Here is a 134,561-nt window from a genome sequence, read left to right as displayed (position 1 = left end):
AGATAGCAGAGCTTCGCACCGCTCCCCTCCTTAACGGAGAACCAGTGGGCACGACCGAATCCCACCCAATCCAGCAATCTCCAGGCATAACGCGCCCATGGGAGTTCCCCGCCGGAGCCTTCCGAAACCTGACACTCTGGCCAGATCAAAAAAGACAGGCGTTAGGCAGATCTTCTTCTTGTCACTTGAGGAACCCTAGGACCGCCCCCTTAAATCAGGCCGAGCCTGCAGCCCACGCCGCCGCGGCACCCCGGATCAGATCGGGGCAGTGCGTGAAGGAAATATGCCCTAGAGGCAATAATAAAGTTATTATTTATTTCCTTATTTCATGATAAATGTTTATTATTCATGCTAGAATTGTATTAACCGGAAACATAATACTTGTGTGAATACATAGACAAACTAAACGTCACTAGTATGCCTCTACTTGACTAGCTCGTTGATCAAAGATGGTTATGTTTCCTAACCATAGACATGTGTTGTCATTTGATTAACGGGATCACATCATTAGGAGAATGATATGATTGACATGACCCATTCCATTAGCTTAGCACCCGATCGTTTAGTATGTTGCTATTGCTTTCTTCATGACTTATACATGTTCCTATGACTATGAGATCATGCAACTCACGTTTGCTGGAGGAACACTTTGTGTGCTACCAAACGTCACAACGCAATTGGGTGATTATAAAGGTGCTCTACAGGTGTCTCCAAAGGTACATGTTGGGTTGGCGTATTTCGAGATTAGGATTTGTCACTCCGATTATCGGAGAGGTATCTCTGGGCCCTCTCGGTAATGCACATCACTTAAGTCTTGCAAGCATTGCAACTAATGAGTTAGTTGCGAGATGATGTATTACAAAACGAGTAAAGAGACTTGCCGGTAACGAGATTGAACTAGGTATTGAGATACCGACGATCGAATCTCGGGCAAGTAACATACCGATGACAAAGGGAACAACATATGTTGTTATGCGGTCAGACCGATAAAGATCTTCGTAGAATATGTGGGAGCCAATATGAGCATCCAGGTTCCGCTATTGGTTATTGACCAGAGACGTGTCTCGGTCATGTCTACATTGTTCTCGAACCCGTAGGGTCTGCACGCTTAAGGTTTCGATGACAGTTATATTATGAGTTTATGAGTTTTGATGTACCGAAGGAGTTCGGAGTTCCGGATGAGATCAGGGACATGACGAGGAGTCTCGAAATGGTTGAGACATAACGATCGATATATTGGATGACTATATTCGGACATCGGAAAGGTTCCGAGTGATTCGGGTATTTTTGGGGGTACCAGGGAGTTACGGGAATACGAGGAAGAAGCAATGGGCCTCATGGGCCAAGTGGTGGAAGAGAGGAGGCAGGGCGCGCGGCCCCCCTAGCCCAAACCGAATTGGACTAGGGGGCCGGGCCCCCTTTCCTCCTTTTCCTCCCTCTCCTTCCTTCTCCTTCTCCTTCCCTTCCTTCCCCTCTCCTACTTGGACTAGGAAAGAGGGGGGAATCCTACTTGGAGTAGGATTGCCCCCCCTTGGGCATGCCTCCTCCCCTTGGCCGCCTCTCCCCCCTTGCTCCTTTATATACAGGGGCAGGGGGGAACCCCATGACACACAAGTTGATCTTCATGATCGCTCTCTTAGCCGTGTGCGGTGCCCCCCTCCACCATACTCCTCGATAATATTGTAGCGGTGCTTAGGCGAAGCCCTGCGACGGTAGAACATCAAGATCGTCACCACGCCGTCGTGCTGACGGAACTCTTCCCCGACACTTTGCTGGATCGGAGTCCGGGGATCGTCATCGAGCTGAACGTGTGCTAGAACTCGGAGGTGCCGTAGTTTCGGTGCTTGATCGGTCGGGCCGTGAAGACGTATGACTACATCAACCGCGTTGTTATAACGCTTCCGCTGTCGGTCGACGAGGGTACGTAGACAACACTCTCCCCTCTCGTTGCTATGCATCACCATGATCTTGCGTGTGCGTAGGAGTTTTTTTGAAATTACTACGTTCCCCAACAGTGGCACCCGAGCCAGGGTTTATGTGTTGATGTTATTTGCACGAGTAGAACATAAGTGAGTTGTGGGCGATATAAGTCATACTGCTTACCAGCATGTCATACTTTGGTTCGGCGGTATTGTTGGATGAAGCGGCCCGGACCGACATTACGCGTACGCTTACGCGAGACTGGTTCTACCGACGTGCTTTGCACACAGGTGGCTGGCGGGTGTCTGTTTCTCCAACTTTAGTTGAACCGAGTGTGCCTACGCCCGGTCCTTGCGAAGGTTAAAATAGCACCAACTTGACAAACTATCATTGTGGTTTTGATGCATAGGTAAGATTGGTTCTTGCTAAGCCCGTAGCAGCCACGTAAAACTTGCAACAACAAAGTAGAGGACGTCTAACTTGTTTTTGCAGGGCATGTTGTGATGTGATATGGTCAAGACGTGATGAGATATAAGTTGTTGTATGAGATGATCATGTTTTGTTGAAGTTATCGGCAACTGGAAAAATCCTTATGGTTGTCTCTCTATTTCATAAGATGCAAGCGCCCAATAATTGCTTTACTTTATCGCTATGCGATAGCAATAGTTGCAAGAGCAATTGTTGGCGAGACGACCACGTGACGACACATTGATATAGATCAAGATGATGGAGATCATGGTGTCATGCCGGTAACGATAGAGATCATGACAGTACTTTGGAGATGGAGATCAAAGGCGCAAGATGATGATGGCCATATCATGTCACATATTTTGATTGCATATGATGTTTATCTTTTATACATCTTATTTTGCTTAGTTTGATGGTAGCATTTTAAGATGATCTCTCACTAATTATCAAGAAGTGTTCTCCCTGAGTATGCACCGTTGCGAAAGTTCTTCGTGCTGAGACACCACGTGATGATCGGGTGTGATAGGCTCTACGTTCAAATACAACGGGTGCAAAACAGTTGCACACGCGGAATACTCAGGTTAAACTTGACGAGCCTAGCATATACAGATATGGCCTCGGAACACGGAGACCGAAAGGTCGAACGTGAATCATATAGTAGATATGATCAACATAGTGATGTTCACCATTGAAAACTACTCCATCTCACGTGATGATCGGACATGGTTTAGTTGATATGGATCACGTGATCACTTAGATGACTAGAGAGATGTCTGTCTAAGTGGGAGTTCTTAAGTAATATGATTAATTGAACTTAAATTTATCATGAGCTTAGTCATGTTAGTATTTTGCTAATTATGTTGTAGATCAATAGCTCGCGTTTTTGCTTCCCTGTGTTTATTTTGATATGTTCCTAGAGAAAATTGTGTTGAAAGATGTTAGTAGCAATGATACGGATTGGATCCGTGATCTGAGGTTTATCCTCATTGCTGCACAGAAGAATTATGTCCTTGATGCACCGCTAGGTGACAGACCTATTGCAGGAGCAGATGCAGACATTATGAACGTTTGGCTAGCTCAACATGATGACTATTTGATAGTTTAGTGCACCTTGCTTAACGGCTTAGAATCGGGACTTCAAAGACGTTTTGAACGTCATGGACCATATGAGATGTTCCAAGAGTTGAAGTTAATATTTCAAGCAAATACCCGAGTTGAGAGATATGAAGTCTCCAACAAGTTCTATAGCTAAAAGATGGAGGAGAATCGCTCAACTGGTGAGCATGTGCTCAGATTGTCTGGGTACTACAATCGCTTGAATCAAGTGGGAGTTAATCTTCCAGATAAGATAGTGATTGACAGAATTCTCTAGTCACCATCACCAAGTTAGTAGAACTTCGTGATGAACTATAGTATGCAAGGGATGATGAAAACGACTGCGGAGCTTTTCATGATGATGAAATCGATGAAGGTAGAAATCAAGAAAGAGCATCAAGTGTTGATGGTTAAAAAGATCACTAGTTTCAAGAAAAGGGCAAAGGAAAAAAAGGGAACTTCGAGAAGAATAGCAAGAAAGTTGCTGCTCAAGTGAAGAAGCCCAAGTCTGGTCCTAAGCCTGAGACTAAGTGCTTCTACTGGAAAGGGACTGGTCACTGGAAGCGGAACTACCCCAAGTGATTGGCGGATAAGAAGGATGGCAAAGTGAACATAAGTATATTTGATATACATGTTATTGACGTGTACTTTACTAGTGTTTATAGCAACCCCTCAGTATTTGATACTAGTTCAGTTGCTAAGATTAGTAACTCGAAACGGGAGTTGCAGAATAAACAGAGACTAGTTAAGGGTGAAGTGACGATGTGTGTTGGAAGTGGTTCCAAGATTGATATGATCATCATCGCACACTCCCTATACTTTCGGGATTAGTGGTGAACCTAAATAAGTGTTATTTGGTGTTTGCGTTGAGCATGAATATGATTTGATCATGTTTATTGTAATACGATTATTCATTTAAGTAAGAGAATAAATTGTTGTTTTGTTTACATGAATAAAACCTTATATGGTTACACACCCAATGAAAATGGTTCATTGGATCTCGATCGTAGTGATACACATATTCATAATATTGAAACCAAAAGATGCAAAGTTAATAATGATAGTGCAACTTATTTGTGGCACTGCCGTTTAGGTCATATTGGTGTAAAGCGCATGAAGAAACTCCATGCTGATGGGATTTTGGAATCACTTGATTATGAATCACTTGGTGCTTGCGAACCATGCCTTATGGGCAAGATGACTAAAGACTCCGTTCTCCAGAACAATGGAGTGAGCAACTGAATTATTGGAAATAATACATACTGATGTATGTGATTCGATGAGTGTTGAAGCTTGCGGCGGGTATCGTTATTTTCTGACCTTCACATATGATTTGAGCAGATATGGGTATATCTACTTGATGAAACATAAGTCTGAAATATTTGAAAAGTTCAAAGAATTTCAGAGTGAAGTGGGAAATCATCGTAACAAGAAAAATAAGGTTTCTACGATCTGATCGCGGAGACAAATATTTGAGTTACGAGTTTGGTCTTCAATTAAAACTATGTGGAATAGTTTCACAAATTCATGCCACCTGGAACACCATAGCATAATGGTGTGTTCGAACGTCATAACCGTACTTTATTGGATATAGTGCAATCTATGATGTTTCTTACAGATTTAACGACATCGTTTTGGGGTTATGCATTAAAGATAGCTGCATTCACGTTTAAAAGGGCACCATCTAAGTCCGTTAAGATGACACAATCTGAACTGTGGTTTGGCAAGAAACCAAAGTTGTCGTTTCTTAAAGTTTAGGATTGTGATGCTTATATGAAAAAGTTTCATCCTGATAAGCTCAAACCCAAATCGGAGAAATATGTCTTCATAGGATACCCAAAGGAGACTATTGGGTACACCTTCTATCACAAATCCGAAGGCAAGACATTCGTTGCTAAGAATGGATCTTTTCTAGAGAAGGAGTTTCTCTCGAAAGAAGTGAGTGGGAGGAAAGTAGAACTTGATAAGGTAATTGTACCTTCTCCCTTATTGGAAAGTAGTTCATCACAGAAATTTGTTCCTGTGACTACTACACCAATTAGTGAGGAAGCTAATGATGATGATCATGTAACTTCAGATCAAGTTACTACCGAATCTCGTAGGTTAACCAGAGTGAGATCCGCACCAGAGTGGTACAGTAATCTTGTTCTGGAGGTCATGCTACTTGACCATGACGAACCTACGAACTATGAGGAAGCGATGATGAGCCCAGATTCCGCAAAATGGCTTGAGGCCATGAAATCTGAGATAGGATCCATGTATGGGAACAAAGTATGGAGTTTGGTTGACTTGCACGATATTCGGCAAGCCATTGAGATTAAATGGATCTTCAAGAGGAAGACGGACGCTAATAGTAGTGTTACTATCTACAAAGCTAGAATTGTCGCAAAAGGTTTTCGACAAGTTCAAGGTGTTGACTATGATGAGAGTTTCTCACTCGTATCTATGCTTAAGTCTGTCTGAATCATGTTAGCAATTGCCGCATTTTATGAAATCTGGCAAATGGATAAACAAAACTGCATTCCTTAATGGATTTACTAAAGAAGAGTTGTATATGATGCAACCAGAAGGTTTTGTCAATCCTAAAGGTGTTAACAAAATGTGCAAGCTCCAGCGATCCATCTATATACTGGTGCAAGCATCTCAGAGTTGGAATATACGCTTTGATGAGTTGATCAAAGCATATAGTTTTATACAGACTTGCGGTGAAGACTGTGTTTACAAGAAAGTGAGTGGGAGCACTACAACATTTCTGATAAGTATATGTGAATGACATATTGTTGATCGGAAATAATGTAGAATTATTATGCAAAGCATAAAGGAGTGTTTGAAAGGAGTTTTTTCAAAGAAAGACCTCGGTGAAGCTGCTTACATATTGAGCATCAAGATCTATAGAGATAGATCAAGACGCTTGATAAGTTTTTCAATGAGTACATACCTTGACAAGATTTTGAAGTAGTTCAAAATGGAACAGTCAAAGAAAGAGTTCTTGCCTGTGTTACAAGGTGTGAAATTGAGTAAGACTCAAAGCCCGACCACGGCAGAAGATAGAAAGAGAATGAAAGTCATTCCCTATGCCTCAGCCATAGATTCTATAAAGTATGCCATGCTGTGTACCAGATCTATTATATACCCTACACTGTGTTAAGCGAGGGAGTACAATAGTGATCTAGGAAGTAGATCACTGGACAGCGGTCAAAATTATCCTTAGTGAAATAAGGATATGTTTCTCGATTATGGACGTAACAAAAAGGTTCATTGTAAAGGGTTACGTCCATACAAATTTTTGACACCGATCTGGATGACTCTAAGTCTCGATCTAGATACATATTGAAAGTGGGAGCAATTAGCTAGAGTACCTCCTTGCAGAGCATTGTTGACATAGATATTTGCAAAATACTTACGGATCTGAATATAACAGACCTGTTGACTAAAATTATCTCACAAGCAAAACATGATCACACCTTAGTACTCTTTGGGTGTTAATCACATAGCGATGTGAACTGATTACTGACTCTAGTAAACCATTTGGGTGTTGGTCACATATCGATGTGAACTATGGGTGTTAACCACATAAAGATGTGAACTATTGATGTTGGATCACATGGCGATGTGAACTAGATTATTGACTCTAGTGCAAGTGGGAGACTGAAGGAAATATGCCCTAGAGGCAATAATAAAGTTATTATTTATTTCCTTATTTCATGATAAATGTTTATTATTCATGCTAGAATTGTATTAACCGGAAACATAATACTTGTGTGAATACATACACAAACTAAACGTCACTAGTATGCCTCTACTTGACTAGCTCGTTGATCGAAGATGGTTATGTTTCCTAACCATAGACATGTGTTGTCATTTGATTAACGGGATCACATCATTAGGAGAATGATGTGATTGACATGACCCATTCCATTAGCTTAGCACCCGATCGTTTAGTATGTCACTATTGCTTTCTTCATGACTTATACATGTTCCTATGACTATGAGATTATGCAACTCCCGTTTGCCGGAGGAACACTTTGTGTGCTACCAAATGTCACAACGTAACTGGGTGATTATAAAGCTGCTATACAGGTGTCTCCAAAGGTACATGTTGGGGTGGCGTATTTCGAGATTAGGATTTGTCACTCCGATTGTCGGAGAGGTATCTCTGGGCCCTCTCGGTAATGCACATCACTTAAGCCTTGCAAGCATTGCAACTAATGAGTTAGTTGCGAGATGATGTATTATAGAACGAGTAAAGAGACTTGCCGGTAACGAGATTGAACTAGGTATTGAGATACCGACGATCGAATCTCGGGCAAGTAACATACCGATGACAAAGGGAACAACGTATGTTGTTATGCGGTCTGACCGATAAAGATCTTCGTAGAATATATGGGAGCCAATATGAGCATCCAGGTTCCGCTATTGGTTATTGACCGGAGATGTGTCTCGGTCATGTCTACATTGTTCTCGAACCCGTAGGGTCCGCACGCTTAAGGTTTCGATGACAGTTATATTATGAGTTTATGAGTTTTGATGTACCGAAGGAGTTCGGAGTACCGGATGAGATCAGGGACATGACGAGGAGTCTCGAAATGGTCGAGACGTAAAGATCGATATATTGGACGACTATATTCGGACATCGGAAAGGTTCCGAGTGATTCGGGTATTTTCGGGGGTACCAGGGAGTTACGGAAATACGAGGAAGAAGCAATGGGCCTCATGGGCCAAGTGGTGGAAGAGATGAGGCAGGGCGCGCAGCCCCCCTAGCCCAAACCGAATTGGACTAGGGGGCCGGCCCCCCTTTCCTCCTTTTCCTCCCTCTCCTTCCTTCTCCTTCTCCTTCCCTTCCTTCCCCTCTCCTACTTGGACTAGGAAAGAGGGGGGAATCCTACTTGGAGTAGGATTGCCCCCCCTTGGGCGCGCCTCCTCCCCTTGGCCGCCTCTCCCCCCTTGCTCCTTTATATACGGGGGCAGGGGGCACCCCATGACACACAAGTTGATCTTCGTGATCGTTCTCTTAGCCGTGTGCGGTGCCCCCTCCACCATACTCCTCGATAATATTGTAGCGGTGCTTAGGCGAAGGCCTACGACGGTAGAACATCAAGATCGTCACCACGCCGTCGTGCTGATCGGAGTCCGGGGATCGTCATCGAGCTGAACGTGTGCTAGAACTCGGAGGTGCCGTAGTTTCGGTGCTTGATCGGTCGGGCCGTGAAGACATACGACTACATCAACCGCGTTGTTATAACGCTTCCGCTGTCGGTCTACGAGTGTACGTAGACAACACTCTTCCCACTCGTTGCTATGCATCACCATGATCTTGCGTGTGCGTAGGAATTTTTTTGAAATTGCTACGTTCTCCAACAGTGCGTGGATCTGGCGCCGCATCGGGAGCAGCAGGGGCGCCGGGAAAGGGCGCCTCGCCGGTAGCCAACAGCGTGCCGTCGCGCATGGAGGAGCAGACCATGCAAACGCCATGGCCGGCCGCTGCCTCTATAGAGTTTACCTTGTTGTCTAGGTATTCATCATGTTTATTTGTGTTTGCATGATTTTAGTTCTAGTAGTCGATTTAGTTCCAGCTAGTTGTATGCATGTAAACATGGCGGAGTGACCAGATCTGCAGAGAAGACAGCACGCAGCGACAGAGAGAGTGCAGTGTAGCGGGCGGACTGGCGGCCATCAGTTGAGTACATGCATTCACGTGTTGATGGGACTAATCATGTGTTCAGTGATCAGGGCATTAGTGCACGTAGTGAAGAGGTGGCCTACGTAGGCAAGTACTGATGGTCAAGATAGAGTTAGTTAGCGTCTAGCTACATGCATGTAAAGAAAATGGCCGAGCTGTGTGGCCGTTGCGGGAGGTTCGGCCTGTTGGTGCTGGACGTGCGTGCATGCAGCTAGTGGAGAGTGAAATACGGATCAATCCGGTGTGTGGCTTGGCCGTGTGTGCATGTTTCCCTTTAAAAGCACTTGTAACTAGTTGCATCTAGCGAGAGGAAATACAGAAAAGTGACACAAGTTGTGTGCGGTGCCTAACTCTGTGTATGCGTCTTCTTCAACCTCCAGACTTGTGTCTTCTTCCTCTTCGGGCTGCGCCAACAGCCTTGGCCTTCAAAATGAGGGGAAAACGTCTCGCCGCGAGAGAGAGAACGCCCCACCGCCGCCGTCCGTGGCACGGGCTTAGCCCAGTCGCCTCCTTCGGCGACGGTGAGGGGGGGATGGGGGGAGGGGCTTGAGGTTGCCGGCGGCTGGGTCTCCCCCCGTGTCGCCCGTGAGAGCGACGCGGGGGTCGGGCTGGAGAAGCGATCTGCCCCTTGTGGCACCAGAAAAGGCATACGCAAGATGCATCATGAGGATGCGTGCATCATTTCGACACAGCAAAAGGCCATAAGCTAAGGCAGTAAGGCTCCTCTTTTATATCAAACTAGACGATGCCACATGCGTTGCTACAGAAATCATACTAAAGCAAGTACATAAAATCGGTGCTTAAAATAATTAAAAATATCGAAAAGATAAATGTAAGAGTGATCTCGATTTTCATGAAAGGCGGATGAAGTGGGTTGGGCGACCCGTGACCCACGCGTTGCTCTCCCTTGAAATTTAGGGGGCGAAAACCTAGCGTCGTCTATTTCAGCACCCACCCTCCCTCGTCTCGCCGCCACCATAGGCTCCGGCCGACGAAGCTCACCTGGCGGAGGCGGGGCAACTCTCCGGCTGACGCGTTGTGGCAGGAAGCACTGGCAAGTGCACGATAGCGTGAGGTTTTAGGTCGCCCTGGGTGACGGTGAGCGGGAGATGTGGTCTACGGCGGTGATTCGTTTTCTGTTTCGGCTGGCAGCTGCGGGGGGTGGGGGTGTGGAGGGGAGGGACACGAATTTGGGCTGCTCCCGGTGCTGCTCCTCATGTGCATTTGTTGGCGACGTGGAGCCCAGGGACTGGCGCGGGTGGAGGTCCGTAGTGCCGGTGCACCGGCATGGATCGATCCCCCTCCTTTATGTTGGCGCCGCCTCTCGCAGCGCCGCTTCTTCTTCGTCCTCGAGCTGCCTCGCACAACTCTCTCTCTCTCTCCTTCTCTTGTTTCACACAAGGACACACACTATGCAGAAATCACATACGTACACACACACTTCACCAAGGAAGAGGAACGCATTGGCTTTGCCAAAGAGACTTCCTAGGTGAGCACACAATGGCTACATGTTTCCTACCCAGCCCTCACGGCCTTCTTTCTCATTCACTCAATGCATCATATATACACAAGGGTTTATCTCACCCATAGCCCTGCCGTACCGCCACACTCGGCCATTAGTCCCACTAACCCACCATCTTATCCTTGTCCAGGAATCTCTCCAGGATCCTGACGACTAGGCAAATGACACCCATGCAGCTAACTGCTCCTAGCTAATTGCACGGCCAAGTTCAGTCTTTATGCAGCCACACCAACGACCACGGACCCAGACCGTTACACTCCAACTTCGTCGCCTCTCGCCGCTTCTCACGGCCTCACCGTATCGCACGGCATCCGGGCGTCTCGCCTTCTTCACGCGCATAGCTGAAGCATCATTGTCCTACGTACACTTTCCTAGATCATCTAAACTACATGCAGATACATGAATCAAGATTAAACCTAACACTTTAACGTGGGTGCTCGAGGTGAGCCACAGCGTCTATGGGGAGCCTCCTTTTGGACCCAATGATGATGCTCTTGTGCTCATGTGCTTGCTGGACCTGGCGGCCAGCGTGCGGTGATGATGTCTGGGACGCGAGGCTTTGGGTGAAGGCCTAAGATCCTTCTCTGGATTGGACGACGACGACGTCTTTCATGTCGTTTTCCTCTTGAGGGCATAGTCTTGGAGCCATGGATCCGCCGTTGGTTTTATCAGTCTTGCTAAGTCTCAGTCGACTAAGACTTCGTTAAGTCTCAGTCGATGCTATATCCGTGCGATCTTACATTAAGATATATGCAGAAATTTCTTTTCAGTTTTTTTGTCTCTTACATGTTAGTATGTCACTTGATTGAGACTTAGTTAAATCTCAGTTGACTATGATCTAGCCACACCCTTGTTTTATTGGTGTCTCAGTTGGAGCGTGATTAGTTTGTTGGTCTGTTTGATGGTTGATAGGACCAGTACCCGAGAAATTCGTCAGGAAGGAGGCAGTCATAACCTCAGTGTCTGAATGGCTGGTACGTGCATTGGTTCACTCTCTTTTCACAGCGCATAACAAACTGTGGCTTCACACTCGTCGTCACGCTGTAGCTCCCGTAGAAGTAGAACCTGTTGCATATTATTGGATTGAAATCTTTGGATCACGCAGGCATCTCGTGAAGGCGCTGGACAACGGAGAGGGCATACGGCTGCAGTACGGGTAACTGAAGAAAGTGTCGGAGCTGCACCTGCAAACACAAGCGCGGCTGGCATTTCTCGGAGGTAGACAGCCTCGTCTGGGAAAATATCAGGTGCTCCCATCCTTGAGGTGCTCCCCATACTCCAACTTCAAAAAAAAAATTCAATGTTTCAAAAGATTCTAAATTTTCTTATGAATATTCACAAGAAATGTAACTACAAGTCCTAAAAAATTCAGATCTAAGCTCTAAATGAAAATAGAGAAACGAAAATGTGAAATCTAGCATGAATAGTGTCATAAAAAGACAAAAGCAACATTTGACACTATCTACATCTGAATTTGTCTTTTTTGTTTCTCAATGTACATTTCAAGTTTGGATCTGATATGTTAGAAGGGAGAGAGGGATTAGTGGAATAGTTGTTGTATTGCTTGAGCCTTGTGGGCATATATATAGGAGTACAATCATCTACTTGGAGTACAAGACAAGACATAATCAAATCTTAGTCTATCTCGTCTTTCCTAATAAACATTATACTCAACATCCCCTCGCAGTCACAACGGTAACGACGCAGACGATGAAACTGAAGAAGAATCCGAATGCAAGCCGATGGACACCCCCCCCCCCCACAGTCGTAATGGTCGATGCATCGCGGAGTCGTGGCTGGAGTGGCAACTGACGAGGTTGCTCAAGCAAGGCGGTAGCCCTTTGTGCCGTTTGTCGATGTAGCCGAGAGCGTATGGTGGTGTAGCCGTGGTCGAGGTAGCCGTGCGAAGAATGCCGTGGTCGATGTCGAGTCGGGGTAGCCGGTGTCGAGGAAGTCGCCGTGGAGCCGCGGGCGCAAGGGGGCGCCGAGTTAGCATGGGCGCAGTGGTGTCGAAGTAGTGGTGCGCCGGGAAGAAGATGTTGTTGACGACGCGTCGCGGCGGGTTTGCCAAGCCCGGGGACACATCATGGACGAAGGCACGCACCGGTGTTGCCAGCACCGGGCATGCGTAGATGGATGAAGACGAAGTTGACGAAGAGCCGACCAAGCTTGCCAGGCCCGGGGACACGTCATGGATGAAGGCACGCAACGGTGTTGCCAGCACTGGGCATCCGTAGACGAGGGACCTGCACAAACTGTACACCATGTCGGAGAAGTCGGAGGGGCCAGCAGAGAAGAACTCGACGACGATAGCCGCGTCCATCGGCGCGGGGCCGATGTCACCAACGATGGTCAGAGTAGACGAAGTGGTCAGGGTAGATGACGGCGATGCTGGTGACGGGTTGGTGCTTGGACGAAGACGAAGGGTGTCGACGGGCGGCGACGGCGGCTACATGGGTAGTGATACGTCCATTTTGCATCATGCTTTTATATCGATATTTATTGCATTATGGGCTGTTATTTCACTTTATGTCACAATACTTATGGCCATTCTCTCTTATTTTACAACGTTTACATAAGGAGGGAGAATGCCGGCAGCTGGAATTCTGGGCTGGAAACGGAGCAAATATTGAAGGCCTATTCTGCGCAACTCCAAAAGTCCTGAAACTCCACGGAATATCTTAAAATAAATAATAAAAAATCCTCGCCAAAGATGAAGGCCAGGGGGCCCACACCCTGTCCACGAGGGTGGGGGGCGAGCCCCCCCTAGGGCGCGCCCCCTACCTCGTGGGCCCCCTGGTGGGTCTCCGATGACCATCTTCTCCTATATGAAGTCTTTCGTCAATAAAAAACCTAGAAGCAATCTTTCGGGACGAGGCTCCGCCGCCACGAGGCGGAATCTTGGTGGAACCAATCTAGGGCTCCGGCAGAGCTGTTCTGCCGGGGACACTTCCCTCCGGGAGAGGGAAATCATCACCATCGTCATCACCAACGCTCCTCTCATCGGGAGAGGGCAATCTCCATCAACATCTTCACCAGCACCATCTCATCTCAAAACCCTAGTTCATCTCTTGTATCCAATTCTTGTCTCCAAGTCCGGGATTGGTGCTAGTAGGTTGCTAGTAGTGTTGATTACTCCTTGTAGTTGATGCTAGTTGGTTTATTTGGTGGAAGATCATATGTTCAGATCCTTTATGCATATTATTACCCCTCTGATTATGAACATGAATATGCTTTGTGAGTAGTTACGTTTGTTCCTGAGGACATGGGAGAAGTCTTGCTATTAGTAGTCATGTGAATTTGGTATTCGTTCAATATTTTGATGAGATGTATGTTGTCTAGCCTCTACTGGTGTTATGTGAACGTCGACTACATAACACTTCTCCATTATTTGGGCCTAGAGGAAGGCATTGGGAAGTAATAAGTAGATGAAGGGTTGCTAGAGTGACAGAAGCTTAAACCCTAGTTTATGCGTTGCTTCGTAAGGGGCTGATTTGGATCCATATGTTTCATGTTATGGTTAGGTTTACCTTAATACTTTTGTTGTAGTTGCGGATGCTTGCAATAGAGTTTAATCATAAGTGGGATGCTTATTCAAGTAAGAACAGCACCCAAGCACCGGTCCACCCACATATCAAATTATCAAAGTACCGAACGCGAACCATATGAACGTGATGAAAACTAGCTTGACGATATTCCCATGTGTCCTCGGGAGCGCTTTTCCTATTATAAGAGTTTGTCCAGGCTTGTCCTTTGCTACAAAAAGGATTGGGCCACCTTGCTGCACTTTATTTACTTTTGTTACTTGTTGCTCGTTACAAATTATCCTATCACAAAACTATCTGTTACCACTTATTTCAGTACTTGCAGAGAATACCTTGCTGAAAACCGCTTATCATTTCCTTCTGCTCCTCGTTGGGTTCGACACTCTTACTTATCGAAAGGACTACGATAGATCCCCTATACTTGTGGGTCATCAAGACTCTTTTCTGGCGCAACGGGGAGTGAAGCACCTTTGGTAGGTGGAATTTGGTAAGGAAAAATTTATATAGTGTGCTGAAATTTACTGTCACTTGTTACTATGGAAAGTAATCCTCTGAGGGGCTTGTGCGGGGTATCTTCACCCCGTCCAGTAGAGCAAAGAGTTGCTCCTCAACCTACTGAACCTATTGAAAATGAAACTCCTTTTGAATTTCCTTCGGGTATGATGGAAAAACTACTAGCTAATCCTTTTACAGGAGATGGAACGAAGCATCCTGATGAGCACTTAATATATGTGGATGAAGTTTGTGGATTATTTAAGCTTGCAGGTATACCCGATGATGTTGCTAAGAAGAAGGTCTTCCCTTTATCTTTGAAGGAAGACGCATTGACATGGTATAGGCTATGTGATGATACGAGATCCTAGAACTATAGAAGATTGAAATTGGAATTTCATCAAACGTATTACCCTATTCATCTTGTTCATCGTGATCGCAATTATATATATAATTTTTGGCCTCGCGAAGGAGAAAGCATCGCTCAAGCTTGGGGGAGGCTTAAATCAATGTTATATTCATGCCCCAATCATGAGCTTCCAAGAGAAACAATTATTCAAAATCTCTATGATCGGCTTTCTAAAAACAATCAAACCATGCTCGATACTTCTTGTGCTGGCTCTTTTATGATGAAGACTATTGAATTTAAATGGGACTTGTTGAATAGAATTAAACGCAACTCTGAAGATTGGAACCTCGACGAAGGTAAGGAGTCAGGTATGAAACCTAAGTTTGATTGTGTTAAATCTTTTATGGATACCGATATTTTCCGTAAGTTTAGCACTAAATATGGATTTGACTCTGAGATAGTAGCTTCTTTCTGTGAATCTTTTGCTACGTATGTTGATCTCCCTAAGGAGAAGTGGTTTAAATATAATCCTCCCATAGAAGTAAAAGTAGTTGCACCTATTAAAGTTGAAGAAAAGACTGTCACTTATAATGATCCTATTGTTCCTACTGCCTATGTTGAGAAACCACCTTTCCCTGTTAAAATAAAGGATCATGCTAAAGCTTCAACTGTGGTTCGTAAAAGCAATATTAGAACTTATACACCTCCTGAGCAAGTTAAAATAGAACCTAATGTTGCTATTGTTAAAGATCTCTTGTCTGATAATATTGATGGGCATGTCATTCAGTTCAACAGTGAAACTGCTAGAATTGCTAAACCTTGTGCTAAAGATAAACATAGACCTGTGGTAGGCGTGCCTGTTATTTCTGTTAAAATAGGAGATCATTGTTATCATGGCTTATGTGATATGGGTGCTAGTGCTAGTGTTATACCACATACTTTATACGAAGAAATTAAGCATGAAATTGCACCTGCTGAGTTAGAGGGTATGGATGTCACAATTAAGCTTGCCAATAGAGATACTATTTCACCAATTGGGATTGTTAGAGATGTTGAAGTCTTGTGTGGGAAAACTAAATATCCCGCTGATTTTCTTGTTCTAGGTTCCCCACAAGATAGCTTTTGTCCCACTATATTTGACAGACCCTTCTTGAATACTGTTAATGCTAAGATAGATTGCGAAAAGAATGTTGTTACTATTGGCTTGGATGATATGATTCATGAGTTTAATTTCTCTAAATTTAGTAAACAACATCGTGAAGAAGAATTGCCTAGTAAGGATGAAATTATTGGTCTTGCTTCTATTGCCGTACCTCCTAGTGATCCTTTAGAACATTATCTGCTAGACCATGAAAATGATATGTTCATGAATGAAAGAAGGGAAATAGATGAAGTATTCTTTAAACAGGAACCTATTCTGAAACACAATTTACCTGTTGAAATTTTAGGGGATCCTCCTCCACCCAAGGGTGATCCCGTGTTTGAGCTTAAACCATTGCCTGATAATCTTAAATATGCTTACCTTGATGAAAACAAGATATATCCTGTTATTATTAATGCTAACCTTTGAGAGCATGAAGAAGAAAGATTATTGAAAACTCTGAAGAAACACCGTGCCGCTATTGGATATACTCTTGATGATCTTAAGGGCATTAGTCCCACTCTATGTCAACATAAAATAAATTTGGAAGCAGATGCCAAACCAGTTCGTGATCCTCAACGACGTCTGAATCCCAAAATGAAAGAAGTGGTAAGAAAAGAAATACTAAAGCTTCTGGAGGCAGGTATAATTTATCCCGTTGCTGATAGTCAGTGGGTAAGCCCTGTCCATTGTGTCCCTAAGAAGGGAGGTATTACTGTTGTCCCTAATGATAAAGATGAATTGATCCCACAAAGAATTATCACAGGTTATAGGATGGTAATTGATTTCTGCAAATTAAATAAGGCTACTAAGAAAGATCATTACCCCTTACCTTTTATTGATCAAATGCTAGAAAGATTATGCAAACATACACATTATTGCTTCCTAGATGGTTATTCTGGTTTCTCTCAAATACCTGTGTCGGCTAAAGATCAATCAAAGACTACTTTTACATGCCCTTTTGGTACTTTTGCTTATAGACGTATGCCTTTTGGTTTATGTAATGCACCTGCTACCTTTCAAAGATGCATGATGGTTATATTCTCTGACTTTTGTGAAAAGATTTGTGAGGTTTCCATGGACGACTTTTCCGTTTATGGTTCCTCTTTTGATGATTGCTTGAGAAATCTTGATCGATTTTTGCAGAGATGTGAAGAAACTAATCTTGTCTTGAATTGGGAAAAGTGCCACTTTATGGTTAATGAAGGTATTGTCTTGGGGCACAAAGTTTCTGAAAGAGGTATTGAAGTTGATAAAGCCAAGGTTGATGCTATTGAAAAGATGCCATGTCCCAAGGACATCAAAGGTATACAAAGTTTCCTTGGTCATGCCGGATTTTATAGGAGGTTCATTAAGGACTTCTCAAAAATCTCTCGGCCTCTGACTAATTTATTACAAAAAGATATACCATTTATCTTTGATGATGATTGTGTAGAAGCATTTGAAATACTTAAGAAAGCATTAGTCTCTGCACCTATTGTTCAGCCACCTGATTGGAATTTACCCTTTGAAATTATGTGTGATGCCAGTGATTATGCTGTAGGTGCTGTTCTAGGGCAAAGAGTTGATAAGAAATTAAATGTTATTCATTATGCTAGTAAAACTCTAGACAATGCTCAAAGAAATTATGCCACTACTGAAAAGGAACTTTTAGCAGTTGTATTTGCTTGTGATAAGTTTAGACCCTATATTGTTGATTCTAAAGTAACTATTCACACTGATCACCCTGCTATTAAATATCTTATGGAAAAGAAAGATGCTAAACCTAGACTTATTAGATGGGTTCTCTTGCTACAAGAATTTGATTTGCATATCGTTGATAGAAAAGGAGCTGAGAACCCCGTTGCAGACAACTTGTCTAGGTTAGAAAATGTTCTTGATGACCCACTACCTCTTGATGATAGCTTTCCTGATGAGCAATTAAATGTTATAAGTACTTCTCGTAGTACTCCTTGGTATGCTGATTACGCTAATTATATTGTTGCTAAATTTATACCGCCTAGCTTCACCTACCAACAAAAGAAAAGGTTTTTCTATGATTTGAGACATTACTTTTGGGATGACCCACATCTTTATAAAGAAGGAGTAGATGGTGTTATTAGACGTTGTGTACCTGAGCATGAACAGGCACATATCCTACGCAAGTGTCATTCTGAGGCTTATGGAGGACACCACGCTGGAGATAGAACTGCACATAAGGTATTGCAATCCGGTTTTATTGGCCTACTCTCTTCAAGGATGCCCGTAAGTTTGTCTTATCTTGTGACAAATGTCAAAGAATTGGTAATATTAGTAGATGTCAAGAAATGCCTATGAATTATTCTTGTTATTGAACCATTTGATGTTTGGGGCTTTGATTATATGGGACCTTTTCCTGCCTCTAATGGATATACACATATTTTAGTTGATGTTGATTACGTTACTAAGTGGGTAGAAGCTATTCCAACTAGTAGTGCTGATCATAACACCTCTATTAAGATGCTTAAGGAAGTTATTTTTCCGAGGTTTGGAGTCCCTAGATATTTAATGACTGATGGTGGTTCACATTTTATTCATGGTGTTTTCCGTAAAATGCTTGATAAGTATGAAGTTAATCATAGAATTGCATCTCCTTATCACCCTCAGTCTAGTGACCAAGTAGAATTGAGTAATAGAGAGCTCAAATTAATTTTGCAAAAGACTGTTAATAGGTCTAGAAATAATTGGTCCAAGAAACTTGATGATGCATTATGGGCCTATAGAACTGCATATAAAAATCCTATGGGTATGTCTCTCCGTATAAAATGGTTTATGGAAAAGCATGTCACTTACCTCTCGAACTAGAACATAAGGCATATTGGGCTATTAAAGAGCTCAACTATGATTTCAAACTTGCCGGTGAGAAGAGGTTTTTTGATATTAGCTCACTTGATGAATGGAGAACCCAAGCCTATCAAAATGCTAAATTGTTTAAAGAAAAAGTTAAAAGATGGCATGACAAAAGGATACAAAAGCGTGAGTTTAATGTAGGTGATTATGTATTGCTATACAACTCTCGTTTAAGATTTTTTGCAGGAAAACTTCTCTCTAAATGGGAAGGCCCCTACGTCATCGAGGAGGTCTATCGTTCCAGTGCCATAAAGATCAACAACTTCGAAGGTACAAATCCGAAGGTGGTAAACGGTCAAAGAATTAAACATTATATCTCAGGTAATCCCATAAATGTTGAAACCAATATTATTGAAACCGTAACCCTGGAGGAATACATAAGGGACACTTTCCAGACCTTTTCAGACTCCGAAAAGGAATAGGTATGTGGTACGGTAAGTGAGCCGACTCCAAAACAATTTTTAAGGCAATATTTCTCTGTTTTGGAATATTTAGAAAAATAGAAAAATAAGTGGCAGTCCGGGAAGGACTCGAGGGCCCCACGAGGGTGGTGGGCGCGCCCCTACCTCGTGAGCACCTCGTGTGCCCTCCGGACTCTGTTTTCTTGTACGTTACATATTTTGGTCGGTAAAAATTCATTATATAACCTCCCGAAGGTTTTGACTCCTGTATCACGCAAATCTCCTCTGTTCTTGTTTCGGGTTGTTTTTCTGACAGATCTAGACTACCATGACGACCCCAAGCGCTTCCAAGGATAAGTTCTTCGAGAAGGTCATCAACTCTTACCTCGCGGAGGTGCTACGACATCCTCAAACCATTGAGTTGCGTGATGGGTTGCTGCACATCCGCGATGAAGAGGGACCAAAGGGGACCGGAAGCGTGGAGACGAGGCTCGAAGCGGTGCAGCAACAAGTTTTCAAGTGCCAAGGGATGGTGGAGCGTGGACTCAACTCCAACCACATGATGATCGCGGAGTTCACTAGCAACGACAAGTTGGATGCTGACAACATTGGGGAGGCCATCTTCAAGCTTCATGAGAAGATCGAGCACCTTCAAGCCCAAATCTATGACCTGCAAAACCAGAACTGTGAGTATGAACATAGATTCAAAAGGATGAGTTTGGCTGCAGATTTGAGGATCCCGGAGACTCGATCATCCTTCTATGATGGTGAACCTATGCCTTGGAATATGGACACCAAGCCCGCATCATCAACAACACCTCCACCTTCTTCACCAACAAAGAAGGAAACATAATCACATGGGTATGGGCACTCCCCTTGGCAACTGCCAAGCTTGGGGTGTTGGAGAACGTTGCAGAAAACAAAAAAAATTCCTACGGTTTCACCAAGATCCATCTATGAGTTCATCTAGCAATGAGTGATTGGATTGCATCTACATACCTTTGTAGATCGCGAGCGGAAGCGTTCACTAGAACGTGGATGATGGAGTCGTACTCGCCGTGATTCAAATCACCGATGACCAAGCGCCGAACGGACGGCACCTCCGCGTTCAACACACGTACGGAGCGGATGACGTCTCCTCCTTCTTGATCCAGCAAGGGGGAAGGAGAGGTTGATGAAGATCCAGCAGCACGACGGCGTGGTGGTGGATGCAGGGCGTCATAGTAGCAGGGCTTCGCCTATACTACGAGAGAGAGATGTAACAAGGGGAGAGGGAGGTGCCAAAGGCTGTGGTATGAAGTCCTCCACCTCCCCCACTATATATAGGGGTGCCAAGGGGGGGAAGCCAGCCCTAGGAGATCCAATCTCCTAGGGGGGCGGCGGCCAAGGGGTGGGGGGCTTGCCCCCCAAGCAAGGGGGCGCCCCCTTTAGGGTTTCCCCCAAACCCTAGCGCATGGGCCCTTTTGGGGCTGGTGCCCTTGGCCCATATAGGCCAAGGCGCACCCCTACAGCACATGTGGCCCCCCGGGGCAGGTGGCCCCACCCGGTGGACCCCCGGGACCCTTCCGGTGGTCCCGGTACAATACCGGTGACCCCGAAACTTGTCCCGATGGCCGAAACAGCACTTCCTATATATAATTCTTTACCTCCGGACCATTCTGGAACTCCTCGTGACGTCCGAGATCTCATCCGGGACTCCGAACAACATTCGGGTTACTGCATATACATATCTTCACAACCCTAGCGTCACCGAACCTTAAGTGTGTAGACCCTACGGGTTCGGGAGACATGCAGACATGACCGAGACGACTCTCCGGTCAATAACCAACAGCGGGATCTGGATACCCATGTTGGCTCCCACACACTCCACGACGATCTCATCGGATGAACCATGATGTCGAGGATTCAAGCAACCCCGTATGCAATTCCCTTTGTCAATCGATATGTTACTTGCCCGAGATTCGATCGTCGGTATCCCAATACCTCGTTCAATCTCGTTACCGGCAAGTCACTTTACTCGTACCGTAATGCATGATCCCGTAACCAGACACTTGGTCACTTTGAGCTCATAATGATGATGCATTACCGAGTGGGCCCAGTGATACCTCTCCGTCATACGGAGTGACAAATCCCAATCTTGATCCGTGTCAACCCAACAGACACTTTCGGAGATACCCGTAGTCTACCTTTATAGTCACCCAGTTACGTTGTGACGTTTCGTATAGCCAAAGCACTCCAACGGTATCCGGGAGTTACACGATCTCATGGTCTGAGGAAAGGATACTTGACATTGGAAAAACGCTAGCCAACGAACTATACGATCTTATGCTATGTTTAGGATTGGGTCTTGTCCATCACATCATTCTCCTAATGATGTGATCCCGTTATCATTGACATCCAATGTCCATAGTCAGGAAACCATGACTATCTGTTGATCAACGAGCTAGTCAACTAGAGGCTTACTAGGGACATGTTGGTGTCTGTTATTCACACATGTATTACGATTTCCGGATAACATAATTATAGCATGAATAAAGACAATTATCATGAACAAGGAAATATAATAATAATGCTTTTATTATTGCCTCTAGGGCATATTTCCAACAGTCTCCCACTTGCACTAGAGTCAATAATCTAGTTACATTGTGATGAATCGAACACCCATGGAATTCTGGTGTTGATCATGTTTTGCCCTAGGGAGAGGTTTAGTCAACGGATCTGCTACATTCAGGTCCGTATGCACTTTACAAATATCTATGTCTCCATCTGAACATTTTCACGAATGGAGTTGAAGCGACGCTTGATGTGCCTTGTCTTCTTGTGAAACCTGGGCTCCTTGGCAAGTGCAATAGCTCCATTGTTGTCACAAAAGAGTTTGATTGGCCCCGACGCATTGGGTATGACTCCTAGGTCGGTGATGAACTCCTTCACCCATATTGCTTCATGTGCTGCCTCCGAGGCTGCCATGTACTCCGCTTCACATGTAGATCCCGCCACGACGCTCTGCTTGCAACTGCACCAGCTTACTGCCCCACCATTCAAAATATACACGTATCCGGTTTGTGACTTAGAGTCATCCAGATCTGTGTCGAAGCTAGCGTCGACGTAACCCTTTACGACGAGCTCTTCGTCACCTCCATAAACGAGAAACATTTCCTTAGTCCTTTTCAGGTACTTCAGGATATTCTTGACCGCTGTCCAGTGTTCCTTGCCGGGATTACTTTAGTACCTTCCTACCAAACTTACGGCAAGGTTTACATCAGGTCTGGTACACAGCATGGCATACATAATAGAACCTATGGCTGAGGCATAGGGGATGATACTCATCTCTTCTATATCTTCTGCCGTGGTCGGACATTGAGCTGAGCTCAATTTCGTACCTTGTAGCACAGGCAAGAACCCCTTCTTAGACTGATCCATATTGAACTTCTTCAATATCTTATCAAGGTATGTGCTTTGTGAAAGACCTATGAGGCGTCTTGATCTATCTCTATGGATCTTGATGCCTAATATATAAGCAGCTTCTCCAAGGTCCTTCATTGAAAAACTCTTATTCAAGTAGGCCTTGATGCTGTCCAAGAGTTCTATATCATTTACCATCAAAAGTATGTCATCTACATATAATGTCAGAAATGCTACAGAGCTCCCACTCACCTACTTGTAAACGCAGGCTTCTCGATAAGTCTGCGTAAACCCAAACGCTTTGATCATCTCATCAAAGCGAATGTTCCAACTCCGAGATGCTTGCACCAGCCCATAAATTGAGCGTTGGAGCTTGCACACCTTGTCAGCATTCTTAGGATCGACAAAACCTTCCGGCTGCATCATATACAATTCTTCCTTAAGGAAACCATTAAGGAATGCCGTTTTGACGTCCATTTGCCATATCTCATAATCGTGGAATGCGGCAATTGCTAACATGATTCGGACGGACTTTAGCTTCGCTACCAGTGAGAAAGTCCCATCGTAGTCAACCCCTTGAACTTGTCGATAACCCTTAGCGACAAGTCGAGCTTTATAGATGGTCACATTACCATCCGCGTCTGTCTTCTTCTTAAAGATCCATTTATTTTCTATGGCTCGCCGTTCAACGGGCAAGTCAGTCAAAGTCCATACTTCGTTTTCATACATGGATCCTATCTCGGATTTCATGGCTTCTAGCCATTTGTCGGAATCCGGGCCCGCCATCGCTTCTTCATAGTTCAAAGGTTCACCGTTGTCTAACAACATGATTTCCAAGACAGGGTTGCCGTACCACTCTGGTGCGGAACGTGTCCTTGTGGACCTTCGTATTTCAGTAGGAGCTTGATCAGAAGTATCTTGATCATCATCAATAACTTCCTCTCTAGTCGATGCAGGCACCTCAGGAACATTTTCTTGAGTTGCGCCATTTTCCGGTTCAAGAGGTAACACTTCATCAAGTTCTACTTTCCTCCCACTTACTTCTTTCGAGAGAAACTCTTTCTCTAGAAAGAATCCATTCTTGGCAACAAAGATCTTGCCTTTGGATCTTAGGTAGAAGGTATACCCAACAGTTTCTTTAGGGTATCCTATGAAGACGCATTTTTCCGACTTGGGTTCGAGCTTTTCAGGTTGAAGTTTCTTGACATAAGCATCGCATCCCCAAACTTTTAGAAACGACAGCTTAGGTTTCTTCCCAAACCATAATTCAAACGGTGTCGTCTCAACGGATTTTGACGGAGCCCTATTTAAAGTGAATGCGGCAGTCTCTAAAGCATAGCCCCAAAAAGATAGCGGTAAATCGGTAAGAGGCATCATAGATCGTACCATATCTAATAGAGTGTGATTACGACGTTCGGACACACCATTACGCTGAGGTGTTCCAGGCGGCGTGAGTTGTGAAACTATTCCACATTTTCTTAAGTGCGTGCCAAATTCGTGACTCAAATATTCTCCTCCACGATCTGATCGTAGAAACTTGATTTTCCTGTCACGTTGATTCTCAACCTCACTCTGAAATTCCTTGAACTTTTCAAAGGTTTCAGACGTGTGTTTCATTAAGTAGATATACCCATATCTACTCAAATCATCAGTGAGGGTGAGAACATAACGATAGCCACCGCGAGCCTCAACACTCATTGGACCGCACACGTCAGTATGTATGATTTCCAATAAGTTGGTTGCTCGCTCCATTATTCCTGAGAACGGAGTCTTGGTCATCTTACCCATGAGGCATGGTTCGCACGTGTCAAATGATTCGTAATCAAGAGACTCTAAAAGTCCATCTGCATGGAGCTTCTTCATGCGTTTGACACCTATGTGACCAAGGCGGCAGTGCCACAAGTATGTGGGACTATCATTATCAACTTTACATCTTTTGGTACTCACACTATGAATATGTGTAGCATTACGCTCGAGATTCATTAAGAATAAACCATTCACCATAGGAGCATGACCATAAAACATATCTCTCATATAAATAGAACAACCATTATTCTCGGATTTAAATGAGTAGACATCTCGAATTAAACGAGATCCCGATACACTGTTCATGCTCAAAGCTGGCACTAAATAACAATTATTAAGGTTTAAAACTAATCCCGAAGGTAGATATAGAGGTAGCGTGCCGACGGCGATCACATTGACCTTGGAACCATTCCCGACGCGCATCGTCACCTCGTCCTTTGCCAGTCTCCGCTTATTCCGCAGCCCCTGCTTTGAGTTACAAATGTGAGCAACTGCACCGGTATCAAATACCCAGGAGCTACTACGGGTACTAGTAAGGTACACATCAATTATATGTATATCATATATACCTTTTGTTTTGCCGGCCTTCTTGTCCGCTAAGTATTTGGGGCAGTTCCGCTTCCAGTGACCACTTCCCTTGCAATAAAAGCACTCAGTCTCGGGCTTGGGTCCATTCTTTGGCTTCTTCCCGGCAGCTTTCTTGCCAGGCGTGGCAACTTCCTTGCCGTCCTTCTTGGAGTTCTTTTTACCCTTGCCCTTCTGGAACTTAGTGGTTTTATTTACCATCAACACTTGATGTTCTTTCTTGACTTCTACCTCTGCTGATTTCAGCATTGAAAATACCTCAGGAATGGTCTTTTCCATCCCCTGCATATTGAAGTTCATCACAAAGCTCTTGTAGCTTGGTGGAAGCGACTGGAGGATTCTGTCAATGACCGCATCATCCGGGAGATTAACTCCCAGCTGAGTCAAGCGGTTATGTAACCCAGACATAGTGAGTATGTGCTCACTGACAGAACTATTTTCCTCCATCTTACAGCTGAAGAATTTGTCGAAGACTTCATATCTCTCGACCCGGGCATGAGCTTGGAAAACCATTTTCAGCTCTTCGAACATCTCATATGCTCCGTGTCTCTCAAAACGTTTTTGGAGCCCCGGCTCTAAACTGTAAAGCATGCCGCACTGAACGAGGGAGTAGTCATCAGCACGTGTCTGCCAAGCGTTCATAACGTCTTGGTTCTGTGGGACGGGTGGATCACCTAGCGGTTCTTGTAGGACATATTATTTCTTGGCAGCTATGAGGATGATCCTCAGATTCCGGACCCAGTCCGTATAGTTGCTGCCATCGTCTTTCAGCTTGGTTTTCTCTAGGAACATGTTGAAGTTGAGGACTACGTTGGCCATTTGATCTACAAGACATATTGTAAAGATTTTAGACTAAGTTCATGATAATTAAGTTCATCTAATCAAATTGTTCAATGAACTCCCACTTAGATAGACATCCCTCTGCTAGTCATCTAAGTATAACATGATCCGAGTCAACTAGGCCGTGTTCGATCATCACGTGAGACGGACTAGTCAACGTCGGTGAACATCTTCATGTTGATCGTATCTTCTATACGACTCATGCTCGACCTTTCGGTCTTCTGTGTTCCGAGGCCATGTCTATACACATGCTAGGCTCATCAAGTCAACCTAAGTGTTTGCATGTGTAAATCTGTCTTACACCCGTTGTATGTGAACGTTTGGATCAAACACCCGATCATCACGTGGTGCATTGAAACAACGAACTGTCGCAACGGTGCACAGTTAGGGGGAACACTTTCTTGAAATTATTATGAGGGATCATCTTATTTACTACCGTCGTTCTAAGTAAACAAGATGCAAAACATGATAAACATCACATGCAATCAAATAATAACAGTGACATGATATGGCCAATATCACACAGCTCCTTTGATCTCCATCTTGGGGCTCCATGATCATCCTGTCACCGGCATGACACCATGATCTCCATCATCATCATCTCCATCATCGTGTCTCCATGAAGTTGCTCGCCAACTATTACTTCTACTACTATGGCTAACGCGTTTAGCAATAAAGTAAAGTAATTTACATGGCGTTTCTCAATGACACGCAGGTCATACAAAAATTAAAGACTACTCCTATGGCTCCTGCCGGTTGTCATACTCATCGACATGCAAGTCGTGATTCCTATTACAATAGCATGAACAACTCATACATCACATATATGTCATTCATCATTCATCACAACTTTGGCCATATCATATCACAAAGCACTTGCTGCAAAAACAAGTTAGACGTCCTCTAATTGTTGTTGCAAGTTTTACGTGGCTGCAATAGGGTTCTAGCAAGAACGTTTTCTTACCTATGTGAAAGCCACAACGTGATTTGTCAACTTCTATTTACCCTTCATAAGGACCCCTTTCATCGAATCCGCTCCAACTAAAGTAGGAGAGACAGACACCCGCCAGCCACCTTATGCAGCTAGTGCATGTTAGTCGATGGAACCGGTCTCACGTAAGCATACGTGTAAGGTTGGTCCCGGCCGCTTCATCCCACAATACCGTTGAAGCAAGATAAGACTAGTAGCGGCAAGAAAGTTGACAACATCTACGCCCACAACAAATTGTGTTCTACTCGCGCAAGAAGAACTACGCATAGACCTAGCTCATGATGCCACTGTTGGAGAACGTTGCAGAAAACAAAAATTTTCCTACGGTTTCACCAAGATCCATCTATGAGTTCATCTAGCAACGAGTGATTGGATTGCATCTACATACCTTTGTGGATTGCGAGCGGAAGCGTTCACTAGAACGTGGATGATGGAGTCGTACTCGCCGTGATTCAAATCACCGATGACCAAGCGCCGAACGGACGGCACCTCCGCGTTCAACACACGTACGAAGCGGATGACGTCTCCTCCTTCTTGATCCAGCAAGGGGGAAGGAGAGGTTGATGAAGATCCAGCAGCACGACGGCGTGGTGGTGGATGCAGGGCGTCACAGTAGCAGGGCTTCGCTTATACTACGAGAGAGAGATGTAACAAGGGGAGAGGGAGGTGCCAAAGGCTGTGGTATGAAGTCCTCCACCTCCCCCACTATATATAGGGGTGCCAAGGGGGGGAAGCCGGCCCTAGGAGATCCAATCTCCTAGGGGGGCGGTGGCCAAGGGGTGGGGGGCTTGCCCCCCAAGCAAGGGGGCGCCCCCTTTAGGGTTTCCCCCAAACCCTAGGCGCATGGGCCCTTTTGGGGCTGGTGCCCTTGGCCCATATAGGCCAAGGCGCACCCCTACAGCACATGTGGCCCCCCGGGGCAGGTGGCCCCAACCGGTGGACCCCCGGGACCCTTCCGGTGGTCCTGGTACAATACCGGTGACCCCGAAACTTGTCCCGATGGCCGAAACAGCACTTCCTATATATAATTCTTTACCTCCGGACCATTCCGGAACTCCTCGTGACGTCCGGGATCTCATCCGGGACTCCGAACAACATTCGGGTTACTGCATATACATATCTTCACAACCCTAGCGTCACCGAACCTTAAGTGTGTAGACCCTACGGGTTCGGGAGACATGCAGACATGACCGAGACGACTCTCCGGTCAATAACCAACAGCGGGATCTGGATACCCATGTTGGCTCCCACACACTCCATGATGATCTCAACGGATGAACCACGATGTCGAGGATTCAAGCAACCCCGTATGCAATTCCCTTTGTCAATCAATATGTTACTTGCCCGAGATTCGATCGTCGGTATCCCAATACCTCGTTCAATCTCGTTACCGGCAAGTCACTTTACTCGTACCGTAATGCATGATCCTGTGACCAGACACTTGGTCACTTTGAGCTCATAATGATGATGCATTACCGAGTGGGCCCAGTGATACCTCTCCGTCATACGGAGTGACAAATCCCAGTCTTGATCCGTGTCAACCCAACAGACACTTTCGGAGATACCCGTAGTCTACCTTTATAGTCACCCAGTTACGTTGTGACATTTGGTATACCCAAAGCACTCCTACGGTATCCGGGAGTTACACGATCTCATGGTCTAAGGAAAGGATACTTGACATTGGAAAAACTCTAGCCAACGAACTATACGATCTTATGCTATGTTTAGGATTGGGTCTTGTCCATCACATCATTCTCCTAATGATGTGATCCCGTTATCAATGACATCCAATGTCCATAGTCAGGAAACCATGACTATCTGTTGATCAACGAGCTAGTCAACTAGAGGCTTACTAGGGACATCTTGGTGTCTGTTATTCACACATGTATTACGATTTCCGGATAACACAATTATAGCATGAATAAAGACAATTATCATGAACAAAGAAATATAATAATAATGCTTTTATTATTGCCTCTAGGGCATATTTCCAACATGGGGGAGGTGCCCCAGTATCGTATCACAAACACATCTCCTATCTTTACCGTTTTTCTTAGTTCGATCCAATTAGCAGTATCTTGATCTAGTAGAATAAAGTTTATGGCATGATCTAGTTTTGAGTTTTGCTTTATGATCTCTCTATGTAATCGAGTCCGTGAGCTATATATAATAAAGATTAGTGTTGAGTCAAGGGCTTGATTATTTTGCCACGATCTTGGGTGAATAAAAGAGAAGAAGAAAAAGAATAAAAAGAAACAACGATTTCATATTGATCTTATTGAAAGTAATGACTGTTGGGGAACGTAGTAATTTCAAAAAATTTCCTACGCACACGCAAGATCATGGTGATGCATAGAAACAAGAGGAGAGAGTGTTGTCTACGTACCCTCGTAGACCGAAGCGGAAGCGTTGACGCAACGTAGAGGAAGTAGTCGTACGTCTTCCCGGTCCAACCGATCCAAGCACCGTTACTCCGGCACCTCCGAGTTCTTGACACACGTACAGCTCGATGACGCACCCCGGGCTCCGATCCAGCAAAGCTTCGGGGAGGAGTTCCGTCAGCACGACGGCGTGGTGACGATCTTGATGTTCAACCGTCGCAGGGCTTCGCCTAAGCACCGCTACAATATGACCAAGGTGTAATATCGTGGAGGGGGGCACCGCACACGGCTAAGGAACGATCACGAAGATCAACTTGTGTGTTGTAGGGTGCCCCCTGCCCCCATATATAAAGGAGGGAGGGGGAGGTGCGGCCGGCCCCTTTGGGGTGCGCCTAGAGGAGTCCTACTCCCACCGGGAGTAGGACTCCCCCCCTCTTGCCTTGTTGGAGAAGGACAGGGGGAAGGGGAAGAGGAAAGGGGGGCGCCCCCCCCTTCCTTGTCCTATTCGGACTAGGGGGGAGGGAGCGCGCGGCCTGCCCTGGCCGGCCCTCCTCTTCTCCCTCATGGCCCATGAAGGCCCAATAACCCCCGAGGGGGTTCCGATAACCCCCTGGTACTCCGGTAAAATGCCGATTTCACCCGGAACGATTCTGATGTCCAAATATAGGCTTCCAATATATCGATCTTTATGTCTCGACCATTTCGAGACTCCTCGTCATGTCCATGATCACATCCGGGACTCCGAACAACCTTTGGTACATCAAAATACATAAACTCATAATAACTGTCATCATAACATTAAGCGTGCGGACCCTACGGTTCGAGAACAATGTAGACATGACTGAGATACGTTTCCGGTCAATAACCAATAGCAGGACCTGGATGCCCATATTGGCTCCTACATATTCTACGAAGATCTTTATCGGTCAGACTGCATAACAACATACGTTGTTCCCTTTGTCATCGGTATGTTACTTGCCCGAGATTCGATCGTCGGTATCCAATACCTAGTTCAATCTCGTTACCGGCAAGTCTCTTTACTCGTTCCGTACTACATCATCTCACAACTAACACATTAGTTGTAATACTTGCAAGGCTTATGTGATGTGCATTACCGAGAGGGCCCAGAGATACCTCTCCGACAATCGGAGTGACAAATCCTAATCTCGAAATACGCCAACCCAACATGTACCTTTGGAGACACCTGTAGAGCTCCTTTATAATCACCCAGTTACGTTGTGACGTTTGGTAGCACACAAAGTGTTCCTCCGGTAAACGGGAGTTGCATAATCTCATAGTCATAGGAACATGTATAAGTCATGAAGAAAGCAATAGCAACATACTAAACGATCGGGTGCTAAGCTAATGGAATGGGTCATGTCAATCAGATCATTCAACTAATGATGTGATCCCGTTAATCAAATAACAACTCTTTGTCTATGGTCAGGAAACATAACCATCTTTGATTAACGAGCTAGTCAAGTAGAGGCATACTAGTGACACTCTGTTTGTCTATGTATTCACACATGTATTATGTTTCCGGTTAATACAATTCTAGCATGAATAATAAACATTTATCATGATATAAGGAAATAAATAATAACTTTATTATTGCCTCTAGGGCATATTTCCTTCAATGACTTCACATAGAAAGAGTATGATGATTAAAAAGTTTTTGGGAGTTGGCAGACATAGCTTTGGTCATTGTTCAATTAATAGGAAATAATAGGGAAAGAGATGTTCCATATATAGATATATTATCATTGACATCTTTTATGATTGGGAGCACTCATTAAAATATGACATGCTAAAGAGTTGATGTTGGACAAGGAAGACAACATAATGAGTTATGTTTTCTTATATCTGAGATAAAGTATGTTGTCATGGATCCTCTAACGTGTTGAGCTTGCCTTTCCCCCTCATGCTAGCCAAATTCTCAGCACCAAGTAGAAATACTACTTGTGCTTCCAAATACCCTTAAACCAGTTTTGCCATGAGAGTCCACCATATCTACCTATGGATTGAGTAAGATCCTTCAAGTAAGTTGTCATCGGTGCAAAGCAATAAAAATTTCTCTAAATATGTATGATTGATTTGTGTGGGAGAAATAAGCTTTATACGATCTTGCGATGTGGAAGTAATAAAAGCGACGGACTGCATAATAAAGGTTCATATCACAAGTGGCAATATAAAGTGACGTTATTTCGCATTGAGATTTTGTGCATCCAACCATAAAAGTGCATGGCAACCTCTGCTTCCCTCTGCGAAGGGCCTATCCTTTATTATCTTCTACCTTATGCAAGTGTCATGGTGATCTTCACCTTTCCTTTTTCATTTATCCTTTGGCAAGCCCAGCATGTTGGAAAGAACATGATATATATATATATATATATATATATATATATATATATATATATATCTAATTGGATGTAGGGGAGCATGAGTTATTATTGTTGACATTACCCTTGAGGTAAAAGGTTGTGGGGCAAAACTATTAGCCCCTATCTTTCTCTATGTCCGGTTAAAACTCCGTAACCACAAGTATTGCGTGAGTGTTAGCAATTATGAAGGACTAGATGATAGTTGAGTATGTGGACTTGCTTTTAAGCTCTGACATAGACTCTTTTCGATGTTATGTTAAATTGCAATTGTTTCAATGACTGAGATTATAGTTTGCTGGTGCTCAATAAGGTTTCTGATTCATACTTTTGCGTTGTGAATAGATCATCACTTGAATATAAGTAATCATATGACAAAATCTATATATGTTGCTGTTATGAGAATGATCATGATGCCTTCATGTTTGTAGTTTATTTTTATCGACGCCTCTACCTCTAAACATGAGGACATATTTATTGTTATCGGCTTTTCGCTTGAGGACAAGCGAGGTCTAAACTTGGGGGAGTTGATATGTCCATTTTGCATCATGCTTTTATATCGATATTTATTGCATTATGGGCTGTTATTTCACTTTATGTCACAATACTTATGGCTATTCTCTCTTATTTTACATGGTTTACATAAGGAGGGAGAATGCCGGCAGCTGGAATTCTGAGCTGGAAAAGGAGCAAATATTGGAGGCCTATTCTGCGCAACTCCAAAAGTCCTGAAACTCCACGGAATATCTTAAAATAAATAATAAAAAATCCTCGCCAAAGATGAAGGCCAGGGGGCCCACACACTGACCACGAGGGTGGGGGCAACCCCCCTAGGGCGCGCCCCCTACCTCGTGGGCCCCCTAGTGGCTCTCCGATGACCATCTTCTCCTATATGAAGTCTTTTGTCAAGAAAAAACCTAGAAGCAATCTTTCGGGACGAAACTCCGCCGCCACGAGGCGGAACCTTGGCGGAACCAATCTAGGGCTCCGGCAGAGCTGTTCTGCCGGGGACACTTCCCTTCGGGAGGGGGAAATCATCACCATCGTCATCACCAACGCTCCTCTCATCGGGAGAGGTGAATCTCCATCAACATCTTCACCAGCACCATCTCATCTCAAAACCCTAGTTCATCTCTTGTATCCAATTCTTGTCTCCAAGTCCGGGATTGATGCTAGTAGGCTATGACCCGAACGGGCGACGCAGCGGTGACGGGCAGGTCGGGACGACGGCGGGGACCATGGGCGGCGGCGCTACAGCCCGAAGGGGCCGGCGCAGCGGCGGAGCGCGGGTCGGTGCAACCACGGGGACGGCCTCAGGGCGGCGGCCGGGACCGCGTATCGCGGCACTACGGCCCGAAGGGGCGACGCAGCGGCGACGCACGAGTTGATGCAGCCGCGAGGAGAACCACGGGGCGGCGGCGCTGCGGCCCGACGGGGCGACGCAGCGGCAACCCGATGCTCGACCGGCGGAGAGGCACGCGGTACTCGGGACGATCTTCACGGGACCTGCGGAGGCGCATGTAACCGGCGGGCCAGGTCGGCAGCGTGGCGTAGATGAGGGCGATCGCGGCGGCGAGCGGGTGATCAAGCCGATCGCGTGCGTGGTTGGATGAGTTCGGCGACGACGGACGGCGTGGGATGTCGTGCAGACGAGCTTGTCAGCACCAACACCCGGACTGCCAAAGCAGAGCCGGTGCCCGGGCAGCTCGGCCCGAGCGACCAACGGAGCAGCGGCGCCCGAGTTGAGGCGGCCGACGAGCCAGACACAGCTGTCCCGACGCAGCCGAGGACGCGGCGGAGGCGGGTGACGTGGATCGATGGGCGGGCTGGCGTGCGAGCAACAGCTATGATTCGGCGTCGCATGGCGTGAGGCCGCCGGGTCGGGGTGATGCAGGTTTCCCGGTCGGAGCAGGGCGGTGACGGCCGGCGCAGGGCGACGGGCGGACCGACGCGCGGACGGCGGCTGGCCCTGACGGGCCGCCTCGGCGCGCATGGCCGCCGGGTCGAAGGAGAGACCGGCCGGTCGCTCCGGGGTTGGAGTAGAGGCGCACGGGGGTCGACGGCGGCTGCAGGCGATGCAAACTGATCAAGCATAGATTGGAAAACCAAAAAGAAAACGCCGATCAAAGCGACCGGCGAGAGAGAGAAAAAACCCTGGTCAAAGAATCGGGAAAAAGACACTCTAGGGCAGCTGGCCAACACGGCCGGGGGACGAACCCTAGGTACGGGCGGCGCGGCCCCCCGGCGGTCATGGAGGCCGACCGCCCGGGGGCGGCGTGCGGGTGCGGAAGCGGCAGCGGCTAGGGTTTAGAATCCGGAAACTGATACCATGTTAGAAAGGAGAGAGGAGTTAGTTGAATAGTTGTTGTATTGCTTGAGCCTCGTGGGCATATATATAGGAGTACAATCATTTACTTGAAATACAAGACAAGACAGAATCAAATCCTAGTCTATCTCGTCTTTCCTAATAAACATTATACTCAACATGATATTTTTAGCGGTTGTAGTCACATTCTTTGTAAGCGTCCACATTTTTTACAGAAATTTTTGAAACATTTAAAGTTGATGTTTTCAAGTTGGAGCATGGGGAGCACCCCAAGAATGAGAGCACCTGAAATTTTCCCCGGCTCGTCTAGTGGACCGTAATCATCATCCTAATCGTCAATCAGGTACGAGGAAGATAACGTTGTATTGCCATGTAGTACACGCTGAGCTTCTTTCTTTCTCGTAGATAAGATACATGCTTCACTACAGCAATGCCGAGTTTGAAAGCCTATTCATCTTGGCAGAGAGTTTGCAGAGTTCAGATGTCAGCTAAGCGTATTTAGCCTGAACCCTTCAGGCAAACGTCACTTTGCCGAGCGCCCCCTGCTTTGCTGAGAGCCTGAGATCCTTTATTTCTCACTCGGGAAAGCCTCTACTGAGCAACCAGAGCCCGACGCGTGGCACCTTTGCCGAGCTTGGTTCTCGGCAATGTCCTTTTGCAGAGTGCAGTACTCGGCAAAGCTTCTGCCAGCAGGTTTTTTAATTAGTTATTCATAGCCCTGAGAAAAACACATTCGTAGCAATTATATCACTGCCCGCATATCACAAATAGTACCACATCATAGGAAAATCACATGCATTCATCATAAGCTCACCAAAGCATCAAATGTGGTCCACACAAGCATCATAACAAGTGACAAGTACTCACTGAACCCCAAATGTGATCAATTTATGTTACATATGATGAGATGATAAATGCAACACCATAATTTGGACAAAGGGGACGAAGATTATCAAGTTCTTCAGCTCATTCCACCTGATCTGATAAGCACCCTTGCCTACTTCATGATTTCTCTTCTCTTTGAGCACATACTTGGAGTAATCATCCTCTGTCTCCTCTCTAGTATTAAACACTTTGCAGCTTGCCATGAATCGTAGACTCCTGGATATCTACCTGACTACACCACATACAACTTCACCAACAATGGAAGAATAACAGGATTTCAAGTATGTGCAAGGATTGAGAAAAACTTGAGCTACATAAGCATATTCATGATTCATATACCCAAAAGCATCAAAAGATGTCATTCGAGTCGACCTCACCAGCTAAATAACTTCATCCCTACATCGACATCAAACTATCTAGCTAGACAACTCCAAGAATGGAGCTCTACTCCAAGTGGTAATCCGTGAAGCTGGTCATTGTGGAGTCAGGGCTGGTGGGGAACTGGGGGTCTCTAACCGACCACCCTCCAAGCGGAGGAGCCATCATCGTTGGCACTAGCGGTCGACGGATTCAATGGAAACAGGTCATCACTCTCCTCAGATGGCGCATCTTTCTTGGCTAGATCATCAAGAAACATATCAATGAGGCGGACCAGCATCTCGCGGATGCCCTCGGAATTCCGCCCGTCCTTGACGGACCCGTAGATCATGTGGTTCTAAGCGAGGAGCTACGGGTTCACTTGAACGAGTGCTGCCAAGTACGCCTTATTTCTTGGCGCAAAGGAAAAATAATAAAGCAAGTGTTACGTGCATGAATAACATATACGTCCAGGATTCCAACTGCGATAAAGGGAATAAACTGAAGGTGACATAATGAATGACATCGGTGATGATAGAGATCGTGACAAGCAAGTACTTAGAGGCGAGATCCCTTGGCTCCTCTTGCTGCCATGAGATCGTCAACCAGACGGTGCAAATCACGGTGCGAGGAGCCTCCTTCTGCCATGGCTGCATGAGACTTAGATGCAAGGTCCATTACCTTGTTCCTCGCCATGTCCCCTGGTCCTCCCGGACTCATGAATGTGTTCAATGCCCGCGCCACATCATCGACCGGGATTACCTCATGTTTTCGGTAATTCTCACTTCGTAAGCCGGCTCCAAGAGGCCAGAGCCGCTCACCGATCCCTAGTACTTCCGTGATTAGCCTCTCGGTGATGAACTGCTCGTACACCTTTGGCCACGTGAGCATCGGCACGCCCGCAGCCACTGCCTCCAGGACAGAGTTCCACCCACACTGTGTCACGAATGCACCCACTGCCGAGTGCGCTAGTATAGCCTTTTGTGGAGCCCACACTCTGATGATAAGCCCCCGGTCTTCAACACGCTTCTCCCACCCTTTCGGTGGAGCCCACTTCTCGGCCGCCCTGACCACCCACATGAACGACCTTCTTGTAGCCTCCAGCCCAAGAGCAAGCTCGTCCAGCTGCGCATCCGATATGTGGGCACATGTGCCGAAGGACAAGTAGACCACCGAATGGTTAGGCTTTGTGTCAAGCCAATCGATGAACCGTGAGTCGGCAACACCTTTGGCGGCCTGTGATGGTTGCAGTTGCAGCGAGAGAGGCCCTAGAAAGTATGCGCGCTTCACGTACCCTTCGCGCACGTACATCTCGCAGTACTGCTGCTCGAGGCCTGAAAATGTGTTGATGGCGATGCCAAAGCAGTCAGCTTGCATCGAATGAACCATGTTGCTGGCGTCATAGTTTCGACTCCTCAAGATGTCCGGCAGCTCGGTCCTCGGGATCCGTATATGAGGGACCGGGAACCGAGGGACCGTTGCGACATCGTTGCCGTCGACGGCAACGTTGTCCATGATAAGGTGGCGCACAGCCAGCATGGGGAAGGCGCCCATGACATTGAACGCGATACATGGCACACCGAGCTCCTTAGCGATGTCGGAGGTCCAGATGAAGTGCATGTCGGTGAAGATCGCGTCCGGGGACAGCGCCCGGATGAGTGTCTCTTGCGCCGGGCGCATCAGGGCATCGCTTAGGGCAGCGAGGTTGATGCGTAATGAATCAGCCGGCGTGGATGCCTTTCCGAGGTTCTCGACACCCTTCGGGAGGCCTTCCACCATTGGGAATGGATAAGTAACTATCTTGATAGTTGATGGATTATGCCCGTGTAGTCGTCGCTCCAGCACGGATTGGACGATGGAGACATTCGCCGGCGTGACTGCGATGGTTGGTCTCACAACGGCGTTTGGCCTAGATGCGGCGAGGCGAATGGCAAGCTCGGTGAAGGGCTCGATGTGGCTAGTTGCGAAGAAGGGGATGAGCAGGACACGCAGGGTCCTTCCGCCACTGTTGCTGGTGGTAGAAGCCATTTTTTCGTTTCCTTTACTACGAGCAGAAGGCTTGTGTTGTGGTTAGTCAGCACACGGGTTTGGCCTATTTATAAGGCAGTATGTTGGATGGACTTGCGCTAGTTAGTTTCCCCTTTGGATCTGCAAATTAGGGCATGTACAATGGTGTTATCTTAGGAGTGCCATATAGAATAAATGATGAGGTGGAGGAGAGAGAACTCGTAAGAAAAGGTTTGTCTTCTCTTATTTAAGATAAGACAAGAGATGATCTCTTAGCACAATTTGTCTCACCATATTTTAAGGAATTGCTAGTTATTAAAGATAAGACTAAGATATAGCCTATTGTAGATATATTTTTTTGTCATCTCTAAATTACATGCAAGACTTAAGATAAGACTGTCTTATCAACCATTATACATGCCCTTAGAGCATCTCCAACAGCCGCTCAATGCGCGGCGCCCAAAAAACAGGTTTACAGCGCGCAAGTAGATTTTTTTTAGGGCGCTAGAAGACGTTTGCTCCAACAAGCGCTGCAAAATATGCTGCGCGCGCGAGTCCAATGGTCCCAATCAAGCGGTCCCATCTGCAGCAGTCCAGAATTTGCAGCGCGCGCGATCGGGCGCACTAAATATGCTGTGCGCGATGCCTTTTTGACGCGCTGCATTAGTTATAGCGCGCGCGCGCTTTTTGTGCGGCTGCTGGAGACTTCAAATCGGGTCCGCGCGCGCTAAAAGCAGTTTTTATACCGCGCGACGCTCATATAGCGCTTCTGTTGGAGATGCTCTTAATACATAGCGCGGCTGATCGAGTACAATGATTCAACCTACCAATCGATGAACTATAATGCAGAACGCATGGCGCGGGGTTGATCAGAGTACCATGGTTCAACCCACTGATTGATGACCAATAATACAGAAATGCTTGGAACGCAGTCAATCGGGTACGATGATTCATCAACCTACTCATGGATGAACAATAATGTGTACTGCTTGGGCTGGTTTACCTAATGGAAGTTTTTTTTAAAGGAGGAATGCCCCCGGACTCTGCATCAAAGTGATACATGCAGTCATTTTATCGAGGCAAAGTTCGAAAAACAAAGTCTCAGGTCCAGCAAAGGCTCACAAAAGAAGCACACAAACACAAACAAAGTCTCAGGTCCAGCAAACGCATGCAAACAGTAACAGCAGCGTTGAGTGTTGCAACTCTAAATGCGAGTGCTAAAGGGAATAAGAAGCGTAAGGGGCAAGGCACCTTCATTAGAAAGGAGCGGTCTAGTTCAGCTAGAACGTAGCGGTTGGTTGAGTACCAATGGATACTGAAGTGGAGGGTGAGAACTTGAAGGGCGACAAAATGATACGTATGAAACACAGGGTTTAGGTTTCAACCATGATAATCTACAGTGGAGTACAGTCGTCTTTACATGGTTGTTGCAACAGATCTTGGAATCCAGAGCTACTCTACAGTTGTTCAATCAAATCTAGCTTGATGAGAGTGAACAGCTTCTCTCCCACAACGCTTGGCAATTTAATTTCAGTACCTTGGTTGACAGCGAATCCCCACTTGCCGATCTATTGACCTTACAATTTAATTTAAATAGTTCATTGTCTAGTATATTAATAGTTCCATTTCTTGGCTACCTTGTTTTTAAATAAAACAAAATTGGGGCTAGCCAAGAAAAAGTCGTTTATTTTATTTAAAGCCAAACCTCTTCTTATTATCTCTATTGGTTTAAACTGCTTGCAGGTAATTTCAAGTGAGACAGATAGACATGAAGTTGATATGCTTAAGGATATTGGATTGCAAATTGCTGTAAAATGTGGTGGTTTGCCTCTTGCTGTCAAAGTAATGGGAGGACTGTTGTGTCAGAAGGATAAACAACGCCATGAATGGAATATGGTTCTGAATGATTCTATATGGTCAGCATCTGAAATGCCTGAAGAGCTAAATTATTCAATATATTTAAGCTATGAAGATTTACCTCCTTCCATCAAGCAGTGCTTTCTATACTACTCCCTTCTCCCTAAAAGTGCAGTGTGGTATAAAAATAGCATTATTGGCATGTGGATTAGCGAAGGATTTCTTCACAGAAACTCTGATGACTTAGAAGAGTTAGGAAGCAAGTACTATAAGGAGCTGATACTGAGGAACCTCATAGAGCCAGTTACAAAATGGGCTGATCAGCAAGTTTGCAGCATGCATGATGTTGTTCGCTCATTTTCTCAATTTGTGGCTAGAGATGAGGCACTAGCAGCTCACAGTGGAGATACTGGTTTCATTAGTAAACTTAGTGCACACAAGTTCCTTCAGTTGTCTATGGAAAAGAAAGTATCAGAATCAGATGGGTTGGACTGGAGTTCCTTACATGCACAAAAGACACTGAGAACACTAATATTAGTTGGCCCTATATCTATGAAGCCTAGTGATTCGATTGTTGATTTTCCCTGCCTACGAACTCTACATACAGAATATGTAGATGTTGCTGTATTGGTTGAGTCTTTGGGGAAACTCAAGCACTTGAGGTACTTGTTCATATGGAAATCCGATATATCTAGTTTGCCAGATAACATTGGAAATATGAAATTTCTGCAGTTCATTTGCCTTATAAAATGCCAGCAATTTGTGAAAGTTCCACATAGCATTTTGAAGCTACGGCAGCTGAGGTATCTTAACTTTCATGACTCTAGTGTAAATAGTATACCAAGGGGGTTCTGTGTTCTAACAAATCTAAGGAACCTGCGTGGGTTTCCAGCGCACACAGATGGTGTTTGGTGTAGTTTGGATGAGTTTGGCCCTCTTTCTGATCTCAGATCTCTTGGAGTGCAGAGATTGGAGAATGTGTCCGTTACCTCGTCTGCGGCAAAGGCAAAGCTTGGTGAGAAAGTTCATCTGACCCACTTGTTTTTATACTGCAGCAGTAGATTGGGAGATGACGGGCTGATTACAGATGAAAAGGGTGTCTCTGAGGAAGAACAGCGACAAATTGCGGGTGTGTTTGATGAGCTCTGCCCTTCGCCTAGCTTAGAGTATCTTGATATAAATGGATTTTTTGGCCGACGGCTCCCAAGGTGGATGATGTCAAGATCAGCACCGGTCTTCAAGAGCTTGAGGATTATATTCATGCTTGATCTAGCTTGTTGCACCCAACTACCAGATTGCTTGTGTCAACTCCCATGTTTGCAGGACATTAAGATCCGTCGCGCTCCAGCCATCAAGCATGTTGACCTGAATTCCTGCAGTCCTACCAGACACCGGCTGCGTTTCCGAGATTGAGGGAGTTGGAGTTAACTGGAATGGTGGAATGGGAGGAGTGGGAGTGGGAGGAGCAGGTGCAAGCCATGCCTCTTTTGGAGGTGCTTGAGCTCGAAAATTGCAGATTGAGGTGTCTTCCTCCTGGCCTCGCCTCACATGCGAGGGATTTAAAGTCTATATCTGCACAAAATAACCAGCACCTCATCTCACTAGAGAACTTTGCTTCTGTTGTTGAGCTGGAAGTGGCTCAAAGCCCTGACTTGGAGAGGATCACTAATCTTCCCAATCTGCGGAAGCTTGAGATCGAGGCTTGCACAAAGCTGAATGTACTGGAGGGTATTTGTGCACTCCAGAGGCTCGTATTGGAGGATTATGCCATGGAAACACTTCCTGAATACATGCAAGATGTAAACCCAAGGCATTTTGAGTTACGCTGCAGCCTGACGTTGCTCACTTCCATAGCCGCGGGACAATCTGGCCCTGAGTGGGATAGGTTCAGTCATATCGACCATGTCAAGGCATATGCACCTGATGAGAACAATACAAGGAAATGGTACGTGTTGTACACGAGAGAGCCCTGCAGCTTGATCACAAATGTCCGTCACTCCATATCTGCAGGTAAATTAGCACAACTGTGTCACCTTATTTGTTGCTCCACTCTGTTCATTTAACTCGTTCAGTTTATTCAGGGGATGAACAGGAGGACCAGCAAGTAATTTCATGAGGAATGAAGAGCAACAAGAAGTAGGCAGAAGATTTCAGCATTCTTTTGCATGGATCTTCATCAGATCTTGTGGAGGTGCATGGAGAGAGGTAGGTTCATTATTCAGCTTCGAACTAATAGTATAATTTTGCTTCCGTTGATGTATTTCACTTTAGTGTTGGCAGTTGCATGCCAATTTACTCTGTAGTCCTCATGATTTCGACGATGAAGTTAGTAGCTATGCTATACATGGAAATGAAAAACCTTATCCATGAAACCCAGGTGCATGGTCATATTTTGATGTGTGTTAAACATTGATGCAGGCAGGTTGAAGGCAAGCAAGCTAGACGGGCCTTATAACCATCTTCACCTTGTTGGTTGGCCATATCAAGTGCGGTGCAGTGCGATCCTCCTACAACAAAACTCTGCAGCAAGACCAGTACTTGTGTGTTGATGCAACTACAAAATACACACCATAGACTGTGCCGGATCAAATGGTTCTGTTTTGATAATTACCGGAGTCATGCAAAGGAACTAATTAAGCGAGGAGCACAACTTCTGGCTATTTGTACTAGTACTTTTCAAGAAGTTATTCTTGGTACCAGCGGTAGCATTTGAAAGAAAAATACATGTAACTTACTACTCCTATTTGATTATGTATTGTGTGCATGCGCATAGCAAAGAACAGAGGTGACTGTCTAGGCTGTACCTGTGACAGATCAACTGATTTGACTTTATACCTGAATGTTCAGAACATTTTGCCTTGGAAATTGTTATCCATGCCAAGAGATGTGGTTTAGTGGTTGAATTCCACAATATTTTACCACGATAAATTTAGGAAAGCATGGTGTCCTACCAAGATGAGCCACAGAAATTTAGTCTTGTCAGTTGTGAATTTATGAGTATCTCAAGTGAGGGCTGGCGAGAGAGGCTACTGCGACCTACCTGTCTCTTGCGCCAGCGGCCACTCTGTTTTTCTACTGTGTTCTGGTGAGCAGAGTGGGCTGATGATCTTCCTCGAGCGCAGACACCGCCTCTCCTTCTCGGCCCGGCACATCTCTGCTGACATTATCCTCGTGAAATCCTTTTTTTTTTTTGCGGGTGAAATCCACATACTTGTTGAGGTGCTCGATTCAGCAGCAGCTTGTCAAGGATGGGTACATAACTGAATGTTGCATCCGAGATGAGCAGACAGTGGCATCTTTCACTTGGCATAACAAACGTTGACTTATAAAGACATTCCATTTTTCTAAACACTTCGGTTACTAAATCAAAGACGTGTAGTTTTCTTTCTTTTCTTGAGAAGAATGCCTTTCCTCTGACCTATTTTCTGCAGACAGTTTTTGTTTTTCCTTTTTGCAGGAAGCAAACGATTGTAAACTACCTAAGGTTGCTCAGATCTGATTATGCAAGAAGAATGCTGCTTCAGTATTCATGGTACAGACTATGGAAAAAGAAGAAGGCATGAAAAAACAGAACACCCAGAAACTCATGATGTACAAGTGTTGCAAAATGTGCAAAACTGAAAACTCTAGCAGTAAGCCTCAATGTTACATCAGACGTTGCGTAGTCTTTATTGAATCGAGCAACGGAGAGGAAATTAAGTACTCCCTCCGTCCCAAAATTTTTGTCTTAGATTTGTCTAAATACGGATGTATCAAATCACATTTTAGTATTAGATACATCCGTATGTAGACAAATTTAAGACAAGAATTTTGGGACAGAGGGAGTAGCAGAAACGACACCAACAAACATGCATGGCACCGACAATCAACATGAAGAAGTATTGGCACACATAGAAAAGCAATGCGAAGCAGAGTTGGATTGGCGCATCCAGAAACATCATTGTAAATCAGAAAGTTTCTTCCCCGTTGCATCGCTTCCCTTGTGATGCCATTAAGCAATTTTGCTGGGCACTGGCGCCCCAGTTTGATAGACGCCCCAGTTTGATAGACTACCAGCAGATTTTATCACACTGATGGTACAGACTACTGAGAAAGAACACACCGAAAACAGAACAAAGATAAACTCATACGGTACAAGTGTTACAGAAGGTACCAATCTAAAAACTACTCCCTCCGTTCCAAATTAGTTGACTTGAATTTGTCTAAATACGGATGTATCTATACTTGTTTAGTGTCTAGATACATCCGTATCTACTCCCTCCGTTCCTAAATATTTGTCTTTTTAGAGGTTTCAAATGGTGACTACATACGGAGCAAAATGAGTGAATCTACGCTCTAAAATATGTCTATATACATCCGTATGTGGTGACCATTTGAAATCTCTAGAAAGACAAATATTTAGGAACGGAGGGAGTAGATAAATATGAGTCAAGTAATTTGGAACGGAGGGAGTATTTGCTAGAAAGCCTTCATGGTAACGAAGAGATTTAAAAGTCTTCACCGAATTTGGAAGTAGAAAGGAATTAAGTACCAGAAATGGCACCAACAAACACGCATATATAGTTTTAAAAAAAAGATTTGGCACACATAAAAACAAACAGAGCAATGGGGAATAGAGTCGGATTGGCGGATGAAAATATGACTGCAAGTCAGACGATTTCTTCCCAAGTGGCATCGACCACCGGCAGCTTGTTCTTCATATTGATGGACCAGCAGCCTGCTCTTGTTGACCGATTAACTTGAACTTGCGACGATGATGATGACGATGATCCACCCTCTGCAGTTTGGATGCCAACGTCACCATGCCCATGTAATACAGTATGACCAGTACCATTGATATAACGGAATAGTAAAAGAAGTGCCGGATCCAGAGTTCCAATGCCGCCTGCTGAAAATTTCAGTTTTAGTTCAACCGACAAAAGATGTGAAGCAAAGGACCATCAACATCACCTTCAGCATCCTCTGTGGTTCCATTGCGACCGCTGACCGGTGATCAGGAGCAGCACATACCCAACTCCTCTCGCCCCATCAGCGTGACGATGAAGAGCCTTTCTTTAAAAGCATAGCCGCCCCAGCTTCCAGCTTCTCCCTTCTGCGGCATGCAGGTGCAAGGGGGATGTGCTGCAAGGCGATTAAGTTGGGTAACGCCAGGGTTTTCCCAGTCACGACGTTGTAAAACGACGGCCAGTGAATTGTAATACGACTCACTATAGGGCGAATTCGCCCCAAAAATATTTAGGAGCTTCTTGAAAAGGACCAATACATAATAATCACATGTCGCATCAAAGAATGACCGGATAGCTGAGATCTTTCACTTGGCATACCAAACATTGGCTAGAGGATATGATCAACCCAGTGCAAAATATTATTTCATTATTTTTTTTCCAAAAAACAAAACAGTGATACGCATGCAAAATGCAGCCACAGGGATGCACTATAAGCAGCAGGCAGTAAAAAGGAAGTCACGTACCTCTCCTGGATGTATACAAGTCATGGATATATGACTATGTCAGGTTGAAAATTTGGTATTGATGCCTACAGTACATTGTTTGTTAGACCACGTGTGGTTCTGTCAGAAGGATGCTGTTAATCAGATAATTTTGTTGCACCAACTATTCATTTTTTTTCGAAAAGGGGGGCTCCCCGGCCTCTGCATCAGAAAGATGCATACGGCCATCTTATTAACCAAATAACAAAAAGTGCCAACAAGGTTCCACAATCTCCATCTAAAGAAAAAGAAAAAGATAAATGCAGCTCACATAGAGCGACAAACGGCTAGACACAAACTAGCCAAGAAAAGGTGCCACAACCAGCTGGCTAAAAATAGATAGGGAAACTAATTGCCTATCCTATTACATGACCGCCATCCAAACCGGTTGAAGATATCCCGAGCTACCATCTCCCAACGGATAGATCCAGTAACCAAATGCTCCCTGGCCTCCATCAGAGTGAGTAGCGACCACGAACGGATCAGTGCCGTAGCTCGGAAAATAACCTGCAAAAAATGAATCCGTGATGTTCTGTTAAAAACCAAATCATTTCTGCAATTCCAGATAGTCCATAACAAAGCGCAAACTCCAAACCGAATATGTCTTGCTAATGCAGGCTCAACCCCATTAAGCCATGTCCCAAATAAAGCATTGACCGAAGTCGGTGGAGTAATATTAAAAGCAATATGGACCGTCCGCCAAAGAACTTTGGCCAACGGGCAATCAAAGAATAGATGCTTAATCGTCTCATCCCGATCACAGAAACTACACCTAGTAGGTCCTGTCCAATTGCGTTTAATCAAGTTGTCCTTTGTTAAAGTAACTTGTTTATGGACAAACCACATAAACACTTTAATTTTTAAAGGAACTTTGACAGCCCAAACATACTTGGAAGTTGGAATAGCATTCGAATTAATAACATCAATATACATTGATTTAACTGTAAATACTCCAGAGCTAGTCAACTTCCAGCGCAATATATCGGGTTGGTGAGAAAGTTGAACCTCCATCAGTCTCCTAACTAGATGGAGCCATTCTTCCCAACGATTGCCCGTTAGCGACCGTCGAAACTGAATATTAAGGGGGACAGATTGGAATACCGTTGCCACGAACACCTCGTGACGTTGAGCAATCCGATATAAAGACGGATATTGAATGGCTAAAGGTGATTCACCAAGCCAAGTATCCTCCCAGAAACGTGTACTTGTACCGTTTCCAATAACAAATCTCGTCCTATTGAACATAGATTGTTTGACTTTCATTAGTCCTTTCCAGAAAGGCGAATCAGTCGGCCTGACTGCGACCTGGGACAATGTTTTAGTCTGGAGGTACTTGTTGCGGAGGATCTGCGCCCACATGTCCTCAGTCCCGGAAGAAAGCTTCCACAACCACTTACTAAGAAGGCATCTGTTCTTAACTTCAAGATTTTCAATACCAAGGCCCCCTTGGTCTTTCGGTCTATAGATGATGTCCCATTTAGCAAGCCGGTATTTTCTTTTAAGTTCATCACCCTGCCAAAAGAAACGCGACCGATAGAAGTCCAGTCGTTTCCTAACACCAACTGGGACCTCAAAGAACGATAAGAGAAACATAGGCATACTCGTGAGCACCGAATTAATCAATATCAAACGGCCTCCGTATGACATGAGCTTACCCTTCCAACAGCTCAGTTTTTTCTCAAATCGATCCTCGATGCACTTCCATTCTCTGTTTGTTAGCCTACGATGGTGAATCGGAATACCAAGGTAAGAGAAGGGTAAACTCCCCAACTCGCACCCAAACAATTGCCTATAAGAATCCTGGTCGTCTTTGGCTCTACCAAAGTAGAACAACTCGCTCTTATGAAAGTTAATCTTTAACCCGGTCAATTGTTCAAAAAGGCATAACACTAGCTTCATATTTCTTGTCTTGGCCAAATCATGCTCCATAAAGATGATTGTATCATCGGCATATTGAAGGATGGATACACCTCCATCAACGAGATGAGGTACCAAACCACCCACTTGACCATTCTCCTTAGCCCTTCCTATCAAAATTGCTAACATATCCACCACAATGTTAAACAGGATAGGGGACATCGGATCTCCTTGTCTGAGGCCTTTATGTGTCTGGAAGTAATGACCTATATCGTCATTCACTTTAATTCCCACACTCCCTTTTTGCGTAAAGGATTCGACCTGTCGGCGCCAGACTTCATCAAAACCTTTCATACGCAATGCCTGTTGGAGGAATGGCCACTTAACCTTATCGTACGCTTTTTCGAAATCCACTTTAAAAATTACTCCATCTAATTTTTTGGAATGGATTTCATGGAGCGTTTCATGAAGAACAACCACCCCTTCAAGGATGTTCCTGTCCGGCATGAAAGCAGTTTGGGATTGCTGCACCACAGACTGCGCAATCTGTGTGAGCCTATTAGTCCCGACCTTGGTGAAGATTTTGAAACTAACATTGAGGAGGCAGATCGGTCTGAACTGCTCAATCCTCACAGCATCCGTTTTCTTCGGGAGCAATGTGATAGTTCCAAAATTCAAGTGAAATAATTGAAGCTGTCCAGAGAATAGATCATGAAACATAGGTAGTAAATCCCCCTTAATAATGTGCCAGCACTTTTTATAGAACTCGGCCAGGAACCCATCCGGACCGAGAGCCTTATTGTTTTTCATTTGTGCAATGACATCGAACACCTCCTTTTCTGAGAACGGGGCAACCAGGATATCATTATCAGCAGCAGACACTTGAGGCACGTCCTCATTCCTGGACTCATCGAGGGACACACAATTGTCCTCCGGCGGTCCAAATAACTGTCTATAATACTCGGTAATATAGGTTTTGAGATTATCCTGACCTAAAATAGTACCCTCATCCTGTTCTAGCTGAAAGATCCGCTTCTTTCTGTGCTTACCATTAGCAATGAGGTGAAAGAATTGTGTATTCGCGTCCCCTTGGACCACTTTGCGGACCTTAGCTCGCAAAGCCCACTTCAATTCTTCTTCGCGGAGAAGTTCTTTCAGCCTCTTCTCCGCCTCATTTTTGACCTGGAGCTCGGCAGGCAGCAAAATCGTGGATTCGGCTTTTATGTCCAGGGCCTGTACAAGAGAGAGGAGCCTATCCTTCTCAATCTTATACACCCCACTGAGGTGCTTAGCCCAACCCCGTAAGAAACTTCTCAAATGCCTAATTTTATTCTGCCAGCGCTCGACCGCCGTCCTTCCTCCTACACCCTTGGCCCATTCCCTGGCTATGAGGTCTAGGAACCCCTCGCGTTCGAACCAGGCCATCTCGAATGAGAAGGTGTTTTTGTTTCCCATATGGTTCGGCTCCCCTGAGTCTACGAACAATGGTGTGTGATCGGAAATTCCCCGCGTGAGAGCTTGCACCGTAACAAGAGGGAACTTCTGTTCCCACTCCACGCTGGCGAGAACTCGATCAAGCTTTTCATACGTCGGGTTTGGCAGAGCATTAGCCCAAGTAAACTTTCTACCAGAAAGCTCTATCTCCCTTAGATCCAAGCTTTCAATAATGGTATTGAACATAAACGACCACCTGCCGTCAAAATTATCATTATTTTGCTCCTCTCTCCTCCTAATGATATTGAAATCACCCCCGACCAAAATCGGAAGCTGTTCGGACCCACAGATCCGAACAAGGTCCGCCAGAAACTCCGGTTTAAGCTCAGGCTGTGCGGCACCATAAACCGCCACCAAAGCCCAGTTGAACCCATCAACTTTAGACCTAACTCGAAACTTTACCGCGAAGTCACCCATTACTACACTCCGGACTTCAAGGGAATCGCATCTCACACCCAGTAAGATACCTCCCGATCTACCTCGTGGCGGGAGGCAATGCCAATCGAAATCCATACCACCCACAAGAGAGGAAAGAAACTGCGGCACAAAATTCTCTCTACCGGTTTCCGATAGAGCAATGAAATCTAACCGATGTTCCAGAGAAGCTTCAGCAAGAAACCTTCTTTTAGCCAAGTCCTTCAGACCTCTGCTATTCCAAAAGATTCCTTTCATAGTTCATCATGGAATTTTTTAGCAGTCCGAATCCTAGCACTCCTACGAACTGCAGAATCGGGATAAATCTTTCGTTTCCACTTACGCTTTGGCTTAGTGGGTTCCGTCACCCGGTCCTCATAACCGGGCTGAACGGAACTAACAGCTACAACATCTAAGGGCACATCATCGTCCTCAGACTCCTGATTAGAAGGTGCTAGATCCGCACACAGATTATCTAGCACTCTAACCCCTAACGCATCAATTTCCTCATCATTCATGGGTTTAACTGCAGCAAGATTACGAATAGTCTCTAAGGCCCGCTCTGCCTCAAAATCTAACATATCATTCACCTAATTGGAGATTTCATTATCAGTGGCGCCTAGTGAAACTCCTAATTGGTTTGCATTACTAATAATCTCCTCAGGAGCAAAATGCAATAAAGAATTGGATATGTTAACGGACATACCAGAAGAGATCGCAGCATCGTGAAGCTTGGCCGCCCTCATAGCGCACCGCTGCTGCATATCATCCACCTCCGGAAGGTCCAGAACGCGAGCACTCATCCGTCTCCCCGCCGAGACCGGGTCCGGGATCCCGCCAAAGGCAACAACCTCCTCTCGAGTGAAAAGAGGAGGAGGCTGCGGGCTCCCAAGGCCCTCGGACAAGTGCCCTGCGGGTAGGACAAGAGACGGGACAGCTGGGGCCACCTGCCCACTCCCTCCTCCTGCCCCAACCACCGGCTCAGAGCGAAGTGTCGAAGTCGCCGACGGCGCGGTCCTCCTGACCGCAGACGATGAAGGGAGGTCTAGGGTCACCTGCCCCAGCCCCCCCTCCCCCAGCGCCACGGGAGACGCGGGTGCCACAGCCAGGGCCTGAGGAAGAAGAGCCGAAGCCACCTGCCTCGGGCTCCCACTCCCAGCGCTGGCTGGCCCCGACGAGACCGGCATCACCGGCGTCGGTATAGGAAGGGGAGAGGTCAAGGCCGCCTGCCCTGACCCCCCCTCCCCCAAGGCCCACCTCGAACGCAGAAGACATCACCGGAACCACGTCAACCGGTGAAGCAAGGGAAATAGGAGTGACCTCCGGCTCTACTTCCCGAACTGCAGTCCCCTCAAAGTCCAGCAAAGGAAGCGTGTGCTCAAACGCATCATCAGTCTCCACCCTATCACTCCACAGTCTGGGAGGCGCAGAAGCAGGCGCAAAGGACCCAAAACGCAACGACGTCGTAGGCACCGAAGGTGACGGTGCCGGCTCAACCCCGGTCCCCTCCCCAGGCAACTGAGCATCTGGGCGGGACCCAGTCGACCCCTCTCGAGCGGACTCGGCCGGCGCCCCCTTGGCTCCTGCACCGCCGTCACTCTCGTGCATATCAACATCATCCCCATTAACCTCCTCAGCAAACATCTCAACGTCCTCAAACTCTGTGTCGAGCGGGAACACCTCTCCCCTATATGTCCAGTGAACCACATCAGGCACGAAGTCAACATTCAGAACACTCACCAAAATCCGAGCCACTCCATGAGCCCGAGCGAAAGCCATATCCACTCTCTCCGTCTTCCCAACCATGATACCCATACTGGCCACAACTCGAACATCCTGCAAAGGCTTAGATGGGGCCCCAGAAAACCTCAACCAGACCTGCGTAAGCGGCTTTCCTTTAGGCTCCACCTTCGTCCACTCGTGAAACTCCAAAATACACTTAGTACCAGGAACTCTACACAAGCCAAAGCTCAGCAGTTTCTGCAAATCCTCCACGGAAGGGAAATCCACCTTAAAGACATTAGCTTCGAGGCTGACCAGCTCCCACTGGAAGTCACCCGGTGCCAACTCCTGAAGCCTCCGGATAATCTGAGCCTTAGTCACCTCGCCCTGAGTTGCTTTCACAATCCCGGTAGTCAAGCACTGTGTCTCCTCTGGAATCTCCCTCGCGGCCGGGGACTTGAAGAACAAAAGCTCCGCACAGTAAAGCCCATACATAGTCAGAGATGGAGCCTGGTCACGCACTAACGGGCATTCTCCCGAATCATGTGCAGGCTTGCCACACGAGTCACACAGTTCTGCCACGCACTCTGCAATAAAATGGCCCTTCTCACCACACCGGTAACAGAGCATCCTTTCCTTCTTGCGCGCCCACTTGGACGCCCTCTCTGAATCAGATCTATCAGACACCTCACCCACAGCCCCAGGCACAGGAACATCAACATTCGCCAGGGCCGTTACCACCTCCATCGCCTGACTAGTAAGATCAGTGGACTGAGCGTTATCTGCCTCAACAGCGGTAGCCGCATGGTCAACAGCAGCCGGGGGCGGAGGCTGCCGACGATACCTCCCACGGCCACCACCCCGAAGTCCACGGTATCCACCTCTCTGGCGGTGATCCGGACCGGATGCCCCCTCGACAAAGCCACCAGGAGGCCCTAGAAACGGTCTCTCAGCAGACCCGTCACTCTGCCAAGCATAGCCTCGGCCTCCACCAGTAGACGAGGAACCACGGTGCTTTCCATCTCCATACGCATCGACACCATCATCACCCCACTGACCTCGGGGCGGCTCAAAAGACTCTCGAACTGTCGAATTTTGCCTCGTCTACGAAGGCCCCGACCGGTTCTGAGTCGGCCTCGCGACATAGTGCGGCGGCGGAGCAGCCCGAGGCGGAGCTCCACCCGAGACCGGCACCATTGGTCTCGGGCCAGTCCCGCCGCCACGACCCATGGCGGTAGCCACCGAAGGCGTTGGTCCCGGAGGCCGCGGTCCAGTGGGGCCCCCTTTTCCCGCGGGTAGCATCGGCGGCCTGACAGGTATTGGCCCCGTAGGTCGGGGACCAGCGGGTCCTCCTCTTCCCGCAGGTAACACCGGCGGCCTGTCAGCCGCAAGCACGGGCGGCCGCGGCCCTTGGTTGCCGCTCGCCCGTCCCGAGGCCAGCGTAGGGGCGGGAGTACCACGCCCGGCGCCAGCAACAGCCAGTCCAGCACCGGCTACGCTAAGTCTGCGCCGGGGGCCCCTCGTCCAGCACCCCCAGGCGGCGGCGGCACGACAGTCCCGGCCCTGCTCGTACCCACATGGGGCTTCGCCGCGGGCTGCCCACCCGCTCCTTGGCCAGCCATCGCACGCAGCGGAGGTATCTGGCGGGCACGGCCAGGACCGCACGGAGGTAGAACAGGCGTCCCGCGCCGACGAACCCTAGGCGAAGACGCAGCCACACACGCGCACGAGGATTCAATCACGTCCATGCATGCAGCGTCCGTGGTTATGCATGTGGCGCCCGGTATGGCCTGGGCCTCATACCCAGCCATCACCGGCCCAACAAACAAAGCGTCAACGCAAGATGAATCCGGCCCAAACCGGCCCAGCAGCTGATTCAAGCGCTCGCTGCGAGCCTGAGGGATCCCGATCGGCGACCTCGACGGCACCACAGCCGCCGCCGCCGACAGCGATCCGGCTCTGAGCCGGCGATCTCTCTTCTTAACCACCGTCCATGAATCCGGATGAATTAAATCGAAAAGCGTGAGGTTTGGAAGGCGTACCTTAGGTAAAGGACCCTTCCACGGCCTGATCGCCGATGCCGCAGTTCTCCGGTGAACGACACGGCGCACCAATTCCTTCCTCTCGTCTGGAAGAAGCCCGACCCGCGCCGGATCCTCCACCGGCACAACCTTGTCTACGGTAGTGGCCACCTCATCTTCGTCATAGCCTGCATGAAAGAACTCGCATATCAAATCCGAAGGCATAGGCGACGGTGGCGAACCCTCTGAGTCATCGCCATCTCCGTCGGCATCCTCCTCGTCCGAAGCCAATAGGGCCCAGAAACGGCCGCCGATGCCCGCCCGGGCCGCCGCCGCAGGCGGACGCGGCGCGGCGGAGGCCTCCACGGTCGCCCGGGGAGTCGCACCAACTATTCATTAGTAACCGCAGATTGCTCTTTTTTCAAATGAGCATGAAAAAGAAAACATCTTCCACATTGCTGGTGAGACACAAACATAGCAGGAACTGAAGAGAGTAACCTATGAATTATGATGGGAACTTAATGAACAAAACTGGTCTCTCCTTTGTAAACTAGCTATCATAATCAGTAAGAGGAATGACGCTTCAGAAGTATTCACAGTACAGCCTACAGAAAAAGAAGGAGGCACCAAAAGCAGAATACCCAGAAACTCATCCAGTGCAAGTGTTACATATGGTACAGAAAAAAAAAATCACACGCCCCCGCGTCGTCTCGGCTGAGGCGGCACGGGCGGAGACTCGGTCGCGCCGCCGGGTCGCCTTCCCGCCCCCCTCCTTCTCCTCGCCGTCACCGGAGGAGGCCGCCGGACTAAGCCCAGGCGGCGGACGGCAGCGGCGGGGGCGTTTTCCTCTCGCCAGGCCGCGAGATCTCGGGATGGGAAGGCTCGATCCCCTTTTTCCGCGTCGCGCGATGGATCCGTCGGGGGCTTCTGCTGCGGCACCGGCGGGCCCCTGTGCCTCCTGGCAGCGGCCTTCGCGGGTGGCAGCCGCGATAGCTCCGTCGGCGGGCGCCTGTCTGGCAATGCGGATGTTGCGCGGCTTTCTGTTTATGGCAACGATGGCGGCTTCGGGCGGAGTCAGGTTTGCTGATGGTTCTTGGTAGTCGGTCTCTTCCGGCGTGTTCGAGGAGTCACCGCTCTGGCGCTGGCTCGGCGCAAACCCAACGCTTTTCTCCTGCAATGCTCGTCGACAGAGTCGGAGCTGCCTGGTCGCCGGCGCGTGTGGTTGACTGTTTGGCATCGGCCGGCGCAAGCCTTGACGCTTCCCCTCGGCAGCGTGTGTGCGTTCTTGTGTGGGTTGTCAGGTCGCCCTGTGTGCCTTGTTTCTGCAGGCCAGTTGTGACGGTTTTCGCCCGGTTTTCCGTTTATTAACCGGTCAATTCTCTTCGAGCTTATTTAATGAATCGGGTTCTAAGGGACCGCGTTTCAAAAAAAAAACATATGGTACAGAACTGAAAACTCTGCCTCAATGTTACAGCAGACATTGCGCACTCTTTATTTGAATTCAACAACAGAAAGGGATTACATAGCAGAAACGACACCGACAAAACACGCATAGTGCCATTAATCAACAAAAAACAGTATTAGCACACATACGAAAGCAAAGAGAGCAATGCAACGCAGAGTCGGATCGGCTTCCAGAAACATCATAGTGAATCAAACCATTTCTTCCACTATGTCATCACTGTCATGGTAACCGGCAGATTGACCTTCGGCGCCACCATCTGATCTTGATGGACCACCTGCTTCCTCTTGGGCAGTGCTGACATGAGAAGTTGAAGGGCCATCCCATGCTCTCCTCCGTTGTGGTGATAATGATGATCCGCCCTCTGCAGTTTGGCTGCCAAAGTCTCCATCCCCATGTAGTACAATAGGAGCCAGACATAGGTGAGGTACTCCACACCTGTGGCCAAACCCTTGGCGTGGAGGTATCCTCTGCATCTAGCGGCAGAGAAGCACAACATCTCCACCCAAACGCCTTCGATCACATCCCACATCTTCTCTTCAGGCAGATTGGACAACACTTTGGCAATACTCCAAGCGTCACGGACAATTCCTCCCTGTTGCTGCTGGGTACAACCCGGAGGTGGAGATCGTCCACCATGCACTGCAGCAACTATCATGTGTGTAAGCCCTATTTCCTCGTCTCCTTCGACGCTGATGCCATCTATTTTCTCTCTTTCCTCGACGATGTCCTTCAATTCATCGTAGGTGGTCGCGAAAAGGTTTCTTCTGGTGCCTGCAATTAGCATCTCAGGATTCACAAACAGTAGATACATCATGTAGTTGGACATTTCTCTGCACTGGATGGCCCTCTTGTGATGACTGGATCTTTTGCACCAAGCAGGGCATGCATAAGCATGAGGACACGAATCTTGCGTGCACAGCAGTCCGTGGTGAGAACGAGATACAACCGTGTCGTAGTAGCAGAAATCCGTGGCGAGATGCCAGAGAAGAACACTCTCGTCGAATGCACCCTCCAAGCTCCATCCCAATTCCTCGTAGCACCCTCCATGCCCAAGAGTAAACTGGCCCCTGTTACCATTGAACTTCCTGTAACCGGAAACATCTCTTATGTGGTTCTCCCACCCACCTTTCACATACTTGAGCACTAACTTTGTAATTCTGAAGGATGAGGAGCAAGACTTCATGTGCCAATGTTGCTGAAGGAAGTCGGCGCATCCCAAAACTCCGACGACCCTCATCATCTTGGAATGTTTCCTGTTGCGGACAAGGAGTCCTACAATGTTGTATTGGGAAACCATATCATGATATCGAGGCTCCCCATCTGTTGATACCATATCTGATGACCTTTGACAGAATTCTTCTGTGTCCCTTGTGATGTTCGTTAGGACCGGGGCTAGAACCTCCAATGCAGCAGTACAGTATAGCAAGGTATATGTAATCTTGACATCGTCTTGACTATAAACTCCTCGGTTACTGTAGTGGAAGAAGGCTATGGGTGGAATGTAGGAAGCTAATAAACGGAGAAAATAAAAAGAAATATTTGCTAGCTGCGCCCTAAGTTCGAAGTAATTTCGGGAAGCGAATAAGGAAAAAACTTGTCCGAGAGAAGCCACGGGAAACACCTTCTTTTTGGTGTAGAGGAGTAGGAAGGTGTTGGAGAGCCAATGCTGCAGCTTACAATACGCATGGTTGCCATCAAGTGTTGAGAAGGAGAGTAGCACCCTAATCCGATCTTCAACAGACGGAGATGCAAGGTCCACAAATAGCTTATAAGGAGTAAAGTCCACCGGTGTGGCAGATGTTAAAAGATACTCATTTGCCTCGATAGGACTTGTTGCCTTGTCAATGAAATCTTCAAGAGGATCAATCATGGGCTTATGTGTGTGTATTGACCTCCGAATAGGCTCACCGGAGCTCACCAAGCTGTTAATGCTAGCTCTATTGAGAGCCCATGGCTTCTCAAAGCATTTGAGGATACCAGGGATGAAGGGACACATCGCCGCGCTCAGCAGCGTCCAGTCGTTGCTTGGCCATGATTTGCAGAACACATAGATGGCCACGGTGACCTGAGAGACCGAGGTGAGTATGTGCCGAGGCCATAGCTCGTTGTCCTCGATGTTGTAGGCGGTTATGCCGTCCTGTCCACCGAGGTGCATCAGGAGGATAGGCGCCCACAATACCTCCAGGATGCTATGTGCCGAGCCCATAGTTCCTTCATCTCCATCGTTTTGTGGCTTCCTATGGCGGTTGAAGAGGGTGGCGAGCCCATAGATTGCAATGGCATCACTACCAAGGTATGCCAGCCAGATGATGGGTCTAAACCAGGATCTGATGGGGTGCTTACGCTCGACGGAAGCGACGAAGGGGATGTACTGAATCACCAGGCTAGCAATGACGAGGATGCGCAGCTGCCACTCCTCCCACCACTGAACAGCGCCTGAGACACCCATCAGTTCTCCCTTGATCTCTCCTCTCTGCCACACACGCACACTAGCTAAGTAGCTAGTTCAGCTAGAAGCTGGTCCATTTCAACCTCGTTCGTTGAATTTATCGTAAGCACATGATTGGCAAGGATAATTGATCGACTACCGAACCCCTTATATACACATGTTATTGTATGTGTAACTTGCTTTTGATTGTCCTTAATTTACTGTAAATACCTGCGATAACACTTGCAAAGGTGTCATGGCTTCGCTTAACCATATTTTATTAGTACTTTTGGAACTCACTTAAAAATGTTCCTATTGCAGTGTATCACATGTTTTCTTAAGCAAGTTGTTGGCTTATTCATTTGTTCATTTCCTGACCAACTACTTGTATGGATTTGCTGGAAGCTACCGGGGGAGCATCCAACTCCTCGGCTGCTTTCTTCCACTTCAAGTGCTGCTCAACCGGAGCCACTGACTTCTTCCACGGCCTCTACCATTGGATCAGCCGGCATGTCGCCGGCACAACCACCAGAGGGATCTGCCATCTAGCTTAGCTGAGTGGATAGCTGGATTGCAGCAACTGTTAGGTAATCTTGATTAAGTCGTCGATGTATACATGAGGTCCAGTACGTTTGGAAGCCATGGAGTGTTAGTTTGGCTAGTTGAGTCCAGATAGGATTAGTACTTGCCCGTGATGGTGCAAGTACTAGCTGAAGTTTAGCACGGCTAGGAGTCTAGCAATCGTGTCGGAGTAGGATTGTTTGGGTAGCTCCTATTTATACTTAGGCTGACGTCAGTTTTGTAAAACCGTGGCAAGAAAAGGCAGAAAAGAATAAAGAGAAATTTAAGGGTACAAGACGTACCCTCGGCTATCAGTTTTGTGTACGCGTGTTCATCGTGATTTGATGTGATCGATCCCGTGGGCGAATTCCGAGAGCAACCTACCAACTGCTGTTTGCTATTGATAGCTAGAAAGGTGTGACACCGATGAAAAGAAAAACCTGTAGAGAATAGTGTGGCTAGAGGTAGCGTGGTTTCCAATTTTGAAAGACAAAACTGCAGGCGGACGAAGTGACAGACTAGATGCCAAGATGCCGCCTTGACTGTCCTGTCTTGTGTACCCTAGCTCTGAGACCTCCTAAGACATGGACGTTTGAGCTGAAAGACACTATACTACTGCAAATGGGATTACCCTTCCCACTACAAGACAGTGTATATTCTGAATCCGTTCAACCATTCTTTAGCTAGTCTCATCAACATGGTGAGCTCATCCCGTCCCAACTCCCAACAACCCTTTTGTTTACGAGCCCCACTTCGGTACAACCCTTATCCTTTATCTGCATTGAACCACTTACAGATGATATAAGTGATGTTTTCCATCAGGTTCTGCAATATTTGAAGAAGCTACGTGTGCTCCATTTGTGCTTTTACAGTAGTAGCAAGCTACCTGAATCTGTAGGTGTGCTGAAGCACCTTCGATATTTGAACTTCGTCAAACTTCTATTGCCGAATTGCCTGGATCATTATGTGGTCTTTATCAGCTACAGTTACTTCAGTTAAAGCATAAAGTTAAGAGCTTGCCTGACAAACTCTGTAATTTAAGCAAGCTACGGCACCTTGAAGGGTACCGCGATCTGTCATACAGGATGTATGAAGTAGCTCTGCATCAAATCCGTTATATAGGCAAGCTAACTTTGCTCCAACATCTTAAACAATTTTGTGTGCAAAAACAGAAGGGGTCTGAGTTGCAACTACTCCGTGACATGAAAGAGCTTGGTGGCAGTTTAAGTGTCAGAAATCTGGAGAATGTCAGTGGAAAGAATGAGGCCCTAGACTCTAAGCTACTCCCTCCGTTCCACAATGTAGCGCATATAGATTTTTCTAAAAGTCAAACTTTATAAACTTTAACCAAGTTTGTAGAGGGAATCATATACATCTAGAATACCAAATACATGTGCTTAGATACATCACAAGACATACTTTTATATTATATACATTTGGTATTGTAGATATAAATAGTTTTCTCTATAAACTTGGTCAAAGTTTATAAAGTTTGGCTTTGTAGAAAATCTATATACGCTACATTATGAAACGGAGGGAGTATATCAGAAAAGTAACCATGGAACCCTGTGCCTTGTCTGGAATTTGAATAATGACTCGAGTGTCCAGGATAGTTTACAGTTGGAGATTATTGAAGGTTGCCGCCTCAACTTCAGTGCCTGGAAATTGAGGGTTACAACTGTGCCGCGTATCCAAGTTGGCTACTTGAGGGTTCGTATTTTGAAAATTTGCGATCTTTTAAGCTTGTGAACTGCAGCGCATTAGAAAGCCTACCACTCAATACCGAGCTCTTTAGAGCATTTCCAGCCGCGCCCCAGGAACGGCCCTCAGAAGCCTTTTTTTAACACCGGCGTTAAAAAAGCGTTCCAGTCGCACTCCCACAATCTCCTTTTTCGCCGGATTTAACAAAAACTACGGCCGGCGCACGCAAGGGAAACCGAGGGAATCGGGGAGCAGATGGGAGCGCCAGCCTCTAATCTCTCTCTCTCCTTTCTTTTTCTGGCTAGACCCACCATATGCAGTGCATAGAAAAATCTCCTCTCTCCCGCATGCCCACCGCCCCTTCTCCTCCACCGCTCCACCAGCCCTTCCTCGCTCATCCGCCGTCGCGGCTTGCGCCAGCTCCAGACGGGCGAGCGCGGCCGGCGAGCGGGCGCCTGGGCTCCACCGCGCCACCCGAGCCGCCTCTCCGGCCGGACCTCGCGGGAGCTCGCCCGCGCTGCTGCTCGACGGGTGCGGCCTGGGCTCCACCCGAGCTCGCCGCCTCTCCGGCCGGATCCCGCGGGAGCTCGCCCGCGCTGCTGCTCCACCGCGCCACCCGAGCTCGCCGCCTCTCCGGCCGGGCGAGGCCTGGGCACAACCGTCCGGATCCGTGGGAGCTCGGCCTCGCTGCTGCTCGACGGGAGCACACGGCAAGCAGCGCCAGGACGAGGAGCTTCTGCAGCGTGTCCGTGGCCAGGAAACGGAGGTGAAGTGGAAGGAGAGCAACGGCACGGCGAAGATGGCGACGAAGCGGTTCATACAGGAGCACTGGTCCACGTCTCCGGCAACCGGCATCTGCCTGCTCACCGCCGCTGGTCGCGGCCGGCTCCTCGCCGCGTGCCGGCCTCTGCCTCCTCACCGCCGCCCTCTGCTCACCGCGCGCCGCGCACCACCGTCGCCGCCCTGCTCGTCACGCGCCGGCCCGGGCGTGCCGGAGCCGCCGCAGGGCGAGCTCGAGGAGCGGTGGCGCCCGGCCGCTTCCTCGCTGCGCGCCACGCGTCCTCCTCTTCGAGGTGCAGAAGTGCTTGGGGTGGAGACACGGATGGAAATATTTTCTCCCCAAGCCCAAAACTTGCGCCGGCGCAGCCCCAGCCGGACGAAAAAATATCCCTGGGGCGCAACAGCTGGAGATGCTCTTAGGCATTGCACTAAACTGGAGCTCGAGAATGTGTCAACTCTGAAAACATTATCTTGTCTTCCAGGAGCACTTGAGTGCTTAATAATTGGCGGCTGCCCGCTGCTTATGTTCTTTACTGGTGATGAACTAGAACAGCAGTCTGAGAGAGAGAACATCATGAGGACAGACTACTTGGCATCAAAACTTGGCTTCATATGGGAGGTGGATTCCGGAAAAGATATTAGGAAAGTAGTTGATCAAAACATTCATCTCTGAAGCAGTTGATGGATGCTGGCATGTCACATCTTCAAACCATTGCAAGTCAGTAGGCTCCTTTGTGAGTTTTGGAGGCACTCACTCCGGCCAGTTTGCCTTCAGCCATGAAATGCAATCTATGACAACAACTTAACGCAAAAGAGTATGGTTGTGCAGCGGCGGCGATGGGACTTTTATACCAACGCTTGTAGCTATTGGAATGTTGAAAAAGTGGTGGTGATAACACATGATTGCCTTGGATTTGTTGGCGCTTCTAAAGTTCTCGGTCTCGAGCTCCGGAATGAAAACTTAGGGCTAACCCGAGTTGGTTAGACTTGACAATGGCGATATTTCTGTGTCATTACCTTGTTGAAGGCGTTGCTCGAATTTGCTCAAAGTTATTTTTCAGGGTGAAAACCTTGATTCTAGCCTTTGGTGGTTGGATCTGGTGATGACGACACTTGAGTGTCACTCCCTTGCTGAAGGTGTTGCTATTGAAGAAACCTCGTTGCCCTTTCAAATATCACTCCCACCTTCTCTGTGACTGTGGTGACAAGTAGCACTTGTCACAACTAAGAGTTTTTCATTTTTTTAAAGATTCATTTTTTAAAAAAATGTTTTATCTCTCAAACTATCCATCCAAATCACGAATTGTTTCCACCATTGGGTTTCTGGCATCGAGATATTCGAAACTAGATTCCATCTTAATAGGTTTGGATGAACTTTTTTCCTGGGAAAACCAGAAATAAAAAACAAGCACAAAAAACTGAAATTCGACGAAAACCCAAAACTAGGAAATAATAAGAACCGAAAACAACAAAAATAAAAATAAAAAAACAGGAGAAAAACAAAAACCAGCAAGCGCATTTGTGCTTTCACTTTTTTGGGAAGCGCACCAGTGCACACAAGTGAGCCAATGGAAAAATCCTAGGATGGTCCATGGACCACCATCCTAGCCACCCCTCGTTATTCTAATGCACTGAAGTGCTAGCGGTATGTCTCCATTGCACAAAAAAAGTATTTCTTCAAAAACATAGTCCATATAGATAAGTGTAAGAACAATAATAATTTATAAATCACATCTTTATCTGTGCTAACGCAGATAAATTTAATATTTATCGTGCAAAAAAAATCCTATTCTGGGCTTTCTTGGCTCAAGTACACCCAAGTAAGCCAGTGAAAAATTTCTAGGGTGGTCCATGGACCACATCCTAGCCACCCTTTGTTACGCTGCACTGTAGTGCCAGCGGTGTGTCTCCATTGCATAAAAAATGTATTTCTTGATAAAACAGTTGATAGGGATAAGTACAAGCACCATAATAATTTAGGAAACCATATCCTTATTCACTTTAGCAACTAGAAAAGTAAATATTGATAGGAAAACTTATTTCATATCGTCTCTTCCTTATTACATGAAAACTATTCATGGGAATTGTGTTGAATCGCGGGCAATGGGCTTTGCAGACAGTATAGTCATTGTAGCATGGACCAGTATATGCAAAATAGTTGCAGCAGTATTGTCGTTTCCGCGGCCACTTCAACTTTTCGTCTCTCTCACACAGTCAGGGTCATCGTTAGGCCGTATAGCCATTGTGCTGCTCCCCTTGTCGTTAATGCTATGGCCTGAAGTGAAAATCAAATAAATTTATATCATCTCAACATGAAGGTAATTTCATTTTGCATATGACATGTAGATAATTCCTATGTAGAAACCCACTCCAGATCTTTCCAAGGGGCGAGTACTCAAGGTTGACGAAACAAACTTTAAACATAAGGATGAACACTGAAATTTCATGAAATAATTATTTACAATTGTTCATTACCTTGTACGACTGAAGAAACCAGGCAACTTAGAAGAACCATGGAAAGCAAAACAAAAAGTTGCGCATTGTGCTTGATGTGCTTCCCCATTGTGTGAGCAATTCACTGGGTTTTGATATGTATCCATTACTTTCCCAGGTCCATATATATAGCAGAACTGCAACTAGTATTGTAATTACTCATCAGTAACAACCATTAATTGAATGGGTTATCCAAATTCTTGTACTCCCTCCGTTCCTAAATATAAGCCTTTTTAGAGATTCCAATATGAACTACATATGGAGCAAAATGAGTGAATCTACACTCTAAACTATGTCTATATACATCTGTATGTAGTCCATATTGAAATATCTAAAAAGACCTATATTTAGAAACGGAGGGAGTATTTTTTTCATTGCCAAACATAGCTAGTGACTTTATCATCTAGTCTTAGATGTTGTAGCTAAAGATAGGGAAGTCTTAAATGTAATGTCTAGTTTTAAATGTTGTAGCGAAAGATAGGGAAGCCTTAACTGTTGTACCTAAAGATTGGGTTAATTTTAATGTTGTAGCTAAAGATTTCTTCTTATTGGCTGTTGCTTAATGTCAAAGATAAACGTAGCTTGTTCTTTTCTATATTTCATTTAAATGGTATGAAGTTTCTAACACATGGAACTCCAAACTCTATTGTTTTAAAGAAGGGTGCGGTTGGACCACCGTCGACCTGGGAATACATAATTGAGAACTAACTTTGAATTTTATCAACTCTTTCGTTGTTGATCAATAATAACAACTAAGAATGCAGCAAAAATCAAATAGAGTTCCAACAAAATTTTCAACATCTAATTCTGAAGAAAACAATAGGAGAGGCAAATTAAGCTACTTTGCACCAAAATGTCAAAATATTTAGGTATCCCTTGTTAAGCATATATACTTGAATTGAACACTGAACATGCATAAAAAGAAACTTTTTATAGATGGGAATGAAAGGAATTTGGCAGAAGGAAATTAATTATGGTCGCATTGAGTTTCAGACTATAGAGACATCAATCAAGTTCTTATGTTCCGGGTTTACCTTCCAAGATTGCTCAAAAGCCCAAGCTGTGAGCCTGTGACATTTACATCGATCACACAACCTCATATTCTGCTTCATCCTATTGTAGCAGATCCATGCTCATGAAAAAGTAGCAATGCATGAGCTACAAAACATATACGATGAAACTGCCCAGAAGCATATCATAGGTAAAAATATACATATACTTACTAGGTAACGGTAACTCTGACATGTAAAAGTTGTTACTCGTTTTGGAGATCATAGCTACATATGGAAAGGTATTCTGTTTTAATACTACTAAAAATTAGCACTGTTACACATAACACTTTCTCCGTCAATTTTTATAGGGCTAATACTCTTCTCCATATAAGTCAAAGTAGTTTTCCAAATCCCTCCTCCCTGTCGCTACCCCACTGCCGGCGACAGGTGATGGCGACACGGCCGGCCAGGCCACATCATAGGACTAGTCTTCAGATACACAACTGAGGATTACCATGTTGATGAGGACTAGCTAAAGAATGGCTGACCGGGTTCAGATTATACACTGTCTTGTAGTGGAAAAGTTAATCCCATTTGCATTAGTATATAACTGTATATGTAATGTGTTTCAGTCAGCTCAATCGTCCATGTCTTGATCAGAAGCCTCAGAATTTACACAAGAGTACAAGACAGTCGAGACGGCATCTAGTTTTATTTTTCCAGTCTTGAAACCGTGCTAGCGCTAGCCACACTATTCTCTACGGGCTTTCGATGTCGCAACTCTAACTATCTAACTATCAGTAGCAAACATCAGAGAAGCAGCAGTTGCCAGTTGGTAGGCAGCCGAAGTCCAGTTGTTAGATGGCAGCTCTCTCTGCTGCTCGCAGCTGCGACGTCGACGTGCCGGCAGATTCAGCGGTTGAGGATGTGGAAGAAGTAGTGGCTCCAGTTGAGGAGGACTACTTGAAGAGAGCGGCTCAAGAGTTTAAGGCTGCTTTCTCCACTGAGATCACTGATATTTGCAGCCCCAAGCAAGTTAGTGAGGGCATGGACTTTGCAAAAGCAGCTGTACCGGCTCCGGCTCGGGCTCTGGTTGAGAAGGAGTACTTGAGGAAAGCGGCAGACGAGTTCAAGGTCGATTTCAACAAGAGACAAGAGATGATGCATAGGTTCCCTGCAAGCCTACGCGTAGAGAGAAAATACATCGTGCCGAGGGTCGTGGCCATCGGCCCTTACCACCACGGCGCACCCCACCTCCGGCATATGGAAAAGGTAAAGCATGTGGCTGCCTACCACTTCATCAGCAATTCGGGCCACTCACTTGAGGAGATTTATGGGTCTGTCATCTTGGTCACGCATGAGGCCCGCCGCCTCTATGCTCACGACGCGGTGGCAGGTATCAGCGATGCTGACCTTGCGGCTATGATGTTCTATGATGCCTGTTTCTTGCTGGAGTTTATTATACTTATTGTTCATAGGGATCAGCTGCTCCCATGTCCAGAGTTGGTATGTGTTTTTCACTCCAACATACAACATATCTATAATGATGTAATGCTGCTGGAGAACCAGCTCCCCTGGCTGGTTGTGGAAACCCTACTCAACTTTAGGTCCGCGTCGGTGTCCGTGTTAGTGAAGAGGACAGTTTCAAGGGTAGGAGATGCTCTCACAAACAGTGGGTTTCATACCGGACCAGAAGAAATCCTTTCAAACTTGGATGAAGAGTACTGCAAGCCGCCTCATCTCCTTGGTCTCCTCCAATTCTACAAAACAAACATCGAAGTCAGCAAGCAAAGCAAAATAGCTAGCAAGATAGCTCGCATTAATCAGGCATTTTCAATGTTGTGTCGTTCGAAAGCCCGAACGACTTCTGAGCCTAGCCTTGGACATATAGAAACACATATACCGTCAGCCAAGAAAAAAAACAACGTCAACATCTACAAGTGCCATTGAGCTTGCAGAAATTGGCATCAAGCTGAAAGCAATCGAGACAGGAAGGTTCTCAGAAATCGGCATCAGGAAAGGACCCCTTTTTGGTGAGCTTTTTCTGACGCCACTGGTGCTAAGCAGTACAAGTGCATGTTGGCTTGTAAACATGGCGGCCTTCGAGGTATGCATGACCTCAGGGGATCAACATGATGTTGAAGACATGTCCCTCGTACATCGCCCTCCTTTCGATGCTCATGGACCGGGAGGAGGATGTGCACGAGCTACGAGCGAAGCATATTGTGCAAGGAGAACTCACAAACAAGGAGATGCTCGAGTTCTTCAGGAGCCTTACCAAGCACTTGTCTGTCGGCGACTCCTATGTCCGCATCTTGACACACATTGAGAACTATAAAGCCAAGAGGTTGGTGTGGATCAAGGTGCACAAGTTCGTCTACAACAACTTCAAAGCCATTGCCACTGTCTTGACCGTGGTTGGTGTTCTAGTGGGCATCTTCAAGACGCTCCTCTCTCTCAAGCAACAACAATAAAGGTAGACCATGCTTACCATACTTCCATACACATACTCTGTTTTGTGCTTAATTACTAAGGTGTGATGTTAGTTTTGTGCTTTGAGAGTGATGCATGGTGTGATGTTGTATGTTCTGCATTTATCAGATTCTTGGCCTAATATCCTGTATCTGAAATTCTGAGTTACAAGATCACCTCATTTGTGAGCTATGGTTTGAAAACTAAGCTTGAATTTGTGTTCAGATGGATATGGTCTCGATTCTGAAGGAACCAGACCTGACGGTTCGGTCCACAGCGGGTTTACACCTGCCGTGGGCTACTATGTGAAATCAGTTGTTAAGTACATTCACATGGTGAACTGCTGATGTGATTGATATTCAGGATCAATAAGCCTCACTACACATTGCGTCTTTTCTTTTTTCATGGTATAGGAATATGCAAGAGAGCCTAATGAATTCGCTCTGATTATAAAACGCGGGTAGGAAAAAACAACGGACGCTCGATGAATCATGGTAAAGAAGAGATTTCATAGTCTTCACTGAATTCAACAGTAGAAAGAAATTAAGTAGCAGAACTGACACCAACAAACAGGCATATATAGTTACAAAAAAGGCAGAGCAATTGGAAATAGAGACGGATTGGTACCATTAGAAGTCAGACGATTTCTACCCCGGTGGCATCTACCGGCGGCTTGTTCTCCATATTGATTGACCAACAGCTCGCTCTTGTTCAGTGGCAATTCTGTTGACCATTGAGCTTGAACTTGCAATGATGATGATGATGATGATGATCCACACTCTGCTGTTTGATGGCTAACGTCACAGCATGCCCATGTAATACAGTTTGAGGCATGATGTACCCCACCTACCCCTGTGGCATTCAGCTTTCCTTTTTTTTTTCAACCGACCATCAGAGCCGGATTCCATTACCACCGAGATAACAGAATAGTAAAAGAAGTGCCGGCATCCAGAGTTCCAATGCCGCCTACTGAAGACTTCAGACTTTGCAGGAAACACAGAGCGCTACGGGCAACCACGGTCGACCCGGGATCCCCAAAACAAGTTTCAGTTTCACCAACAAAAAGTGTGAAGCAAAGGACCATCAACATCACTCTTCAGCAGCCTCCACATTCGCTTTGCCATCGGTGATCCGGAGTGCGACATGTTCAACTTCTCTCGCCTCATAAGTGTGACGACAAAGAGCCTCTCTTTGAAGCATAGCCGCCCCAGCTTCCATCATCTCCCTCCGTAGCATGCAGGTACCCTCAGCATCTAGTGGCAGCGAAGCACAAATGGGGGAACCGAAGTCATCTTCTTTCTTCTACTCCATCCATTCCAAAATAGATGACTCAACTTTGTAGTAACTTTAGTACAAAGTTGGATCATCTATTTTGGAACGGAGGGAGTAGCTTATTATACATTGCAATATACAGTCACTACAACTACAAGTAACACAAACATGTAAATAGAAGACTAAAAGTCTTATGCGAGAATTTGTCTCAAACCATTCAGCAGCTACCCGACAAGGGCAGATACATATCCAAGTGTCGCGTCAAAGAATGACCAGACAGCGGACATCTTTCACTTTAACATACCAAATATTGGGTAAAGGAGGTGGTCAACCCAGTGCTACACATGATTCCATTTCTTTTCCAAAACAAAACAATACTACACATGCAAAATGCAACCATAAGGACGCAATGTAAGTAGCAAAGCAGAAAAACGAGGTTACAAGAAACTGTTATTCATGCCTATAGTGCCTTGTTTATCAGAGCACATGTAGTTATATCAGAAGGATGCTGCTAACAAGACAAAATTGTTGCACTGATTATTAATTAGAAACAGTAGGTTGCTCTTTTCACAAATGAGCATGAAAGAAAACGCCCATCTTCCACATGATGAAGCAGGAATTTAATGAACAATGAACAAAACTGACTCTGCCTTGTAAATTAGAGATCTCAATCAATAAAAAGAATGGTGCTTCAGTAGTATTCACGGTACAGGGTACAGAAAAACAGAGCAGCCAGAAATTCATAATGTGCAAGTGTTACATAAGGTGCATAACTGAAAACTCTGGCAGTAGGCCTACATGTTACAGCAGGCATTGCGTACTCTATTGAATTCAGCGACAGAAAGGGACTTAAGTAGCGAAAGATGACACCAACAAAACATGCATATCGCCATTAATCAACAGGGAAAAAAAGTATTGGCACACATACAAAGCAAACAGAGCAATGCGAAGCAGAGATGAATTGGCACCCAGAATGAATCAGACGATTTCTTCCAGTGTACCATAACTGGCATGTTCTTCTTCGGTGGCGCCGCCACTTGATATTGATGGACCAGCAGCTTGCCCTCAGGCAAAGGCAGACCTGCTGGCACCATTACTTGAAGGATTATCCTCACGCTCTCCTCCACTGCGGCGATGATCCGCCCTCTGCAATTTGTCTGCCAACATCTTCATCCCCGTGTAGTACTGCAGAAGCCAGACATTGGTGAGGTACTCTACGCCTGTGGCCAGACCCTTGGCATGCAGGTACCCTCTGCATCTAGCAGCAGAGAAGCACAACATCTCCACCCACACGCCTTCGATCATAGCCCACATCTTGTCTTCTGTCAGACCCGATAACACTTTGGCAATAGCCCGAGCGTCACGGATAATGCCTTCTTGTTGAGAATCATCGTCAGGGGATCCTTCACCACCCAGCGCCATTATCCTCTGCGTAAGCTCTCTTTCCGTAAGTCATCACATCCCAAGACTCCCACGACCCACATCATCCTGGGATTTCTCCTGTTGCGGACGAGCAGACCTATAAGGTTATACTGGGAAACCATATCATCGTGTAGAGGTTTGGTCCTGATGTTGTGACGCTCCCTGAGGATATGGATGTATTGGGAAAGCATATGACCATTTTCAGTCCTGGCTGGTAGTGGGTCCGGATTTGCTATGACCCTTGTTAGGTCCTTTAGGGCCATGCCGAGAACCTGCAGTGCAACAGTACAACATAGCAGGGCGTAGGTAACCTTCACATCGTCTTCACTATAATCTTCTCTGCGACTGTAATGGAAGAGGGATATGGTTGGAAATAAAAGGTACACAGAAAGAAACCATAACTGATTGGAGGAACTCCTTGGTCAAAAGGGGGGACACTGGTTGAGGATTCCATTTCTCTGATACTGGCATAGCTGAGGGCGCGGTCACTAGCACGGGCCACTCAATGAAAGAGAGCACCTGACGCGTCAAGTTGGGGTAGATCTTTTCTTTGGTGTAGAGGAGTTGGAAGGTCTCGGAGAGCCAATACTGTATGCATGGTAGTCATCAAGTGCTGAGAAGGACTGATGCATCCCGATACGATCACCTGGGAACAAGATCCTCTGACGTAGCAGCAACTACTGCAGAGGGACGTCCTGAGCGTATCGCCCAAAACAAGTTTCAGTTTCACGAACAGAAGATGTGAAGCGAAGGACCATCAAACATCAGTCTTTAACATCCTCCACAGTTGCATCATCATCGGTGATCCGGAGCATGGCATGTCCAACTACTTTCACCCCATCAGCATGATGACAAAGAGCCTCTCTTTGAAGCATAACCGACCCAGCTTCCAGCATCTCCCTCTGTGGCATGCATGCAGGTATCCTCTGCATCTAGGGACAGCGAAGCACAAATGGGGGAACCAAAGCCATCATCATCTTCTTGCAGTGCAATACACAGTCACTACGAGTAATACAAACAAGCAAATGCAAGACTTGTGGACGAATTTGCCCCAAAACATTTAGCAGCTGCTTGAAAAGGAACGGTACATAACCGAGTGTCGCATCAAAGAATGACCGGGCAACGGACAACTTTCATTGACACACCAAACATTGGATAAACCAGTGCTACACATGATACGTTCTTTTTTCACAAACAAAACAATACTACATGTGCAAACGCAACCATAAGGATGCTCTTTAAGTAGCAGCAGACAGTAAACAGGAAGTCACATACTGATCTCCTGGATCTACACTGGGTTGAAATTGTTATTGATGCCTACAGTTCCTTGTTTATTAGAGCACATGTAGTTTACGTCAGGAGAATTTTCTTAATCAAACAAATTTGATTCACCAATTATTAATTAGAAACCGCAGGTTGCTCTTTTGACAAAACGAGCATGAACGAAACCCCCATCTTTCACATGGCTGGTGTGGTGAGACAAAAAATAGCAGGAGCTGAAGAAAGTAACCTATGACAGGAACTTAATGAACAATTAACAGAGGAGTTCTCTTCCTTGTAAATTAGAGATCCGAATCCGTAAGAAGAATGATGCTTTGGTGCTATTCATGGTACAGGCTACAGAAAAAGAAGAAGGCCCCAGAAGCGTTACAGAAGAACACCCATAAACTCATATTATGCAAGTGTTACATGAGGTACAAAACTGAAAACTCTGGCAGAAAGCATCCATGTTACAGGCTCACAGCAAACATGTGCGGTCTCTATTGAATTCAGCAACAGAAAGGGAATTAAGTAGTAGAAATGGCACCAATAAGCACACATAGCACCGGTAATCAACAGGAAAAAAAAAGAGTATTGGCACACATATAAAAGCAAACAGAGCAAATGAAAACATAGACGGATTGGCATCCAGAAACATCATACTAATGAGTTATACGATTTCTTCCCCGGTGGCATCGCTGCCCTGGTAACCAGAGGATTGATCTTCAGCATATTCTTTGTAGGTTCCACTTGATCTTGATGGACCAGCAGCTCCCTCTTGATTAGTGGCAGCCCCGCTGACGCGAGAAGTTGAAGGATCGTCCCCATGCACTCCTCCGTTGTGATAATGATGATCCGCCCTCTGCAGTTTGGCTGCCAAAGTCTCCATCCCCATGTAGTACAATAGGAGCCAAACATAGGTGAGGTATTCCACATCGGTGGCCAAACCCTTGGCGTGGAGGTATCCTCTGCATCTAGCGGCGGAGAAGCACAACATCTCCACCCAAACGCCTTCGATCACATCCCACATCTTCTCTTCAGGCAGATTGGACAACACTTTGGCAATATTCCAAGCGTCACGGATAATGCCCCCCTGCTGCTGCTGGGTACCATCTGGAGGTGGAGATCCTCCACCATCCACCGCAGCAATTATCATCTGTGTAAGCTCTATTTCCTTGTGAGTTTGCTTGTCTCCCCGGATAATGATGCCCTTCAGTTCGCTGTAGGCAGATGTGAAAAGGTTTCTTCTGGTGCCTGCCAGTAGCATTTCAGGATTCACAAACAGTAGATACATCATGTAGTTGGATATTTCTCTGCACTGGATGGCCCTCTTGTGATGACCAGATCCTTCACACCAAGCAGGGCATGCATAAGCATGAGGACATGAATCTTGCGTGCACAGCAGTCCGTGGTGAGAGTGAGATACACCTGTGTCGTAGTAGCAGAAATCCGTGGCGAGATGCCAGAGGAGAACACTCTCGTCGAATGCACCCTCTAAGCTCCAGCCGAGTTCCTCGTAGCACCCTTCACACCCAAGAGTAAACTGGCCCCTGTTATCACTGAACTTCCTGTAAGTGGAAACATCTCTTATGTGATGCTCCCACCCTCCTTTCACATACTTAAGCACTAACATTGTAATGCTGAAGGATGAGTAGCAAGACTTCATGCGCCAATGTTGCTGAAGGAATGCAGAGCATCCCAATACTCCCAGGATCCTCATCATCCTGGAATGCTTCTTGTTGCGGACAAGAAGACCTATAAGGTTGTATTGGGAAACCATATCAGCAAACAGAGGTTCGTCTGTTTGCTTCCGATTTTCTCTGCCCCTTCTCAGGCTCTTTAGGAACATGGCATTACCCTCCAGGGCAGCAGTACAACAGAGCAACACATACGTAACCTTGACATCATCTTCCCTATAAACTTCTCTGTGACTACAATGAAAGAGGGCTACAGCCGCAAACGGAAGGTACATAGCAAATAGTCGAACAAGACCACTACTAAAAAAGCCTACTATTTGCTCCGACATGCTGGCACGGGCATGGGCGATGTTATTGGTTTGGCCTACAAAGACAAACTCGAGGGAGAACATCTTTTCTTTGGTGTAGAGGAGCTGAAATGTCTCAGAGAGCCAATGCTGCAGCTTACAATACGCATGGTTGTCATCCAGTGCTGAGAAGGATTGCAGCATCCTGATCCGATCATCCGGAGAAGGAGATGCAACATCCACAAATAGCTTGTGGGGAGTGAAGTCCACCGGTGTGGCTGGTGTTAAAAGGTAATCATTCGCTCCAGCAGGACTGATTGCCTTGTGAATGAAATCTTCAAGCAGATCGATCTTGAGCTTCTGTGTGTTTATTGACCTCCAAACAGGCTCATGCTAGCCCTGTTGAGAGCCCAGGGCTTCTCTAAGCATTTGAGGATACCGGGGATGAAAAGCAATATTGCTGCCTGGAGCAGCCTCCTGTCGTCGCCTGGCCATGATTTCCAGAAGACGTAGACAGCCAGTGACCTGAGACACTGAGGTGAGGATGTGCCGCGTCCATAGCTCGTTGTCCTCGATGTTGTAGGCGGTTATGCCGTCCTGTCCACCTAGGTGTATCAGGAGGATAGGCGCCCACAGCACCTCCAGGATGTTGCTGCCGCCATCTCCATCCTCCTGATGTGACTCCCTGTGGCGGTTGAAGAGGGTGGCGAGCGCATAGATTGCAATGGCATCGCTGCCCAGGTATGCTAGCCAGATGACAGGTCTAAACCAGGATCTGATGGGGAACTTACGATGCGGCCGAAGCGACAAGGAGGATGTACTGAATCACCAGGCTAGCAAGGACGAGGATGCGCAGCTGCGACACCTCCCACCACTGAACAGCGCCTGAGACACCCATCAGTTCTCCCTTTGATCTCTCCTCTCTGCCACACACGCACACTAGCTAATTATGCTACTGGCTGGTCCACGAACCACTTTTGTATGTATCTACACATTCATAATCCCAGCCCTCACTTGCCTACTCAACTTTTCTTATACCACTGGCTTAAAAGTGTCTCTTTTTTTAATTTAATCATATAACATTTTCAAGCGCCAATGTCTTGGCCTAATCTCTTTTTTGCTTGACTTGATCAACTATGTACATCTCTTGATTAAGTTTGTCATATTGTATGCAGTATGGTATAGCATGTTACCAAGTTGTTGTCCAGCTAGTATTTTATGGGGACCGGACAGACGAATGAGTTTTTAACAACAAGCGGCCAAGCCGTGGACAGGCAGATATTCAGTCACAACTAAATGGCATATACTTATATGTACATTGGCAATCTATCAAGGATTGAGTGCCTATATCGAGTTCAAAAATGTTAGTACTGAATAATATACTTTGTTTAGTTCAATCACCAAGTCACCAATTGCCTACCGAACACCTTGTATACACACATTATTATATATACAACTTGCTTAAAAGGGTCCTTGATTTACTGTAAATACCTACAATAACACTTGCAAGGGTGTGATGGCTTGGCTTAACCATATTTTATTTGACTTGACCAAGTACTTGTGGACCTCACTTGACGTAACATATAATGCGAACTTAGTTTCAGCATATAATCGCACGTTGTTCATGATAAATGACCAATGAACAAAACTGCCCAGAAAATACAGATAATAATTACTGCAATTTGTATGTTTGATCTTTGAACCCGTGATGTTTTGGAGCCTCAGGTTGCCAATTTAGCTATTAACATCAATGCCTAATATAATGAGTAAAATTAAATAATTACATACATTGACCACTTCCGCTCAGCAGGATTGTTAGGAAAGTTTTTATTAAGAAAATGATTATAGGAAATACCCCTGGAACCAAAAATCAGAAGTTAACACTGGTTTAAGATCAGGCTGTATTGCATATAAAGAATTATAGGCTGACTTTGAAGAATTAGAATCACCAAATATGAAATCATAGAGCCAAAAGATAGCACATAATGGAACTGTAACGCCCCAGTCTCAATTTCAGACATATTGCAGTTCAATAATTCGTATTACAACTCCTAGATTCTAATGTTACAATTTTCTCTCTGATATTTGCCCTGATTATCTACTGCAATAACCATGACGATACAGGTAGAGGATATTACTGCTGAAGCTGAGGGTAAAACTTACTGGAAATATCCTGTGGAACATTGGAACTGATCTTGAACTTATGCATACCCCAGGCCATACTGAAGGAAGAAGTTCAACTTGACTGATGAAATTATGTTGAATAATTACTTCTAGCCTTCGGATATTTAAAAGTTTCTGGATAAAGGAGGAAGTGGACTTCGAGATAAAAATCACTAAGTTAGTTACAGGTCATCAGCAGGTTAGGAAGACTAGGGAGAAGGGAGGAGGATTCAATACCTGATTGCTTGCTGTAGACCAGAACGAGATTCAAATTGTCTGATTCTTCTGATTTTGCTACGTCACCCTTTGCAAAATGGTGGACAGTGAATAGCACCTTCAGCGGTTTGTACAGCAGGAATGGTTCACATAATTGATGCTAAAAACGGACCCTGCCTTTCCAACGAACAACATAAAAGCTTTGGACATTTTTCCAACAAAAAACAGATTCAGAAGTTTAAGAAAATCTGGAGTGGACACAAGTGATAATGTTGCACAAGCTGGACCGCATAAGTAAGTTATTGGACCTATAATTTGAGTGCTTTCTATACCTTGCACCAGTCCTGCCTTGTATGCAGCCCATTCAAATGCTGCAAAAATATAAAGCACCAAAATTCCTTTATGATCTTCGGCCCAGCTGTTATTTTTGAGCTGTCTCTCTCCAGGCCATGGCTACTGAATCCAGTATGAAGATGTACAGACCAAGAATTCAGCTATTGAGTCCCTCTCCTAGTAAACTACACAAGCTAGGAGCAATTTAAGATCTCAAACCTCACAAATAATTATTTCATTTCAGAATAAAGGGGCCAGGAGGTATGCAATCCCAGCAAAATACCAATGCTACTGTTCTTAGCATTTTGCCTTAAATAGAGTGTATAAAGCTCAGTTTCTCAGAAATAAAAAATGTATAAGGCCGGAATATGCTGATATGAAGTTGTACCTTGTTTATTAAAGTTTCAAGTAGTACATCAAACATCTGCTGACAATGTATATATAAGGCTTGAATGCTCAAGACTGAACACTGAAGACTTACAAATTTGTTGCAAATGGACACTGATTACCACAACTTTACATAGCCGGTGAAGTAACATAGGATGGAAAGTTGATTTCAACATATAAACAATCCCATATTCTAGATGATGGCCAATGAACAAAATTGCCCTCTCCACTGGAAATTACACTTCTGAATCCGCAGAAAGAATGACGCTCCAGACATCATGGTACAGAAAAAGAAGCCCCCGGAAAATGGAAAAAACAACAGCTTGCATTGTATACCCTTTACTGTTACATAAGGTACAAAACTGAAGAGTCTTGGCCAGAGAAACCTTCACTATTGCAGCAACGCCTCCAAATATTCATCAACATATGCCAAACATGGCCAATGATCTGTTCTTATCCTGACCAATGTGGAGGCATAGCCTACTTCCATTGAGAAGAGGAGGTGATACCTGGGCGGCAGGAATATCAGAACGCTCACGACACCCATATCCCTCTTGCTTAGATGAGCAAACCTCTGCGCACCGATCCCAATTTCATCATCATCGATGTGCTGAAGCTGGAGATTGTTTTCCATGGAGTATGGAACCAATGCATCAGCACCAACAGCAGCATCTGAGTCACTTTCTTCCCACACGACATTCTCAATGACTCCATTACCTCTTAGAATGGTGATAAGTGAACGCCCAGCAACACTGACAACAAAGGGAGCCAGGTATCTCTCAAGAGCTCCTATCAGAACCTTTGGAGTCACCTCAAGAAGCTTGACAGACCGGGTTCCACTGATCGCAGCTAACCCTTTCCCTCCACTCAAAGGGAAGGTCTCACGACCTGTGTTAGAGGAACTGTTACAGGCCTCCCATAGTGCATGAAACAGGTCCTGGTAATAATCAGCTGCACCATCTTTCGGAGTATCAGGAGGTACACTGGCCTTCAAAAACATGTCCTCAATGCCAACTGTAATGGGCTGAAGAGAACCACAAATGACTTGGCAGTTCTCTGTGTTTGCTGCAATTTCAACGTCAATGAGACCAGGTGATGGCTCTCGGGGCTCCAGTTCTATCATTACTGATGCATGGTAACTTGATTCTTCCTGGTGGCAGTTATCTATGGGGACAATGTCCACACCGGAAGCTGGAGGCTCACCCAAAAGGAAAGGCACATGACATGAAGGAATTTTTCCAAACTGTGCACTGGATGACAAGCTAATTGTCACTGCATAAAGGGCAGGCAACTCATCTTCCCCTTCAGAACTTGGAACAGGTGAATCAGATACCCAAGCTCTGTTGAATGGCTCTGAATCAAATCTAAATGTGCAATGTATTTTGACTTTGAGACCGCCAGTTGAGTGCAGGTAGTCAGGAATGCATGAAAAGTGCCTTCTAAGGATTTCCAAAGTTTCAGCCCCCTTTGAATCCATCACACGTAGTGCTTCTTGTGTATAGCCAATTCTCTCGATGGTAGGTTGCAGTGGCTTTTCTTGCTCTGGAGGAGTCACACTCACATCCTGTATACTTATGATGTGACCAGACGCTCTGCTCTGGAAACTGAAATTAGGCAATGTGAGGGCCCATGACTGCTTCACAACCAGAGGCACAACTCTTTCAAGATGGATGTACGAAGCCAAAGCAGGCATGCTGCTAGGATCTTGAGCAGGCCGCTCTGATGGGTCATCAAACATGGAACCCGGATGCGAGGGTGTGGGTTGCTCTCCAATCCCCATGAGATTCCTCAGTTTTTTGCCAGGAATGCAAGACAACATCCGCAAACATATCCTGGACGAATCATTTCAAGCAGTGAGAAGGCAATAAGGAAACAGATAACACAAGCAAAGCTATGCCAGAATTATGTGTGCCTGATTTAAAGAAAAGAAAAAAGATGAAGATACCTTGCATGGTCCCGGATCTCTAGGTCTGGGAATGACTCGATGGTGCGCACGAGTAGGTGGGTGAGGGGAAGGAATATATGCGAGCTGTGATGGTGCTTCAGCATGATACGACAAATGCCCACAACCTTGCTGCCCTGAGACCAGGACTTCAGTTCTGTGTCCGGGTCATGCTTCTTGGCAAGACAAACCATCTGCTTGGTGAGCAATTCAATTAGGCGGAGCTGAGGGACTGCCTCATTCTGTGCAATCTTCTCAAAAAGAGGGTAGTAAGATGCGAGCTGGTAGCCTGGTTCAAGCCTCGGAAGCAGGCACTCATCAACAGTTCGGAGCAACTGTTCCCCCACCCACCGATGTGTGGTGCATGCTAGCAGGCGGTTGATGAAATCAGCAATGACTGGGACTAAACTCCGATGTTCTGATGCCATATCAACCAACATAGCCTGCATAAAGATGACACACAAACTTAGCATTCACTAAATTCCATTGCAATAGGATGGAATGAGGGTCCTGCAAGTTGATGAGTGTGCCTATCGTTAACTTTCTCCGTAATTTCTACCTGGAAATGGTGGAAGGTAGTTGAATTCAGGAGCTCACCAGCTCCGGAGCAACCCTTGTCATTCGTGCCGTGAGGAGCAGCGCCGACCAAGACCCTGTGCAGCGCTCGGAACGCAACACCTGTCTCAGTACTCCATGCCGGGAGCCATCTGAAGGCCGAAACACAGACTAAGCCATCATCGATGAGCTCGGTCGTCTGCCGACCGTAACTGCCTCCTTCAACCTTATCACTGTCAACGGTGGCAGCAACAAATCCAAGGCAATCCAGCTTCTTGGCCTTGAGCGCCAGGGGGTCGAACATGCCAGGATAGAACCATTTGGCAAGCCCAGGCACTGAATCTCTGAACCTCCCGGACCCAAGCAGCCAATGCAACACCAGCAATCGCACTGGCAGTGGGCGGTGCGCCTCGCAGGCAGCCGAAGCCAAGCGGCGCGCCATCTTGCGCTCATCCTCAGCCCCAAACGCATCGGGGAACCGGGCGAACAGCGTGAGCACCGAGTGCAGCAGCATTGGGCTCGACGAATACGCCATCCCACTGAACTGCACTTTGACATGCGCCGCGATGGCCGGCGCCCACTCCAGCACTGCCGTCGCCACCTCCGCTACGATGGCCGTGACCTCCATTGCCGCCGCGGGCGTCAGCACCTGCGGTCTCTCCATGACCAGCGCGAGCACCTTCCTGATCTCCCTCACGTTCTGCTCCGACGGGGGCAGGGGAGCCGGCGGCGACGGCGGCGAGGAGAGGAGGTGCGCGGGCACGGAGAACGGGACGGGCGGGCCGGAGACGGCGAGGATGGAGGCGCTGGGTCCGAGCCTCCCGAGGCGGACGGCGCCGCGCGCGGCGGAGGCGAGCAGGAGGATGTAGGACTGCGCGGCGGGGGAGCGCTCGGCGGAGGCGAGCGCGTAGGCGTGGCCGAGCACGTCGGCGAGGAGCCCCGGCAGTGCCTCGTCCAGCGCCCTGAGCGCGTCGCAGGCGAGGGCGCGCGCGGCGCGGTCGGTGGCGTGGTTGGGGCGGTTGGCGGCGGCGAGGAGCGCGCCGACGAGCCCCGCGAGCGGCGGGGCCTCCCCCTCGGGGTCCCCCAGCGGGGCGGAGAGCGCGGACGCGAAGGCGGAGGCGGCGGTGGCGACGAGGTGGTCGCGGAGCGGGTGGTCGGCGGGGAAGGCGAGGAGGGCGGCGAGGAGGAGCGGGAGTTGGCGCGCGGGGGCGGAGGGAGGGAGAAGGTGGTCGTCGACGAAGGCGAGCAGGAGCGGCTTGAGGTGGGAGGGGAGGTCGCGGCGGGGGAGGGAGGAGAGCGCCAGGTCGAGCAGCGGGAGGTGGAGCCACCGGTCGCGGCGGGGTGGGGGGAAGGAGAAGTCGTCGAGGAGGTGCTCCCACTCCTGCGCGGTGAGGGTCGGCGGCTGCGGCGCCGGCCGGGGCTCCATCGCCGGCGACGAGGACCGGCGAGGGGGGAGACGGAGACCAGATGCGGTGGTGGTTGTCAGAGGAGGATGCGAGTGTGGATGTGGGCTTTGGTTGGGTCGTCGGGGTTGGCGGTGTGGAGTGTGCCGTTTTCTGTTGGGCTCAAACCTCATACTGACTAGGCTAGTGGGCTGGGCTATTACATTTTTTCCTGATACATGGAAAAACATCCCCTCAAAGGAAAAAAACAAATTAAGAAAAATAGTACTAGTAGGGAGCACACAAAAATTTCCACGCAAGTCCAAGCCGGAGGACTTCTTATTACTCCATCTTCACAAAATATTCCGGATCACCGGTTACCCAATTTAGGGCGCATTGACTCTCGGATTCCTCCATACAACTGGAGTCACCAATATTATTCCTAATAATAATATCACATGTTATATCAATCAAACAATTAGTGCAAGGAAAATGCGAGCACCACTACTGAGGAAAGGCTTATAGGTCGGCTCAAACTAGCGGCATGCGGAGCAATGTACCCACCACAGCTATTTTGAAGAAGTTCTGGTGTCGGGTAGAAAAAAAAAAGTTGGCCACGGATAAATGTTCTACGATCGGTTTTTGGAAGGATCACGACAAAATGTTTGAAGGAAAAAAAATAAGAGGAACCTGCTCCATGGACATCGCCAGTCGCTAGAGTGGGTTGGCGGCCAACTAAGCATTAATAACATGCACAAAGGTCGTCTATTTGTGGAATTATATGTTTGACGCATTCTCCGCGTCAAACAGCGCATATCCTATTTCACGCTCGTGGCTTCCCTCAAGCTCGGCCACCCGAATTAGGCTGGCCTACGGTCAATTTGGTTCTTATTTTCTTTTTTCATTCTTTTTTCATTTTACTTTTTGTGTTTGTGTTTGTGTTTCTGTTTCCGTTCATTTCTTTGCTTTTTCATTTTCCCTTTTTTATTTTTTATTTCTCTTCATTTTCTCGTGTATTATACAAAGTTCATTGCATGTGTTACAAACAAAAAATGTAAATTTTGCTTTTTTTTGGAAAAAATCACCCTTTATTAGGAAAATATTCAACATAATTAAAAGATTTTCATTTGTATTTTAAATTATTTGAGCATATATCAAAAAAATCTTGAATGTGTATTTAAATATTGTTCAACTTATATCACAAAAATGTTCAGTGAGTACTTAAAATTTGTTTAAGGTATATGACAAAATCGTTCAATGTATACTTAAAATGTATAGGACAAGTTAAATGATTTTTTATAATTTCAAAAAAAACTGTTTTTAAAATTTTTGTTTTCTTTTTTTTGAAAAATATTGATGTTTGACTATTTTTTTTACCAATTAAAATTTTCTACCAACTATTTTTTAACTAATTTAGTAAAATAGAAACTATTAACTAATTCAAAAAACTATAAACTACCAATGAGAAACTAAAATTTTAAGTAATGTGTGTAAACTAGGAGGAGGGAGGAGCGGCAGCGGCTGGAGGAGGAGGGAGGAGGGAGGAGAGAAGAGGAGGAGGGACCTAAGATGAGGAGGAGGGGGGGGGGATAGAAGGAAGGAGGGAGAAGATAGGAGGAGGAGAAAGGAGGCGGCAGAATGAAGAAGGATGGAGGAAAGAGGAGGAGATGGGAGAAGGTTTATCGAGGGCGATGACGGGAGGTGGAGCGGCAGCGACGACGACCGCGGGAGGAGGAAGCAGACAAGACAATGAGGATTGAAAGAGTGAGGGACGGGGCCATAGAAGAGGATAAGGCCATGTAGCAGTAGCGTGGGGTGCAGACAAACGCTATTGCTAGGTTCAGCAGCTTAGCGCTTGTTCCGCACCAAGCGCTACTGCTAAATGGGGCCCACCAACTGACCCGCGGAAGGATAGCAGTAGCACCTGGTGGGCATAGCACTCTATAAGGGTTTTAAGGGTGTGCGCAAGGAGATCAGGTCTCTCACTCATGAACTCGCCGCCATGGAGGCTTTTCTCCTCAAGATGTCGGAGGAGGAGGATCCTGATGTGCACGATAAAGTCTGGATGAATGAGGTGCGGGAGCTGTCCTATGACCTGGAGGATGCCATCGTTGACTTCATGCAAAGTGTTGGTGACAAAGATGAAAAGCCAGATGGCTTCATTGACAAGATCAAGAGCTTGCTAGGAAAGTTGGGAAAGATGAAGGCTCGCCACCAAATCGGCAAGGAGATTCAGGATCTGAAGAAACAGATCATTGAGGTGAGCGATAGGAACGCAAGGTACAAGGGTCGTGAGACCTTCTCCAATGCCAAAAATGCGACCGTTGACCCTAGAGCTCTTGCTGTATTTGAGCATGCATTGAAGCTTGTTGGAATCGATGAACCCAAGGCTGAGTTGATCAAGTTGTTAACTAACGAGGATGGAGTTGCGTCAACACAACAACACGTGAAGATGATCTGCATTGTTGGATCGGGAGGAATGGGCAAAACAACTCTTGCAAACCAAGTGTATCAAGAGCTAAAAGAGAAATTCAAGTGTAAGGCTTTCATATCTGTGTCACAAAATCCAGATATGATGAATATCTTCAGAACCATTCTCAGTGAAGTCAGTTGCCAAGCTTATGCTAGCACAAAAGCAGGGACTATACGAGAACTCATCGGCAAGATCACCAATGTTCTAGCACACAAAAGGTTCGGTTCTATTTGTGTTTGTCATCATCGGATGCATGCGAAACTTGTTTAGACATGTAGCAGAAACCATACTGATAAATTATCCAAAAATGTTCATTATTTATGCATTTTAGTATATACACCCTCTCTGTTCCTAAATGTAAGACGTTTGACACATTTGAGAACGGAGGTAGTACTTTCTAAGATGTTAGAAAATCTGATGGGCAAATATGACCATGTTGATGTCTACAATGAGAAATAAAATACAATATCATGCAGATGCAAATCAACAACTACCCTAAGTGACAATGTGGTTTTTCTTCTTCTCACATGAAAATTCTCGTTTTCTAGGAAAATTCAAAAAATCACACTTGTACATGATCGAGAATCGTATTTAAATACTAGGTGCAAAACATGTATTCCATCAGAAAAAGAATAGTACGCAAAAAAATTGTTAACACGAACAGCTCATCACTTGTGGGTTCCCCATTCGTCAGTACTAAGGATAGGTTTGCTATTGTTGAACTGTGTCGTGCTATGCTTACTATATAATCTGCTGCAGAGAACTTGTCAGGGAGGTTGGCAATAGGGGTCGAGCAAACAATAAAATAGGGAAAGGAAAGTTGGGCAAGCGGGACTATATATCATATTCCATTGTAGCCTGAGGAAGTTCTGCTGCAAAGAGAGCCTTAGCTGAGAGATTAGGCATAGGTTTTTGCAACATAACCACTAGGGTTCAATTCCTAAAAGTGACAGGTGATGCATAGGGTTTTTTTCCTTATTTATTGAGCATCAAGCTTGATGTGTGATGGAATCACTCATCAAGATTAAATCTTAAAAAAAATTGAGTAAAAAGATCGTGTGCATCCCTAGTTGATCCAAAGGCTGAAAAGTGAAATTCTCTCCCGAAATTTAAGGCGATACGTAAGTGCTTCCCGGGTCGCTCTCCCATGCGACTCCGGAGTCCCTCGCCGCCACCACTAAGTCCCCTTGTCGTCGCTGGAATCTGCCGGGGCTAGGCCCCATGGCGGACAGAGGCGGTGACACTGATAGCTTCTGATCTAGGCGCATCTGGGTCAAGCCTTAGATCAAATCACATCGCCACAACCATCTTCGCTCCTGGATCTGTGTGACAAGCGTCGGACGGTGCATGATGGCTCCCCACCAGCGGTTGCCGAGTTTCAGGAGCTGTCCTGAGCGACTGGGACACGTGCCCCTGCTCACCCTCATTGACAACGTTGGGGAAGTGTTCCCAGCAGCCTTGTTGGGACATCAGCTCTCCGGTAGTGAGTGAGGTATGCTTCGTAGTCGGTTCTGGTCCATGTGGTGACCACTCCGGCTCGGGGCGCCATCGTAAGATCTTCATCAGAGTTTCTCTCTCCAGATCTGGTGGTTACCGTCGATGGCTCATACAGGCGATGTTTTCGGATGCAACAGGAAGGCTCTGTTCTGGCAGTGAGATGCAATCTATGGACAACAGCTTGATGTAGAGAGTATGGTTGTGCAACGGTCGTGACGAGATTTCTAGCGTATCACATGTAGATGTTGGGATCATGGAAATTGGTGGTGACAACACATGATTGACTTTGATTTGGTGGTATTTTGAGCACTCTGTTTGGACCTCCAGGATGAAAACCCTAGGTCTTGTTGGGGAACGTAGCAGAAATTCAAAATTTTCCTACGTGTCACCAAGATCTATCTATGGAGAGATCAGCAACGAGGGGAAGGAGAGTGCATCTACATACCCTTGTAGATCGCTAAGCGGAAGCGTTCAAGAGAACGGGGTTGAAGGAGTCGTACTCGCCGTGATCCAAATCACCGGAGATCCTAGTGCCGAACGGACGGCACCTCCGCGTTCAACACACGTACAGCCCGATGACGTCTCCCATGCCTTGATCCAGCAAGGAGAGAAGGAGAGGTTGAGGAAGACTCCATCCAGCAGCAGCACGATGGCGTGGTGGTGGTGGAGGAGCGTGGTACTCCAGCAGGGCTTCGCCAAGCACCGCAAGAGACGAGGAGGGAGAGAGGTAGGGCTGCGCTAGGGAGAGGTCAAAACTCATGTGTTGGTAGCCCCAAAGACCTCAACTATATATAGGGGAGAGGGAGGGGCTGCGCCCCCACCTAGGGTTCCACCCTAGGTGCGGCGGCCAGCCCAGATCCCATCTGGTGGGGCGGCCAAGGGGGGAGAGGGGAAACTTGCCCCCCAAGCTAGGTGGGGCGCCCCCTCCCCAAACCCTAGGCGCCTTGGGCCCTTGTGGGGGGGCGCACCAGCCCACCTGGGGCTGGTCCCCTCCCACACTTGGCCCATGCAGCCCTCCGGGGCCGGTGGCCCCACTTGGTGGACCCCCGGGACCCTCCTGATGGTCCCGGTATGTTACCGATAAAACCCGAAACTTTTCCGGTGACCAAAACAGGACTTCCCATATGTAAATCTTTACCTCCGGACCATTCCGGAACTCCTCGTGACGTCCGGTATATCATCCGGGACTCCGAACAACATTCGGTAACCACGTATATCTATTCCCTATAACCCTAGCGTCATCGAACCTTAAGTGTGTAGACCCTACGGGTTCGGGAACCATGCAGACATGACCGAGATAACTCTCTGGTCAATAACCAACAGCAGGATCTGGATACCCATGTTGGCTCCCACATGTTCCACAATGATCTCATCGGATGAACCACGATGTCAAGGACTTAATCAATCCCGTATACAATTCCCTTTGTCTAGCGGTACGATACTTGCCCGAGATTCGATCGTCGGTATCCCGATACCGACTTCAATCTCGTTACCGGCAAGTCTCTTTACTCGTTCCGTAACACATCATCCCATGATCAACTCCTTGATCACATTGTACACATTATGATGATGTCCTATCGAGTGGGCCCAGAGATACCTCTCCGTTTACACGGAGTGACAAATCCCAGTCTCGATTCGTGCCAACCCAACAGACACTTTCGGAGATACCTGTAGTGTACCTTTATAGCCACCCAGTTACGTTGTGACATTTGGCACACCGAAAGCACTCCTACAATATCTGGGAGTTGCACAATCTCATGGTCTAAGGAAATGATACTTGACAATAGAAAAGCTTTAGCATACGGACTATACGATCTTGTGCTGGGCTTAGGATTGGGTCTTGTCCATCACATCATTCTCCTAATGATGTGATCTCGTTATCAACGACATCCAATGTCCATGGTCAGGAAACCGTAACCATCTATTGATCAACGAGCCAGTCAACTAGAGGCTTACTAGGGACATGGTGTTGTCTATGTATCCACACATATAACTGAGTTTCCTATCAATACAATTCTAGCATGGATAATAAACGATTACCATGAACAAGGAAATATAATAATAACCAATTTATTATTGCCTCTAGGGCATATTTCCAACAGGTCTGACTTAATATGGTTATACCTGGCAATGACAATCTTTTTGCATTATTACCTTGTTGTTGTTGAGGGCATTGCTCGTTTATACTCGGACTTGTTCTTCAAAGTGAAAACTTAGAATCTGACCTTTGGTGGTTTGATCTAATGACGACGACAATTGAGTGTCGCTCCCTTACTGAAGGTGTTTCTATTGAAAAACTTTGTTATCCTTATGGTGTCAAGAGATGGTTGGTGTAGATATGGTCATTGATGTAGTTTGTTAATCATCTTTTGATTGCTTGAGTTTTTCTTCATAGCTTAAGCATAGTTTTGGTGTTGGACGACTTTACTGTTTGCTAGAGTGTTTATTTGTGTGGGTGCATTGATATTGTGTGCATCCTAGCTATGCAGAGGCCAGGTGTGTGCTCATGGTGTTTGTATCCACTTGATGCTTCACTTTGAGCCAATAAAATTCACCCTTTGTTAAAAAAGGAAGTTTTGTTGATGCTGATCTGTTGTATCGAAGAGTAGAATGCCTTATGCAATTACTGTCGCTTAGAGCATATCTAGATCTTCCCCTAAAAACTTTGAACTCCTCAAAATTTTCACATTTGAGGAATTAACTCCATCTAGAACTTCCTTTGAAATCATCAACTCCTAAAAAATTTCAGGAGTTACTCCTTAAATTTGTCCCTCCTACTCAAACTTGAGCAGTTTGAGGAGCCTCCTCAAATTTCAGCCACCTCCCGCCACCACTCACCACTTCCACCGCGGCACGACCGGGCTCCCCAAGGCCATGATGGCCTCCCAAGTGTCTCCCCTGCTCGTGATGGCATAATGCCTGACTCCAACAAGGCTTGGTATGATACAACGACCGGCCGACGAGGTTGGGGACAACGAGGGACAATGCAACATCAGTGGTCGACCTATGGCACGCTGTCCAAGACTCGTTACCCGCCTTTGGGAGCTAACCTCCGGTGGCGGTGGTGGCCGGATCCGCAGACCATGCTCTCCCAGCGAACAGAGTGGGTCGGGCCTCTAAGGTGTTTGTCGTCTCCAGCAAACGACAACATGGAGTGCTCACCGAGGAGTGTCGTGCTAGGAGAGATGCAAGGAGGAGGATGGAGGGGTTGTTGGTTGCTAGGCAGGGCCAATGTTGAGACCACATTCTCCACAGGTACAATTGCATCATAGCTTCAATGGATTCGTTCTGGCGTTGCTCCTCCAGCCAAATTGACGAGGTGGGAATCTTTCTAGGGATCTCAGGTAGCTACGATCGAGGGAACTCGAGCTGGGGAATGAAGCAACTAGGCATGCCACATTATCAAGGTGTCAAACAACGGTGATCTCGTTGGAGGCGAAGGAAGAGGGCACAATTCCTTGGTGCGCGGTGCTGCTAGAAAAAAAAGGAGGGCTGGGGCTAGCTAGGGATGCCTTCGTCTATGAGAAACCACAACAGACGTCGGCAAATGAAAAGGTGGAGGTACCGATCAAGGAAGGAGAAGGAGATGGATACTTCTAGGCGGTGTATGGGCCTATGCGGATGGGAGTTAAGTTTAGTCTGGTCATAATGGGGAGTAACTTATACTAATGTCATGCATATAACACTAGTCTGAGTTAGAACCTTTATAGTGCAAAGTAACATAGTAGTAGTGCCATAGATGACTTCGTTTACTAGATTATAGACTCATCTTCTCTTGGGAAGTGTTATGCCACAGTAACATTCCCACTATGTTGCCACAAATATCACTCCTCATTAATTAATTTCCACATAAGCAAAAAAATTGGAGTGCGCTATGTTACTAGCTAAGTTACTCCCACTATGACCAGCCTTAGACCCAAGGCAAAATTATTTATGTGGCAAATACTTAATGAGGAGATAGGTGTGTGGTAATATAATATGTTACCGTAACATATCACTTTCAAAAAAAACATGACGCTTCCCAAAGCAAAATGAGTCTACAAGCTAATAAATGAAGGCATCTATGACACTACTATTACGATACTTTAAATTACTCTCCACTATGACCAGTCTAAGGTTGATAGATGGGCATCTAAAATTTGATGAGTTATGTTTTGAGAGGTTGTTTGATGAGTTAAAACTTAGTGGAAGGGCTAGAGGTGCCCTTAGGTTAGGAACTTTAGTGCCGAGCATGCAACATATTTCACTACAGAAAATGACATGTCTTTAGAAGAATGAATTAGACATTCATCTTAAAATAAAATTATTATATATATTATTCTTCATCATACATTTAAAGAATAACAGAAAATAAAGTGCCTTTAAACTTTCTTCCGGGGCTGTACTCCGAGTGCTCCATAATTAAGTGTGAACTTAGTCGCGGAATTAAAAAGATAGAGCATCTTTGCTTCGTGCTTATCCATGACTCGTAGAAGGAAGAACGACATGGAGTTTGCTCCTGGGCTCAAATGCACCCTCGTAAATAGTAAAATAGAAAAATAGTAAAAAAATAATAAAACTCTGACATCTTTTGTGGAATCTTTTACATGCGTACATTTTTTTTGTTAACAAAAAACGTTCCTAATGCTCTAGGAGGAAAAAGAATTGATGCTCGGAAAACACTATTTTTTAAAAGCATCTTGGAGCATTGTTTCTTCACAAAAATTAGCATGTTTGTATAACATTCAACAGAGTTATTTTAAAGGGGATTACCATGGCCTCTGCATCACAGGGATGCACACAGCCATATTCAACGAAGTTTGTGGCAAAACTTTTAAGAATTTTCTAATTTTATTTAGTTTTCCTATTTTAATTATGTAAGTACATTTGACCTTGGGATGAGAAGAGCACTTTGAGAAGAATTACAAGCTATTTGACATAAAATGCGCTGCAAGTTAAACTGTAGTTTTATTTACTTGATGTACGCACAATAGTTTCGTCCAGATCACTCTGTAAGCCTTGGTATTTACCCAATTTAGAATGAAAGGGTTCGATAGTTGAAGTTTAGGGCTTAGTTTTTAATGCAATTAGTATCAAGGCTTTCATCCTAACCATAACACATTTTTTAATTTTATTGTGGGTCTTTTCATCATTTGCCAACACAAAATACATCCTAAAATGTAGGTTAGACAAAGGGTAGCTAATTTCTACTTAGATATGTAACTACACAAGCAAAAAAAAGCTATCAAATATACATTTTAAAACATCATTTGTTTTTCGCCAAACTAAAATCATGAGCTGAACATCAAACATCAGCATAAAGCAGGGCAAATAGCACAAAATCCACACATGTGCATGCTTGAATTTTATATGTTATTACTTTATATTTTTATATGCATGCTTTTCAATGAGAAGAGCTTCTTAATGTATGATCTTCACATTAAGGTAACGCTGATACATCATGTGCAGGTATTTTGTTGTTGTTGACGATATATGGGCTGTGGATACATGGGATGTTATTAAGTGTGCATTCCCCATAACATGTTCTGGCAGTATAATAATCACCACTACTCGTAAAAGTGATGTCGCAGATTTATGTCGTTCATCATGTAGTGGTTGTATCTATAATATGAGGGCACTTGATGTGGTGCATTCAAGGCAACTATTTCAGAGAAGACTGTTTGATTCCAATGAAGATTGCCCTCCGAACCTTCAAAAAGTTCTTGATGAAATTTTGAAAAAATGTGGTGGCATACCTTTGGTGATCATTGCCATATCTGGTTTGTTGGCTATCACGGAAAGAACAGAACATATGTGGAATCAGGTGAAAGATTCAATTGGTCGTGCACTTGAAAGGAATCCTAGTGTTGAAGCAATGATAAAGATATTGTCACTTAGCTACTTTGATCTTCCTCCCCATCTAAAAACATGTCTCTTGTATTTGAGTATATTTCCGGAAGATTCTGTTATTGAGAAAAGAGCCCTAATATGGAGATGGGTTGCTGAGGGATTCATTCAGAAAGATGGCAGATACACAACATATGAGTTAGGAGAGAGGTGTTTTAATGAGCTCCTCAATAGGAGTTTGATCCAAGTTGCATGGACAAATGAATATGGTAAGGTGGAGAGTTGTCGAGTTCATGACATAATTCTTGATTTCATCATATCGAAGTCCATTGAAGAGAACTTTGTCACTTTAATTGGTGTTCCGTATATAACTAGCAGGACACAAATCAAAGTTCGTCGTCTCTCTCTCCAAGTTGATGAGGAAGGAAATTCAATAAGAAAGACTGGCATGGTATTGTCTCATGTACGATCACTCAATGTGTTCGGGTATTCCTTGGAAATCCCTCCACTGAGTGAGTTTGGGCATTTGCGTGTTTTGGACCTTGAGCTTTGCCACCAAGTTGTAAACCACCATATTACAAATATTGGGAGATTGTTTCAGTTGAGGCGCCTCAACCTTAGATGGACAGAAGTAAGTGAGCTCCCAAAAGAAATCGGCCATCTATGTTGCTTAGAGATGCTAGACATAAGAGGCACCCAAGTACAAGAATTGCCATCAACTATTGTGAATCTCGGAAGATTGGTGTGTCTGCTTCATGAAAGTAGTGTTAAGTTTCCAAATGGAATTGAGAAGATGCAAGCATTAGAGATGTTGGGAGAGGTCAATGTCTATAGGCAGCCATTTAACTTCCCGCAAGAATTTGGACAGCGACAGAACCTGAGGAAGCTGGCCCTCAATTTTGAAGGTGCTTCCATCTCTGTACAGGAACATGAAGAGGAACAGTGCAATAAATCTATTGCTTCTGCTCTTCGCAAACTAGATACTCAGAACATTCGTTCTCTAACTACTGTTTGTGGGGGGCGCTTCTTACAATAGGGATCTTTGTGCCCTGTTCCGTTTAGCCTCCAAGAATTCATTATGACCAAGGGCTCGCATGTGGAGCAAGTTCCGGAATGGGTGAGCAAGTTCCGGAACTTGTAAACCTCCAGCTGTTGCGCCTAGAAGTGAACAAATTCACGCAGGAAGATCTACGGGTCCTTGGAAGCTTACTGGAGTTGCTCATTCTGGAAGTGATCGGAATGGGAAAGTATAGCAATACAAGGTTCATAGTTAGCGATAAAGTTGGGTTCCAATGCTTGAGGAAGTTCTCTTTGGAATCATGTAGATGGATGCTTTTTGAAGCAGGATCCATGCCTAAGCTAGAAAAACTCGAAATTGGAATTTGGGGGTCCGGTTATAACACTGCTAGTGGAATTCGGAGGTCCAGTTACTGGAAATTCGGAATGGGAAACCTCCCCTGCCTCCTTAGTCTCAAATTTGCAACATATGGCTGGGACTGGGATGATGACAGTCTTGCAGCTGCACATGATGCTATGGAGAGTGCAGCTGGTAGACATCCCAACCGGCCTACTCTCATCTTTCAGAAAATCTGCTGATAGTAGCCTTGAGGTACTACTCTATTCCCAAGATTTTATAAACTTTATGATCTTTCTCTTAATTTCGTTGACTCATATGTTCATGTTTCCTTCCCTGTACAAGCTCAAGCTAGAAAGATCATGAGGGCCAGGACAGGAAGGGACTAATTATTGCACTATCAGCTCCCCACCTCTTTGAGGAGACAAGGCGACATTGGTACACAAGTTTCATCCTCTCGTTCAGTTTAACTGCAAGCACTACTGTTACTGTCCCTAGCAAGTAGTGGAGTTTGGAGCTACAAGCACCTACAAGAAATGCCTCATGGGCCGGCCGGCAACATGAGAGTTGCTGCTGCTTTTCTCCCTTTGATGATACATTGTATTCCCGCAACCTCCGCATTTCTAGCTAGCTTACACAACAGTTTTTTGTTGGGTAATTCTTTCATATGTTACTCCTTAATTGGCTCATCTCCCTGTCTTATTAATTATGTTGTGAGCTTCTGTTAAATGAGTACAAGACATTTGTACCTGATTAAAAGCACTATATGGAATTCCGACCTACTCACTTGTGCTGGTTCAGTAGTAGAGTTGTTGTTAGCTCCTCCTCGTGAGTCGGTTCTCAAATTCAAACAGTATCTGGATACATTGCATACTTCTCTGTTCTATGATTCATCAATGTACTTCACATTTTTCGAAATTTAAACAAATTAGGCCAGAGAAATTGTACCTAATACGAGCAATAAGTGTCATTGCCTTGCCTTATTTATTATATTCTTTTGAACTGGTTGTCACTGTTATAAAATTGGTTCGTAAGCACTGTCTCACTGGTCTTGTGTTGCATATATTACTTGCTTCATCGGTCTTGTTTTGTTGATATTCCGAGAAAGATTCCCTTGGCGCTAAGTGGCTAACATTGTGTATACATTGTGACCAGGCGAGTGTTTGAAACGCTCTCTCTTCCTGTTGCTACCTTCTGTTGGTGGCCGCCTACCTTATTCCCATCAACAATTACAAACTGGCATCACCAAGATGAGATCAAGTTGCTGCTGCTCTTTTCACCTCGTCCACTTCCCAAGTTTCTTGATTTTTTAGCTATATAATTGTCTTTCTTTTTCATGCGCTGACTTGAAGTTTTCCCTCAATGTGTCATGCCAATGTATTTGTTCACCATTATTCATGTTGGCTGTTATTGTTATGTAATCGCCCCTTTTTGTATCCTCCTTCAGTTGTGCATTTGTGGTTAATTATCATTTCATTCATGGAGTAGCTAGGAAGTTTCTTGAAGTCAACCCATGGTAAATAAGTTCCTCTCATTTTCTCGATGATTTCGATGGTGTTATATATATATATGCTTACAATATTTTCTACAGTTTATTAAATGCTTTCTACATAATCACTGTTAAATATAGTGATATTTTTTTTGAGCATCAATACAGACACAAGCGTTCATATACACGCGCATACACTCACCCCTATGAGCACCTCCGAGAGACTAAGCCGGCATATCATCTTGAGATTTACGAAGTCACTATAGGCGCCTTGTCGTCGACGGGAGCGTCTCCTCCCACTAAAAGCGCATCGCCGAAAATCCTGAAACAAATTCAGCAAATAATGCGAGCACCACGATTTGAACCCTGATGGGTTGGGGATACCACTGTCCATCTAACCATCTCAACCACATGTTGATTCGCTAAATATAGTGATATTGATGACACAGACATACGTGCCTGTGTGTTTGCTTCACCGATCATGCATCTAACTGACATGTTTCGCTCATCTAAGAGACCGGTTCATCGTTCTCTATGATGAATGTGTCTCCACTCTCCAAGTTCGAGACTGGCCTGCTGTTCTGACTTGTTTTGTATACGAGCGATGAATCGTATGTGCCTGCATGTACGTCCCTGTAACCTGCTACTTCAAATCTATCTTAAATCTTGATTTTTTTTTCTTATACCATTTCATTCTCCACCTTGTATTATTTTTCTGAACAAGTTCTTTGGCAAAAAACTGAACGAGTTCTTCTGACATCAAGGAATTCTCGTGTTAAACTGAGTGAAGGATAGAAACTAAACTTGTATTGATTTGAGGTTCAGAGAGTACAATATATAAAGATGAATTTGTATTGTTGCAGGGCAGCAATTGAATACAGAGCACGGTTTTACTTGTTTATAAAGGGGATGAGTCCGTCCTGCTTGCACACACTTAACCAGTGCGTGCAAGCAGGACGGACTTTCAATCCTATAGGGGTTTTCGCATATTATTACTACCACTCCCTGCGCCCTTGTACAATACCACTTCAGAAAATATGTTTCTGAGGTACTTATAGGTAATCCTACCTACATTTATTTAGACTCGCTAATGCCAATGCCTCTTTGGTTTTCTGGGCCCAGGTTTGATGATATTGTGAGAATGATAAAAGGTCGTTTACTTCGACCAAGAACGGTTTGCTGGTTTCTGATTTTAGAAGGTTTATGGTTGGTTTTCCCTGTTTTAGGAAGCTTCTAGAAGACTCTGTCTGGTTTTTATTCAGTTATATTCCTCAAAACAATTAAGGATTTTAAAAAAAGTTCCAATTTTCAAAACAAATTGTGTATTTTGAAAAAAGGTTCATGTATTCAAAAAATGTTTGTGAAATTGAAAAAAGATCACGAATTCTAAAGATGTTCCTCTTTTTTAAAAAACTTTTCGGAAAATCATAAAATGTTCGCCAATTCAAAATATGTTTGTAGCTCCAACAAACACTCGTGGAACAAATTTTCAAGTATTCACAAAATGTTCATGAATTCAAAAAATGTTGAAGATTTAAAAAAAAGGATGAATTCCAAAAAATGTTCGTGAGTTTAAAAAATGTTCATGACTTTTAAAACAATGTTTGAGAGTTTGCAAAAAATGTTCACGTATTTTAAAAAATGTGCAAAAATTCAGAAGTTGTTTGTTAATTCAAAAAAATGTGCGCAAAATACAGAAGTTGTTTGTTAATTGAAAAAAATGTCCGTGTTAAAAAATATTTCACAAACTTGGATTTTTTTTCTGAATTAAAACGTGGATCATGAATTGCAAAAAATGTTTGCAGGTTTGAAATAAGTTTGACACATTTCAAAAAAAGTGCATGAAATTTGAAAGAAAAAATAAAAAGAAAGAAGGAAAAGAAATGAATGAAAATAAAAGAAGAAATAAAAAAAGATGGAAAAGGAAAAATCCCGCTAAAAGAAAAAAAAACTGGTTTAGGGAAGGTTCTAGAACCTTCCGTAGAACCATGGGGAATAAGCTAGTATGGGCCGGCACATAATTAGGGGGCTATGGCCAGTAGATTTAGGGTAAAGCTCATTTATTAGCTTGTCATCCTCAACTCAATTCAAATCAAATCAACTCAAAAAAAGAACTTGTCATCCCACACTACGAGTTGGTTTATCTAAAAAAAGAAACCCGGGTAGTTTTGGAAGCTGAGGAGGCCACGAGGGCATGCTCTATCAATTGTTTCAGCGGTGACGCAACACACACACGCACATTAGCTTCGCGTAGCCGCAAGTTCGATGAGGGCATCTGCACAACTGATCAGCGCCGTCGGCCACGACAGAAGCAACGAGTACCCTTGATTCCATTGTTGAATTATACTGTGCAAGCAACAATACTGATGAATTGATCCCCATCTTTGTGCAGAAAACTAGATGCTTCTTTCTTCACATGAAGTTAATTAGGGGTAGACATTTATTGTTTTCTTCTCAATAATTGGCGGTACTCTGAATTAGATGCAAAAATGATGGTGCCCAAAAAAAAGATTTTAAAAATCTACTCTCTTTTTTGCGTCAGGAGAAAGCCGACACACTCTGTTGGGCCACGTGGTTTTGGGCCCACGGAACAGAGAGAGGGACGACTTGGCGACAACCCTTTCTGGTGGTGGTGGTCGGTCGTTGTTTACGCGTTGCGGTGAGCGAGCAGAAGATCCATCCCCTTCTCTTCTCACTCCCTCTGCTCTGTCGCCACTCCTCCGTCGCCCTCGTCTCTCGTCGTGTACGCGTCGCCGGCGTCCGAGCCTCACCTCTCCGGCCAGCCGCCAGGGTCACCTCAATCCGCCACTGCAGCGCGGCAGCTCCATCCTGTGCGAGCTAGGTACGTGTACGTGTACGACCACCCCTTGCCCTGCTTCCATCTCTGACTCTCTCTAGTATGACGCCGCCGGCACGTGGTCGACCCGTAGCTCGTTCGGTGCAGCTTGTGGTTGGGCTCACCTCCGTGAATCCAATTTCTTGCTCTTGCAGATCCAGATCGACGACGACGAGGAACGAAATAATCCACTGTTCGCCGACCGTCGCGTCTCGCGGTCGCGGCCCACGCGTCGCACTCCCCTTCGCATCACCTGGTGAGGCACCGGGGTTACCTCGCGACCGCCACAGCGCAGTTCACCCCGCGGCCGGATCCACATCCCGCGAGGTACGGCCCTGTCTCCCTCGCTCTCTGCTTCGATCTCCTCGTATGCTATGCCACCGTCGGCGCCGCGCATTGGACTGCGCCGGTAGCTCGTGTGGTCCAGCAATGGTCGGGCTCACCTCCGTGAATCCATTCTCTTTCAGGGTTCAGATCCACGACGCGGTGAAGAGGAAATAATTCACTGTTGACCGTCAGTGCGCTTGGCCAACACTGCGAACAGAGCGAGCTGCCTCTGAGTTGCACGATAATCAGGTATTAACCCATCTCCATGTGTCTCGGACACAACTAAGAATTCAGGTTCCATGGGAGTGATCTGTAGCTAGATGTTCAGTCTACTAATCCATCCTTTTTTTTCTATCAGGTTGTGCATTCAAGAACCTATCCTCCACACACAATGGAGGCCGCTCTCGTCAGCGTGGCGACAGGGGTCCTCAAACCTGTCATAGGGAAGCTGACCGTTCTGCTGGGCAACGAGTACAAGCGTTTCAAAACAGTTCGAAAGGAGATCAAGTCTCTCACTAATGAGCTTGCCGCAATGGAGGCTTTTCTCCTCAAGATGTCGGAGGAGGAGGATCCCGATGTGCAGGATAAAGTTTGGATGAATGAGGTGCGGGAACTGTCCTATGACATGGAGGACGCCATCGACGACTTCATGCAAAGCATCGGTGACAAGGACGAAAAGCCAGATGGCTTCATTGAGAAGATCAAAAACTCGCTAGGGAAGTTGGGGAAGATGAAGGCTCACCGCCGGATCGGCAAGGAGATCCAAGATCTGAAGAAACAAATCAAAGAGGTGGGTGAGAGGAATGCAAGGTACAAGGGTCGTCAGACCTTCACTAGCACAAAAAATGAAACCGTTGACCCTAGAGCTCTTGCTATCTTTGAGCATGCCTCAAATCTCGTTGGGATTGATGAACCCAAGGCTGAGATAATCAAGCTATTGGCACAAGAGGATGTTCGTGCGTCAACGCAACAACAACTAAAGATAATCTCCATCGTTGGATCTGGAGGTATAGGCAAGACAACTCTTGCAAACCAAGTGTATCAAGAACTCAAAGGACAATTCAAGAGACATGCTTTCATATCCGTGTCGCGAAATCCAGACATTATGAATATCCTAAGGGCTATTCTTAGCAAAGTTAGCGGTCAAAGTAATGCTAACACAGAAGCATGGAGTATAGAACAATTGATCAGCAAGATCACCAATTTCCTAGGAGACACAAGGTATTGTTTCTATTAACATTTACTTGTCATCCTTGAATACATAAGAAAGTTGTATAGGCATGACACTAAAATCATACCAATTTTCTTTTATAAAATAGGATCAGCATCTCTACAATTTGATATATACTCCCTCCCTACAGAGCCTAGCAGCATCTCTATAATTTAATAGAGGATGGGAGTAATTTCTAAGATGTTAGAAAATGTGATGGTCAAATATGATCATGTTGATGTCCAAAATGATAAGTAGACTACAATAAAGATCTTGTTAATACAAATCAACAAACTACACTAAGACACCATGTTTTTAATGTTCTGGCATATTATGATCTCCCATAAATAGCTACATTGATTAACTTTGCGTGAAGACTAAACTGTAGTTCCACTACCATCCCTCAGATGTTTACCTAGCTATCTTTTCTTAGTAAGTACCAAAGTATTTGCTTTTCGGACAAACTATTTTGGTGACACTGAATTTGAGCCAAATTCAAACTTTCTCAAAGTTCGGTTGGATTTTAATCAAATTCAAATGTGAGTTATGGTCATTTGGCAAGTTGCAAACCGAAACAACTAAGATTTCCAATTTTCTAGTGAGTTCGCTGGTGCCCAAATTATTTTTCAAATTGGAAATTTGATCCATGCATGGCTTTCTCTGTCTTCGTTTTGAATCACTAGATGTTTGGAACCGCACCTGTATTCTTGGTTTCTTGCCCACACCCACCCAAAAATTTCATAGGCATGATTGCTTCTCAGCATAACTGGACTTGTACCTCCCTACTTTTTGAGGTCATTCTTTCTGTTTAAGCTGCTGCTTATATATGTGTTCTCCATAATATGCAAGATTACCTTGGACATACATGTATGAGGTATGTCTGCAACACCATTTAAACTGTTGTTTAACATATATCACCTTCTTTAAACTGCCATTTAACATATGCCACCTTCTTTAAACTGCTGTTTTACATATGTCAGCTTCTTTTGTATATATTTTTGTACGTTGTCAATGAGAAAAAGGTTAACATTGTATGCTCATTATATTGGCAGGTACTTTGTTTTCGCTGATGATATATGGGATGTGAAAACATGGAATGTTATTAAGTGTGCATTCCCCACGACTAGTTCTGGCAGTATAATAATCATCACTACTCGTATTAATGATGTCGCAGATTCATGCCGATCATCCTGTAATGGTCATATTTATAATATAAGGCATCTTGATATGGTGCATTCGAGGCAACTATTCAACAGAAGACTGTTCGATTCCAATGAAGATTGCCCTTCACACCTTAAAAAGGTTTCTGGGGAAATTTTGGAAAAATGTGTTGGTTTACCTTTGGCAATCATTTCTATATCTGGTCTGTTGGCTACCACGGAAAGAACAGAGCATCGGTGGAATCAAGTGAAAGATTCAATTGGTCGCGCACTTGAAAGGAATCCTAGCGTCGAAGGAATGATAAAGATATTGTCACTTAGTTACTTTGATCTGCCTCCTCGTCTTAAAACTTGTCTCTTGTATGTGAGTATTTTTCCTGAAGATTCTATAATTGAGAAGAAAGCTCTTATATGGAGATGGATTGCTGAAGGAATCATTCATAAAGATGACATATATACATCATACCAGTTAGGGGAGAGGTGTTTCAATGAGCTCGTCAATAGGTGTTTGATCCAAGTTACATGGACAGACGAATATGGTAAGGTGGAGAATTGTCGAGTTCACGACATAATTCTTGATTTCATCATATCCAAGGCCATTGAAGAGAACTTCGTTACTTTTGTTGGTGTCCCTTATATAACTATTGGGGCGCAACGAAAAGTTCGTCGTCTCTCTCTCCAAGTTGATGAGAAAGAAAAATCTATATCAAAGAAAGGTCTGGTGTTGTCTCATGTCCGCTCAGTAAATGCATTTGGGTGTACCGTGGAAATTCCTTCTCTTGATGAGTTCAGATATTTGCGTGTTTTGGACTTTGAGCTTTGCCGCCAAGTGGAAAACAACCATCTTGCAAATATAGGGAGCTTGTTTCAGTTGAGGCACCTGAACCTGAGTTGGACGGAAGTAAGTGAGCTCCCGGAAGAAATCGGCCGTCTACATTGCTTAGAGATGCTGGACATAAGAGGCACCAAAGTACATGAATTACCAGCAACTATTGTTAATCTTAAGAAATTGGTGGATCTGCTTGTTGATACTAGAGTTAAGTTTCCTAATGGAATTGCAAAGATGCAAGCAATGGAGATGTTGGAACAGGTGGGTGTCTTCAGGCAGCAGTTTAACTTCCTGCAAGAACTTGGGCAGCTACAGAATATGAGGAAACTGGTCCTCGATTTTGAAGGAGATCCTGTCACTGTAGATGGAATGGGAAAGGACGAGTGCAATGAAGCTATTGCCTATTCTCTTCGCAATCTAGAGGACTTTATTTCTCTAACTGTTCATGGTGGAAGCTTCTTACAACAGGGACCTGGGTGCCCTGTTCCGCATAGCATCCAGGAACTCTTCATGACCAAGTCCTCACCTCTACCACGGGTTCCGGTATGGGTGAGCTCCCTCGTAAACCTGCAGCAGCTGCACCTTCAAGTAAAAGAGTTCGAGCAGGAAGATCTGTGCATCCTTGGAAGCTTACCCGCCCTGCTCATTCTGGAACTGATAACAGGAGATGTAATGAGAAATAGAAAGCTCACAGTAAGCGCTGAAGCTGGCTTCCGATGCTTGAGGAAGTTCTCTTTTGGAATATTTAACTGGATGATGTTTGAAGCGGGATCCATGCCTAAGCTACAAAAACTTGAACTCAGAATTTGGTTATGCAATCGGTTCGACATGATTGTTGCCGCTCGCACTGCCAGTGGTGGTGCTTTTGATTTCGGAATTGGAAACCTTCCATGCCTCATCACAGTCAAATATGCAGCACGTGGCTGCAATGTTTGCATGGCAGCTGCAAAGGCCGCTGTAGAGAGAGCTGCTGGCAGATATCCCAATCGCCCTACTCTACTCTTTCAAAAACTGGATGCAACCTACACCCTCACTGACTGTCAATTGTGGAGGTACTACTGTATTCTAATTCCTAATATTGTATTCGTGAAATTTCTCCTAATTAATTTCGTTGTCTCATATGTTCTTTTTGTATGACTTCCCAACGTTCCTTGTAGGGTTGATTGTGAAGGATGGGGAAGATATTATAAGAGTATGTACAATGAGGTACCGTTAGCAGGCTGTAAGAAGTAAAGTAATATTTCTATACTTAGTTGGAGGAGAGAGGATAGGAGAAAGAGTGTAAGCGGGCAGAGCCAGCTGCAGCACGTGCTCCTAGTCACTATGTGAGAGTGGAAGGTATGCCATGTATTAACAAGTAGCACATACTTAGAGCATCTCCAATAGACGGTCCAAATGTAAAAATACCTAACTTTTGGACCGTCTGGGGCAAAAAACGCTGCTCCAACAAACGGTCCATTTGTAAAAAAATTGGACCGCGGCCTCCTCGTGATGTAAAATACAACACCTCGTGGTGCAAATTTACATCACGAGATGCATCTGGTCCAAATTCGGCGACCGCCCGCCAACGCCCAACCGCCACTTCATTTCATTTCACAGTCGCGCCTGTCCGCCCGCCCGAACACCAGTCGGCCGGAATCCGCCGCCGCCACCGCCCAAATCCCCGCTGTCGTCGCCGCCACCGCCCCAAATCGCCGCGCCGCCCTCCGCCGCCATCGCCCCCATCGCCTCCCTCGCCGGAAGCCGTCTCGCAGCCGCCCGGGCGCCGCCGAATTGGGAGGCAGCCGCGGTGGGATTCGGCGCCTCCGGCGGTCCGGCTGCCCATGTAGGCCTCCGCCGGGTCCTTAGGCCGCCGCTGCTCGCTGGCCCGCCCTGTTGCCACCACCTCCCGGCCCCGCCGCCGCCCCGCACTGACGCTGTCCAGCCGAGCTGCCGTCGCTGCTGGCCCGTGCAGCGTGCCTGTGCCGCTGCTTGTGGTGTTCGCGTCGGCTGCTGCCCGCCTCTATCGCTGCTGGCCGGCAAAGGAGCACGTACAAGGGAGCTCGGGCTCCAGCCATGGCGACCATGGACAAGCACGGGAGCGGTGGAAAACGACACCGATCGAAGGGGAAAAATAGGGGGATTGGGAGAGGAGCTCATCACGGGGAGGATGGCGCGCTCGGGGAGGTCGGGGAGAGCTTGATGGCGACGGATTTGACGAAGGCGGCTGACGTCCCGAGGTTGAAGAAGACGATCAAGGCGATTTTACATCTTCATTTTGGACCATCTGTTGGAGTTGCTCTTTTGCACCATCAATTTGGACCATCTGCTGGAGTTGAGCTTTTTTTGGAGCTCCAAAATGGACTTTTTGGCGGTCCAAATTTTACATCCGGTTTTGGACCGCCAAATTTTGGACCATCTATTGGAGATGCTCTTATAGCTAATTGTTATACATATTGGCTATAAGGTTATAAGGTTGACTATAGATGACATATCACTTTCTTATAGCCAACAGTTGGCTATACTATTAACCATGCTCTAAGAGTCTGACAGGTAAAACCCCTCGTCCCTCCCTTGACGCTCCCGCAAGTGCCCGGGGGGAACCCTAGCCGCTACCTCCCCTATCCCCTCTCTTTGTGCGCCTCCCCCCCCCCCCGCCGCCCAGCGGCGCCGCTGGGCGAAGTCCGGCCGGCAAGGTGCGGCGGCGGGGCCTTCCTTCCCCTCTGCGTTCTAGGCTCCGCTGGCGTGGGTTAGCCACTTGTCGGGAGGCGCTGACTTATGTGGCGGCGCAGCGACCAGGTGGCTTTGGCGGCGCCTCATGGCGTCGTGGCGGCGGCGGGGCAGGCGCTTGTGGTGCGGCAGGTGCGGATCGGGCCTCTCTGGCCAGATTTGGTGGTGCATGCTGGAGGGACGGCGGCGGCGGCCTTAGGTCCGTCCTGACCAGGGGTGCGGGTCGGGGGCGACCTGGGTTGCGGGCGGCCGCCCTTTCCTCGGCAGATGTCTAGTAGGGGTGGCGGCGCAACAGAGGTGGTCTTGGCGGATGTGCTGACCGATTTCTTGCCAGCTCCGGTGACGGGAAATTGGTGAGCGACATGGATGGGCTTCTCGGCGAGCAGTCTTGGTGGTGGGCGGCGGTCTTCGGGTCTTCTTGCCGGAGGACGAGCTGACGTTGGAAGCCTTGCATGGAGCCGCTTCGACCGCCGCGGCGGGGTGGCACATCGGATGTCCGATGGGAAGGTTGGTGGGAGGGATGGTGGCGCCGACACTAGGGCTACTGATGACCCACAAGTATATGGGATCAACTGTAGCTCTTTTTGATAAGTAAGGGTGTCGAACCCAATGAGGAGGAGAAGGAAATGACAAGTGGTTTTCAGCAAGGTAATGTCTGCAAGTGCTGAAATTATAAGTAACAAAGTAGTTTGATAGCAAGATAATTTGTAACGAGCAAGTAACAATAATAGTAACAAAAGTGTAGCAAGGTAACCCAATCCTTTTGAGGCAAAGGACAGGCCAAAATGGTCTCTTCTGATAAGAAAGCATTCTTGGGGGTACATGGAAATTTCATCTAGTCACTTTCACCATGTTGGTTTGATTTATGTTCGCTACTTTGATATGTGGGTGGACCGGTGCTTAGGTGCTGTTCTTACTTGAACAAACCTCCTTCTTATGATTAACCCTCCCGCAAGCATCTGCAACTACGAGAAAAGTATTAAGAATAAATTCTAATCATAGCATTAAATTTTGGATCCAATCGGTCCCTTATGGAATAGCGCATAAACTGGGGTTTAAGCTTTTGTCACTCTCGCAACCCATCATCTAATTGCTACTCCACAATGCATTCCCTTAGGCCCAAATATGGTGAAGTGTCATTTAGTCGACGTTCACATGACACCACTAAGGGAATCACAACATACATACTATCAAAACATCGAACACATATCAAGCTCACATGATTACTTGCAACATGATTTCTATTGTGACCTCAAGAACAAAAGTAACTACTCACAAATGATAATCATACTCAAGATCAGAGGAGTAGTAAATAGCATATTGGATCTGAAATATAATGTTCCACCAAATAAACCATATAGTAATCAACTACAAGATGTAATCAATACTACTAGTCACCAACAAGCACCAATCTATAGTTCCGGTAACAAGATTGAACACAAGAGATGAACTAGGGTTTTAAATGAGATGGTGTTGTTGAAGATGTTGATGGAGATAGCCCTCCCCAAGATGGGAGAGTTGTTGGTGATGATGATGACGATGATTCCCCCCCCTCGGGAGGGAAGTTCCCCCTGCGGAATCGCTCCGCCGAAAGGCAAAAGTGCTTCTGCCAAGTTCCGCCTTGAGACGGCGACGCTCCGTCCTGAAAGTCTTCTGATTATTTTTTTTTCTAGATCAAAATGACCTATACACCAGAAGATGGACACCGGAGGTGGGCCTGGGTGAGCACAACCCACCAGGGGGCACCTGGGCTCCCTGACGCGCCCAGGTAGATTGTGCCCACCTGGTGGGCCCCTCTGGTAGTTATTTGCCCCAATATTCATCATATATTTGATAAAAATCTCCGTGAAGTTTCAGCTTGTTTGGAGTTGTGTAGAATAGGTGGCCTGACGTAACTTTTCCAGGTCCAGATTTTCAGCTGTCGGAATTCTCCCTCATTGTGTATACCTTGCATATTATGAGAGAAAAGGCATTAAAATTACTCCAAAAAGCATTATTATGGATAAAAACATCATAAATAATAGTAGGAAAACATGATGCAAAATGGACGTATCAACTCTCCCAAGCTTAGACCTTGCTTGTCCTCAAGCGAAAACCAAAATCGAAAAACATGTCCACATGCTTAGAGAGAGAGGTGTCGATAAAAACAAAATACAGACATAGAAGCATCATGTTCATTATTACAACAACAACAAAATTAAACATAAGGCTTTTGTCAGAGAACTTTTATCATATACTTCTCATGAATAAGTAATAGTTCATCACACAATCGAAGTATAAAACAAAAACTCTATTAGAAACAAACAAACTATGTTCTCGGTCAACTTTAAAACTACAAGTCATTATCTTTTCAGGAAGGGTCACGTATCGGAGCCTTTAGACAAGTCCACATACTCAACCATCATATAGTCTTCTATGATTGCTAACACTCACCTCATACACATGAGCAAAACGTTTCAACCAGGCACATAAGAAGATAGGGGCTTATAGTTTTGCCTCCCAACGTATTCACCTCAAGGGTGATGTCAACAATAATAACTCATTCTACCCATATTCAACTGGACATATGTGCCTAGATCTTTCCTCACCACATGATGCTTGCCAAAGGAGAAAATAAAAAGGAATAGAGAGAAAACTTTGACTGTTTGCATAAAAGTAAATACATAAAAGTAAAAGATAGGCCCTTCGCAGAGGGAAGGAAAAGTTGCCATACGCTTATTTGTTTGTATGCTCAACCCCTTAGTGCAAAAGAACGTCACGTTGCATTGCCCCTTGTAATAACGACCTTTATTATGCAGTCCGACGCTTTTATTCTTCACCAGCACAAGTTTGTGCAACACTCAATTTTCTCTTACACTATTGATCTCACATATTTAGAAGCAATTTTTATTGCCTTTTTGCACCGATGACAACTTACTTGAGAGATCTTGCTCAATCCCTAGGTAGGTATGATGGACACTTGAAAGAAGATTTGGGTTCAAGGGTTTTTGGGTGCACAAGTAGTATCTCTACTTAGTGCGGAATTTTTGGCTAGCAAAGATAGGGGGCAAGCACCACATGTTAAAGGATCCATGACAATATGACTTCTATGTGAATATGAACAAACATAAATCATTAAGTTGTCTTCCTTGTCCAACGTCAACAATTTTGGCATATAGGATAGTATATTTATATGTGAATCTTCTCTTTCCTTATTAATTCTTTCATGAGTTGCATCACTGACTAATGCAATCTCTGATAAAATTTTCTACTTATACTTTTCCTTATGTGGTGCCATCACCTACCATAGGGTTAGTATATGATCTTCTTGATTTATTTCCTTTCTTTTTAATTTATTTCCTTTCTTTTAGTTGCAACAAGAAAGTAAAGAAAGCAAAAACTCAAAGAGGTGGGTGAGAGGAATGCAAGGTACAAGAGTCGCCAGAACGTCTCAAACATCAGAAATGCGGCCGTTGACCCAAGAGCTCTTGCTATATTTGAGCATGCCTCCAAGCTTGTTGGAATCGATGAACCCAAGGCTGAGCTGATCAAATTGTTAACAAAAGAGGATGTTCGTGCTTCAGAGCAACAACAACAACAACTGAAGATAGTCTCCATTGTCGGATCTGGAGGTATGGGCAAAACAACTCTTGCAAACCAAGTGTATAAAGAGCTCAAAGGACAATATGAATGTTGGGCTTTCGTCTCAGTTTCACGAAATCCAGACATGGCCAATATCTTGAGAACCATTCTAAGTGAAGTGGCTAAGAAAGACTATGCTACCACTGAAGCTGGGAATATACAACAACTCATCAGCGAGATCATAGATTTTCTAGCAGACAAAAGGTACATTTTTTCTTTAATATTTTTTCATTTCTACTTGTCATCTTTGAATGTATAAATAGTTGCTTAGATGTCATAGGAAGATTGTACTAGTAGAATTTGTTAAAAAGTTCCATTTAATTCTATGTTCACAAATCTCCTTCAATACATAGGCACATTGCTACTCTCTTTTATTGTGTAATTATATGGCATAAGTTTGTGTCAGGAGTAGAGCCCCATAACACTACATTTGCTCAGAGTACTAACTTGGCTCACTTTTCTTTCTAATTCTCATTGAGCTCCCTTAACATCCTGATCTGCACTTTACCTCATCACTGATTTTGCAAGTGTGGCATCCATGTTACCCTGATTTTCACATGGAAGTTGTCACACACATTAGTTTTTTCTACCTCCACCTCTCCCTTCTCCGGGTCCTTTGTTTCTTCAGACCAGATGTATCGTGCATTGATACACTCTTCTTCATATCCTCTCTCTTCCCGCCAACCGAACGCCACACTGCTCTATCGAGATCAGCTCCGTTGAGATCCACTAGGCATCAGCCACTATTGTTGCCCTACACGGTCATACATCATTGGCAATGTAGCCATCCAAAATCGAAAAAACTGTAGTTTACTAGGTTAAGTGAGCCTAATTTTTTTAATGGGAAGAATGCCCAAATCAGTAGTCTATGAGGGAAAACACACATTTTATATATATTATATGTAGTTTACTCTGTTTTCATTTTAGATCACTGGATCTTTGGGTCCACACCCAGATCCTTTGCTTTGTTCCTCATGACCACCTGATCGACGCCAACGTATAATTATACATCTTTTTATCCATCTCTTGTCTTTCAACATAATTGTCCAGTCTTGATCTTTTCTGCGGGCATGCCTCTTGTTTAAACAATTGCTTATCCCCCTTGCTCTGTGTAATTCTCCAAACTAACATGGACATGCAGAAGGAATTAAGTATGTAACATATGCCCTTTTAGCACTTGTGTGCTTATCCTTTTCATTTTGTCAATGTTAATGTGTTTCGTTTACTCTTTGTCTGTCTACGTAGCACACTTTACTTTGGAGCTATGCTAATTTGTCCATGTACAGGTACTTTGTTGTTGTTGACGATATATGGGACGTGGATACGTGGGATATTATTAAGCGTGCATTCCCCGCTACAAGTTCTACCATTAGAATAATCACCACCACTCGTATGAACAGCGTCACTCATTTATGTTGTTCATCATTCAGTGGTCATATTTACAATATAAGGGCTCTTGATATGGTGCACTCAAGACAGTTATTTCACACAAGATTATTTAAGTCGGATGAAGATTGCCCTTCATACCTTCAAGAAATTTCTAAACAAATATTGAAAAAATGCGATGGGTTACCTTTGGCGATCATTGCTATATCTGGTTTGTTGGCTAACACAGAAAAAACAAAAGTTCTATGGAATCAAGTGAAAGATTCAATTGGCCATGCACTTGAAAGGAATCCTAGCGTCGAAGGAATGATGAAGATATTGTCACTTAGTTATTTTGATCTGCCTCCTTATTTAAAAATTTGCCTCTTATACCTGAGCATGTATCTAGAAGATTCTACTATTGAGAAGGAGGACCTGATAAGAAGATGGATTGCTGAAGGATTCATTCATAGAGAAGGCAGATACACCGCATATGAGTTAGGAGAAAGGTGTTTTAATGAACTACTCAATAGGGGTTTGATCTAACCTTGGTTGACAGATATCTTTGGCGAAGTGAAGAGTTGTCGAGTTCATGACACAATTCTTGATTTCATCATATCCAAGTCTATAGAAGAGAACTTTGTTACTATACTTGGGGTTCCCACTCTGACAATTAGGAACCAAAGCAAAGTTGTTCGTCGACTCTGTCTAAAGGATGTTGAGGAAGCAAATTCAGCAGTATTGGTAGCAGATCTCGTGTTTTCCCATGTCCGGTCACTTACTATGGTTAGAGGTCTGTTGGAAATCCCTTCTTTGGAAGAGTTCAGACATTTGCGTGTTCTCGACTTGATGGATTGCTTTGGTTTGCACAATCATCATCTTGTAAATATAATGAGGTTATTCCAGCTGAGGTACCTGAACATCCAAAGTCAAAGAATAAGCAAACTCCCAGAACAAATCGGGCGTTTAGGGTGCTTAGAGATTCTGAACCTAAGACACACTCATGTAAGGGAATTACCCGCATCAGTTGTTAATCTCAGAAAATTGATGCATCTACTTGTTCATGATGATGTAGAATTTCCTGACGGGATTGCGAAGATGCAAGCGCTGGAGACGTTGGAAGATGTGAGGGTCTCCATTCAACCATTAGACTTCCTGTGCGGCCTTGGTCAACTAATGAATTTGAGGAATCTGCGGCTTAACCTGCGGCTATTGTCTGACAAGGAGGGTACTGATGTGTTTGGGGAATCTGAATCTGCGGCTATTGTCTCCTCCCTGTGTAAGATAGGCACCCAGAATCTCCGCTCCTTGACTATTTTTTATGAAGAGAGCATCCTCTTACATGAGGAATCTTTGTGCCTGCCTACCCTTGAGGACCTTTCTATCTGGTTTTCGGCCTTCCCACATGTTCCGACATGGGTGGGCTCCCTCAGAAACCTCCAACGACTACACCTTGTTTTTTGGGCGTTCAAGCTGGACGATCTCTGCATCCTTGGGGCTTTACCCAGTCTGCTGATTCTGGATCTGGTGGAACAAACAGAGTCAAACGAAAAGCTCATAATCAGTGGTGAAGTTGGGTTCCGATTCTTGAAGATTTTTATTTATGATGCATGTTTTAGACCAGTTGATCTGATGTTTTGGGATCGGGTCCATGCCAAAGCTAGAAAAACTCGAGCTTAATCAGTTTTGCATAGTTGAAGCTAACTCTCTCGGCTTTGGAATTGAGAACCTCCCTTGCCTCACTAGTGTCAAATGTATTAGTGTTCGAGGTGATGATGGCATTGTTGAAGCCGTGAAGACTGTCATGGAGAGAGGAGCCAGCACACATCCCAACCACCCTAGTATACTCTTTGAGAGACATCAATGGGCACTAGGATACAACAACAGGGGAGTTGCTTCTGCTCGTCGTCCGGCCAGCCGGTTCTGAAGTTTAATAGTGTTTGGCTCGATTCATCTCTCTTTTATGATCCACCACTTCACTGTATTCTCTCCGTCGGATAATAATGTACTTGGATAGTGATACAAAATTGTAGAATTGGTTATGACTGCTACTGTACTGCATTTTCTGTAATAATCAGTCATCCGTACGTGTTGATGGTTTAATAGTATCGGGCGACCATTCGTAGTCGTCATTCTCTAGTTGTCATGCTCTTTGGCAAGTCGTCATTCTGTAGCTGTACCGGTAATACATTTCTCCTTTGCTCTTTTATCAACCTGTATGTAGTCGTCGTGCTCTGTTATGAAGCAAGCTTTTGTGCCCCTGTTACGCTCTGCTTCTTCTCAATAGTTCTCTCAACAATTTGGACGTTGTTATATATGTTTGCTTACGGTTGTTTACAGCTTCATATAAGCCTGTCAACTAGTATGTATTACTGTCAATTAAATCTTGGTTTTACAGTTCATCTGGTAATCAATTGCAGTGGTAACCAGATCAGTACTGTATGATTATTGGGCACTTGATTGTTGTGGCTGATCTATGTTGTTGGAAACATGGTTTTCACTTTCAGTGAGATTTCGGTGAAATTCACTGAATTTCAGTAATTTCAGCAGACACTGAAATATTACGTTTCGGCCAAAATATTTCAGCAATTTCAGTATAGCACAACCATTTCAATATTTTTCAAAATATTTTTTAAAATTATCAAATTTTGAATTGAATTCAAGCGAATATTTCGGTCATTTGGCTGAAATGGAAACTGAAATCACTGAAATTCACTGAATTTCAGTAATTTCGGTTGGTGCTGAAATTTTTCTGAAACTGAAATTGAAAACCATGGTTGGAAACCATCTTGATGCCAGATTGATTCCTGCTGTCAACAATCCCAGTTCAGAGTTCTCATTCAGAAAATGTGTGCTCTTTCTGAATGGGTAAACCGTCTTCAGTTCAGTCTATCCCTCGAGGAGACTGGGCATTTGTACAACAGTTTACCGTCAGATTCAGTATAACTACAAGCACTGTACTGGCGGACGAGACACCTCTTGAGCTTTTTACAGCATCCATGTTGTCATTCAGAAAATGTGTACAAATCTATGTTTCTTCTACTTGGTGTTTCTCCCGGCATCCCTAAGTGGATGTCGCACGCTTCATTCTCTGTTAGAGATTAGTACATATACTTGAGGTGCCGGCAGTTGTTTAAATATGATGAAGCCATCTTGTTCTTGGTTAGTTATTTGCTTCAGCGAGTTCTTCCACAAACTAGACATCAAGAAAGCTTAGTGTCCCTGTTGTAGTGTCCTGAACTTAAACAATTCATGAGCTCTTCTTGTTTTCTAGACGACTTCCATGATGTTATATATGCTTCTATTCTTTTCCCTTAAATGTAAGATTGTTATATAGTAGTATTGCTGCTGCCAAAATTTGATGTTACCAATATTCAATTAATTTTGCAGTAGCAGAGGATTATTGCTAGCTAGCTACTCTCCAGAAGCTTGAGGACAGCAGATGATTTTTTCTGAGTCCTGCATGATGTTGGAACGGACACACTCTGTTTCATGACTAGGCTGCATGAAGAAGAAGATGATGCAAATGGCGCTGGGCATAAAAAAAAAGCCAAGAACCAGGAATTGACTCCATGCGAGCTTGTAAATTTGTAATTCCGCAAAGGCTGACATGATTAGAGCAGACACAAGGACATATCCTTTGGCTGACATGTACCGTCGAGGATGCAACGAGACCACATAGGTACCTTGATTCACAAGGTCTATTTTTCAATCTCTGTTCTGTTGCCTCATGTATTCATCATTAGGCTGTATGTATCTTCAGCTCAGGGCAGAATTTCGTGGGGGCTGCAATCTGGAAGGTTCATCCTTGTGTCGGAGGTCGATAGGTGGGTCGATCCATCACAGACTGCAGTGGATGTGTCTTAAGTTTCAGTTGACATGTCGTTTCTGCTTGTTTTTATCTTTATTGTTGCTGAGATGCAAGCAGTGCTGCTGGTTTTGACCATGCAAAGTGCGATGGATCTCCCTTTGTACACATTTGCATGCCATTCAGATCGTGATTTCCCCTTCTTTTTTCTTTTTTTTGCAGTGGGTGATGTTGGAAAGGAGGCACTCACTGTTTCCGGGATGAAGATGACGCTGATGGGCACTCACTGCTTTCGATCTCTTGAGGAGACAATACATTTGTACCAAAGTTTCGCGGTCCTTCAGTAGCAGCAGATTGGCTGCTTGGGTGTCAGCAACATAAAAGTGGGATTTTTCATTTGGCAGTCATTACAACAAAGGGGCTATTTTCTACGTTTTCCTGCTTTGGAAATTAAGAGAGTGAACTATGCAATTATGCATGAACTCGATAAATTACCAACCACACAAAGCATCTATAAACTGAGCACTATAGCCATATATATACGGATAAAGGACTATATCCTTCATTGTGGCCGGAGCTGGGGCGCCGGTCGGAGCTCGGGTTCTACCTACGGATCCGGCGTTTTTGTGCACAACCAGACGAGTGGCTGGCCCAGTGGGCTCCCTGGGAGGGTCAGGAGCGCAGGCCGTGAGCTTTGGCGACAGCAGCATCAATGTGCGGCGGCGAGCAGCTCGAATCCGATCGAGCGCAAGGAAGGCATGAGGGAGGGGTTCGGTGCGGTTGCTCACTGTGATCTCGGGGACGGCTCGGGAAGACGCTGACGCAGCGACGATGACAGGGGCGGGCGGCGCCGGGGAAGAAGGGGTCGATCCGGTGAGGTAGTCGACGACGTCGCGCCTCCTCGTGGCCGACGGCGACGGCTAAACCGAAGGGGACGAATGGGAGAAGAGAACTAGGGTTTGTCAGGGCGTCGGGGGCGGTCAAGTAGCCTTCCGCTGCTACAGGGAGCGTGGCCGTGTCGTCCATCCCGCGGCGCATCGCGTGCGCGGGCACGGCCGAGCTGACACGGAGGCGAGGAGAACCAGCACCTCCTGGTGGGCTGGGCCATGCACTGTGCACGTAGAGCCCAGACGCACAGTAGTTGTTTTCCCCCTTTTTTTTCGTTTTGCTGTTTCTTTATATAACTTTTTCACTCTTTTGTATATTATTTTTTCTGACAAATGAATTTTTTAGACTTTAAATTTGGAACATAAATACTTGGTAATAAATTCCACTCTTCAGGGTCAGCGCGCTCGATCCATACTGAGAGCAGAGTGAGCTAACTCTGAGCTGCCACTAGTGTGCTCTGAGCTTTCAGGGTATGACCAATTGCATCTCGTTCAATGTAACAATGCCTTGGCTAACTTAGATTATTTCTCTTTCCAGTGTCTTGGATTGTTCGAGTGAAGTCGGAAATCTAGCTAGTTGTTTACTCTCAGTTTATTCGACGGCCTCCAAGCAGAATTGACATAGCAAGCACGTTGAAGAAAAACTCCTGTCAGTATGATCCGCCGTCGTTTCTCAGTGCATTAGTGCTTGGGCTTAGTGGATTACATCGATTAATCCATCTATTTCCTGGATGTAGACTGAACTCCACGCAGAATTGAAAGACCTTGCACAGGGTCATGGAGGCAGCTCTTGTGAGTGTGGCGACAGGGGTCCTGGAACTTGTCCTGGGGAAGCTGGGAACTCTGCTCGGCGATGAGTACAGGCGGTTCAAGGGTGTGCGCAAGGAGATCAAGTCTCTCACTCATGAGCTCGCCGCCATGGAGACTTTTCTCCTCAAGATGTCCGAGGTGGAGGATCCTGATGCGCAGGATAAAGTATGGATGAATGAAGTCCGGGAGCTTTCTTATGACATGGAGAATGCCATCGACGACTTCATGCAAAGTGTTGATGACAAAGATGAAAAGCCAGATGGCTTCATTGAGAAAATCAAAAACTCATTTTGGAAATTGGGGATGTTGAACTTCCGCCGTCGGAGTGGCAGAGATATCCAAGATCTGAAGAAACAAATCATTGAGGTGGGTGACAGGAATGGAAGATACAGGACTGGTGTGGCTATCTCCAACTCCAAGAATGCAACTGTTGACCCTCGAGCTCTTACTATCTTTGAGCATGCCTCAAAATTGGTGGGAATTGACGAACCTAAGGCTGAGATAATCAAACTGTTGACTCAAGAGGATGGACGCACTTCTGCAGAAGAGCCATTGAAGGTAGTCTCCATTGTTGGATCCGGAGGAACAGGCAAGACAACTCTTGCATACCAAGTGTACCAAGACCTCAAAGGAAAATTTGACTGTTCGGCCTTCCTATCCGTGTCGCGAAATCCAGACATGATACATATCATGAGAACTATTCATAGTCAAGTTAGCCATCAAGAATATTCTAAAACGGAAGCAGCAAATGTACAACAAGTTATCATCAATATCAGTAATTTTCTAGCCGACAAAAGGTGCATGCTATCTCTATCATTTTTTTTTCACTTTCACTTCTGTCTTTGAATGTATAAATCTCTATCATTTGTACTAGTGGAATTTGTTGAAAAGTTCCATGAAAACATCTATATTCATACTTTCCCCATATGTAAAAAAAAGTAGTGGTCAAATGTTTGTAATAAAGAACGTGTCGATTTTCTAAACAAAAGAAATAGAACGGAGAGTGTACAGAGAACAACCTGTCCTAGGAGTTTGTTTGATATACTATGATATTCAAGACATAGCTAATCCCTTTTGTTGACTTATATATGGCTTGACTATGTGTGACCTATAATGTTTGTAGCACTTTACCTCATGAATGGTTTGGACAGTGATTTTGATGATATCTAGATGCTCGTTTTGCAAGTGTAGCATCCACGTCACCCTTGTTTTCACACAAAGGCTGCCACACACATCACATTCTTTTTGCACCTCCACCTCTCCCTTCTCTGGGTCTGTTTCCTGTTCAGACCAGCTCCATTGTGCCTCCATTCACTCTTCCTCTCCTCTCAAAGGTGCAATGCTCTATTGAGACCAGCTCGGATGAGATCCACTAGGCCTTTGCCAGTATTGTTGCCCTACATGCCCATACGTCATCGGTGATTTAACTCCAATAAAGCTATAGTTTACTAGCTTAACTGAGCCTAAATTAGTTTTGGACGAAAAGACAGCCAGCTGCTCCTTTTCATTGATGAAGATGGAGAAGGTTCTAAAAGTCAGTAACACAAGAAAATAAAAAGGCAACAGTCACAATTGGCCCACACAGCCAGTACTAGTTAAAACATATTTTTTTCTATATATTATATATGTAGTTTACACTGTTTTCATTTTGTATCACTGGATCTTCTGGTCAACACCAAGATTCTTGCTTGTTGCTTATGACCACCTGATCGGCGCCCCTTCCACACAAATTAAGTATATATGATTATTCATCTTTTGATCCATCTCTTGTACGTCTTTCAACTTAACTGTCCAGTTTTGATCTTTTCTGTGTCATGCCTCACATTAAAAAAATTGCTTCCATGCCAGTTGTTTAAACAATCTCTTATCCCCCGTCTCTTGGTAATGTGCCAAACTAATTAACATGGATGTGGTCACATGAATTAAGTCTCTAACATATGCCCTATTAATACTTTTGTATTTATCCTCTTCATGTTGGCAATGTTAACGTGTTTCATTTATTCTGTCTATCTATGTCTACATTCTTTATTTGAAAGATATTCTAATCCATGTACAGGTACTTTGTTGTTGATGATGATATATGGGACATCGACACATGGGATATTATTAAGTGTGCATTCCCCACTACAAGTTATAGTAATAGAATAATCACCACTACTCGTTTGAACAATGTCGCTCATTCATGTTGTTCAACATTTAGTGGTCATATTTATTATATAAGGCCTCTTGATATGGTGCACTCAAGGCAATTATTTCATAGAAGATTATTCAAGCCTGGTGAAAATTGTCCTTCATACCTTCAAGAAGTTTCAGAGCAGATATTGGAAAAATGCCACGGGTTACCTTTGGCGATAGTCGCTATATCTGGTTTATTGGCTAACACAAGAAGAGAAGAAAATATATGGAATCAGGTGAAAGATTCAATTGGTCGTGCACTTGAAAGAAATCCTAGCATCGAAGGAGTGATGAAGATATTGTCGCTTAGTTACTTTGATCTGCCTCCTTATCTAAAAACTTGTCTCTTATATCTGAGCATATATCTAGAAGATTCTACTATTGGGAAGAAGGGCCTGATAAAAAGATGGATTGCCGAAGGATTTATTCATACAGAAGGCTGATACACAACATATGAGTTAGGAGAAATGTGCTTTAATGAGCTACTGAATAGGGGTTTGATCCAACCTGTGGAGACGAATGAATATGACATGGTGGAGAGTTGTCAAGTTCATGATACAATTCTTGATTTCATCATATCCAAGTCTATAGAAGAAAACTTCGTTACATTACTTGGCGATCCCATTCTGACAATTAAGAACCAAAGCAAAGTTGTTCGTCGACTCTGTCTCCAAGGTGCCAAGGAAGGAAATTCAACAGTACTAACAACAGGTCTCGTGTTGTCCCATGTCCGATCACTTATTGTGGTCAGAGGTGTTGTGGAAATCCCTTCTTTGGCAGAGTTCAGACATCTGCGTGTTCTCGACTTGAGTGACCAATCACTGAAAGAACATCATCTTGAAAACATAGTGAAGTTGTTCCAGCTGAGGTACTTGAACCTTGAAACTACAACAATAAGCAAACTCCCTTAACAAATCGGGCGTTTGGGGTTCTTAGAGATGCTGGACCTAAGTGACACTTGTGTAGAAGAATTACCCACGTCTATTGTTAATCTTGGAAAATTGTCCCATCTAATTGTTGATAATTATGTTAAATTTCCTGATGGAATTGCAAAGATGCAAGCACTGGAGACGTTGGAAGATGTGAGGGTCTCCATTCAGCCGTTTGACTTCCTATGGGGCCTTGGCCAACTAAAGAATTTGAGAAATCTGCAGCTTGACCTTCGTTTTGAAGTTGATACTGAGGATGCATATGTGGCTGAAGAGGAGTGCAACAAAGCTATCTTCTCTTCCCTGTGTAAGCTAGGCACCCAGAACCTCCGCTCCCTGACTATTTATGGAGGGAGCAGCCTCTTACAGGAACCTTTGTGCCGGCCGACCCTCAAGAAACTTATTACCCGGTCTTCAGCCATTTCGCAGGTTCCGACATGGGTGAGCTCCCTCATAAACCTCCAACTGTTACGCCTTACAGTGAAGGGAATCAAGAAAAGTGATCTCTGCATCCTTGGAGCCTTACCTGCTCTGCTCATTTTGCATCTGGAGGAAGTAACACGCTCAAATGAAAAGATAAGAATCAGTAGTGAAGTTGGGTTCCAATTTTTGAGGATTTTTACTTATGATGCACATTGGGTGAGATCAAAATTGGATGGGTTCCGATGGTCGCTAGTTGCGGTATATGGGGCAGCGCAACCTGAATTTAAACCCGATTTTCTTGCCGATTTAGTGAGGATTTGTGGAGATGAAAATCTGCCACTACTAGTCGGGGGAGATTTCAATATCATTCGGAGAAGAGAAGAAAAGAATAATGACAATTTCAATGGACGTTGGTCTATGATGTTTAACATGATTATCGAGAGCCTCAATTTGAGAGAAATTGAGCTCACCGGTAGACAGTTTACATGGGCCAACTCGTTACCTGTTCCGACTTATGAAAAGCTAGATAGGGTACTTGCTAGTGTGGAGTGGGAACAAAAATATCCGTTGGTGTCGGTTCATGCGATGCAAAGAGCGATCTCGGATCATACACGACTCCTTTTAGATTCGGGAGAGGCTACCCATGTTGCAAACAAAAACATCTTCTCCTTCGAGCAAAGCTGGTTTGAGCGAGAAGGATTTATGGAGATGATTGCACGCGAATGGGCTAAGCCAATTACAGGAAGGACACATGTCGAGAGATGGCAGAATAAGATTAGACACCTCCGACAATTTCTGAGAGGATGGGCCAGGAAAGAGTGTGGGATTTATAAGCAGAAAAAAGAACGTCTAACTCAACTTATTGAGGCACTAGATGTAAAGGCTGAAACCACTCTTCTTTTTGTTAATGAGCATCGAACCAAGTCCGAGGCTGAGCAAGGCCTACGTGTTCTCTTGAGAGAGGAGGAACTCAAGTGGGCGTTGCGTGCGAAAACGCTTAAGGTTGTCCAAGGGGACGACAACACACAGTTCTTCCATATGGTTGCAAATGGTAAACATAGGAAGAAGAAGATCATACAACTTGAACAGGACGAGGGAACAATAGTGGGGCATGAAAATCTGAAAGCGTATATTTCCAACTATTATAAAAGCCTTTTGGACCTCCGAATACTTCCACGATGTCTCTTGTGAAGGAAACATGCCCTAGAGGCAATAATAAAGCTATTATTTATTTCCTTATATCATGATAAATGTTTATTATTCATGCTAGAATTGTATTAACCGGAAACATAATACATGTGTGAATACATAGACAAATAGAGTGTCACTAGTATGCCTCTACTTGACTAGCTCGTTGATCAAAAATGGTTATGTTTCCTAACCATAGACATGAGTTGTCATTTGATTAACGGGATCACATCATTAGGAGAATGATGTGATTGACTTGACCCATTCCGTTAGCATAGCACTTGATCGTTTAGTTTGTTGCTATTGATTTCTTCATGACTTATACATGTTCCTATGACTATGAGATTATGCAACTCCCATTTACCGGAGGAACACTTTGTGTGCCACCAAACGTCACAACGTAAATGGGTGAGTATAAAGGTGCTCTACAGGTGTCTCCGAAGGTACTTGTTGGGTTGGCGTATTTCGAGATTAAGATTTGTCACTCTGATTGTCGGAGAGGTATCTCTGGGCCCTCTCGGTAATGCACATCACTTAAGTCTTGCAAGCATTGCAACTAATGAGTTAGTTGCAGGATGATGTATTACAGAACGAGTAAAGAGACACTACAAGAAATATGTCAACTTGTGACCACCACTATTGGTCACTGAAAGGTCATGGTTTTTTATGTGCGACATTTTTGTGACCAAAAACAGAAGGTCAAAAGCTGGCGGTCATAAACTGACTATAGCGACCTTTCTTCTGGAATGGTCGAAGACGTTTATGACCAAAATACGTCTACTGTGACGTTTTGGTCACTAGCAACCTCCCCAGGCCACGTAGGCATCCAGCGTGGCAATCTGACGTGGCACAAGATTCAGCCCGGTCCAATTTGATTTTCTACATGGGCCTAGCCCAACAATTCGGCCTTTTACATATTTTTTCTTGATTAATTTTGGTCAACTACATGGGCCAGGCCCAACATTTAAGCCATTTTATTTTTGGGCCGTAGCCTTTTTAGTCCATTGAGTTTTCTAGTTTCAGCCATTATACATTGGGGTACCACTAGTAAGCCAACCCCACATGTCATGCTTATCTCAAAATATGTCCCACATGTCAGAAATTTCGAAATTTGTCAAACAACCATTATAACTTGGACCCTCTTGTCAGGTTTCCATTTCACGGGTATTCAAATCACATACACAATCATTGTTTTGAACAGACTAGAGAGCAAATGAAATTCGTCCAAAACAAGACTACATTAGTCTATTACAATTCAGTATACTACAACCCAGACATGCGTACAATTACAACACATAATATGCTCCTCTTTGTTGATATGATTCACAGCTTCGGCCTTGGATTCACACTTCACCTGTGCAAAGAATAAGAATGAAAATATAAGAATAAGAATGTGTTCATGGAGTGATCCAATAACTTATAAGCAAGAATTGACATCAAATGCCATGTAGATAAATAGTATGACTAACACTAACCAGTATGTGTTCATGGAGTGAAAAATGTTCTCACTAGCTAGGATTTTTTTGGTATATAGTATACTGACATGTGTAACTCTAACTAAATTGATCATAGAAATGAAAAGAACTATAAGCATGTTTTTTGGGTATATAGTATACTGACATGTTCATTCAGAATCCAGGCAACAGCAGATACACACCAGCAGATACACATTCAGAATCCAGTCAAATTTTAAGCAACAGCAGAACAGATCTAACAGACCAGACCATAATCAGCATGCATCAGGATTTATGGTTCTAGCAAAAAAGTGGCTGACTAACAAACTAGATATGCTTCTGCAGACTAACAAAATGGCAACAAACATACTAATCAGATTGATTCGTTCAATTAGGGCTTGTTATAGATTATGCCCATCTAATTTATTCCCATCTAATTTATACAAAATGGCAGCAAACATACTAATCAGATTTATACTAACAAACTAGATATATTCCCATCTAATTTATTCCAATGGATTATGCCATGTTAGTACTGAACCTACAATATTCTAATTACCTGCAACAAATCAGTAGCATACATGACATCAAAGGGATGCAAACTAGATAATTTAGTAGTCTTCTACAGCACAGAACAGTAGGCATTCTAACTTGCAGCAGAAAATCAGTAGCTAGATGACCACCAACAACACAAATCAGCTCAAACACTCGGTCCTCGATGTGGCGTACAGCAAGTAATCAGCCATGGAACCAAGGCCAAACTCTAGCATCACAGAAAGCAGAGGGGAACAAAGGGGTGGAGGGGCTCACCATGGGGGTGCTGCTGCTGCTCATCCATGGTCGGTCGTCCTACATCCATCCGGCGACAATTGCTCATTCATGGCAGGAAACCACATCACATCTCAGTCAAAGGCATGGAGGGTAAGGGAAGAAGAAGAAACTGAAGGTAAGAAGACTTGGATGGCGTCGGAGCAGTGGTGGAGGGGCGTCCTCCATGGGCGCCGCCTCTGCGTCCACCACCGGGAACATCTCGTTCAGGTCCTTGGCCCGCAGCGCCTGCACGCACTGTTGGAAATATGCCCTAGAGGAAATAATAAATTGATTATTATTATATTTCCTTGTTCATGATAATCGTTTATTATCCATGCTATAATTGTATTGATAGGAAACTCAGATACATGTGTGGATACATAGACAACACCATGTCCCTAGTGAGCCTCTAGTTGACTAGCTCGTTGATCAATAGATGGTTATGGTTTCCTAACCATGGACATTGGATGTCGTTGATAACGGGATCACATCATTAGGAGAATGATGTGATGGACAAGACCCAATCCTAAGCATAGCACTAGATCGTGTAGTTCGTATGCTAAAGCTTTTCTAATGTCAAGTATCATTTCCTTAGACCATGAGATTGTGCAACTCCCGGATACCGTAGGAGTGCTTTGGGTGTGCCAAACGTCACAACGTAACTGGGGTGGCTATAAAGGTACACTACGGGTATCTCCGAAAGTGTCTGTTGGGTTGGCACGAATCGAGACTGGGATTTGTCACTCCGTGTGACGGAGAGGTATCTCTGGGCCCACTCAGTAGGACATCATCATAATGTGCACAATGTGATCAAGGAGTTGATCACGGGATGATGTGTTACGGAACGAGTAAAAGAGACTTGCCGGTAACGAGATTGAACAAGGTATCGGGATACCGACGATCGAATCTCGGGCAAGTATCGTACCGATAGACAAAGGGAATTGAATACGGGATTGATTAAGTCCTTGACATCGTGGTTCATCCGATGAGATCATCGTGGAACATGTGGGAGCCAACATGGGTATCCAGATCCCGCTGTTGGTTATTGACCGGAGATCGTCTCGGTCATGTCTGCATATCTCCCGAACCCGTAGGGTCTACACACTTAAGGTTCGATGACGCTAGGGTTATAAAGGAAGTTTGTATGTGGTTACCGAATGTTGTTCGGAGTCCCGGATGAGATCTCGGACGTCACGAGGAGTTCTGGAATAGTTCGGAGGTAAAGATTTATATATGGGAAGTCCTGTTTTGGTTACCAGAAGAGTTTCGGGGTTTATCGGTAATGTACCGGGACCACCGGGAGGGTCCCGGGGGTCCACCAAGTGGGGCCACCTGCCCCGGGGGTGGGAACCCTAGAGGGGGCGCAGCCCCTCCCCTTCCCTATATATATTGAGGCATTGGGCTACCCACAACAGGCGATTCGATCTCTCGCTGGTGCAGCCCTGCATCTCTCTCTCCCTCCTCTTATGTGGTGCTTGGCGAAGCCCTGCAGGATTGCCACGCTCCTCCATCACTGCCACGCTGTTGTGCTGCTGCTGGATGGAGTCTTCCTCAACCTCTCCCTCTCTCCTTGCTGGATCAAGGCGTGGGAGACGTCACCGGGCTGCACGTGTGTTGAACGCGGAGGTGCCGTGCGTTCGGCACTTGGTCATCGGTGATTTGAATCATGACGAGTACGACTCCATCAACCCCGTTCACTTGAACTCTTCCGCTTAGTGATCTACAAGGGTATGTAGATGCACTCTCCTTCCCCTCGTTGCTGGTCTCTCCATAGATAGATCTTGGTGACACGTAGGAAAATTTTGAATTTCTGCTACATTCCCCAACAGTGGCATCATGAGCTAGGTCTATTGCGTAGATTCTATGCACGAGTAGAACACAAAGTAGTTGTGGGCGTAGATCTTGTTCAATATTCTTGCCATTACTAGTCTTATCTTGATTCGGCGGCATCGTGGGATGAAGCGGCCCGGACCGACCTTACACGTACTCTTACGTGAGACAGGTTCCACCGACTGACATGCACTAGTTGCATAAGGTGGCTAGCGGGTGTCTGTCTCTCCTACTTTAGTCGGATCGGATTCGATGAAAAGGGTCCTTATGAAGGGTAAATAGCAATTGGCATATCACGTTGTGGTTTTGCGTAGGTAAGAAACGTTCTTGCTAGAAACCCATAGCAGCCACGTAAAACATGCAAACAACAACTAGAGGACGTCTAACTTGTTTTTGCAGGGTATGCTTTGTGATGTGATATGGCCAAAAGGATGTGATGAATGATATATGTGATGTATGAGATTGATCATGTTCTTGTAATAGGAATCACGACTTGCATGTCGATGAGTATGACAACCGGCAGGAGCCATAGGAGTTGTCTTAATTTATTTATGACCTGCGTGTCAACATAAACGTCATGTAATTACTTTACTTATTGCTAACCGTTAGCTGTAGTAGTAGAAGTAATAGTTGGCGTGACAACTTCACGAAGACACGATGATGGAGATCATGGTGTCATGCCGGTGACGATGATGATCATGGAGCCCTGAAGATGGAGATCAAAAGGAGCAAAGTGATGATGGCCATATCATGTCACTATTTGATTGCATGTGATGTTTATCATGTTTATACATCTTATTTACTTAGAACGACGGTAGTAAATAAGATGATCCCTTACAACAATTTCAAGAAGTGTTCTCCCCTAACTGTGCACCGTTGCTAAAGTTCGTCGTTTCGAAGCACCGCGTGATGATCGGGTGTGATAGATCCTTACGTTCACATACAACGGGTGTAAGACAGATTTACACACGCGAAACACTTAGGGTTAACTTGACGAGCCTATCATGTACAGACATGGCCTCGGAACACAGAAGACCGAAAGGTCGAGCATGAGTTGTATAGAAGATACGATCAACATGAAGATGTTCACCGACGTTGGCTAGTCCGTCTCACGTGATGATCGGACACGGCCTAGTTGACTCGGATCATGTAATCACTTAGATGACTAGAGGGATGTCTATTTGAGTGGGAGTTCATAAGATGAACTTAATTATCCTGAACATAGTCAAAAGGATTTTGCAAATTATGTCGTAGCTCATGTTATAGTTCTACTGTTTAGATATGTTCCTAGAGAAAAATTAGTTGAAAGTTGATAGTAGCAATTATGCGGACTAGGTCCGTAAACTGAGGATTGTCCTCATTGCTTCTTAGAAGGCTTATGTCCTTAATGCACCGCTCAGTATGCTGAACCTTGAACGTCGTCTGTGGATATTGCGAACATCTGACATACACGTTTTGATAACTACGTGATAGTTCAGTTAAACGGTTTAGAGTTGAGGCACCGAAGACGTTTTGAAACGTCACGAAACATATGAGATGTTTTGAGGGCTGAAATTGGGATTTCAGGCTCGTGCCCACGTCAAGAGGTATGAGACCTCCGACGATTTTCTTAGCCTGCAAACTAAGGGAGAAAAGCTCAATTGTTGAGCTTGTGCTCAGATTGTCTGAGTACAACAATCATTTGAATCGAGTGGGAGTTGATCTTCCAGATGATATAATGATGTTTCTCCGAAGTCATTACCACCAAGCTGCTAGAGCTTCGTGATGAACTATAATATATCAGGGACATATATGATGATCCTTGAGATATTCGCGATGTTTGACACTGCGAAAGTAGAAGTCAAGAAGGAGCATCAATTGTTGATGGTTAGTGAAACCACTAATTTCAAGAAGGGCAAGGGCAAGAAGGGATACTTCATGACACGGCAATTCAGCTGCTGCTCTAGTGAAGAAACCCAAGGTTGAACCCAAACCCGAGACTGAGTGCTTCTGTAATAAGGGGAACAGCCACTGGAGCAGAATTACCCTAGATACTTGGTAGATGAGAAGGCTGGCAAGGTCGATAGAAGTATATTGGATATACATTGTGTTGTTGTGTACTTTACTAGTACTCCTAGTAGCACCAGGGTATTAGATACCGGTTCGGTTGCTAAGGGTTAGTAACTCGAAATAAAAGTTACGGATTAAACAGAGACTAGCTAAAGGTGAGCTGACGATATGTGTTGGAAGTATTTCCAATGTTGATATGATCAAGTATCGTACGCTCCTTCTACCATCGAGATTGGTGTTTGTGTTGAGCATAGACATAATTGGATTATGTCTATCGCAATACGGTTATTCTTTTAAGGAGAATAATGGTTACTCTGTTTATTTGAATAATACCTTCAATGGTCTTACACCTAAAATGAATGGTTTATTGAATCTCGATCGTAGTGATACACATGTTCATGCCAAAAGATAGTAATGATAGTACCACCTACTTGTGGCACAGCCACGTAAGTCATATCGGTATAAAACGCATGAAGAAGCTCCATGTTGATGGATCTTTGGACTCACTCATTTTTGAAAAGTTTGAGACATGCGAATCATGTCTATTGGTGTGTATGCATGAAGAAACTCCATGCAAATGGACCGTTTGGACTCACTTGATTTTGAATCACTTAAGGCATGCAAATCATACCACATGGGCAAGATGACTGAAAGCCTCGGTTTCAGTAAAATGGAACTAGAAAGCAACTTGTTGGAAGTAATACATTTTGATGTGTGCAGTCCAATGAGTGCCGAGGCATGTAGTGGATATCGTTATGTTCTTACTTCACAGATGATTTGAGTAGATGTTGAGTATATTTACTTGATGAATCACGAGTCTGAATTATTGAAAGGTTCAAGTAATTTCAGGGTGAAGTTGAAAGATCGTCGTGACAAGAGGATAAAATATCTATGATATGATCATAGAGATGAATATCTGAATTACAAGTTTGGCACAGAATTAAGACATTGTGGAAATTGTTTCACAACTAATACAGCCTGGAACACCATAGTGTGATGGTGTGTCCGAACATCATAACTGCACCCTATTGGATATGATGCATACCATGATGTCTCTTATCGAATTACCACGATAGTTTATGGGTTAGGCATTAAAGACAACCACATTCACTTTAAATAGGGCACCACGTAATTCCGATGAGATGACACCGTATGAACTATGAGAAACCTAAGCTGTCATTTCTTAAAAGTTTGGGGCTGCGACGCTTATGTGAAAAGTTTCAGGCTGATAAGCTCGAACCCAAAGCGGATAAATGCATCTTCATAGGACACCGAAAACAGTTGGGTATACCTCCTGTCTCAGATCCGAAAGCAATAAGGGATTGTTTCTAGAATCGGGTCCTTTCTCGAGGAAAAGTTTCTCTCGAAAGAATTGAGTGGGAGGATGGTGGAGACTTGATGAGGTTATTGAACCGTCTCTTCAATTAGTGTGTGGCAGGGCACAGGAAGTTGTTCCTGTGGCACCTACGCCAATTGAAGTGGAAGCTTATGATAGTGATCATGAAACTTCAAATCAAGTCACTACCAAACCTCGTGGGATGACAAGGATGCGTACTACTTCAGAGTGGTACGTAATCCTGTCTTGGAAGTCATGTTGCTAGACAACAATGAACCTACGAGCTATGGAGAAGCGATGGTGGGCCTTGATTCCGATAAATGGCTTGAGGCCATATAATCCGAGAGAGGATCCATGTATGAAAACAAAGTGTATACTTTGGAAGAACTACTTGATGGTCGTAAGGCTGTTGAGTGTAGATGGATTTTAAAAGGAAGACGGACAATGATGGTAAATGTCACCATTAAGAAAGCTCGACTTGTCGTTAAGATGTTTTCTGACAAGTTCAAGGAGTTGACTACGGTGAGATTTTCTCACTCGTAGCGATGCTAAGAGTCTGTTGGAATTATATTAGCAGTCACTGCATTATTTATGAAATCTTGCAGATAGGATGTCAAAACATTGTTTCCTCGAAGATTTTCTTGAGGAAAGGTTGTATGTGATACAACCGGAAGGTTTTGTCAATCCTGAAAGATGCTAATAAGTATGCAAAGCTCCAGCAATCCTTCTAAGGACTGGAGTAAGCATCTCGGAGTTGGAATGTATGCTTTGATGAGATGATCAAAGATTTTGGGTGTATACAAAGTTTATGAGAAACTTGTATTTCCAAAGAAGTGAGTGGGAGCACTATAGAATTTCTGATGAGTATATGTTTTAACATATTGTTGATCGGAAATGACGTAGAATTTCTGGAAAGCATATAGGGTTATTTGGAAACTGTTTTCAATGGAAAGCCTGGATTAAGCTACTTGAGCATTGAGCATCAAGATCTATAAGGATAGATCAAAACGCTTAATGGTACTTTCAAATGAGCACATACCTTGACATGATCTTGAAGGTGTTCAAGATGGATCAGTCAAAGAAGGAGTTCTTGCCTGAGTTGTAAGGTATGAAGTTTAGACTTAAAGCTCGACCATGGCAGAATAGAGAGAAAGGACGAAGGTCGTCCCCTATGCTTAAGACGTAGGCTCTACAGTATGCTATGCTGTGTACCGCACCTGAAGTGTGCCTTGCCATGAGTCAGTCAAGGGGTACAAGAGTGATCCAAGAATGGATCACAGGACAATGGTCAAAGTTATCCTTAGTAACTAGTGGACTAAGGAATTTTCTCGATTATGGAGGTGGTAAAAGAGTTCGTCGTAAAGGGTTACGCCGATGCAAACTTTGACACTAATCTAGATTATTCTGAGTAGTAAACTGGATTCGTATAGTAGAACAGTTATTTGGAATAGCTCCAAATAGAACGTGGTAGCTGCATCTAGGAGATAACATAGAGATTTGTAAACTACATACGGATCTGAAAGGTTCAGACCCGTTGACTAAAACCTCTCTCACATGCAATATGATCAAACCCAGAACTCATTGAGTGCTTATCACATAGTGATGTGAACTAGATTATTGACTCTAGTAAACTCTTGTATGTTGGTCACATGGCGATGCGACCTGTGAGTGTTAATCAGATGGCGATGTGAACTAGATTATTGACTCTAGTGCAAGTGGGAGACTGTTGGAAATATGCCCTAGAGGAAATAATAAATTTATTATTATTATATTTCCTTGTTCATGATAATCGTTTATTATCCATGCTATAATTGTATTGATAGGAAACTCAGATACATGTGTGGATACATAGACAACACCATGTCCCTAGTGAGCCTCTAGTTGACTAGCTCGTTGATCAATAGATGGTTATGGTTTCCTAACCATGGACATTGGATGTCGTTGATAACGGGATCACATCATTAGGAGAATGATGTGATGGACAAGACCCAATCCTAAGCATAGCACTAGATCGTGTAGTTCGTATGCTAAAGCTTTTCTAATGTCAAGTATCATTTCCTTAGACCATGAGATTGTGCAACTCCCGGATACCGTAGGAGTGCTTTGGGTGTGCCAAACGTCACAACGTAACTGGGTGGCTATAAAGGTACACTACAGGTATCTCCGAAAGTGTCTGTTGGGTTGGCACGAATCGAGACTGGGATTTGTCACTCCGTGTGACGGAGAGGTATCTCTGGGCCCACTCGGTAGGACATCATCATAATGTGCACAATGTGATCAAGGAGTTGATCACAGGATGATGTGTTACGGAACGAGTAAAAGAGACTTGCCGGTAACGAGATTGAACAAGGTATCAGGATACCGACGATCGAATCTCGGGCAAGTAACATACCGCTAGACAAAGGGAATTGTATACGGGATTGATTAAGTCCTTGACATCGTGGTTCATCCGATGAGATCATCGTGGAACATGTGGGAGCCATCATGGGTATCCAGATCCCGCTGTTGGTTATTGACCGGAGATCGTCTCGGTCATGTCTGCATGTCTCCCGAACCCGTAGGGTTTACACACTTAAGGTTCGATGACGCTAGGGTTATAAAGGAAGTTTGTATGTGGTTACCGAATGTTTTTCGGAGTCCCGGATGAGATCCCGGACGTCACGAGGAGTTCCGGAATAGTCCAGAGGTAAAGATTTATATATGGGAAGTCCTGTTTTGGTTACCGGAAGAGTTTCGGGGTTTATCGGTAATGTACCGGGACCACCGGGAGGGTCCCGGGGGTCCACCAAGTGGGGCCACCTGCCCCGGGGGGGCCACATGGGCTGTAGGGAGTGTTCCTTGGCCTTTATGGGCCAAGGGCACCAGCCCCACTAAGGCCCATGCGCCTAAGAGGTGGAAAGGGGGCAAACCCTAGGGGATATGGGCCTTAGGGCCCATATTGGTGCGCCTCCCTCTCCTCTCCCCCTCTTGGCCGCCACCCTTGATCCCCATCTAGGGATGCCGCCCCCCCTAGGGGTGGGAACCCTAGAGGGGGCGCAGCCCCTCCCCTTCCCTATATATAATGAGGCATTGGGCTGCCCACAACAGGCGATTCGATCTCTCGTTGGTGCAGCCCTGCATCTCTCTCTCCCTCCTCTTCTGTGGTGCTTGGCGAAGCCCTGCAGGATTGCCACGCTCCTCCATCACCACCACGCCGTTGTGCTGCTGCTGGATGGAGTCTTCCTCAACCTCTCCCTCTCTCCTTGCTGGATCAAGGCGTGGGAGACGTCACCGGGCTGCACGTGTGTTGAACGCGGAGGTGCCGTGCGTTCGACACTTGGTCATCGGTGATTTGAATCACGACGAGTACGACTCCATCAACCCCGTTCACTTGAACGCTTCCGCTTAGCGATCTACATGGGTATGTAGATGCACTCTCCTTCCCCTCGTTGCTGGTCTCTCCATAGATAGATCTTGGTGACACATAGGAAAATTTTGAATTTCTGCTACGTTCCCCAACACGCACCATATTAGATCACAACGCGGCGTCAAAGCTAGAGATCGATGCAACTTCAATATAAAACCGGATATCAAAGAACTCTGTACAGAAGAACTTGCCATTTAGTTCTGCATGATCATCACGGTCTACAATAACAATACAGCATGGCCTTCTGGTTCTGTAGCTAATCAGCGCCAAGAGTAGATCTTCGAGGTAATTGCAGTGCCTTGCAATGCCCCTAAATGCAACAAAGAAGGGCTTGTTATAGTATTTTTACATTCATTCAGGACAGCAGCTTTTCTTTTTCTTGCAAAAGGACAGCAGTTAACAAGTATAATTACTCCCAAGAGAAGGTTTGAAAAACCCAACATGTCTAGGAAACAACTGTTCAGTAAAGTGCAGCGGCTGGATAAATCTGTCATGCACATCATTTAAGCGAAAAGTGTTCCAACTAGTATGGAACCACATATTTGTTATCTGTGTATCTACACACCTTTTGGTGTCCTTGCATTTTTTCTTCGTTCGACTAAACAGGACGGGCTGAATGTTCAGAAAAGATGCAAGTGTATGTGGGCTCTTATTTTGTTTACACTCCATAAACAGAAAGAGGTTGGCAACTACTCCATGGCTAATTAACCCTTCCCTACAGCACTTATACATGCATGCCCATAACTATGTACTCTCAGATCAGATGTTGCCTAGCTAGCTTGTTTTAAGGATCCTTTCAACCTTGCTATGGAAGATACCATACTTGTAGCAGCAGCATCATGTATATGCATGGCTGGCTTGACTGCCGCGGGGAGTTGATCAAGGATGGTGGTCCGATTGACAGACAGCTAGTCTTTGGCGGTGACCCTGATGGGCATGCCTCCCTTGAGGCGCACGGTGGGGAAGTTGACGATGTGGTCCTCCTCAGCCACCCACCTGCATCCATTCCAATCCAGCGTCATTGTCATGTCAGGCAACAAACGATAATACATCATACATATGTGCGGTGGATCTCGCCATCAGCCACACGATCTCGACGTGCATGCATCTCAACATTTTATTGATAACTAGCATGCGGTGCAGTTCCCACTTGCATATAAAACTACCCCTCATGCAATAGGTTATAGGAGTGTAAAAAACAAGTGCAAATCTTGACGGGCGCAAGCTGCTATATATATATATATATATATATATATATGCAACCAACAGGCTCATATTCTACTACCTACTGGGTACTGGCCAACGTAATAAAAGGGCCATTGTTGTGGTCGTGGTACTACAAATGCAAAGAAACAAAAACAGCCATGCTGCCATGCCATGCAGCGGCGCCATGCCCTGGCGCGCCGGTCAAAGTGAGAGGCGCATGCGCGCGCATATAGTACTGTGAAGAATTTTGAGCATCAACTAAGACTACTCCTAGAATAGTAACAGGGCAGTTAAGCTTGAGGAACTAATAAAGGAAAAAAGAAAAGAGCATCATGTGCTGTATAAGGTCCAACAGAAATTGGCACATTTCCTGCATCCGGTCAGGCCACTGTGATCCTGCGACGGGGCCGCTTGCTACGATGGGAGTTTGGCTGCGGATCTACACTAGCAGAGTAGAGCGGAGCAGCGATGGAAACAAGGTAACAGAGATGGGGGAGATGGGGGTGAGCAGGGGACGGACCTTCTGTGGCGCGTCGTCGTGGTCGGGGTGGACGGCGTCGTCGTTGTCGAGCTCGAGGTCGGACTCGACGGTCTCCTCGTCTAGCTCGTCGGGCTCGGGGGTGGGGTCGCGCATGTCCTGGTCGTCCTCCTCCTCCTCCTCCTCGTCGTCGATGTCGTCCATGGACCTCACCTGCCAGTGCAAATCCAACCCAAAAAAGTGGATCAGACAAGCAAGTAATTTGAAGATCGGTGCCGGGGGAGGAGAAGGGACGTCGGATCGGCACCTTGGGCGCGGGCTTGGGCTTGGCGGATGCGGCGGCGGTGGCGGGGAGTGTGGCGCCGAGGGAGGCGGCTAGAGTTGAGGGGGAGGTGGATCGAGACGAATATGGGGAGCATCTGCCTCGATCTGGATCGAGGAGAGGGAGGTCGCGCGCTGGATCTTGCCGAAGGGGAGGGAGGGAGGAGCAGAGCATGGGGATCTTGGAGCGCGCTGGATCTTGCCGGAGGGGAGGGAGGGAGGATAGAGAGGGGAGGGGGGGTGGCAGCGAGGGGAGGGGAGGTGGGAGGGATCGGGGAGCGCTAGGGTTCGCGGGGGACGAGGGAGGAGTGCGGGCTGTGGCCTGTGGGTTGTTGGGCTAGGTGGGGTGAGAAGGTGAGGAGGGAGCGCTGCCGTTGGATCCGGGTGGATCGGACGGTGCTCGATCCATGATTCGCGTGACATGCCTCTGAACCAATCAAAATAGAGTACATGTGTGCGACGTCCATGACCATCTAAGTAGGTCGTAACCGGCTGAAAATAAAGTGCAGATCTCTTTGGCTAAGAGAACCGACTCTTTTGGCGCCGTCTTTTGGCGGTTCCCCTCCGCCGGTGACCTCTTGGTCGTCGGCGGTGAGGAGGGTCATCGGATCCCGCGTGTGTGGATCATTTTAGCTTTAGGGGGCGATCGGGGGCGGGGGCGGGGGCGGCAATAATGAATAAAGAAGCTCTGGATTTTTATCCGGCAAGGCTACCAGCAAGGACCTCGGCACGTAGAAGAGTAGGGCATCGAGGAGGTGGTCGCGAGCGAGGAGTTCGTCGTCGTCACCTTCCCGGTGACCGAAGACTCATAGTCATACCCGCCGTTTTGACAACATTTTGAAAGAAATTCAAAAAAACAAAAAAAACTTTCGCAATGTGGGATTATATCTGACCTAGTTTACACGAAAAATAATAAACATTGACTACAGTAAATGTCTTAAAAACTGTTCTCAGAACCGAGTTATCATGTATGAAGATCAATGGCTTTTAAGCCAGGAACCGAGTTATCATGTATGAAGATCAATGGCTTTTAAGCCAAGTGTTCTCAGAACCGAGTTATCATATATGAAGATGCATGGTTTGTTCAAATGATCTCATATTATGCACAAGGGTGCATATTGGAATGGCAAACAATGTTGCCTAAGGAAATTATCATTTTCTTTGGACGAAAAAATCATTTTCCATTTTCCAAGTGCCCAAAATGAGTTTTTTTGTGAAGGACCTACCAAATAATTGTTGCAAAATTGGACCAAATCCATTTTCTAAAATACTAGGCCATATTTAATGCACAATTGACCAAATGGTTGGGTGTAAAAAGTTTTGATCCACCTCTCCGGAAAAAGACAAATTTCCGCCGATTCAGCTGGAAGCGGGTCAAATTTGAACTGCGGCTGCCTCATAGTTTGCTATTTATTTTTTCCAAAAATCATTTCTAGGTATAAGAGTAGCTATTTAATCAGAGAAACACCAAAAAAAATCCAAGATTAAACCACTAGCTAGGAACGGTCATTCGCGTTGTTTTGGCCGCATTTTGAAACGGGCATAAAAAAGTCAAAAAAAATCAAAAAATTGGGAAACCTTCGCATTGTGTCATTATATGTGGCCAAGTTCACAGGAAAAATAACAAACTTGTAATACGGCAATTGTTTTAAAAAATGTTCTCAGAAATGAGCTATCATGTGTGAAGATCAATGGCTTTCAAGTCAAATGATCAATCTTATGGCCACATTCATGGCATAGTTTGTTCAAATGGTTTCATATTGTGCACAAGGGTGCATATTGGAATGACAAACAATGTTGCCTAAGGAATTTTTCATTTTCTTTGCACGGAAAATTCATTTCCCATTTTCTGAGTGCCCGAAATGAGGTTTTTTTGTGAAGGAACTACCAAATAAATGTTGTAAAAATGGACCAAATCATTTTTCTAAAATACTAGGCCATGTTTAATGCACAATTGACCAAATGGTTGGGTGTCAAAAGATTCGATCCACCTCTGGTGAAAAAGACAAACTTCCGCCGATTCAGTTAGAAGCGGGTCAAATTTGAATTGTAGCTGCCTTGTAGATTGCTCTTTATTTTTTCCAAAAATCTTTTCTAGGTACATAAGTATCTATTTTATCAGAGAAACACCAAAAAAATTCCAAGATTCAACCACTAGCTAGGAACGGTCATTCCCGCCATTTTGATCGCATGTTTAAACGGGCATAAAAAATTCAAAAAAAAATCAACAAATTGGGAAACCTTCGCATTGTGTCATTACACTACTAGAGAAACAATTATTAACGATGATGGAAAAAAACTATTGGTCGTTAAAAGAACTAAAGCAAACCCCGCACGATAAAATCAGGCTACCAAATATACTCGTACAGCCACCGAACTACTCGTGGCTTAAAAATCTCATGGGTGTGGTCGTTATTGACTCAATCACCTCTCCTTTAATTATCTCTCCTTCCTAACGTGACCTTCTCTCGTTTCATCTCCCACATGACCCGCCGCCTCTCTCTCGTTTCCTCTTCCACCCGATCCGCCGCCGCGAGCATGACCTCCACCTTCCGTGTTGCGCCTCCGTCCATCCAGCCTCATCAAGATGCGACACATCCATGTCCTCCCCCATCCACGGCCGTCGGAGAGCAGGAGAGGTAATAGCTAACCCTCGACCGACCTCCCGCAGGGTGTAGGGGCTGAGGTGAGGAGGATGGAGAGGCGGCGGGTGGAGGGGACGAGTGGTCTTCCCTAGGATGTGCGCGGGGAGAAGGATGAGCATGTGTCGCCGCAGCAGGAAGGAAGTCCCCACCCTGAAGATGTTCCTTGCTGCAGATTTATGGATAGATGTGAATTAGGGAGAGGGGTGAGTACAAGCTCTTCTTTACATGTTTTTCTTTTATGATCTTTCTCCAATTAAGGTATTTTAGGAAGGTAAAAATCGCTTAAGTTGTTTTCTTCAGAGAAGATGGTTCCGCATTTGCCTGTTTGCTCTTGAATCAGTTCCAACAAAGATGGTGATGATTTTGTTCTTTTTGTTTCTACAGGTTCGAATACTACCATCAGAAAAATCTATTTGAGAATCACAGTTTTTTTCTGGTCTCGAAAAATGTATTAAGTTCAATCTGAACTTTATCTTCAGAGAAGATGGTGTTTGTTTCCTGCAGACCGTCGGCCAATACGCGAGGTATCATCTATGCCCAAATTGGTTTATAGGATACATAAGATAGTATGGTGATCCATGGAAAGTTAAGTTTACATTGCCGGGTGTAGGCAATAGGATGTACTTATATGCAGAGGAGTTGGTATAAGAGAACAAGCAGCTTGATTCCTGCCCCAGACTGTCTGAAGCAATGCAGTACAAAGCTCCTGATGTATCTTTGCGTTGATCGATCCTCACGGCTGAAAACGTACTAGTACACGTGCACACACAAACCGGCATATTGCCACATGCTTGTATCAAGCCTGGTTCTTTTCGTTTATTTCCTCTCACTATTAAATGTTTACAAATGGATATACATACGTATATGTAGCAGCTAGGATTAACACAAGCTAACCTACTTGGTTACAAGTTCTAATCCTAAAATACTAGCTCATTGTTCTGTATTTCCAGCATACTCTTTGTGTACTTTAATTAGCTTTAGCAAAACAAAAAACAAAACAAAACGTTTTTGGCACCATCGTGGTTTCTTGTTTCATTATATATTGTGTTTCCAGCTGCTCCCGACGGTAGGTGCTATTGTCTGATTTGAATAAGAGCTGTGGATGTTTGCATTTGAATTCTATTATGATCATTCATATTAGTACATATTGATGCTCTCTATGCCTATAACCATTGATGCCTTCTAATTACGATCAAGTTAGTTGTTTTCATACACTGATTTTATCTGGTATTATACTTTGTGCCAACTTATTTACATTGACTGATTTTCATAAATTTCCCAACATTTTTTAGGACTGATGATCAAGCTTATAATATATAGAAGAACGAGGAGGCATTGTAATCGCTGCTGAAGAATTATATCCATTCAAACAAGGATGGTGCCTCTCGATTGAAGATTTAGAAATATTATCACATTTTCCAATTAGAAATGAGGTAGTACCATGGTCATGTAAAGAGTGATTTTCACCCAAATTTCTTAAATGGTATACTAATTGTAGAATTGTATGGTGGAATTTTCTCAATTTCTCTCTTATCTATTAATAAAAGAGGCTTTTGTTAATTCAAATGTTGGATGTCGCATAATGTGATCGTTTGCGATTCTAAGGTGGTTGATCGGAAATGGTATATAACGTGGTATGATGCTTTGATCACCATGAAAAATTAGCGATCACCATTCAAACATTATTAGCGACGAAAAAAATGGCCGTTAATACTATAATTGTGGTCGTTATTGACTTGGGATTTATGACAACACATCATCCCGTTGTTACGAGAATAACGACCACAAAAGCTATGTGGTCGTTATACTTTTAACGACGGAGCCTACTACGACCAGTAGACTGTGGTCGTTAATGAACTTTAACGACCACAATCCGATTTTTAACGACCGCATATACCATCGTTAAAAACCGTTTTCCTAGTAGTGTTATATGTGGCCAAGTTCCCAGGAAAAATAACAAACTTGTAATACGACAATTATTTTAAAAGGTGTTCTTAGAAACGAGTTATCACGTGTGGAGATCAATGGCTTTCAAGCCAAATGATCAATCTTATGGCCACATTCATGGCATAGTTTGTTCAAATGATCTCATATTGTGCACAAGGGTGCATATTGGAATGGCAAACAATGTTGCCTAAGGAAGTTTTCATTTTCTTTGGACGAAAAAACCATTTTCCATTTTTCGAGTGCCCAAAAGGAGGTTTTTTGTGGAGGACCTCCCAAATAATTGTTGCAAAATTGGACCAAATCATTTTTCTAAAATACTAGGCCATATTTAAAGCACAATAGACAAAATGGTTGGGTGTACAAAGTTTTGATCCACCTCTCGTGAAAAAGACAAATTTCCGCTGATTCAGTAGGAAGCGGGTCAAATTTGAACTGCAGCTGCATCATAGTTTGCTATTTATTTTTTACAAAAATCATTTCTAGGTACATAAGTACCTATTTAATCATAGAAACACCAAAAAAATTCCAAGATTCAACCACTAGCTAGGAACGGTCATTCCCGCCGTTTTGACCGCATTTTGAAACGGGCATAAAAAATTCAAAAAAATCAAAAAATTTGGAAACCTTTGCATTGTGTCATTATATGTGGCCAAGTTCCCAAGAAAAATAACAAACTTGTAATACGGAAATTATTTTTAAAAAAGTGTTCTCAGAAACGAGCTATCACGTGTGGAGATCAATGGCTTTCAAGCCAAATGATCAATCTTATGGGCACATTCATGGCATAGTTTGTTCAAATGATCTCATATTGTGCACAAGGGTGCATATTGGAATGGTAAACAATGTTGCCTAAGGAAGTTTTCATTTTCTTTGGACAAAAAAACCATTTTCCATTTTTCGAGTGCCCAAAAGGAGGTTTTTTTGTGAAGGACCTCCCAAATAATTGTTGTAAAATTGGACCAAATAATTTTTATAAAATACTAGGCCATATTTAATGCACAATTGACAAAATGGTTGGGTGTAAAAAGTTTTGATCCACCTCTCGTTAAAAAGACAAATTTCTGCCGATTCAGTTGGAAGCGGGTCAAATTTGAACTGCAGCTGTCTCATAGTTTGCTATTTACTTTTTCCAAAAATCATTTCTAGGTACATAAGTACCTATTTAATTATAAATACATGGTTTGGTGGCGATATGTCGAGGTCTGGGCGGTGGCCGAGGGCCCCAACTCTAGAGCGCGTAAACTCGCATGCCCGCCGCGTGGTCACCGCGTGACCCTGGCATTGCCATGTGTTCTGGGCGGCATAGGCATGTCTAGTGGGTTGGGCACTCCCCAGGTAGGTTCTAGGAAGAAAATTACAACATAAGATTCTCACGAGGAAACCGATCGATGCTCAAACATGAATTAGCAGCCAAGTGTTCGATTAGCGGTACGGGAAATGTACATGGCTAATGGGCGTGAGTTTTGGCTGAGGATGATCAGTTACTAAGAAGACCGTCTTCACAAATTTTCAGCTCAAAAGGAGGAGCCTAGGTGGTACTTGCTTTGCAAACTACCACACTGGACATAACTACGAATGTTGAAGCTCGGCTCAAAATAATGAATGGATTGAGCTGGTATTTGTTGGAGGATGGTTATTTGGGCATAGGAAAGCACTGTAGAAAATGGATACTATTTGGACATGCCAAAGTGATACTTCCTTCACAAACTGTTGTTCTGAACAGAATAGGAAAATGAATATTTTTGAATTATTTTTGAACTAGGCAAGGAAGGTTTTTACATATTTGACGAAGATATGACCCAAAGAATTTATGATATTTTTTTGGGAATTTTGGGAATGACAGAAATATAGGTTGCTTCACAACCTAGGGCAAAAACAGCCACATGGACATGACACACAGGCAAAACTGATGAGGTGGCGCCTAGTCATAGCAACCCACCACAATTTACAAGGCTATGACCATCTATATTGGTCGTTAACACCTAGAAATAAGGCAGCAGACTAGCGCTGTTTGCTTTATGACCATTTCCTCTAATGAAATTATGACCTTTCTGACCAAAATG

General features: G+C 45.1%; 5 protein-coding genes and 2 pseudogenes across 8 annotated transcripts; 5 read left to right on the top strand and 2 right to left on the bottom strand.

Moving 5' to 3' along the window:
- Positions 1 to 35,990: 35,990 nt before the first annotated feature.
- Positions 35,991 to 37,460, bottom strand: LOC125513158 (UDP-glycosyltransferase 73C4-like). The gene has a single exon (XM_048678190.1). The coding sequence runs from the start codon at positions 37,458 to 37,460 to the stop codon at positions 35,991 to 35,993; it is 1,470 nt and encodes a 489-aa protein (XP_048534147.1).
- A 1,287-nt stretch (positions 37,461 to 38,747) lies between these two features.
- Positions 38,748 to 43,457, top strand: LOC125517098 (annotated as a pseudogene).
- A 15,322-nt stretch (positions 43,458 to 58,779) lies between these two features.
- Positions 58,780 to 59,760, top strand: LOC125515648. Its single transcript, XM_048681162.1, has one exon. It carries the CDS (start codon positions 58,795 to 58,797, stop codon positions 59,215 to 59,217), a length of 423 nt encoding a protein of 140 aa, XP_048537119.1. The 5' UTR covers positions 58,780 to 58,794; the 3' UTR covers positions 59,218 to 59,760.
- Positions 59,761 to 71,031: 11,271 nt separating this feature from the next.
- Positions 71,032 to 78,240, bottom strand: LOC125515647. 2 transcript variants are annotated; one of them, XR_007287084.1, is made up of 6 exons: positions 76,723 to 78,240; positions 76,167 to 76,606; positions 74,223 to 76,053; positions 73,834 to 74,019; positions 73,523 to 73,674; positions 71,032 to 73,441 (listed from the first exon to the last, which is right to left on the bottom strand). XR_007287084.1 is itself a non-coding variant. In XM_048681160.1 (3 exons), the coding sequence occupies exons 1-3, from the start codon at positions 78,142 to 78,144 to the stop codon at positions 74,613 to 74,615; spliced, it is 3,303 nt and encodes a 1,100-aa protein (XP_048537117.1). In that variant the 5' UTR covers positions 78,145 to 78,240; the 3' UTR covers positions 74,212 to 74,612. The 2 variants fall into 2 exon arrangements, 1 of the variants encoding a protein (XP_048537117.1); XM_048681160.1 differs by lacking the exons at positions 71,032 to 73,441; positions 73,523 to 73,674; positions 73,834 to 74,019 and having other exon boundaries at positions 74,212 to 76,053.
- A 1,808-nt stretch (positions 78,241 to 80,048) lies between these two features.
- Positions 80,049 to 89,020, top strand: LOC125515646 (disease resistance protein RGA5-like). 2 transcript variants are annotated; one of them, XM_048681159.1, is made up of 4 exons: positions 80,049 to 80,805; positions 82,155 to 82,159; positions 84,509 to 84,519; positions 87,519 to 89,020. In XM_048681159.1, the coding sequence occupies exons 1-4, from the start codon at positions 80,103 to 80,105 to the stop codon at positions 88,930 to 88,932; spliced, it is 2,133 nt and encodes a 710-aa protein (XP_048537116.1). In that variant the 5' UTR covers positions 80,049 to 80,102; the 3' UTR covers positions 88,933 to 89,020. The 2 variants fall into 2 exon arrangements, with proteins under 2 accessions (XP_048537116.1, XP_048537115.1); XM_048681158.1 differs by lacking the exons at positions 82,155 to 82,159; positions 84,509 to 84,519 and having other exon boundaries at positions 80,049 to 80,791.
- A 4,387-nt stretch (positions 89,021 to 93,407) lies between these two features.
- LOC125515644 (disease resistance protein RGA5-like) lies at positions 93,408 to 98,954 on the top strand. 2 transcript variants are annotated; one of them, XM_048681156.1, is made up of 6 exons: positions 93,408 to 93,581; positions 93,731 to 93,902; positions 94,043 to 94,151; positions 94,261 to 95,123; positions 96,165 to 98,153; positions 98,259 to 98,954. In XM_048681156.1, the coding sequence occupies exons 4-6, from the start codon at positions 94,294 to 94,296 to the stop codon at positions 98,332 to 98,334; spliced, it is 2,895 nt and encodes a 964-aa protein (XP_048537113.1). In that variant the 5' UTR covers positions 93,408 to 93,581; positions 93,731 to 93,902; positions 94,043 to 94,151; positions 94,261 to 94,293; the 3' UTR covers positions 98,335 to 98,954. The 2 variants fall into 2 exon arrangements, with proteins under 2 accessions (XP_048537113.1, XP_048537114.1); XM_048681157.1 differs by having other exon boundaries at positions 93,408 to 93,587.
- A 4,228-nt stretch (positions 98,955 to 103,182) lies between these two features.
- LOC125517097 lies at positions 103,183 to 126,408 on the top strand (annotated as a pseudogene).
- Positions 126,409 to 134,561: the final 8,153 nt, after the last annotated feature.

The sequence above is a fragment of the Triticum urartu genome, chromosome 6 (assembly GCF_003073215.2).
Source record: "Triticum urartu cultivar G1812 chromosome 6, Tu2.1, whole genome shotgun sequence".
NCBI classification, from domain to species: domain Eukaryota; kingdom Viridiplantae; phylum Streptophyta; class Magnoliopsida; order Poales; family Poaceae; genus Triticum; species Triticum urartu.
Note: the sequence above shows the minus strand (reverse complement) of the source record. Positions and strands in the feature narration are given on the sequence as shown.

Coding starts and splice junctions, on each gene's coding strand:
- LOC125515648 (XM_048681162.1), top strand. CDS start 58,795: ATGCCCACCGCCCCTTCTCCTCCACCGCTCCACCAGCCCTTCCTCGCT.
- LOC125515646 (XM_048681159.1), top strand. CDS start 80,103: ATGGAGGCTTTTCTCCTCAAGATGTCGGAGGAGGAGGATCCTGATGTG.
- LOC125515644 (XM_048681156.1), top strand. CDS start 94,294: ATGGAGGCCGCTCTCGTCAGCGTGGCGACAGGGGTCCTCAAACCTGTC. Junction 95,124..96,164: donor AATTTCCTAGGAGACACAAG/GTATTGTTTCTA, acceptor TTATATTGGCAG/GTACTTTGTTTTCGCTGATG. Junction 98,154..98,258: donor ACTGACTGTCAATTGTGGAG/GTACTACTGTAT, acceptor CGTTCCTTGTAG/GGTTGATTGTGAAGGATGGG.
- LOC125515647 (XM_048681160.1), bottom strand. CDS start 78,144: ATGGAGCCCCGGCCGGCGCCGCAGCCGCCGACCCTCACCGCGCAGGAG. Junction 76,607..76,722: donor CTACCTTCCACCATTTCCAG/GTAGAAATTACG, acceptor ATCTTTATGCAG/GCTATGTTGGTTGATATGGC. Junction 76,054..76,166: donor GAGATCCGGGACCATGCAAG/GTATCTTCATCT, acceptor TGATTCGTCCAG/GATATGTTTGCGGATGTTGT.
- LOC125513158 (XM_048678190.1), bottom strand. CDS start 37,460: ATGGCTTCTACCACCAGCAACAGTGGCGGAAGGACCCTGCGTGTCCTG.